The 140,338-nt window shown below is 40.5% G+C and overlaps 3 protein-coding genes across 3 annotated transcripts; 2 read left to right on the plus strand and 1 right to left on the minus strand.

The window, feature by feature from the left end:
- Positions 1 to 2,523: 2,523 nt before the first annotated feature.
- LOC124975508 (olfactory receptor 13A1-like) lies at positions 2,524 to 42,063 on the minus strand. The gene is made up of 3 exons (XM_047538194.1): positions 41,678 to 42,063; positions 6,987 to 7,200; positions 2,524 to 4,393 (listed from the first exon to the last, which is right to left on the minus strand). Exon 3 carries the CDS (start codon positions 4,379 to 4,381, stop codon positions 3,395 to 3,397), a length of 987 nt encoding a protein of 328 aa, XP_047394150.1. The 5' UTR covers positions 4,382 to 4,393; positions 6,987 to 7,200; positions 41,678 to 42,063; the 3' UTR covers positions 2,524 to 3,394.
- LOC124975507 (polyunsaturated fatty acid 5-lipoxygenase-like) lies at positions 41,818 to 101,710 on the plus strand. Its single transcript, XM_047538192.1, is given in 19 exon segments — positions 41,818 to 42,101; positions 57,821 to 58,019; positions 62,944 to 63,025; positions 75,919 to 76,012; positions 76,014 to 76,043; positions 82,559 to 82,564; positions 83,852 to 83,951; positions 84,778 to 84,927; positions 84,930 to 84,949; positions 88,734 to 88,848; positions 88,851 to 88,879; positions 96,591 to 96,794; positions 97,490 to 97,576; positions 98,399 to 98,577; positions 98,758 to 98,879; positions 99,099 to 99,199; positions 99,665 to 99,835; positions 101,548 to 101,567; positions 101,569 to 101,710. Coding segments are annotated over 19 exon segments (2,001 nt in total). The 5' UTR covers positions 41,818 to 41,951.
- A 22,418-nt stretch (positions 101,711 to 124,128) lies between these two features.
- On the plus strand, positions 124,129 to 133,796 carry LOC124975506 (neuropeptide Y receptor type 4-2-like). The gene is given in 3 exon segments (XM_047538191.1): positions 124,129 to 124,383; positions 129,695 to 129,803; positions 129,806 to 133,796. Coding segments are annotated over 2 exon segments (1,125 nt in total). The 5' UTR covers positions 124,129 to 124,383; positions 129,695 to 129,754; the 3' UTR covers positions 130,882 to 133,796.
- The last annotated feature ends 6,542 nt before the right edge of the window (positions 133,797 to 140,338 follow it).

Raw genomic sequence — 140,338 nt, forward strand, 5'->3', positions numbered from 1 at the left:
GTTGTTAGGTTTGTCATAATGAAGTTGTCATAAGCTCTACATTTCACCTTACAAAAGAAGTGACGAAACAGAGAACTCATGGAAAGCAATTTATTTTATGCAGGTGAAGACAGGTGTTACACACCGTATTTCTGTCCACATTTGATTGGCAAAAATTGTACTTATGTTGCCTCAGCTGCAAGGGAGGCTTGAAGATATAGCCAAATTGGGGAGATATATGTACAAGAAAAAGGGTAGATTAATTTTTGGAAAAAATTAATAATTACTACAGACATGGAAGAGGAAATTAGAGATATAAGAATGTGAGAAAAAGACCTGGATATAAAAGTTTATTTTAAATGCTATTCTGAAGAATTGAGATTCAAAAAGAAGGGTGAATTATTATATTGTTATACTGTAAGGAAGGGGAAAGTGAAGAGAAGATGAAAGGAGTACATGGTTAACAAATGATCAACACCTCCTGTAAGAGAGAAAATTGAGGAAATGAATGTAAGAATAGTTTTTTAAATAATTTATTTATTTTGATTCCTTGTAAACAAATGGGTACAACTTGTTTCTCTGGTTGTACATGAAGTAGAGTCATACCATTTGTGTAATCATACAAGTGCATAGGGCAATGATGTTTGCCTCATTCTGTTATTTTTCCTTCTCCCCAGTCCTCCTACTCCTCTTTTTCTTATATACAATCCATCCTTCCTCCATTCTTGCCTCCCTCCTACCTCCCTTTATGTATCATCGTCACTTATCAGAGAGATAATTCATCTTTTGGTTTTTTGGGATTGGCTTATCTCACTTATGATATTCTCCAACTTCATCCATTTGCCTGCAAATGCCATAATTTCATTCTTCTTTATGACTGACTAATATTCCATTTTGTATATATACCACAATTTCTTTATGCATTCATCAACTGACGGGCATCTAGGTTGGTTCCAGAATCTATCTATTGTGAATTGAACTGCTATGAATATTTTTTAAATGTTTTAATTATTTTTATTTAGATTTTAATTTTTTACAGACTGCATTTTGATTCACTGTACACAAATGGGGTACATAATTTCGTTTCTATGGTTGTACACAATGTAGTTTCATACCATTCGTGCAATCATACATGTACATAGGGCAATGATGTCTGTCTCATTCCACCATTTTTCATACCCACTCCCTCTCATTTTCTTCTACACATTCTAAAGTTCCCCTATTATTCTCTCATTCCCCACTCCCACCTCCATTATATATCATCCTCCACCTATCAGGGAAAACATTCATCCTTTTGTTTTTTGGGCTTGGATTATTTCACTTAGCATAATATTCTCCAATTTCATCCATTTATTTGCAAATGCCATAATATTATTCTTCTTTATGTCTGAATAGTATTCCATTGTGTATATTTACCAGAGTTTCTTTATCCATTCATCTGTTGAATGGATCTGTTGAAGGGCATCTAGTTTGGGTCCACAATGTAGCTGTTGTGAACTGAGCTACTATAAACATTGATGTGGCTGTGTTACTGTAGTTTGCTGATTTTAGGTCCTTTGGGTATAAACTGAGGAGTGGGATAACTGGGTCAAAAGATAGTTCCATTCCAAGTTTAATTAGGATTCTCCATGCTGCTTTCCAGAGTGGCTGCACCAATTTGCAACTCCACCAGCAATGTAAAAGTGTGCCTTTTTCCCCACATCCAAGCCAACATCTATTATTGATTGTGTTCTTGGTAAAAGCCATTGTAATTGGAATAAGATGAAAACTTAGAGTTGTTTTAATTTGCATTTCTGCAATTACTAGAGGTGTTAAACACTTTTTCATATATTTATTAATTGCCTATTTGTCTTCTTCTGTAAAGTGTCTGTCCAGATTCTTGGCCCATTTATTGAATGGGTTCTTTGTATTTTTGTTGTAAAGTTTTGTAAGTTCTTTATAAATTTTGGAGATAAGTGCTCTACCTGAAGTGTGTGAGGAAAAGATTTTCTCCCACTCTGTAGGCTCTCTCTTCACATTCTTGATTGTATCCTTTGCTGAGAAAAAGCTTTTTAGTTTGAGTCCTTCCCATTTATTGATTCTTGCTTTGATTTCTTGTGCTTTGGGAGTCTTATTGAGTAAGTCTGATCCTAAGCCAACATGATGAATATTTGGGCCTGCTTTGCCTTCTATTAGATGCAGGGTCTCTGGTCTAATTCCTGTTTTGATCCATTTTCACTTGAGTTTTGTGCATGGTGAGAGGTAGAGGTTTAATTTCATTTTATTGCACATGGATTTCAAGTTTTTCCAGCACCATTTGTTGAACAGGCTATCTTTTCTCCATTGTATGTTTTTGGCTCCTTTGTCTAGTATGAGATTACTGTATTATGTGGGTTTGTCTCTGTGTCTTCTATTCTGTACCATTGGTCTGCCTGTCTATTTTGGTGCCAATACCATGCCAGTTGGTAGATTGCCTGCCTCGCATGCACAAGGCCCTGGGTTCCAATCCCCAGGCACCACAAAAAAAGAAAAAAACAAAGACACTTTAATATTTGTACATTTTTTAATAGCACAGGGCACAAAGAATTTGTTCACTCACTTTATTCAGAAACAATTTGAGGAAAACAATGTTACAATGTTCCTGTTACCAGTGAATCATACCAGTTGTCTCAACTCCCGGCCAATGAAGTAATCATATCCTCAAGGTCTGAAAACAAAGTCAAGGGTTGAGAAATCTTGGGGAAAATTTTTCTAGGTGCGTAAAACACACATCAGTTGTTATACGTGGAATGTTTACATTCAAGGCAAAGTTCTGATCTTAAAATAATGTTTTACCTCAAATCTCAGTAAGAAGAAAAGGGAAAAGAGAAGCAACAGTTCACATTACAATCAGAATCAAATTTTCAATATAAAGTTGAAGGGTCTCCAAAGGAAGCAGTTGAGGTAAGACAGTAAAAATCCTCTTAGAGATAGGTGGTCACCCTAAAGCAATTTTTCAGTCTGACAGTTCTCCAAATGCTGTGGACTCCAATCATCTTGCCTAACTCACTTAGATGCATGCACCTAAATTCTAGGTGTGATTTAAGTATTTACACTTTGAGCATAGTACATTTGAAAGAAAAGGAAAAGATTTTCATACTCTGTAAGTCTAAAACATTTTACTTCTACTAGAAAGCTTTGTAGCCCAGTAAGTTAGAACCTTGGAATCAGACCTTGAGACCCCTCACAAGTTTGTGGGCTCAAACCCACCACCGTCGTCCATCAGGTAATATAAAGAAAACAGAATCCCGAGCCTGTCCATGCAGACATTGTACTGGGATGGAAGAGACAGGCTTACTTACTTGTATTCCAAAAACTTGCTCCTCAGACCCAGCACAGGAAGGTCAATTTCACTAAAACTGCAGTCTCTAAGAAGAAGAACTGCTGAAAACCAACACTAACTTCTGAAGAAGGGGAAGAACTTGGCAACAGCTGCTTTGACCTCCTTGTTTCTCAAAGTATAGATGAGGGGGTTGAGGGTAGGACTCAACATAGTGTATAGCACACCAGCCACCTTGCTCTTCTCTGCACTGTAGCTGGAGACAGGGCTTATGTAGGCATAGAAGACAGCGGTGTAATACATGCACACCACAATGAGGTGGGAGGAGCAGGTGGAGAAGGCTTTCTGTTTCCCCTCTGAAGTCCTCATCTTCAGGATGCTAGAAATGATGAACCCATAGGACACGAGGGTCATGAGGAAGTTTAGTATGCCATAAAAGGCATCAGCCAGGACAATCATGACACTGTTCACATAGGTGGAGCTGCAGGAGAGAAGCAGCAGAGGAGGAGCCTCACAGAAGAAATGGGTAATGACATTAGGGCCACAGAAATTCAAACGCAGCATCAGCCCTGTGTTGAGGGCTGAGTTGAAGGCACAGAGCACCCACACTCCGGTGGCCAGCATGCTGCAGAATGCCTTGCTCATCTTGGTGCTGTAATGCAGTGGGTGGCAGATGGCTGCATACCGGTCATAGGCCATGACAGTGAGGAGCAGCAGCTCTGAGGATGCAGACCATGTGAGGAAATAGAGCTGTGCCATGCAGCCCCCGTAGGATATGAAGCTCTTCTCTGACACCAGACCCTCCAGTGCCTTGGGCATGATGGAGGAGGTACAGATAATGTCCATAGTAGCCAAGTTGAACAGGAAAAAGTACATGGGGGTATGGAGCCCAGGGTTGAAGGTGATGGTCAAGATGATGAGGACGTTCCCTGTGAGGGCCACTGAGTAGAGGGAGAGAAAACAACTGAATAAGAGCACGTGGTGTTCTGGGTGCTCTGAGAAGCCCTGCAGGATAAACTCTGTTACCATTGTCTGGTTACCCATGGTCCCTGGGTGGAGAGGGTGTTCTGGGACTATCAGGAGAATCTTCACCCACAGTTTCATGTGATTTCAGGACTAAAGAGAGAAAAATGAGAGGTATCTTCAATACCACTACTATCATGTTTCAATGAAACCTAACAACATGGCATGTATAATATGCATAGATACTAGGATGTATTATGATAAACATATCAATATCACATAGGCAAAGGTCATGAGTATCCAGTTTATAAAAAGTTCAGATGAGGCCAATTTAACCTGCATCATTCAACCTCAAAGAAATGCAAATTAAAGTAATGATCCAACTCTTATCATCCATCTTTTGATAAAGTTAGAAAAGGAAGATTGAGTAGCATGTGTGGGTGCCAGAAGAGTCTTTCAAATGAAATGTTGGCGTTTGCAGGAAAATGGATGGAACTAGAGACCATCATGTTACTCAGAGGTTAAGGTTGTATGTTTTCTCTCATACGCAGAAGCCAGAGAGGAAAAGGAAAACAACAGTGGAGGTGGATCTCCTAAAAATCAAAGAGAGATCACAGGAAAGGGACGGGGGCATGGGAGGTGGGGAGAGAGGGAAGAAATGCTTGGAAGTGATCTTTGTAAAATGATATTGTTATACTGTATGCAAGTATGAATGTGTTACAAGCAATCCCATCTATATGTACAATTAAAATGCATCAATAAAAAATGAGGAAATAAAAAATTAATTTTAATGATCAATTCGGAATTAAAGAAAACTGTTATGTCATTGGTAACATGCAAAACTACATGTTCCATTTGAACCAAAGTTTTCTTTCTGGAAATTTATCCTAGGGAAATAATTTAAAACACCTTCAAGCTCTGAAAACAGCACTATTTATGATTGAAATTTAAAAAGTAATCTATACTCTTAAAGGCAAGTTTATTATGATATATTGATTCCATATAATGCTGGGCAGTTATAAAAAAGGCACTTTGGAAGTGTTTTACTGATACTTTTATAAACAATGAGTCAGGCATGGTGGCTTAGGAATGTAGCCCAGTAACTCTGGAGGCTGAGGTAGGAGGATTGCGAGTTCATAGCGAGTCTTAGCAATGTAGCAAGACCCTAGGTAACTCAGTCTCTAAATACAATTTTATAAATGGTTGGGAGATGTGGCTCAATGGTTGAGACCGTGTGGATTCACTCCCCAATGTATGTTCGTAAAAACTCAGAAAAAACAAAAAGAAGAGCTAAAAAATGTACAATGTGATCACTTTGGTCTCTATATTAAAATATATATCATATATATCCTTTGTGTGACAATGCTATTAAAGCAATCATTGTATACACACACACACACACACACACACACACACACACACACACACACACATCTAGTGAGTGATAGGCCAAGTTTGAGCCATAGGAATGGAATATGATTGACTTTCCTTGATTTTGATGGTTGTTTTTTTCCTATTTTCTTATTATTGACCTTTGTAAAAGACAGGTGTTTCATTTAAGTCTTCTATCAGTTCTCTTGAGACTCCTCACATCCTCTTAGAATTCTATACTGACTTGGCTCCACTCCTTGGGACTGCTTGGTCAAGTACCCACCTATCACTCACAGGTTGATGGATGTGCCCCATCTGTCTCTCGACAGCCTTCATGGACCATCCCATGCTTGGCTTTCAAACATGTTTGTTGAAATAATGCTGAAGAACCATGAAGTATGAATGAAAGCAGCATGATTTCTATTCTTAAGACAGTGCACACTAAGAGTTAAGATAAAAAGAACTTGGTACCACGTCTGCTTTCACCTTTTCAACTCCACTCACCAAAACAATTAAGATCATTTTCATTTTAAATTCAGAATTACAATTTTGTTCAAACTTCAAGAAATGCTTTAAGTACTAAAATACTAAGAGGCTTATAGAAATATCGGCCTATGATTTGGGTTATATCCCTCCCTCTATTCTTTTAATAGAAAAACATAAATGTATTATGACCTAGAAGAACTAATGGAAACATCGAAGTCCCATCTGTGAGTCTTCCCAGGAGCTAGGTATCAGGACAACTCAAGGAGTTTGGTAAGTAAAAATAAACACGGTATGCTTTAGATGATTTCATTTTTGTTTGGCAAAACAAACACAAACAACCTTGAATACTTACTTTCACCCAGTTTGACTTAGGGATGTAGAGAAAGAACTAACTTTATTTGATCCTTCCTGAAGACCTAGGGGATGATTCCTGCCATTCACCAGGGACCACTGAGTTAGGTTACAAAGGAAGACTTGGCTTGACCCCACTCATGCTTCTCCACTTCCCACTAATATCCCCCCAGGGTGTTAAGCACCTGACTCCCCAGTCATCATGGTCCACTCCAACATCACATGTTACAGACACACCAGAGCTGTAGTGCTGAAGTAGAGTCTGGAGGAGGAAAATGCATCCAACCCCAACACTTAGAGAGTAGTTGTGGGTCATGTCTGCCACATGCCATCACTAGGCACCAAGAAAAACTATGATACAAGGAAGCTTCAACGCAGTGTTTCTCTTAACTCAGCTGTAGAGTGAGTGTAGGAAAAAAAATCTAAATGGACCTGCTACATAAATGAAGGATTTCAACAGGTGTTAGGTACAATAATATTTTCACAAACCCATTCACATTCAGGAAACAAATTAACCCTCAGATAGCTATCCACTCACTATGATTTCCAGGCTAGGTAGATGGTCTCCTCCTCCAACTGGTCAATGATGAGGTCCAAGTGTCAGGACACCAAGGCTCCTTCCATGAGGATGACCATGAAGTCCCTGCTGGATCTCAGCCAGTCATTCCTTCTCTGAAAGTAAGAACATCCCAGGATGTTCCGATGACATTGGCTTTAATTCTCATCAAGCATCACCAATTATTACCAAGGATCTGAAGGCAAAAATAAAGAATTTAGATAGCAAGCAATAACACTCGAACAATAATACACACCTGTTCAAGTCAAACAACACAATGATGCCCCAGAGTCACGTCAGTAGGATATTAAAACAGTAGTTATTTTCTATACTTATCACACATTTTGGTGGTTAAGCTTCCTAGAAAATAAAAGAATATCATAAGTTATTTCCATCACTTTATAAAACAATAAGTGTCCTCAAAATCTCTGCAATTAATATGTTCATTATATTGAGTTTTTCCTAAACATAGATTGAATTTTATATGGAATGCAATTTACTTTTCATGGAATTTTTTATTAGTTCCAATTTATTTTCTGTGCCTCCATAAGTTAAGGATTGTAGAATTATTTCTGTTTCAAGGTACTTAATTAACAATGAAAAAGTTGACTACTTTATTATTTTTATGTTTAAGGAATGCAAGGATTTCCAAAAACAGCATATAAAATCCAGTGCCTTTTTATTTCAAGTGAAGATAGATATTTCTGTTGTAAACATATTTCAATAAAAGAAAACTGAAACTAAAAACATAACAGCATTTCAAACATGCATCATTAGATTTGAAAGACATTTTGAAGATGACCTTGTCCAACCTGCTTATTAAAAAGTCAAAGTGAATCTAAGTGACTTAACCCTTCACACACAGAGTATTTGTGACAAAGCTAGTATCTAATCCCATGGCTGGGCATTCAGTCCAAAGTTATTTGTTGTGTAATTTGTCAATTGCCTCTATTACCAACACTCGAGTTATTAAAAAAAATGACTAAGAAAAAGAAATAGCAATTAAGAATTTATATGATTATTCTTAGAGTTGAGCTATGGATTTGAAATCCTAAATTCTCAGTCAGTTTTAGCATCCCATTTGTTTGTGTTGTTTCCTTTATCAGAGGAATAGCCTAAGAAACTATTCAAATATTCCTGGCTCTAGATTACCAAAATAAAATCAGCGGGTCTACTTACAGTTAAAGGCCCATTCTAAGCAGACAGTGTTACAAGTAGAATTTTCCTATTTTTATAACACCAAATAGAATGAACCCAACTCAGAATATTCACAACTATCTTGAAATTTTTATTTCACCTTTGTGGAGCTAACAGATCTTGTGTATGGCTTTCCTCTCTCTGTCAACCACAATGGAGGTGTCAGTGTGTACAACCCGTGACACAGTCTAGACAGTTACAGCTTCCTTCCCACATTTAAGCTGATCTTGTCACAGAATTTGGACGTAACTATAGCAACATCTCTCCCTGTCTGTGGGAGTCACTTGGGAACAAATGGTCATAGCCAATACTCTAAGTAGACCCTGAAGGAGCAATTAAATTTTAAGTCCCTATTTGCTGGGAACTTGGCTGTCATGCGTGTTCACCCAAAGGCCAGTTCAAGCTTTGATCCAATGTGGGGAAAAACGGTGTAAACTTCTGTGGGGAAACACAGGACCACAATTGTCCCAGCTCAGAGTAACCACAGCAGGGCTCTGGTGCTCAGGAAAATGTGTTCACACCAAGGAACTGAGGAGAGAGTGATGGACCAGAAGCTAGATTCCTGACTGCCTTCCATGGAAATGAGGGTCAAGCTGCAAACACCCCTGAATTCCTTGGCAAAACCCACTTCTGCTCACAGAGCTGCCCTCTTGGTGGACCTCGCTCAAACTTCAGGTTCCTGCCTCCTGCCTTCTTCCCTTCCCCTATCCCTATTATCTTCTCCCTGTGTGCAAATTCCACCCAAATCCTAGACCATCTCCTCAGTCACACCATCCCTGATTCCCTGAGGGAAATGTTCCCTGCCTGCTAAGCCTCTGTCACATTCAGAAGTCCCCACCAAGCTTTGGTGGCACCATGGGCTTCAGAATCTTTACAGACCCAGGGTCAAAATTCATCTTGAATACTAAAGGTTGTGTGATTTTGGTGAGTGTCTTAAACCCTAAAGTCTAATTAATAATAATAATAATAATAACAAAAAGACATATCATTATCACAGTATGTAATACATGAAAAGAGCTGGTCAATGTTTTCACACACATACACATGTGCAAAAGCATACATACATATACATGTATATATATATAATTTTTTCTGCTAGCAAGCAAAGGATGAATATCTATTTTCTATCATTCCAGGAATGTACTCAAACATAACTAGTACTTAACACATAATTCAACACAAAATTGTGGATTCTCTGGCTGATTTGTTTGACTGAAAAATTAAGTGGGTTTGTTATTAATAACTATAGTTTAATTTACCAAGATCATATCCTAGGAACAAGAACTAAACTAATTACCCCACTAATGGCTTTGGGCATGACCCTTGTCATTTAATAGCTGTATGAATTTGTATAAATCTTATGATCTCTTTGTATCCCAGTTGTTTTCCTTGATAGAATGAGATTAATAATACCTATATTCATGATTTTTATTTGGAGTAGACTGATGTATATGAATCCATTTTAGAAACTATGTTAGGTGTCATTGGAGATGGATCCTTAGTAGAAATAATTAAAAAGAAAAATTCTACCATTTTGTTGTGAAATCCAAACCAAAGACCTCTTTTTTTTCAACAAGATAAAAGATATGTAAGCAAGAGATTTTCTTCCTGAGATGTTAACAATATGTTGCCATTCTGGAATAAATGTGTACAAATTAATTAGGGTAAAGGCCAAACTGTAATTACAAAGAGACCCAAATACATAGTGTCGTAATTTTTTTCTCTCACCCAACTATTTAAAGTGCTCATGAGTCATGGGAAAATTTTCAGATCGATGAGGTAGCCTTGATCCTTTAAGTCATTCAAGAACCCAGTTTCCTTCCAAGTCAATATTCTTGATCTTGTAGGTTGTTGTTAGGTTTGTCATAATGAAATTGCCATAAGCTCTACATGTCACCTCATAAAAGAAGTGACGAAACAGAAAATTCAAGAAATGCACTTTATTTTATGCACGTGAGACAGATGTTACACACAGAACTTCTGTCCACATTTGAGTGGCAAAAATTGTACTTATGTTGCCTCAGCTGCAAGGAAGGCTGGTAGATGTAGCCAAATTGGGAAGATACATGTACATGAAAATGGGAAGATTGATTTTTGGAAAAAATTAAAAATTGCTACAAACATGGAATAGGAAATTAGAGATATAGGATTGGAAAAAAAAAATCCTGGATACAATAGTGAATTTTAAATGCTATTCTTAACAATTGAGATTCAGACGGATTTCAAGATGGCGGACTAGAGGGTGACTGCATTTCATGTTGCTTCAGGACTCAGGATTCAAAAGAGGAGATATTGAGAGACTTGGGACAAATCAAAGCAGCCGGGTGAGTCTCTCCCATTGGGGACACGTCCCGGATGGGGCAGTAGTCCTGGAACGCATGGAACTTTGTGAAGTAGAGTTACCTAAGGAGACACCCCTTCCCCCGCTGGAGCAGTGAACTCAGACAACTTGGAGCATCGAAGTGAAGGCCGCTCAGCACAGCGCTTGGACTCGGAGCAACCACTGGGGCTCTGGGCGGCTGCCCAGAGGAGGAGCTGCGCGGTGAGCTGTTTGGACTATGAGCGACCGCTCCTGAACACCGGGGCCTGCCCAGAGGATGAGGAGGAGGAGCGCGGTGGGTCACTTGGACTCGGAGTAACTGCACCAGAACTCCAGGTGGTTGCCAGAGGAGGAGCTGTGCAGCGAGCTGTTTGAACTCAGAGCGACCGCTCCTGAACCCAGGGAGCTGCCCGGAGGAGAAGGAGGAGGAGCACGGCAGGTCGCTTCGACTCAGAGTGACTGCACCAGAGCTACAGGCAGTTGCAAGAGGAGGAGCTGCGCGGTGAGCTATTTGGACTCAAGAGAGACCGCTTCTGAACAATGGGGTCTGCCCAGAGGAGGAGGAGGAGCACGGCAGGTCGCTTGGACTCGGAGTGACAGAATCAGAGCTCCAGGTGGCTGCTCAGAGGAGGAGGCAAGTGGTGAGTTGTTTGGACTCAAAGCAACCGCTCCTGAACAACGGGGGGCTGCCCGGAGGAGGAGCGTGGTGGATCGCTTGGTCTCGGAGCAGCCGCACCAGAGCTCCAGGCGACTGCCCAGAGGAGGCGTGCGGCGGGTCGCTTGGACTCAGAGCAACCACTCCTGAATACCCGGGGGACTACCCGGAGGAGGAGGAGGAACGGGGCAGGTCACTTGGACTCAGAGTGACTACCCAAGGCTACGGGCAGTTGGTGGGAGGAGGAGGCGCGCAGTGAGTGCTTGGACTCCTAGTGACCGCACCGGACACTGGGCGGCTGTCTAGAGGAAGAGGCGTGAGGCAGGTCGATGGGACTCGGAGCGACTGTACGGGGCTCCAGGTGGCTGCTCAGAGGAGGGGCCTGATAGCCAGGCGATTAGGTGCAGAGCAGGGTCCCAGGACCTAGGAGGCTTCTTGGTGGAAGAGCCGCACAGAGACATGCTTAGGGGCGGAGCAAAGGTTTCAGGACTGCAGACAGATTCTCTGAGGAGAGGCAGCCTAAGGAGACTCATCTGTGAAGGGTGAGGCTCCCAGGCCCAGGAGGTAGGTCCAGGCCCCTGGGAACATTGCAGAGGAAGGCAGCCCAGCCCAGGCAGTAGTTGTAGATTGAGGGAAAACTCTAGGAGGGGAACTGACCAGCAAGACCTCCCCACCGGGTGAGTCTTCCCTGGTGGGTGAGGTTTTCCCAAAAGGACGGTAAAACCAGAGACACAGGCACAAAGAGGCCTTGCCTCAGCCCGCAGCCTAGTTCCCCTTTGGATGACCATTGGTCAATAAGTGGAGGCACCTCTGCCCACTAGCAGGGAATATAACCCACCTGAGGGTCACCACCCCTAGAGAGGCAGCTTCCTTGTGCAGCACTGCATTATCAACTTCCTCCAAGACTTCAGTCTACTGAAGGATAAGAGGGGATATACTAGAAATCTTAAGGGACATTATAAGACAAAAGAGGAAATCTGCAATATCTTAATGACCCACTGATTCCTGAACAATATGAGAAAACAAGGGAAGAAAATGCCCCAAACAAATCTACATGTTACATCAATAAAATCCAATGACAGCATGGCAGAAGAAATGACAGAAAGGGAGTTCAGAATGTACGTAATTAAAATGATCAGGGAAGCAAACAATGAGATGAAAGAGCAAATGCAGGCATTGAATGATGAGATGAAAGAGCAAATGCAGGCATTGAATGATCACATCCATCCACAGTTAAAAGAGCAAATACAGGAAGCAAAAGATCTTTTCAATAAAGAGTTGGAGATATTGAAAAAAAACAAACCAGAAATCCTTGAAATGAAGGAAACAATAAACCAAATTAAGAACTCCATAGAAAGCACAACCAATAGGATAGAACACTTGGAAGAGAGAACCTCAGATATTGAAGAAAAAATATTTAAATTGAAAACAAAGTTGACCAAACAGAGAAGATGGTAAGAAATCATGAACAGAATCTCCAAGAACTATGGGATATCATGAAAAGGCCAAATTTAAGAATTTTTGGGATTGAGGAAGGCTTAGAGAAACAAACCAAAGGAATGAACAATCTATTCAATGAAATAATTTCAGAAAATTTCCCAAATCTGAAGAATGAAATGGAAAATCAAGTTCAAGAGGCTTATAGGACTCCAAATACACAAAATTACAACAGACCCACACCAAGGCACATTATAATGAAAATACCTACATACAAAATAAAGACAGAATTTTAAAGGCTGTGAGAGAAAGGAACCAAATTACATTCAGGGAAAAACCAATTCAAATATCAGCACATTTTTCAATCCAGACCCTAAAAGCTAGAATGGCCTGGAACAACATTTTTCAAGCCCTGAAAGAAATGGATGCCAACCAAGAATCGTATACCCAGCAAAACTTACCTTCAAATTTGACGATGAAATAAAATCATTCCATGATAAACAAAAGCTAAAATAATCTACAAAAAGAAAGTCAGCATTACAAAACATTCTCAGCAAAATATTCCATGAGGAAGAGATAAAAAACAAAGAAGCAAATTAGCAAAGGGAGGAATTATCCTAAAAGAATTGTCAAATAAAGGAGGAACCAAGTCAAGTAAAAAAAATAAATAAATAAATAAATAAAAGAAAATAAGCCAAATGACCGGGAATACAAATCATATCTCAATAATAACCCTGAATGTTAATGGCCTGAATTCATCAATCAAAAGACATAGACTGGCAGTTTGGATTAAAAAGAAAGATCCAACAATATATTGCCTGCAAGAGACTCGCCTCAGAAACAAAGATACCCATAGACTAAAGGAGAAATGATGGGGAAAAACATACCATGCTCATGGACTCAGCAAAAAAGATGGGGAATCCATCCTCATTTCAGATAATGTGGATTTCAAGCCAAAGTTAGTCAGAAGGAATAAAGAAGGACATTTCATTCTGCTTAAGGGAAGCATAAATCAGCAAGATATAACAATCATAAGCATCTATGCCCTAAACAGTGGCTCATCCATGTATGTCAAACAAATCCTTCTCAATTTCAGAAACCAAATAGACCATAATACAATAATACTAGGTGATTTTAACACACCTCTCTCACCACTGGACAGATCTTCCAAACAAAAATTGAACAAAGAAACCATAGATCTCAATAACACAATCAATAATTTAGACTTAACAGACATTTATAGAATATACCATCCAACGAAGAGTGAATACACTTTCTTCTCAGCAGCACATGGATCCTTCTCTAAAATAGACCATATATTATGCCACAAAGCTAATGTTAGCAAATAAAAGAATATAGAGATACTACCTTGTATTCTATCAGATCATAATGGATTGAAGTTAGAAATAAATGAAAGAGTAAAAAACAGAAACTACTACAACACCTGGAGATTAAACAATACGCAATTATATGATGAATGGATAACAGAAGATATTAGGAAGGAAATTAAAAAATTCTTAGAGGTAAATGAGAACAAAGAAACATCATATCAAAATCTCTGGGACACTATGAAAGCAGTACTTAGAGGAAGATTTATTTCATGGAGCGCATTCAATAAAAGAAGTAAAACTCAACAAAACGACCTAACACTACAGCTCAAAGCCCTAGAAAAAGAAGAACAGACCAACACCAAAAGTAGTAGAAGACAGGAAATAGTTAAACTCAGAGATGAAATCAATGAAATTGAAACAAAAGAAACAATACAAAAAATTGACAAACTAAATAGTTGGTTCTTCAAAAAAATAAACAAAATTGATAAACCTTTAGCCACACTAACAAAGAGAAGACGAGAGAAAACCCAAATCACCAAAATTCGGAATGAACAAGGAAATATCACAACAGACATGATTGAAATACAAAACATAATTAGAAGCTCTTTTGAAAATCTATACTCCAACAAAATAGAAACTTTCGAAGACATCAACAGGTTTCTAGAGACCTATGAATTGCCTAAACTGAACGAGGAGGACATACACAATTTAAATAGACCAATTTCAAGTAATGAAATAGAAGTCATCAAAAGCCTACCAACAAAGAAAAGTCCGGGACCAGATTGGTTCTCAGCCAAGTTCTACAAAACCTTTAAATAAGAGCTCATTCCAATACTTCTCAAAGTATTCCATAAAAATGGAAGAGGAGGGAAACCTCCCAAAGTCTTTCTATGAAGCCAATATTACCCTGATACCTAAACCAACAGGGACATATCGAGGAAAGAAAATTTCAGACCAATATCCTTAATGAACATCGACGAAAAATTCTCAACAAAATTTTAGCAAATCGCATACAAAAACATATTAAAAAGATAGTGCACCATGATCAAGCGGGTTTCATCCCAGGGATGCAAGATTGCTTCAACATCCAGAAATCAATAAATGTCATTCACCATATCAATAGACTTAAAGTCAAGAATCACATGATTATTTCAATAGATGCAGAAAAAGCATTTGATAAAATACAGCACCCCTTCATGCTCAAAACAATAGAAAAAATAGGGATAGTGGGAAATTCCTTAACATGGTAAAGGCCATCTATGCTAAGCCCATGGCCAATATCATTCTAAATGGTGAAAAACTGAAAGCATTCCCCCTAAAAACTGGAACAAGGCAGGGATGCCCTCTTTCACCACTTCTATTCAATATCATCCTTGAAACTCTAGCCGGAGCAATTAGACAGACCAAAGAAATTAAAGGGATACGAATAGGAAAAGAAGCTCAAACTATCCCTATTTGCTGATGATATGATTATAAACTTAGAGGAACCAGGAAATTCCACCAGAAAACTTTTAGAACTCATAAGTGAATTCAGTAAAGTAGCGGGATATAAGATCAATGCTCATAAATCTAATGCATTTTTATACATAAGTGATGAATCTTCAGAAAGAGAAATTAGGAAAACTACCCAATCACAATAGCATCGAAAAAAATAAAATACTTGGGAATCAATCTCACAAAAGAAGTGAAAGAACTCCACAATGAGAACTACAGAACACTAAAGAAAAAATTAAAGAAAACCTTAGAAGATGGAAAGATCTCCCATGTTCTTGGATAGGAAGAATTAATATTGTCAAAACCGTCATTCTATCAAAAGTGCTATACAGATTCAATGCAATTCCAATTAAAATCCCAATGATGTACCTGGCAGAAATAGAGCAAGCAATTATGAAATTCATCTGGAAGAATAAGAAACCCAGAATAGCTAAAGCAATCCTTAGCAGAAAGAGTGAAGCAGGGGGTATCGCAATACCAGATCTTCAACTCTACTACAAAGCAACAGTAACAAAAATGGCTTGGTATTGGTACCACAATAGAAAGGTAGATCAATGGTGCAGAATAGAGGACATGGACACAAACCCAAATAAATACAATTTTCTCATACTAGACAAAGGGGCCAAAAATATGCAATGGAGAAAAGATAGCCTCTTCAACAAATGGTGCTGGGAGAATTGGAAATCCATATGCAACAGAATGAATCTAAATCCCTATGTCTCATCATGCATGAAACTAAACTCAAAATGGATTAAGGACCTCAGAATCAGACCAGAGACCCTGCAGAATATAGAAGAAAAAGGAGGTCCAGATCTTCAACATGTCAGCTTAGTACCAGACTTCCTCAACAGGACTCCCATAGCTCAAGAAATAAAAGCAAGAATCAATAACTGGGATAGATTCAAACTAAAAAGCTTTCTCTCAGCAAAGAAACTATCGCAATGTGAAGAAAGAGCCTACAGAGTGGGAGAAAATCTTTGCCACCCATACTTCAGATAGAGCACTAATCTCCAGAATCTATAAAGAACTCAAAAAACTCTACACCAAGAATGCAAATAATCCAATCGACAAATGGGCTAAGGAAATGAATAGACACTTCACAGAAGAAGATCTACAAGCAATCAACAAACATATGGAAAAATGTTCAACATCCCTAGTAATAAGAGAAATGCAAATCAAAACCACCCTAAGATTCCATCTCACCCCAATTAGAATGGCAAATATTAAGAATACAAGCAACAACAGGTGTTGGCGAGGATGTGGGGAGAAAGGTATACTCACACATTGCTGGTGGGGCTTCAAATTAGTGCAGCCACTCTGGAAAGCAGTGTAGAGACTCCTTAGAAAACTTGGAATGGAACCACCATTTGACCCAGCTATCCCACTCCTTTGCGTATACCCAAAGGACTTAACATCAGCATATAACAGAGATACAGCCACATCAATATTCATAGCTGCTCAGTTCACAATAGCCAGATTGTGGAACCAACCTAGATGTCCTTCAATTGATGAATGGATAAAGAAACTGTGGTATATATATACAATGGAATATTACTCAGCCATAAAGAATGATAAAATTATGGCATTTGCAGGCAAATGGATGAAATTGGAGAATATCATGCTAAGTGAGATAAGCCAATCTCAAGAAACCAAAGGACAAATGATATCGCTAATAAGTGTATGATGACACATAATGGGGGGTGGGAGGGCTTAGTGTTAGGGTTAGAGTTAGGGTTAGGGAGGGGGGCAAGAATGGAGGAAGGAAGGACTGTATACAGGGAAAATAGGGGTGGGAAGGGTGGAGGGGAAGTGAAAAAATAACAGAATGAATCAACCAACATTACCCTATGTAAATTTATGATTACACAAATGGTATGCCTTTACGCCATGAACAAACAGAGAAACAACATGTATCTCATTTGTTTACAAAAAAAAAAGGAGTGAAAAAAAAAAGAATACAAACAACAACAGGTGTTGGCGAGGATGTGGGGAGAAAGGTATGCTCATACATTGCTGGTGGGGCTGCAAATTAGTGCAGCCACTGTGGAAAGCAGTGTGGAGACTCTTTAGAAAACTTGGAATGGAACCACCATTTGACCCAGCTATCCCACTCCTTGGCCTATACCCAAAGAACTTAAAATCAGCATACTACAGAGATACAGCCACATCAATGTTCATAGCTGCTCAATTCACCATAGCCAGATTGTGGAACCAACCTAGATGTCCTTCAATTGATGAATGGATAAAGAAACTGTGGTATATATATACAATGGAATATTACTCAGCCATAAAGAATGATAAAATTGATGTCCTTCAATTGATGAATGGATAAAGAAACTGTGGTATATATATACAATGGAATATTACTCAGCCATAAAGAATGATAAAATTATGGCATTTGCAGGCAAATGGATGAAATTGGAGAATATCATGCTAAGTGAGATAAGCCAATCTCAAAAAACCAGAGGACGAATGATATCGCTAACAAGTGGATGATGACACATAATGGGGGGTGGGAGGGGTTAGTGTTAGGTTTAGAGTTAGGGTTAGGGACGGGGGCAAGAATGGAGGAAGGATGGACTGTATAGAGGGAAAAGAGGGGTGGCAGGGGTGGGGGGAAGTGAAAAAATAACAGAATGAATCAACCAACATTACCCTATGTAAATTTATTATTACACAAATGGTATGCCTTGACTCCATGTACAAACAGAGAAACAACATGTATCCCATTTGTTTACAATAAAAAAATAGAATTGAGATTCAAAAAAGAAAGGGTGATTTATTATATAGTTATACTGTAAGGAAGGGAAAAGTGAAATGATCAACACCTACAGTAAGAGAGAAAATCAAGAAAATGAATGTAAGATATCTAATCTCCTTAAGTAACATTCACAAATAGTCCCAAAGCAAGAGGACTCAGAGAGGTTATGTAGAGCCTCATTCAGTGTCATGTGATCAACAGTGCTAAGCAGAGATGTGGCTTGCATCTGACCTGCCAGGCCCAGCTGACAGGGAGACTGCTGGCCATAGAGCTGCTTGGAAGTTTTGGAAAACAGAGGGACATAGAGAATTAATAAGGAATCCTGAATGGACAGTTTCACTGCGCACCTTTCCTAGGCTTATGTCCTAACATCAATGGAGACCAGCTATTAAACATGGCCTTCAATACTTTTAAACTCATATCTCATTATCCAGCCATGACCTTAGTACATTTTAAATTCTTTAAGTCCTCCCTCTTCCTTAATTCCCCCACAATCAATTATTGACTTTGCCTCCTACGTTCCTGAGGAGAGAAATATGATCCTATCAGAGATTCTTAACTTGTTTTTTCCTACCTCTTTCTGCATCTTTTTAAATTTTATCTCAGATTTTATGAAACCCCATCCTCTGTGCTGATTCTATAAGAAACCAGCAAAATATCCAGAAAAGCTCATTTCCCCCCTAAAACAAAGTGTTCAGCATTGGTACTTTCTGTACATTTCCAGATCACCCCAGAACCTTGTCATCATCCCAAGCATGGGATAATTTGCAGACCATACCTGCTAAGGAGGATAGTTTGCCCAAAGGAAGAAAAATCAACTGAGAAATGACAAAAATAATGACATGAGCGGACAAAGACATTAAAATAGTTATAACTATATCCCATATGTTAGATTAACCACATTAAGGAGAAGCAAAGACGTATGAAATGATTGAATCTTTAGAGGTACAAACTACAAAGACTGAAGTTAATAATATGCTAGATGAGATTAACAGCGTATTAGACATTGCAGAAAAAAAATTAGTAAATTAGAATTAGAAAACAGCAACAAGTCTGCCCAAATGAAACAGACTGGAAAAACAAAAACATAAGAACAGTGCATAAGTGAGCTCTAAGGCACCTTCAAATATCCTGATATATGTGTCATTAGACCCTGTGCTTGAACAGTAAAAGAACATGAAAAAATATTTGTGTGAATAATGACTAATGCTTTTCAAATTTAATGACAAATATAACCTATATGTCTAATAAGTTCAGTGAACCCTGAACACGAGAAGCATGAAGAAATCACATCAAGACACATGCTTTAAAACCAGCATTAAAGAGAAAAACAAAGTGAAAAAATAAAACAACATTGAATACACAGAGACAAAGAAAGAATTTCTCTAAAAATCAATGCATACAAGAACAGTGGGAAAACATCCTTAAAGAACTGAATGAAAAATGTCAATGTAGAATTTTATATCTAGTAAAAGTAATTTTCAAAAATAAAGATGAAATTACTTTTGAAAAATAAACTAAACAAATTCATCAGCAGAACACATACACAACAAGAAATATTACCCTTTAGTGAGAAGGAAAGTTCTATCATGGAAATTTGTATTTTAAGAAAGAAATGTAAAATGAATAAAAAAGTGTAACTCTGGCTCCATTTTAGTCAGTTTTTTGCTGCTGTGACTAAAAGACCTGGAAAGAACAATTTTAAGGAGGAAAAGTTTATTTTGGGATTCAGAGTTTCAGAAGTCTCTGTTCATAGAGGTCCAACTCCATTCATCAGGAATGGAGGAGAACATCTTGAGGCAGAACATCATGACGGAAGGGTGTGGCAGAGGAAAGCAACTGAGGACGTGGCACCAGGAAGTAGGGGGAGAGAGAAAGCGGGGGCAGTGTTTCACTCTCCAGCCCAAAATCTACACCCACAAAACACACCCTCTTGACATACCTCCTTCAACCATACTCTAGCTGCCTAGTGTTACCACCTAGTTAATCCCTATCAGGGGATTAATGCACTGATTATGTTAAGTATCTCATAACTCAATCATTTCACCTCTAAATTATCTTTCACATGAACTTTTAGGGGACACTTCATATCTAATCTATAACAGGGACTAAATGTAGTACTTTATTTCTTATTTAAATAACTGAAAAATTTACTACTACTTATAGAAAAATAGTAACAGGGTATGATAGGGTTTAATACCATATGCAAAAGTAAAATGAACAATAATGACAAAAATTCCACCTCTAAAGAAATGAAATTATACTGTCATAATGTTCTTATACTATATATTAAAATGGTATGGTATCACTTGAGGTAATCTGTGACAAATTAAAGATAAATACTATAAAATCTAAAGTAATCACCATGATACCTTAAATATACAGTTATAATTAAGAAGCCCAAATTGGAAATCATATGTTATGGTTTGGATAAAAAGTTGAAAAGATCCCCCCCAAAATTTCTGTTAATGCAGAAATGTCAGAAGTAAAATAAATGGATTGTGAGACCTGTAACCTACTCAGTCTATCCTAGTTTGAATGGACCTTGTGCTGATGGTAGGCAGGTGGGGCATGAAGAATGAGGGTCATTGGAGTTGTGCCCTGGAAGGGTGTTAACTTCCCTGTGGCCCCTCCCCCTCTAAATCCTGACCCCACCATGAACTGAGCAGCTTTACTCCACTGGGTCCTTCCCCAGGGTTGTGCTGCTACACTTTCAGTCGAGTGAAATGGAGTCCACCATACAAGTACTGAGACCTCTGAAACCTCAGCCCCAAATAAAATTTCCCTCCTGTAAGTTGTACTTGTCAGGTGTTTTGGTTACAGCAACAAAAAAGCTTACTGAAACAAAATGAAATCACAAAAACACACTAGTAATGCAATAGAAGGCAAGAAATGGCAATAATAGATGAAGAATAGATGAGACAAACAGAACGCAAATAGCAAGACGGTATATTTGAGTATGACCATGTATCATTCAAGGAGAGTGATACATTTTGAGAAATATAGCATTATGTGATTTTCTTGTTGCATGAACATTACAACATACTTAAACTGAGATATCTACCATGTCACTAGGCTCTAAAGTCTTACAGGATGAATGTTGTGGTCATTGTCACTAAATGAAATACTATTATGCATTGTGTGACTGAATTTAAGCCTTCAGGCACTACCAGAATACTGGATGTGGTGGTAAAAGACAATTGGAAATAGATTCATTTTAGTCCAACTGATTCTAAGGAAACACATAGGTTGAAGAAGAAAGAATGGAAAAATATATCTTATGCAACGGAAAATACAAGAGAGCAGAGTTGGCTATACTAACATCAGACAAATAAACTGTGAAACTGTGAGCCCCAAATAAACTTTTTAGTTACAAGAGACAGTGATATCATATATAAACATGTCAATTCAACAGAAAAGTAGAACAATTATAAATATGTATGTAGCCAATATCAGAAAACCTAAATATGTGAAGCAAACATTGACAGATCTGAAAGGAAAAATAGCAAAACAGTCATAGTGATAGTGCTAGTGATAGTGATTTCTGTATCTCCCCTTGAATAACAGATGAACAAGACAGAAGATCAATAAGAGAATAGAAGATCCCTTCTATAATCTATAAATCGATAGACCAGTTGTACTTGATAGACCTATAATACATTCCACCCAACAAAATCAGATTAGAATATACATTCTTCTCAAGTATCCATGGAACACGATCAAGGACAGATCACATGTGAGGCCACAGAACAAGTCTTAACAAATTTCAAAAGATTGAAATCCTCCAAAAGTATCATTTCTGATTGCAGTGACGTAGATGCACAAAAGCAGTGCTAGAAAAGGAAGTGTGTAGCTATACTGTGTATATTTAAAAAGAAGAAAGTCTCACATAAAATCCTAACTTTGTACTTCAAGAAATTAGGAAAAGAAGAACTATACCTAAGATTAGCAGAAGGAAGGAAATGCTAGTGATTGAAGATAAATAAAATATAAAGAGAAAAAAATCAGCAGAGTTAAAAAAAATTTTTTTAAACACCAAAATTGACAAATGTCTAGATAGGTTGACTAAGAACTAAAGGAATTGATTAACTTAAATCAGAAACTGAAGGATGGACATTCCAAACAAGACCACAAATTTAAAAGGATTGTAAGAAAATACTGAAAAACCGTACGCTAATCACTTGGATGATGTAGAAGAAGTAGATGGATTCCTAAAACCAATGTACCTACTAAAACTAAAGCATAAATATAGAATGTGAACAGACTGATAACTGCAAGGGAAATTTAACTGGTTCAGCCCAGAACCAGATGGCTACACAAGAGAATTCTAACAAACATTTATAGAATTAAAGCCAATGTCTGCAAATTCATCCCTCCAAAATGAAGGCAAGGCAATGCTTTCTATGACTACACCCATTTTAGCTGCAGACATAGTTCAGGGATAGAGTGCTTGCATGCATGTGTAGACACTGGTTGGAACCCTGCCATTGGAAAAAAAAATTCTAGCACTCATTTTATGAAGTCTACTTTACTCTCATGCTAAAGACAGACAATATATGCAAACAACACTACAAATCAGTATCCCTAATGACCAAGTGGTTTTTATTCCTGGAACACAAGAATGATTCAACCTACTAAAACAACCAATGCAACACACCATATTCATAGAATGAAAGGGCAAAAACCACATGATCATTTGTATTGATGCAGAAAAAGTACTTAACGCATTTTCATCATAAAATATTTACTCAACTGACTAGGAATAGAATTCATACATAAACATAAGGGCTGTTCATGAAAAACTCACAGCTAATGTCATACAAAATAGTGAAAGAACCAGGCTAGAATGCCTATTTCTACCATTGCCACTTAACATTTTCCTAGACGTCCTAGCCAAACCACCTAGGCAAGAAAAAGACCTAAAAGGACATTCATATTTGAAAGGAAGAAGTTAAATTGTCTCTATTTGCAGAATATATGATTCTATATAGAGGAAATTCAAAAAAATTCACCAAAAAACTACTAGATTTAATAAACAAATTCAGTAAAACTGCAAGGTACAATATCAGCACATGAGAAGCAATTGTGTTTCTACACACCAGCAATGATGGTATGGTAATTTACTGCACTGTATTAATCACTTACTATATTTATGTTTATCAAGATAAGACATTATGCTTGCTAAAATAAGTCACCTTGGAAGGACAAATACCATATGAAAGAACTGGTTATGGGTCTAAGTTCATTTGGACATGGACTTATGTTTAAATGACAGTTAAAATTCAAAATGTAATTGTAATAATTCTTGATGAGAATATTTCATCATTAAAATGTTAAGTAAACGGACTCAAAATGCAAGAATATGTCCAAAGAAATGAATCCATGGGTTATGGAGTGTGAAGTTAGTTAGATAATTGTGTTAATTTCTTCCACTTTTATGTGGCATAATCAAACAAATAATGCTCTTAAAGTTGATATAATGAGAATTAAAGTAAGTAATGTTTAGACAGGGTCCAAAAGATCTGAGTAGGTGTTAACTGGGCAGAGAGAAAAGAATGCTGTAGGTATAGAGAATGGTCTGAGTCAGAAAACAACTTGAGAAACTGAAAAATGTATGGCTAGATCATAGAGCATTAGAGAGAGTGACATGAAAAGACACTGGATACACAGGGGACAGATCATTGTCTAGTAAAAGCATTTTAAATATTTTGAACTTTACACTAAGTGAATGGCAGAAGCATCTAGGATTTTAAATAAGCAACTTTTAACAAAACATTCATTAAACCAAACGAATGATGGAAATTTAAAGCCTTTTAAGTGGTAATAATGGAACAAAATCATGAGATTCTTCTCTTTTCTAGAAAGCAATTGGAATAAGGATTTGAAGGGGTCAAGAATAGAAGCAGAGTGGTCATGTTAGCAATGGTGGAGTTGTGCAGTACAACAGACATGGGGAATTTTAAGAAATATTTATGAAGTAGAATCAACTGACATTCCAAATGACCAAATATAATAAGTGCTTTAGGATAGGTAGAATTTCATGTTTACTCAAGTAACTCTGGCTTAATCAGATATATGATTGTTGATGACTTTTATTGAGATGCAGAATGTAGAAGGAGTTGACTTGTGAATGGAAACCATAAGAATAATTTAAACATTTTGAGTTTGCAGTGCCTGAGAGATATCCAAGTAAAAATAACAAAAAATGTCATATTGTATACATTCACATACACACTAACATATATTAATGCAAACAAAAAAGCAATAAAATTAATAAAAGTGAGTTTCTTTACAGGATTGCATGAAAACTTCAAAATAAGAACATCTATTAATAAAATTCATATTCATTAGTCAAAGAAAAAATGTAATCTTATTAAATTTTCAAAAGATATTTAGTAATAGTTAACATTCAGTACTGACTGAACTATTTACTAAAAAGGAAAGTCTTTGTATATTATATACTATATGACAATGATATATTACAAAATTATATAACTTGTATAATATTTGATGATAGCATTTGTGTCTACAATCACTTTTTCCTTTTATATAGGCACTTATACAGCCCTGATAAAGGATGCCCCTTCAGCCTATTTCCCAAGCAAAAGGAATGTGGAGCCAAGATGTATCCAGTATGTTGTCAATGTGTAAAATGAGTGCCTGCCATTGAGATTTTAGACTTGTCTGTTATTGCAGCATAACAAACCAAAGCTGACTAATATTGAAATTCTTACCTAGAAAGAGAATTGTGACTTAACAACAAGAAGTCATTAACCTATAAGAGGTCATCTCTGGGGTGTGTTGTGAGCAGACTGGAATGATGACACCCTCTGTGGTGTAAAAGTAAAGTACAAATAAAAGGTCAGTTGTGAAAATTGGAAGGCAAATAATGCACTAAGGACTTTGTGCTTTCAAGAGAGGAATTGGGAAAATAGAATATTAAAAATGTGCCTTGAGAGCTAGCATGCCTTTTACTAAGAACTACATGAAACCAAGGCACTCAGGAAGCAATTGTGGAAGCAGTAAAGGGAATCCAGAAATACAGGACTTATAGTGCAGAAAGTTGCAACAACTTCTCCTCTGCAACTGCCAAAAGATGAAATTCAGAAAGACAACAAAGTCTTGTTACAATTCAGTCTCATGTGAAGTGACAAGAAGTGGCTGTAACAGATTAGTTAATCTCTGCATTAAGGTATCACATAACAAGTTCTTTCAGTTGGACAAAATAACTCAGTGAAAAGAAACCAAGGATAGGAACTTGATTAGCTCAAGACACAATTAAGTTTAGATGGGAGTCCAAAAACAAACAAAAATTGTGGTAATAGCTATAAGCATGAATTTGACATTTCAAATAAATTGAAAGTTGACAAATTTTTGAGAAACTCATATAAAGTATATGTGTATGTATGTGCTCATAGTCACATATAGTCATGAATTGCATAATATTATTGCATAATAATATTTTGTTCAATGATATGCCACATATTTGATGGTTGTCCCATGAGATGATATTGTCTAGTGATGTTCTAGGCATCTTTGTTTGTGTAAGTTCATTCTGTAATATGATATTTGTGTAACAAAATCCCTTAACCAAGTATTTCTCAGAACATATTCTCATCACTAATCCACTAATGATTCTATGTGTGTGTGTGTGTGTATGCACATCTGTGTGTGCAAGTGTGTGTGTGTATGTGTGTGTGTGTGTGTGTGTGTGTGTGTGTGTGTGCACATGTGTATGTCCAGGATTTTTTCAGCCATTGAAAATAACGGTCTGTTTTAGTCAGTTTTTCGCTGCTGTGACTAAAAGATCTGACCAGAACAATTTTAGGGGAGAAAAAGTTTATTTGAGGGCTCATAGTTTCAGAGGTCTTAGTCTATAGAAGGCAAAAGATCCCATTCCTTGGGGTTAGATGTGAGACAGAACATCCTGGAGGAAGAGGGTGGCAGAAGGAAGCAGTTCACATGGTAATAAGGAAACAGAGAGAGAAAGACTCTGTTCCAGATACAAAATATATACCCCATAGCCACGTCCCCAACAAACCATCCCTCTAACCTCACCCCACCTGCCTCCAGGCTATAACCCAATCTTTTCTCCTCCAAACCTCCTAGCATAATCTCACATATGAACTTTTGGGGACCACCTTATAATCCAAACCATAACAAGGTCCTATGAATATTTGTGTATGATCTTTGTATGGAAGAATGTTTCATTTCTCTTGACTAAATAAATACTTAGAATGGGTGAATCAGATGGTTTAGTTAAGAAACTTGCAAACTGCCTCCAAAGTGTTTGTCTAATTTTACCTTCCTGCCAACAGCATAGAAGTTCCAGCTGTTTTTTCTTATTAATTGGTTTACATATTTATTAACGTCCCCTTTTCACACATGATTTGCAAATAATGTTATTTCAGCCTGTGGCTTGTCTTTTCAATCTCTTAATAATTTGCTGTGAACAACCAATATTTTTATTTTGATAAAGTCCATTTTTTTCTCTATGTATTATACTTTTAGTGTCATACAGAGAAAAAAAATTGCCTAATCTTTGTGTCACCTAAGTTGCTGTTGCCTCCTCTTGTTTCTGTCTTAAAGAAGAAACTATTTAACTATATATATTACAGATCTGGCATGACCTATTTATGAGAAAAAGAAAACTCTATTGCACATATTGTAATCAGATAGATGTCAACCCTATTGTATCCCTATTCAAATCATACACAAAAAAATCAATTTCAATTTAAAATTTTTCAATAATCAAAATTATTATTTTCATAAGACAAGGTAGGAGTGTATCTTGTGTCCTCATGGTAGTAGAAGATATATGAAACAAGATAAAAATAGTCAAAATCATAGAGGAAAAGATTAATGAATCTGACTACAATAAAACCAAAAAATTATCTTTATGAAGAAACAAAATACCACATACAGAATGAAAATATAAAGCCTCAAATAGGAAGAACGTCTTTAAACTACATATTGCCAACAAAGCATTTGTATCTGGAATGTATCTACAAAATTAAAAATTATTTTTTAAAGAAAAGACAACAGAAATATAGGTAAAAGAATCTACCAGGTACAACTTCAAGGAGGAAATCAAAATTACCAACAAGTTTATAAAGTTTCTCAGTTTTATTAGTATTAATGAAATGAAAATTCATACCTAAGCATGATACCATTTTATACTCACCAGATTGAGGGGGATTAAATCTGACAATCTAATGTTATTGAAAAGGTGGAGCAGTCAGACTCTCATACACTACTATTGTGTCATAATTATCAATATCCAATAAAGTTAAAGGCACACATGATCTTTGACCCTGAAATTTACTTCCAGATGTATGCCTTCAGGATTTCTTGCATGTATGTATAAAGAAACTTGAACAAGAATATTCACGGCAAAAATAATCAACATAGCAAACATTAAAAACAATCAAGTGGGGAAGGGATAGTATCTTGGTGCGTCCTCACTCAAAGCAACATTATGAAAGTAAGAATATTATCATAAACTTATGAATACACTGATTTCCTGGTAGCCTGGGTCACAAATAGCCACTAGCACCCATTTTAAACCTGTTCAAAATTCAGAACAGCTTGTCCCAGTGAACACACTTTTTCAATTCTTCAGGATCAACCTCTCACTTCTGAAATACAGTCAATCAGGGAGGGATGAGTTAGTAATACATGTGAGTGCCAACCAATCAACAGCAGCCTTACAGTCTGTGAATGGCATCAACCTTTGCAGAGGTTGCAACCTCTGAAAGTCCACCAATCATTGATTTATTGGACAAGATTAGGTGAGAGGAAATAAAATGAAAACTATTTAAAGTACAGTGATTTGCCTAATTACAAAACAGAATTTAAGCAAGAAGCAATTTCACTGGTTCAACAGTTATTAAGCACCTACCAAGTACAAATCCCTATGCTAAGCCCTGAGTGGTTGGTGATGAAGGCAACCTCTTTTCAAAACCAGGAAGCCTCAAAGACCTTTCTGACACTTCAGAAAAGTGCCTGGGTTAGTGCGGAGACCTTGTGAGTCATAACAAAGACAGCCACACCTAAATTCACCCTTCATGTTCTGTCCCTCTTGCTATCTCCTTCTGCCTACTGTTAATATAAAAATCAGGGGGCCTAGTATCCTCCCTGTGCCCTACTTCCTTGAGAGCACTTCTTAAGTGCTATCAGTCCAGCACCTTAGTGTTGCTAAGTCCACAGATGTAATCTGCTAAGTCCAAAGATGTAAAGTGCCGGTCCCCACGGCTAGGTGAAGAGGACAGGGTTATGTCAATCCTTACCTACCTTAGGCATCCCTCTTCACTCTTCTCAAGGACATTTAGTTCTAGACATGGGCCCTGGGGAGCTTGCACCTTGTGTGAAAATCCTACCAGTCTACAGTCCTGAATAGGTGAACCTAGGAATAGACTGGCTCTTGACTATTGGTCAAGTTGTGTTGCCCTCCCAAGTTTCTCTTTCCCAACTGTCAACTGAGAATAACAACTAACACTCTGATCTCCCATCTGAAAATCATTGTCATGCTTTGCAATGTATAAGGTGCTATGCAAATGTTAGTGGACACTATTATCATTAGTCTCATGGATCAAAAATTCTTGATCTCTAAACATAACTCTTGAAAGAAGAGTGTTCTTTTTCATTCATTTTATAAATTTCACCTCCCTTCTTTCCCACAGTTTTGGGTAAGAAGCAGACCCTGAAATTAGACTGTTCCATCACTTAACTATCTATGTAACCCTGGGAAAGTTACTCAATCCTTTGCTATTTCAGTGCTATAATTTAGATCTTGAATGTCCCACAAAGGCCACGTGAAAAAGGCTTAGTCCTCATGGTGGTACTGTCAGAAGGTGGAGGAACTTTTAAGAGTTAGGTGCTAGTGGGTGGTCCTTAGTTGATTTGGGACATATCTTTGAAGGGGATGCTTGACCCCAATCCCTGTCTTATTCTCTTCTACTTCCTGGATGTGAGATGAGCAATTTTGCTCCAGTATGAATTCTAGCCATGATGTGATAACTCACCCCAGACCCAACCAATAGAACCAATTGATTGTGGACTGGATCTTCTAAAACTGAGTCAAAATAAACCTTTTCTTTTTATAACTTGATTTTCTCAGGTATTTCATCATGGTGATATGAAAACTGACTAACACACCCAGTATCCCCACTTGTAAGATGGGGATATTTACTAGATGGTACCTAACTAAATAAAATGCCCAATACAGTTCTTAGCAGCATGAAGTCCAGTAAAGATTGATTAACCTCATACTCATCTTTAAATGATAGATTTTCATAATAAGCACTTTCCTTTTTCAGTTCTTTTTCACTCTAATTAACATTTTCCTAAATATTAATTGAAGTCCTCACATACTGAAAACTTTGAAACACTCATGATTACCATTTAGGAGATATTTAAACTTGGATTTAAATATGGGTTTCCTTCTCCATAAAATTGAAATTTACTACTATTGAGATTTAGCACTGTTGTGGAAACCAATACTCTAGTGTATAAAAAGTTTCTTAGTGCAGAATGCTTTAAAAATTGCTAGTTCCCTCTCTTCCCACACCCATGCTTCACCACAAATCTTTGTTTGAGAATAACATGTGAAAGTTAACAAAACTGACATGATCGTATAGTGCTTGGCCTCTATTGGGACAAAAAGCAAAACGAAACCCAAACAAAACAAAAATTAAACAAGGACAGGTTTGTTAGTGGTGATTACAACAAAAAACTTCATGTAGAATAAAGAGAAAGAATAACTAATGACCCTTTTTGATGGGGGACAAGGAAAGATTCATGCCCATGCTTGGGCTGAATGACTCCTCTTGTGATTGTTCACTCAGGGTTGATAGAGATAATCCATTGTGGTATTTAATTTTGGAATGAACATAATCTTAGTATGAAAAATGTTCTCCATTTTGAAAAAAAGCACAAACAAAAACAGGAATCAAGGTCACACCCAACTCAGATATAAGAAGTCCATTAAAGTCTTGGGCTTTCATGGATTGAAAGACATCTTTGCTCAAGAAGAACATTCATTAATGGTGTTTCCCTAAATAAAGCAGAATGGCTGAGTTGAACCTTGGATGGTAAACTTCAGTCTTAGAGAGTAGAAGCTGAGGTAAGATAGTGGGGTGTGGCCCACCCACTTCTTATGTCACAGCCTTGAGGGAGGAAAGAAACCAATAGATGACAGATTGGTCTTGTTCTGGAAGTCACAAATGTGAAGAAGACCAGGGAATGCTCATCCAAAAATGACTGAGCTCTGACCTCAGAATGAAGAAACTGCAATAGGCCTTTCATTATTATCTTCCCAACAGTGTCTTCATGAAGTTATAGGTCTATCTTAAAACCTATCCCTCTCCTGATTCTTCCTGGGATAGAATAAATAAGCAATGGACCGAGAGATGCTGCTGACCACGATCCTAAAGCTAAGTCTTCTAGGACATATGGATACCTTTCATATTAGGGAAGGGTGAGAGACAGGGTCTGGACAATTTAAAGTCCTTAAAAATAGACCCGAGGTTTCTCTGAGGACCAAGAAATTCATCCCATGTATAGTAACATCAGCTCCTGCCTAAGAATTTCCAGGCTGCCCTTCTGGATGGTTTGCCTTACAGACTTCAGACTTGCCTAGTCCCATATTCACATAAGCTTAGTTCCTACAATAAATCTCTTACCAGGTACATATATTCTTGGGGTTCTGTTCCTCTGATGGAACCCTGAGTAATCCTCATGGGACTGGAATCAGGGCGTACATGATTTTCTTTACCTAAACCCTTAATGAATTAGTTTTTATTTATGGTTCTCAGTTATTAAAGAGATCTTAATTTCACTTATCTATGTCAATAGGCCAGGAGAAACTGAAATAGGTTATAAATATTTAGAGTGGACCAAAACAACGTGCGGTCTATAACATAACTTCCAGAGGAAAGTGACTGCTTATACAGACAGGTTCCAGAACACTTCTCTGACCAGCTAGAGCCAGGACCATTTTTTCCTGCTGGAGTGTATTCTTGTCCTGTTGCAATTACAAATGCAGTGGCTTCCTGTGGCCTTGCCAAAATTTCCACTCCATGAGTCAGGGTATCATGCGACCAGCTAGGGGGAAGTTAGAGCAATCTCTTGAGCTTAACCTTCTGCTGCCTATCTGCTTTGCCAATTACAAAAACCATGCTTTCCTAGCAAGGCTAGTTGCAGGCTCTCCAACAACTCAACCAATTAAGATCAACTTACATATTTTTTGTACCTGGCATCTTGCTGGAGATCAAGAAATGAATAAAATACAGACACAGTCCTCAGGTACCTCAGAAGATAATGGGAGAGCGGCAGACAGAAGCCAATGCTGGTGGAGCAGAGTAGCAATGTGCTAAAACATGAGTTTGAGCAAAGGCTATGGAAGCTAAATGAGGACCAACTAATTTTGCCTGGGAGAGTCAGGAAGGGTTCCACAGGAGAAGCAATGTTCATGCAGGTTCTGGGAGAAGTTCAGGAGAAAAAAGGAGATTGTAGGAATGTTCCAACCCGAGGAAGGAAGTATGTAAAGATTGCATGGGGTTGAGAAGATGTAAACTGGTCAGGAAAGTGCACAATTGAAGTATGGTCTGTTTTAAATGTCAACATGGCCACTCTACAGTACCTAATTATTGAATTAAACACTGATCAATGTGTTGCTGTGAAGGTATATTTTAGATGTTATTAATTACACATCATCTCAGATTATCTAGGTGGAATTGACCCAAGAACTGAAAGGTGGTAAGATTAGATCTGAGGTTTCTCTGAGGAAGAAGAAATTCATCCTGTGTACAGCAGCATTGACTCCAGTTTGCCCTTCTTGATGGTTTGCCTCACAGATTCCAAACTTACCTAGCCAGCTCCCACAACTACATAAGTCAAGTCCTTATGATAAACCTAATCCCACATATACACATCTATTTCCAATGGAACCCCGACTGATAGCCTTGGGAAGGTGGAAGCAGGGATTGGACAAGAATATGCAGGGCAAGACCATGACATGGATTGGATGCTTCATCCTAAAGGCAAATGATTTTCCAAAAGTATCCCCACCTACATTACAGGTCTGGGGAATGGGTGGAGGTGTGGTAAAAGAAAAAAACAACCAATCAGAACTTCCATCCCTTTTATTGGTTCACTTTATTTTCAACCAGGGCTTCTCCATTTTCATTTGCTTCCTTGCAGGATTTCATTTCTATTTGTCAGCTTATATTGTTATAACAAATACCTGAGATAATCAATTTATAAAAAAGAAAGTGTTTGTTTTGACTGAGTTTGAGAGTTTTCAGTCTATGATCTGTTGGTCAACTGCTTTTAGACCGGTGGTGCCACATCATGGCAGAATCACATTACAGAGAAAAACTACTCACTTCGGGCCCAGGGAGTGGAAAAGAATGCAGAAGGGCCAGGGTTCAACTTCCCCCTTCAATAGCATACCTCCAATGACCTAAATACCTCCCTCCAGACCCCAATTCTTAAAGGTTACACCACCTCCCATTATTGCCGACCTGAGAAGTAAGCCTTTACTATGTGGACATTTCAGGAACACTTAAGATCCAAACCACAGCATTAGTTCACTTCATGTTCAACCAGAACATCTCCATTTTATCTGATTCCTTTTAGGATATCATTTGGAAGAAGGACTTATTCTTCAGGAGTTAGAGATCAGTGATAGGAGAAGCACTGCTAGAATGACAGAAGGAGGAGTTCTACAGACATTATCTAATTGATACAACCGCAATTGGTTAAAATAAAAAATAAACCAATGGAAAATGTTAAAATGTTTGGAAATTATACTAATGGCATACTTCAAATGAAGAAACTCGACCACCCTCAGAGAGAGCAGTGTTTAAGCCATGACCCATTCCCTCTGTATTGCTAATGGGTTAGTGAGACAAAGACTATAGGGAAGTGCAAACAAAAGAGTACCCTTCTCCTCCAACTCCCAGAGTAGGAGCAGATCACCAACACTTCTCCCCTCCTCCCACCCCCTGACTCCATGCTGCAGAAGCTCTAGGAAAGCTGAATCAAAGGCCTGAAACTTCCGTCATTTACTCAACCTCTACTCTTAGGACATGAACTCTATCTCAAATGTAGCAGTCCAAGAATACTGGGCCCTAAATGCCCTCACCCATGTTACTCATAGGGCAGAGATTCCCTGCAAGGAGAGGAGGTTCCTGGAAAGGCAGAAAATAAAGAATACTTCTCTTCCCAGTATTTAACCCTGGAGACAGGAAGATGCCTGAGACAAGCATGCCAGCTGCAGAGGAGTGGATCACAGAGGATCTTCCCAGGGGAAAAGACAGGTCATAAGAAAGAAAGTCTATACGTCAACTTATGGGAGAATTACCATGTGACAATACGATCCAACGATTACACTTGTGCATTTATGCCCCAAATCAGGGTCTCAAAAAATATTTATGTACCTATTTTCTTAATGTCATCACTCACACCAGCCAAGAAATAGAAGAAACCCAAGTGTCTATTAACAGATGAATAGATAATCCATAAAACTGAAGGGATTTATCAATTTTGTTTATTTTGTCAAAGCACCAACTATTTATTTTGTTAATTTTTCCGATTGTTTCTTTTGTTTCAATTTCATTGATTTCGGCTCTGATTTTAACTATTTCCTGTATTCTACTACTTTTGGTGTTGGTCTGCTCTTCTTTTTCTCGGGCTTTGAGCTGTAGTGTTAAGTCGTTTATTTGTTCATGGTGCTTTGAAAAAATAAACAAAATTGATAAACCCTTAGCCCCACTAACAAAGAGAAAGAAGGAGAAAACTCAAATTACTAAAATTCGGAATGAACAAGGAAATATCACAACAGACACAAGTGAAATACAAAACATAATTAGAAGCTATTTTGAAAATCTATATTCCAACAAAACAGAAAACCTCGAAGACATCAACAAGTTTCTCGAGACATATGAATTACCTAAACTGAACGAGGAGGACATACACAACTTAAATAAATCCATTTGAAGCAATGAAATAGAAGAGGTCATCAAAAACATACCAACAAAGAAAGGTCTGGGACCAGATGGGTTCTCAGCCGGGTTCTACAAAACCTTTAAAGAAGAGCTCATTCCAATACTACTCAAAGGATTCCATGAAATAGAAGAGGAGGGAACCCTCCCAAACTCATTCTATGAAGCCAATATCACCCTGATGCCTAAACCAGACAGAGACACATCGAGGAAAGAAAATTTCAGACCAATATCCTTAATGAACATCAAAGAAAAAATTCTCAACAAAATTTTAGCAAATCACATACAAATATATATTAAAAAGATAGTGCACCACGATCAAGTGGGTTTTATCCAAGGGATGCAAGGTTGGTTCAACATTCGGAAATCAATAAATGTCATTCACCATATCAACAGACTTAAAGCTAAGAATCACATGATTATTTCAATAGATGCAGAAAAAGCATTCGATAAAATACAGCATTCCTTCATGCTCAAAACAATAGAAAAAATAGGGATAGTGGGAAATTCCTTAACATTGTAATGGCCATCTACGCTAAGCCCATGGCCAATATCATTCTAAATGGTGAAAAACTGAAAGCATTCCCCTAAAAACTGGAACAAGGCAGGGATGCCCTCTTTCACTACTTCTATTCAATATCATCCTTGAAACTCTAGCCAGAGCAATTAGACAAACCAAAGAAATTAAAGGGATACGAATAGGAAAAGAAGAACTCAAACTATCCCTGATCGCTGATGACATGATTATATATTTAGAGGAACCTGGAAATTCCACCAGAAAACTTTTGGAACTCATAAGTGAATTCAGTAAAGTAGCAGGTTACAAGATCAATGCTCATAAATCCAATGCATTTTTATACATAAGTGATGAATCTTCAGAAAGAGAAGTTAGGAAAACTACCCCGTTCACAATAGCCTCGAAAAAAATAAAATACTTGGGAATCAATCTCACAAAAGAGGTGAAAGAACTCTACAATGAGAACTACAGAACACTAAAGAAAGAAATTAAAGAAAACCTTAGAAGATGGAAATATCTCCCATGTTCTTCGATAGGCAGAATTAATATTGTCAAAATGTCCATTCTACCAAAAGTGCTATACAGATTCAATGCAACTCCAATTAAAATCCCAATGACATACCTTACAGAAATAGAGCAAGCAATTATGAAATTCATCTGGAAGAATAAAAAACCCAGAATAGCTAAAGCAATCCTTGGCAGAAAGAGCGAAGCAGGGGATATTGCAATACCAGATCTTCAACTCTACTACAAAGCAATAGTAACAAAAATGGCATGGTATCAAAATAGACAGGTATATCAATGGTACAGAATAGAGGACATGGACACAAACCCAAATAAATACAATTTTCTCATACTAGACAAAGGTTCCAACAATATGCAATGGAGAAAAGATAGCCTCTTCAATAAATGGTGCTGGGAAAAGTAGAAATCCATATGCAACAGAATGAAATTAAACCCCTATCTTTCACCCTGCACAAAACTCAACTCAAAATGGAACAAGGACCTCGGAATCAGACCAGAGACCCTGCATCTTATAGAAGAAAAAGTAGGTCCAAATCTTCAACATGTCGGCCCAGGATCAGACTTCCTTAACAGGACTCCCATAGCACAAGAAATAAAAGCACGAATCAAAAACTGGGATAGATTCAAAGTAACAAGCTTTCACCCAGCAAAGGAAACTATCAGTAATGTGAAGAGAGAGCCTACAGAGTGGGAGAAAATCTTTGCCACTCATACTTCAGATAGAGCACTAATTTCCAGAATATATAAATACTCAAAAAATTCTACACCAAGAATACAAATAACCCAATCAACAAATGGGTTAAGGAAATGAACAGACACTTCAAAGAAGATGTACAAGCAATCAACAGATATATGAAAAATGTTCAACATCTCTAGTAATAAGAGAAATGCAAATCAAAACTACACTAAGATTCCATCTCACCCCAATTAGAATGGTGATTATCAAGAACACAAGCAACAATATGTGTTGGCGAGGATGTGGGGAAAAAAGGTATACTCATACATTGCTGGTGGGGTTGCAAATTAGTGCAGCCACTCTGGAAAGTAGTATGGAGATTCCTCAGAAAGCTTGGAATGGAAACACCATTTGACCCAGCTATCCCACTCCTTGGCCTATACCCAAAGGACTTAAAATCAGCATATTACAGAGATACAGCTACATCAATGTTCATTGCTGCTCAATTCACCATAGCCAGATTATGGAACCAACCTAGATGTCCTTCAATTGATGAATGGATAAAGAAACTGTGGCATATATATACAATGGAATATTACTCAGCCATAAAGAATGATAAAATTATGGCATTTGCAGGCAAATGGATGAAATTGGAGAATATCATGCTAAGTGAGATAAGCCGATCTCAAAAATCCAAAGGACAAATGATCTCCCTGATAAGCGGATGATGACACGTAATGGGTTGTGGGAGGGGTTAGTGTTAGGGTTAGGGTTAGGTTTAGGGTAAGTGTTAAGGAGGGTGGCAAGAATGGAGGAAGGAAGGACTGTATAGAGGGAAAGAGGGGTGGCAGGGGTGGGGGGAGGGAAAAAATAACAGTATGAATCAAACAACATTACCCTATGTAAATTTATGATTACACAAATGGTATGCCTTTACTCCATGTACAAACAGAGAAACAACATGTATCCCATTTGTTTACAATAAAAAAAAAAAACTGAAGGGTGTTCTGATGCGTGCTGCAAGGGCAAACTTAGAGGGCACTATGGTAAGGGAAACAAGCCAAGCACAAAAGGACAAATAATGTATGATTCCCTCGTATGAGATACCTGGAGCAGTAAATTAAGAGACAGAGAAAGTAAAATGGTGGTAGCCGGGACAGATTCTTTTTTATTTTATTTTTTTTTAGCCTTTTGTTCCTTTTTTATTTTTTTAATTTGTTCTAATTAAGTATACATGACAGCTTTCTGCATAATGTCAGCACCCATGTGTGCATTGACACATCATACATAAATAGAGTATAACTTCTCATTCTTCTGGTTGTACATGATGTAGGATCACACCACTAGTATAGTCCTATATGCACACAGGTCATTAATGTCCCAGTCATTCTACTATCCTCCCACTCCCATGCCCTCTCCCCTCCCTTCACTCCCCTCTGCCTAATCCAAAGTACCTCTATTCTTCCCTAGTCAACCCCCCCACCTTATTGTGGATTAGCTTCTGGCATATCAGAGAAAACATTTGGCTTTTGTTTTTTGGGGGATTGACTTATTTCACTTAGCATGATATTCTCCAGCTCCATCCATTCACCAGCAAATGCCATCATTTCATTCTTCTTTAAGACTGAGTAATATTCCATTGTATTTATATACCACATTTTCTTTATCTATTCATCTGTTGAAAGGCACCTAAGTTGATTCCATAGTTTAGCTATTGTGAATTTTGCTGCTATAAACATTGATGTGATTGTGTCACTGTAGTATGCTGATTTTAAGTCCTTTGGGTATAAACAGAGGAGTGGGATAGCTGGGTCAAATGGTGGTTCCATTCCAAGTTTCCTGAGGAGAGGAAAGATGGGCACAGAATTGGAAAATAAGATCATTCTGGAGATGAATAATGATGTTGGTAACACAGAACTATGAATGTACTTAATGCCACTGAACTATAGATCTAAAACGACTAAAATAGTAAATGTCATTGTAATGTATATTTTACTATTTTTTTAAAGTTATAAAATAGAATTACTAGAAACATGAAAAAAGAAATAAAATTTAATTTAATGTTACATATATTTTATCACAATAGAAAAGAAATGTATTTCCTTTCATTGGTTCTTTTTAGTTGTACATAACATTAGGATTCATTTTGACATAATTTTATAAAAGCATGGTATGTAGTGGGCTCTAATGCTGTCCCTGGTACTTCCCCTTTCCTTCCTGTCCTTCCTCCCCTGTTCCCTTCCCCGTACTGTACTCATCTTTCTGCTATTTACTTATTTTTTTTTAATTAGTGTCTTGTGGATGTACATGACGGTGAGATTCACTGTGGTTTATTTATATATGTACACAATTCTTCCTCCTCTCTACCCTTCAATGCCCTACCTCTACTCCACTGATCTTTCTTCTATCTGGATGAAATATACACCCCCTTTATTTTCTTAAAAGAGGAATCTTCTGTCTAGCAAAACTAGATTTTAAACATGGAGATGACATTCCTAGATATTTTAAAAGAATTGAGATAATTCATTGCTAGTAGACTTGTCTTAAAAGAAATACTAAAGTAACTTCTTTAGACTGAAAACAAGTAACATGAGATCATAACTTGTATCTACTCTAATAAAAAAAAAGTAGTTGTAGAGGTAATTATGTATATAATTATAAAAGGCATTAGACTTCATTATTTTTTCCTTCTCTTAACTAATTTAAAAAACAATTGTATAAAACAATATGTATGTAATTGTATCACTGGCTCTATCACATACAGAAATATACCTTAAGAGCACAAAGGAATTAAGTTGGAACAAAGTTGTACTGGATTAAGGAAATGTCACAAAATGGTAAAAGAAATGAAAATAACAAGAAATAACGAAAGAAAGATTGAAATAAATTTTATAAATATATGCTTGTTTTTCTTCTCTAAGCTTCTTTAAAATTAAATTAAGTAATAGTTATGTTACTCTATTTCTGTGTTTATATGTGTACAGTATAACAGAAATAGGATTGAATGAAAGGAAAGGGGATAGACCTATGTCAGGGTAACATTCTTAAATCTCACTGGAATTAAGTTTAGCATAAATCCAATATAGATTGTGATATTTTAGGCCCTAGGGCATCCACTAAGAAAATAATTCAAAATATGCCCAAAAAAGTATTAAAAAATTTAAATGTACTCTAAAAAAATTTATGTAATGTGAAACAATAAGTAAAGAAGCAACAGAGGAACCTGTAACTTAAAAAAAACAGATAGCAAAATTGGCAGAAACAAATCCAACCACATCAAAAATGGCATTAAAGACTAATAAATTTGGTGGGTGTGGTGGTACACAGATGCAATACCAACTACTTGAGAGGTTGAGGCAAGAGGATCACAAGTTTGAGACTAGCCTAGGCATTGAATAAGACCCTGTCTCAGAATAAAAATAAAAAATAAAAAGGGTTGGGGATGTAGCTCAGTGCACAAGTCCCTTGTTTTAATGCTAGTATTGAAAAAAAACTGAATTAAAAATTCTAAGTGAAGAAATCATCAGACTGGATAAAATAAGATCAAACTTGTAGGAATATGATTTCCATAAAATACAAAATTTAGATTAAAAATACAAATAGATTGAAAGTAAAAAGATGGAAATAGCAGCCATAAGGTAGCTAAATTAGTTATGTTATCAAACAGAAAATTGTCATTGGAGATAAACATGGATACTTTATGATAAGTTCAATCCATTGGCAATATATAACAATTATAAACGTATATGCATCTAACCTCAGAACCCCCAAATATATGAAAAAAGATCTGAAGTCATTAAAGGGAGAAACCAGTAATTAACAGTACAATTTGGAAACTTACACTACTTTCAATATAGAACACCTAGGGAATAGACCAACAAGTACATAAGAACTGGAAAATAGTACAAAACAACTAGGCCTAACAACACAGAACTTTTCATTTTTTATTTTATATTATTAGTACATTATAGTTATATGTAATATTGGGGTTCATTTTGACATAATCACACATGCATGGAATATAATTTGTTCTACTTCAGTCCCCAGTACGTTCCCTTTCCCTCCAGACCTCCCTACCCTGGTTATTCTTCCTGTGGTCTTCCTTCTATTTATTTATAGATTTTTAAAAATTAGTGCTACACACACACACACACACACAAACACACACATAAGGTGAAAGGTGAAATTTACTGTGGTACATTCATATATATACATAGCATAATTTGGTCAATTTCATTCTGCAGTTCCTCCTTTTCCCCCTTCCCTTCTCCCTCTGATTCAATCCCCTTCCTGTATGTCACTGATCTCCCTACAATTTTCATGGGATTCCTCCCCCTTATTTTGGTCTAGCTTCTGCATAGGACAGAAAGCGTTTAATCCTTACTTTCTGAGTCTGGTTATTTTACTAGCATGATGTTCTCCAATTCCATCTATTTATCAGCAAATGCCATTATTTTATTTTTCTTTATGACTGAGTACAACTCCACTGTGTATATATACCACACTTTTTGATCGTTCATCTGTTGACAGGCACCTGGGCTTAGTTCCATATCTTGGCTATTGTGCTATAAGCAGAACTTTTCAAAAAATTTACATCTGTAAATGACTACACTAAAAAAAAAAAAAAAATTATCCTTTCCTTTAAAGACACTACCAAAAAGAAGAATTAAACCTAAAGAAGGAAATAAGGATCAAAGCGAATATGAACAGATGACAAATTGATAAAATCTATGAAACTTAAAGTTGATCTTTGAAATATTTTATTTCATTAAATATTACTGAGTTTGTGATCACTGAATCATGCTCAGACGACCCAGTGCTGAAGACTAGGCAGGAGGACAAAGGGGCCGATGGAGGTAATGAGTGGAGATAGATTTCAGGTCAAGCTATAGCCCTGAAAAACTTCCTTTCAATTTAAAAAGCCTTCTACCACATTCCTTGTGGATCTCTGCCCACCACAATTTAGAAAGAGGACCCATTACCCCACAAGGCAGCCGATTCCCCCGAATTCCTGGAACATTCTTTAAAAATTGTGAAAATAAATTTTATTTCAGATATTCATAACATTTAGATTTTTAAACATAGCGATATATTTTATTTTTTATTTATTATTTTTTTTTCCTGGAACATTCTTGATGTGTAATTGATTCTTTCTCTAGAACGTCCGTCCAGTCATTGGTCCACTCCCTGAACTACCTTCAACCAAGTCTATCTCCTTTCCCACCACATGCCCCTGCTTTCCCAAGTGTGCTGGCTTGCCCTTGCAGGAACCGATTGGAACTTTCCTCTCCTGGATGTCCCTATCCTCCCCCTGTTCACTGACAATAGTGGCTTGCTCCCCTCCAAGTATGAGGGATCCGGGCACAGTCAGGTGCTCATTCCATAACGTGAGGAAGTCAGGACTGACAGAAGTCTGTGATATAAATTCCACCCTCAGTATCAGCTCAGCTGGTGGGTTCCCTTTTCCCCTGTGCGCTTGCAGAGAGACCCTGATCCAAGTCACCACTCCATGAGTACAGTCGGGATCTCGTTGCCCCCCACTCATACTGGGAACTTGGTGAGGAGAGGGTTAGGGATCTTGGGAGCCCAACTCCAGCGACTTAAGGGAGCCTGACACTAAGGGAAGCAGAGGCAGGAACAAAGGGTGGAAGCGATAAGAAACGGAATGAACGAATGAATGAATGAATGAATGAATGAATGAGGGGGGCCACCTAGGTAGTACCCATTCCGTCGCTGTTAGAACATGCACCTACCATGTGGAGATGAGCTGCAGAAATGGATGATCCTTCTCCAGCCAGAGACTAGCAGTTAGAGACCAGGGCGCCACAGGACCGCAGGGTGGGGTAATACGTGGGGGAAAGGAGGCGGGGCTATTGTTAGAGGCGGTGTTGGGGCCAGGGGGCCGGACAGGCGACTGCAGCCCGCGGTGAACAGAAGCCATCGACGTGGCCCCGCCAGGTACCGTCGGGCGCGGAAGTTACCAGCTTTGCCTGATTCCACTGCCCCGGGCGCTCACTGTTTGCAACCATGCCCTCCTACACGGTCACCGTGGCCACTGGCAACCAATGGTTCGCAGGTACAGACGACTACATATACCTCAGCCTCGTGGGCTCCGCGGGCTGCAGCGAGAAGCACCTGCTGGACAAGGCGTTCTACAACGACTTTGAGCGGGGCGCGGTGAGGACGCGCGGCGGGGACGTGAGGGCGCGGGGCTGCCTCCGGGCTGCAGAGACCTGGGCGCTGGAGGAGGGCGTGGCCTGAGGGCCAGTCGGGGCAAACAGGGCAGGACAGGGAGGACTGGGGCTGAATTGGGACGTAATGGACTGGAGCTGGGACTGGGGTCTTCCAAGAGTGGTCAGGGCAGTTGAGATCTTGCTGGAGGCACGTTCAAGATTCAGCAGTGGCGGCGGTCAGGTCTAGGCTGGGAGCACCTGAGACCCTGTCAGCGCGAGCTGTACTGCAATGGGGTAAAGTCCTGGATTTCCTGGTCTCAGGGATCCGGTAGGGGACCTTGAGTTGCCTGTGTGCCCTCTGCAGGGTGCAGTCGCTTCTTCCATGGGGGAGGGAACAAAGTTTCCACTCCGTTTCACCAAATGGAGCGCTGAGACTGTGAGAGATCCCTTCTTTGGGCAAGTACTGTAGACCGTATTTCTTCTGCCCTTACTTCCTAGGGGGCTAACTCGGGTCGCAAAGGGGATGAGAGAGGTCCTTTGTCTTGAGTCCTTTGCCTTTCTGTGAGGCACAGACACCATCTCAGAAAAACATGAGCTGTGAGAAGAAAGTGCAAGTCAGGGAGTTCAGAGACCCTAGTCCAAACCTGGGTTTGACCACTAGTTTGATCCTTTGTCCTCCCTGTGGACCTCACTTACCCCAACTGTAAAATAGGTTAACTTCAGTCTGGTCCATGAGTAATGGTCCCACCTGGTGACTGGGAGTAGCACTAGCAAGTGTCTTTTACACCAGGACAGCTTCAGTGCTTAGGACAGGCCCCAGAATTTAAAGGGAAGAATAAAGTCAACTCAGATGAAGAGGGACCTTTGGGAAAGCTGGGGGTATTTGCCACTTCTAGCAAAAGTACACCAGGGAACACTTCCACCCTAGGCAGGTAGGTGAGGGAAAGGGCTTCCCTTCATTCCTCTTCTGTAGAGGTTCCCTGGAACCTGGGAATTTGAGGAGCAAATGCAGCCCACATTTATTGAACCTCTAGTCTGTAATGCCAGACATTGTAAGAAGCCATGCACAGGTGACCTCGTTTAGCAGCGAACTCCTGATGCTGACTGGGGTGTGAATTTCACTCCATGGCTTTTTCTGGTGAGCATGGGCAGGTCACAGTTTTCAGTGCCTCATTTATCACCTGGTACATAGGAAGTGCTCACCAAATAACTACCCATAATAGTCCTAGACATATTGTAAATGCATAGGAAAAAAACCATTTCCTTCCACTACCCCACAACCAAAAAGATTCAGTCTCTATCAAGCTGCTTTCTCACCATTTCATTTATTTGGTCAACTCACATGAAACTCGTCAGAAATATTTGCAACAAACACAGCTTGCAATTTTCAAATTTCAACTTAATTCTTCTTGGTAAATATCATAGTGTTCTGACCTGCAGAACCTAAAGTAAGGAAATAACAGTCTGCTCTTTTGCTTGATTCCAAAAGTGAGCTGAATTCCTATTCTGCAGCCTCAGAAACTTACTGTAACCTGACTTGGCACTTAAATTTAACATACTCTTAACCTGGCTTGAGCTCCCTTCATGGAAAGTTATATACTGAGTGTCAGAACAACTTCTACTGCTTGGTTCTCAATTGAGGAACTGGACCTGAGAATCATGATGCAGTGGAGTTGTGATATCCATTTGGATTGTTGGTACCCTCTACCGTCTCTGAAGTACCTTCATTTATCTCAATTTTATCATGGATTCCCCCCACCCCAGTACCTAGGGCAGGAAAACAGAGAACAGATTAGTTCCCCTTTATAAATGAACTGCAGTGGACCCCGTTCTCCAGATACTGCAAAGTTCTAGAAGCACAAGGTCATCAGTGTGCTCAAGCTCTGCAGTATAGCTTATATACCCCATGTATGTTTCCTCCCAGGAGGAGACACAGTGACAGAGTCATCATGTAGTCCTTAGACAAAAAGTGAGAGTGCCCTTCTGTTCATTATTTCCATTTCTCTGTTTTGTCTCCCTACCCTGAGAAGTCATTCAAATGACATTATGGTTGAACACCTCAGTGAAAATTCCAGAGGCAAATTTCAGGAGAGATTTGCATGTCACATTTCCATTGGATTGAGAGCAGTCATCAAGAGGGGCAGCTGCACTATCCGGGAACAAGCTGGGTGCGAAAGGTTCCTTTGGAAAAAAAAATCAGCTTTTGAGAAAGTTCCTGTTGATGCAAAATTACTTCACATTTTGTCTTGCACAGCCCGGAACTGCTTCCTCATTCTCTAGGGCGTATATCGTTTAAAGACAAGCTGTTCCTTTTGGTTAAAGATAGGAGAGAAATCTTAGCAGAAGTACTTGCTAAGAAGATAAGGCTATTCCATTTTATCTAGAAAAGTGTTGTAATGATTGCCATTAACAAAAGTAAGAATAACAATAATAAAAGTTATTTCCACACAATCAATTCAATTATTTCCAGTCCTACCATTCCAGGTCAAAGCACGTTTCAATTCAGTAATTGGCAGGACTGATTTTTTATTTTTTTCAATAAATTGAGTTACAGATTCCTGACTTTTCTCTTCAGATGGTGTTTCAGCTCAAGACCAGGAACAAAGTCCCTCCCAGGTGGGATTCTCCTATGAGCATCATATGTTCATTGGTTCCCTGTTGTCTGCTGGGCAAAGCTGGGTTGATACACCGAATGAACTTGTTCCCAGAGGCTAGCTGGACTCTAGGCAAATATGAAAAATTAATTTGTTTCTTTAACTCTATAAACTTAAAGCAATTTAAGTCAAATGGAATTAACAGTTCTGAAGATTTCTGGGGAAATTTAGCTGGCCCAATTGGCTCTTTGGTAGTACCTTCAATAACATTAGAGGAGGACAGGGAGTGTAGCTCAGTGGGAGGGTGCTTGCCTAGCATGCTCAAGGCACCAGGTTTAGTCCCCAGCACAACATACACACACACACACACACACACACACACACACACACACACACACAAGCTAAGGGCTATAGGATGAGGTTCAATGTATGATTTTTGAATATATTCAGAAGTTTAAATTATTAATGATATATTCTTAAATAAATTCAGTAAACATTCTTATATTCTTAAAGAATGAATTCTAGAATACCTCCTTCTCAAGAAGAATATATTAATAGAGAAGAAATATTTCTTTTGTATGATCTTCTATCTCTCTATATGTCCCAATACTCCCTCCCTAACCCATTTCTTCCCTATATTCTGCCCCCTCTTCTTCTTCCTCTTTCTTCTGCTATCTGTTTCCCAATGGCCCCATTTCCTCCCTCCATACTACAACTCTCTCTTCTTTCCTGCTCCAATATCTCCTTTCCTCCTTGTATTCAGCCACCTCTAGCAGGCCCCTCTCTGTTCCCTCATCCCTAGCTCTCTGCTCCACATTTTCCCTCCTTCTATCCTAAGTCTCCTCACCCATTGTCCCTTTCACATTCTCTCAGCCCTTTGGTCTCCTCAGCTCTTTCTTCTAGTCTCCCTGTCTTTGGTCCAGTCTCTCCTTTGTCTTCTCCCAGTATCCTTCCCTCTCTTTTCTAGAGCCTTTCCCCCACAAGCCTCTCATTAGTCCCTCTCCAAGATGGTGCATCCCTGGTGGGCCACATCCTTGCTCCAGCAGAGGGATCCTTCTCCCCATCCATCCCACAGAGCAACAGCTGAGGTCTGAAGCAGAGACAAATGAATTCATGAATGACCTTTCTTCAAATACTGATAGCTCAAATGGAAACTGGTCAACTAACACTTTGATGAAATACATCATGCACCACATAATGATGTTTTGATCAACAGTGGACTGCATATTTGATAGTGTTCCCACAAGATTATATTGGAGATGAAAAATTGCTATCGCCAAGCATGTAGTAATCTATACCATCTAGGTTTGTGTAAGTACATACTGGATTGCTGCATAATGACTAAATTGCCTCATAATGCAGTTCACAGAACATATCTCTCTCATTAGCAAAGTATGACTGTATTCAAAAGTCTTAAAATCGTATATCCAATACAGAGTTGAAAACAACAATGAAATTAGCCAAATGGACTTCCTGACCTGAGGCTGGAGAATTAAGGTTTCTTATGTTTCTCTCCAGCATCTTGACCACTGTATCATCTACCTCCATCTGCTGAAACTCTGTGCCTCAGCCGTCCTTCCTTTGCATGCAATTCCCTGCCTTAGGACTCCTTTTCTCCAAGTTCCCTATATCTGAAATGCCCTGCCCACCCCTTGTCCCCACTTACTTCATCTCTGAATCTGACCAGTTCCAAAAAGCTGCCTCAAACACCATCTCTCTTAGGAAGGTTTTCTGTGTCCTCCCATCTCTGACCTTCCTTCACACTGTGGAGTGGATGAGTCAGGGCTCAATGCTGAGTCTTTGTTTCCCAGTTCAGGCCTTCTCTTAAGACATGGCTGCGAGGAGCAGGGGGCATGCTGGGCTGCCACAGAGGCGTGGATACTAATCATGGGACCACAGATGCTCACTAGCATTATAGTGGCCTCACCTCTCTGAGCACTTATGCCTATCCATAAAATGAAATGACATTCACTCAGCTATGCACATGTACAGCATTCATTGAGTACCCTATGTTGTCTGATTAATATCTCTAGTGTCCACCATGAAGAATTCCATGTGTTCCAGCATTAAAGCATTATACCAGCATGCCCGGCCCTCAGAGTGAAGGGAGGAAGTTCAGGACATCTGGTGGTTCCATAAAACTTCCTGAGGCCTTATTTTACTTATGTGGCCTGATATCTTTCTAGAGGGAGGATTTTCTCTGTTGTCTGTGACACTTGCAGTAGATGCCCCCTGGGATGCTAGAGTCACAGCCACATGGCTTTGACCCCTAAGACTTCCTGAGTTGGTCCTGGTTGAGTCCCTGAGACCCTGTTCATCTCCTGTTATGTCCAAGGCCAGGCCAAAAAGCCCCTGGGCTGGCCAGAGACAAGTCACAGTGCGGGCCTGACCTGCGCCCCTGAGAATGACCCTGTCAGATGGCAGATTGAGTCCTTGTAAGACTTTTCAGTGATTTCATCGCAGGTGCAACTTCAGGGTTCTCTGCTAGATGACTGAAGGCATGGGTCAATCAGGAGTCCTGAAGTGTCCCATTCTATTGTGACTGTATGAAAAATGTGTTGAAGGGTCACCCTGCTATCCCCACTCTCAGAGTAGCTGCTCAGTCTCTACTGTGGGTTACCACTCCCAGAAAGGAAGTTGTCTGTTTCACGCAAGGTCCTGAACGTTTTCCTCCCATAAGAGTATCCCCCCTCAGATCCTCTTGATACCTGTTACTTTAGAATGAGTGTCCTCTCTACCTTCACCCCAGCCTTCCTAGCATCTATATGCTGGGATATCCACCAACCCCTCCTACCCCTGAGAGTCACGGGAAAGTCACTTCCCCTGCAGCAACTGCCCTGGGACAGGGTTCAGGCCTCTTGGTGGCCCCCCTTCAGTCCTGACCACACTCTGACTTCTTTCTGCTCTGCTTGCACCACTATTTCCTAAAATGCCTCTGGTTCTTCTGTGTCCTCATAGCCCCTTCTCAACCCTCATAGAAATTTCCTCCAGGTTTGAGCACATGGGTTTAGCTTCTTCCCCCAACATGTACCTCTGGCTGCTCTGCTGGGCCCATGATGGACCATAGAGCAGGGCCTGTGCTATGTTGCTGCTGCTCACAGGTAGTGCTATAACCTCCAGAGGTCAGGGAGAGAAGACAGGGTGGTTCTGATGCACACAGCCTTGCAGAAAGGTAACACAGGCATCATGTTATTTAGAATTCTCAATAGTCCTGTTCGAAAGGTGTTATCTCCATATGAATGATGAAGAAGCAGTCTCAGAAAGTGAAGCAATTTGTCCAGGCTACATGGTCAGTCACTTTGAAACTAGAATATGAACTCAAACCTCCAGACACCAGGGCTTACCTGTCCTCTAGCCATGTGTTTCTCACTGCCCTCCCCATGAATAGGATTAGGAATCTCCATCTTGGCCCACAGGAGGGCTGAGGCCTCTATAGATCCTTGAGGTGTGTGGGTCCTGGCATGGGTTGATAGTTGGTTTGCAGGTATCCAGTTCTGGGCCTTCCCATCCCCATTGTGTTCTTCTAGATGGTCCCAAGGCCCTGGAGATTGGACCTCTTGTTCCACTAGATCCTTCCCTTACCTGCTGATGTGTTGGTGAAGAAGTTTCCTTCACTTCCCCCACTAAAATCCACCCTTCAAGAGATGCAACCCTTTCTCTCTCCTTTTATTCCAGGTCATTGCTCCCCACCCCTCATATGTGTTTCTGTCCCCAGTTGGACATCATGGGGCCTTCTAACTTTTCCCAGTGAATCACCACCCTGTAATAGGACAGGGCTCCTGCCTGAGATTCTACAGGCTCTTGGGATAATGTTGTATCTATGTAGCCTTGCCAGAGCCTCCAGAACAAACTGTGGGTCAGAAGAGGTCTGTCTTAGGGGTGCCCAGGCAAGACCTGTCCCCTCCCTGCAAAGGGGTATTCTGGTGGGACAGAAGTTCACACATTAGGGAAAGGACCCAGGACTTGAGATCCCAAACACAGAGGCCTGGCTCATTTATCTATGAAACTGTTCTTAACTGCAGACCCTGGCCTAGACCGCAGGGCCTGAAGAGGAAGCTTCTGCTTTCTGACCACAGAGTCTGACTTTGGCCCCAGTCACCACATGAAAAACTGTTCCTCATGTTCAGAGCTGAGAGGTTAGCTTCAATCACCCAACTTCCCTTCCTCTTAGTAAGTTCTCCAGGGGTTCTCCTGGCAGCTTGGAGAGAGGGAAATGGACATAGAAGTGAAGAAACCACATGTAGGACGAACACTCCTAGACCCTTTGATTGATTCACTATTGTACCAAGAACTCTGGTTTCTACTGCCACGGGAAAGAGTCAAGGAAATCTGGCTTAGAAATTACCTTGGAGAACATGGAGTCTGGGGTTTCCCAAATCTGCTGGTCATTGGAACATAAATGCTGTGCTTGAGCCCTCATCCTTCTTCCTTATCTGCTGATTGTTGCAGACACAAGCCATGCAGAAGCCATAGTCACTGCTGCCGTGCGCACCCAAGCCCTGGAGGAAGGAGCTAGGCATGCTCAGGGCACCGAGCATCTAGGTCCCAGGGCCTGGGTGGCAGTGCTGCTCACAACCTAGGGTGGCACCTTTTAGTGGCAGGGTGGTCTTAATCTACCACTAGTGCCACAGATGCTGGGGGAATGCTTGGTCTGATTGTTCTTAACATCACTGTATGGCTATGAACTTCCATTGTTCCAGGGGGACTTGAATCCTTATGATCTCACTTGTCTCTGAGCCTTCTCTTTTTACCCAGTTATTGACCTAATTGAAAACTAATAAAGATGAAGTGACTGTGGCAGCAAAGCCTGGAATGGAATTCCAGCTTATTAATGACTGAAGTGGGTCTTACTGGGCCTCAGCATCCTCCTCTGTGAAACAAGTCATAATATCTCCCTACCACTCAAAGTCATTGTGTCAGTCACAGACATTGTCAGTAAGCCTTTTGAGCTTGGCGAAGAGTTACCCTGGGTAAGGGCCAGCTTTTCATCTCTGGCCCACAGGAGCAGCTAAAGAGGACCCTTATGGAGTTTGGCCTGGCAGGTGTCAGCCTATGCCTGGGCATATCCCTTTACTCCAGCTTGAGCCATGTGTACACCAGTCCCTGGGCCACTAGAGTTCATCTACATGAAGTCAGAGCACAGAACTTGACCATCTCTGCCACTCCAGGTACAGTACAGAGATTTGTCTAAGGAGACATTTTGGTATAGGTCTTGACTAAATGAATTAAAGGGTTCACTTAAGGGGACCATTAAGAATCTTGGTCCAAGATATGTAATCAACTAGAGAGCCTATCAGCAAAAGAATAAAGAAAATATGATATTATTAAATATGATACTAGAAATATCATAAGAAATATGATACTAGAGAATGAAATTTTGTCATTTGTGGCAATATGATGAGCTTGAAGGACATCATGTTAAGTGAAATAGGCCAAGAACAAAAAGACAAATTGTATTCTCAGTCTCTCTCTATGTCCCACTCATGTGGGAGCTAAAAATGTTGATAGCATAGATGGAGAGAGGAAAAATAGTGGTCACTGCCATGTTGGGAATGGTAGTGGGGATAGAGAGAAGCTGGATAATGGATACCAAAAAGCAGATAGGAGTTCTAATTTTCTACAGTACAGCACTGTGATAATAGATAATAGTTAATAATAATAATAATTTATTGCATATTTTAAAATATCTAGAAGATGGGATTTTTTAATGTTTCTATAAAAGAGAATAAATATTTGAGGTGGTGGAAATGCTCATTACCATAGTTTGATCAGTATAAATTGTTTTCATGTATCAAAGTATCTCCCATACTCCATAAGTATGTACAATTGTGAATTTCAACTTTTTAAGAACAAAAATCTTGGCTAAATAAACTATGAGGGAGCCAAACTTACCTCTTCCCTTTTTTGACTGGGTCTGAGAATTAAAATGTCATGAGAAAAATTGAAAGGAGAAAAATATACAAATTTATTTAATTAAAGTTGTACATGACATAGTAACCCTCAAAAAGAAATAAAAACCCCACCAAAAGCAAAGTCAATCACTTATATACTGAATTATACAAAGAATAGTAAGTTGTGAAATGTAATAAGGGATTTGGTTAAGGGTAGTTAACTGAAGAAAGTAACTAGGAAGATAGTGATACCAGAGAAGGGAGCTTTAAACTTCTTGATAGGAGATATGAAATCAAGTCAAATGTGCACACATACACAGGCAAGGCTTTAATTGGGACTTCAGCTGAAGGGAGACAGCACTGATTGAGAGATGAGACTGCTTCACAAACAAAAGTGGGGATGCCAGCTTTTAGTTATTTGTTGAAGTCGGGTGGGTCTTGTAATTTTCCACTGGAGCCGGGTACAGTTCCAAAAGATGTCTCTTCTTACCTGGGACTCAGATCACTGGGCAGTTATGCTAAACTTGTCCCAGCAACTACTGAGTTACTCTTGCAGCTGGTGCCATCATCTTTTGGACACAAACTGATCTTGTGGCTGGATGGGCTCCTTATGATAGGGCTGAAGGACTTTAGGTGATTGGGCAGCTATTGCTGCTGAAAAGGGCACAGACCAGCTCCAATGGGTATTCAGCACTGCATGTAGAGCTGAAAGAATCTGATCCAAAAGTTAAGGTGATAAAGGGGACTGACAAAATATGAAGACAGAGATGCCAAGCCTTTTCATCCCATTTTAGTCAAGCATCAGACATCTATCTGCAGGCCTAAGAAAAGGGTCTTTGTTTTCAGTAAAAGCAGGCTTCAGGTCACTGAAAAGTAACCCAGGCAACCAGTATCATATAACTCACACATTAGAGGTGTTACCTACAGCAAAGCTAGTGGGAAAGTAATAATGTATTGCCCAGCTGTGTGACCTCCAAAATGAGTGATTTCTAAGTTGACTATGAACTTCTATTGAAGCTGGAGGGTTTTTTTAGGTTTCTCCCTGGTAACAATTTCATCTTGTGCAAACATTCTGTTTCTGTGGTTTTATCAGGGTCTTGTAACAGGTCTGTTGAAAAGAACACAAGGGTAGAGAAGCCTAAAAGGGTTATAGTTTTTTTTTATTATTATTATTGTATACAAATGGGATACATGTTGTTTCTCTATTTGTACATGGAGTCAGGGCATACCATTTGTGTAATCATACGTTTACATAGGGCAATGATGTTTGATTCATTATTTTTTTCCCTTCCTCCCCACCCCTCCCACCCCTCTTTTCCCACTATACAATCCTTCTTTCCTTCATTCTTACCACACTCCTTATCCCTAACCATAAACCTAACCCTAAACCTAATGCTAACCCCTCCCACCCCCCAATATATGTCCTCATCCACTTATCAGCGAGATCATTCGTCCTTTATTTTTTTGAGATTGGCTTATCTCACTTAGCATGATATTCTCCAATTTCATCCATTTGCCTGCAAATGCCGTAATTTTATCATTCTTCATTGCGGAGTAATATTCCATTGTATAAATATGCCACAGTTTCTTTATCCATTCATCAACTGATGGGCATCTAGGTTGGTTCCACAATCTGGCTATGGTGAATTGAGCAGCAATGAACATTGATGTAGCTGTATCTCTGTACTATGCTGATTTTAAGTCCTTTGGGTATAGGCCAAGGAGTGGGATAGCTGGGTCAAATGGTGTTTCCATTCCAAGCTTTCTGAGGAATCTCCATACTGCTTTCCAGAGTGGCTGCACTAATTTGCAACCCCACCAGCAATGTATGAGTGTTCCTTTTTCACCACATCCTCGCCAACACCTATTGTTGCTTGTGTTCTTGATAATCACCATTCTAATTGGGGTGAGATGGAATCTTAGTGTAGTTTTGATTTGCATTTCCCTTATTACTAGGGATGTTGAACATTTTTTCATATATCTGTTGATTGCTTGTACATCTTCTTCTGTGAAATGTCTGTTCATTTCCTTAGCCCATTTGTTGATTGGATTATTTATATTCTTCGTGTAGAGTTTTTTGAGTTCTTTATAGATTCTGGAAATTAGCGCTCTAACTGAAGTATGGTTGGCAAAGATATTCTCCCACTCTGTAGGCTCTCTCTTCACATTGCTGATAGTTTCCTTTGCTGAGAGAAAGCTTTTTAGTTTGAATCTATCCCAGTTGTTGATTCTTGCTTTTATTTCTTGTGCTATGGGTGTCCTGTTAAGGAAGTATGATCCTAAGCCAACAAGTTGAAGATTTGGACCTACTTTTTCTTCTATAAGATGCAGATCTCTGGTCTGATTCCGAGGTCCTTGATCCATTTTGAGTTGAGTTTTGTGTAGGGTGAGAGATAGGGGTTTAATTTCATTCTGTTGCATATGGTTTTCCAGTTTTCCCAGCACCATTTGTTGAAGAGGCTATCTTTTCTCCATTGCATATTTTTGGAACCTTTGTCTAGTATGAGAAAATTGTATTTATTTGGGTTTGTGTCCATGTCCTCTATTCTGTACCATTGATCTACCTGTCTATTTTGGTACCAATACCATGCCGTTTTTGTTACTATTGCTTTGTAGTAGAGTTGAAGATCTGGTATTGCAATACCTCCTGCTTCGTTCTTGCTACTTAGGATTGCTTTAGCTATTCTAGGTTTTTTATTCTTCCAGATGAATTTCATAATTGCTTGCTCTATTTCTGCAAGGTACATCATTGGGATTTTAATTGGAATTGCATTGAATCTGTATAGCACTTTAGGTAGTATGGCCATTTTGACAATATTAATTCTGCCTATCCAGGAACATGGGAGATCTTTCCATCTTCTAAGGTTTTCTTTAATTTCTTTCTTTAGTGTTCTGTAGTTCTCATTGTAGAGGTCTTTCACCTCTTTGTGAGATTGATTCCCAAATATTTTATTTTTTTCGATGCTATTGTGAATGGGGTAGTTTTCCTAACTTCTCTTTCTGAAGATTCATCACTTATGTACAAAAATGCATTGAATTTATGAGCATTGATCTTGTAACCTGCTACTTTACTGAATTCACTTATGAGTTCCAAAAGTTTTCTGGTGGAATTTCCAGGTTCCTCTAAATATATAATCATGTCATCAGTGAACAGGGATAGTTTGAGTTCTTCTTTTCCAATTCGTATCCCTTTAATTTCTTTGGTTTGTCTAATTGCTCTGGCTAGAATCTCAAGGACGATGTTGAATAGAAGTGGTGAAAGAGGGCATCCCTGCCTTGTTCCAGTTTTTAGGGGGAACGCTTTCAGTTTTTCACCATTTAGAATGATATTGGCCATGGGCTTAGCGTAGATGGCCTTTATAATGTTAAGGAATGTTCCCACTACCCCAATTTTTTCTAGTGTTTTGAGCATGAAGGGGTGCTGTATTTTATCGAATGCTTTTTCTGCATCTATTGAAATAATCATGTGATTCTTAACTTTAAGTCTATTGATATGGTGAATGACATTTATTGATTTCCGAATTTTGAACCAACCTTGCATCCCTGGGATAAAACCCACTTGATCGTGGTGCACTATCTTTTTAATATATATTTGTATGTGATTTGCTAAAATTTTGTTGAGAATTTTTGCGTCAATGTTCATTAAGGATATTGGTCTGAAATTTTCTTTCCTTGATGTGTCTCTGTCTGGTTTAGGTATCAGGGTGATATTGGCTTCATAGAACGAGTTTGGGAGGGTTCCCTCCTCTTCTATTTCATGGAATACTTTGAGTAGTATTGGAATGAGTTCTTCTTTAAAGGTTTTGTAGAACTCAGCTGAGAACCCATCTGGTCCCGGACTTTTCTTTGTTGGTAGGCTTTTGATGACCTCCTAAAAGGGTAATAGTTTACTGCATTGACCCAGCCTTTGTCCCACAATTATAGTCCCTGATTGTCTCAATAAGGGTTAGTTTAATAAAGTCTATTTTTACAGATTTCCTTCAGTTTCAACTTTCTATTCTTGATTAAAAGAATTCTACTCTCCTGTTAGTATAGGAAGAATGTCTTTCACCTGAAACTTTCTTTGTATTATTATTATTGCTATTATTGTTAGTTCTTTTTAGTTTTATATGACAGTAGAATCTATTTTGATGTATATATCCAAGCATGGAACATATCTTATTCTAATTAGGATCCCAGTCTTGTGGATGTACATGATGTTGAGATTCATTGTGGTGTATTCATAGATATACATAGAAAAGTTATGTCAGATTCATTCCACTGTCTTTCCTATTTTTAGTCCCCCTTCCTTCCCTTTATTCACCTTTGTCTAATCCACTGACCCTCTATTCTTCACCCCCTGCCTTGAGTTAGCATCCACATCTCAGAAAGAACATTTAACCTTTGGGTTTTTGGGGAATTAGCTTATTTTATTCAGCATGATAGTCTCCAGATCCAACCATTTGTAGGCAAATGTCCTAAAGTCATTCTTCTTTATGGTTTAGTAATATCCCATTCTGTATACATACCACATTTTTTTTTTTTACCCATTAATCTGTTTATGGGCATCTAGGTTGGTTCCAGAACTTGGCTATTGTGAATTGTGCTGCTGAAAACATTGATGTGGCTGTATCACTGTAGTATGCTGGTTTTAACTCCTTTGGACAAATACTGAAGTGTGGGTCAAATGGTGGTTCCATTCCCAGTTTTTTGAGGAAGAATCTCCATACTGCTTTTCAGAGTGGTTGCACTGATTTGAAGACCCAGAAAGAACGTATGAGTGTACCATTTTCCTCACATCCTTGCCAATATATATTGTTATTTGTATTCTTGATAATGGCCATTCTGGTTGAAGTAAGGTAGAATCTCAGAATCTCAGTGTAGTTTTAATTTACAAATGTTAACCATTTTCTCATATATTTGTTAACCATTCTTCTTTTAAGACGTGTCTGTTTAGTTCTTTTGCCCATTTACTGATTATGTGTGTGTGTGTGTGTGTGTTAAGCTTTTTCAATTCTTTGTATATCTTGAATATTAATGCCTTATCTGAGGTGTGGATAGCAAATATTTTTTCCCATTTTATAGGCTCTCTCTTCACACTCTTGATTGTTTCCTTTGCTGTGAAGAAGCTTTTTAGTTTGACACCACATCCCATTTATTGATTTTTAATTTTTACTTCTTTTGCTTTACAAAGAACTAACACCAATCTTCCTCAAATTATTCCATGAAATAGCAAAGAGGGAAACCTTCCAAACTAATTCTATGAATCTAGAATTATCCCCAAATCAGACAGACACATCAAGGAAAGAAAACTTCAGACCAATAACCCTGATGTACATAGACACAAAAATTCTTAATGAAATTCTGGCAAATTGCATACAAAAAATATTAAAAATATAGTGTAGGGATCATTCCAAAGGATGCAAGGCTGTTGCAACATATGGAAATCAATAAATGTAATTCATCACATCAATAGACTTATAGAAGAGAATCACATGATTATCACAAGAGATTCATAAAAAGAATCTAGCATAATTCAGCATTCATTCATGTTCAAAACACTGGAAAAACATACCTTAAAAATGTAAAAGCAATATATGCTAAACTAGGACCAAAATCATTCTAAAAGGGGAAAAATTGAAAGCATTCCCTTTAAAACCTGGAACAAACAGTGATACCCTATTTCATCACTTCTAGTCAACATAGTCATTGAAACCCTAGCCACAGAAATTAGACAAAAGAAATAAACTAAAGGGATAGTAATAGAAAAAGAAGAGCTCAGTGTATCCCTATTTGCTGACAAACTTGATTCTGTATGTAGAAGACCCAAAAATCTCCACCAGAAAGCTTCTAGATCTCATAAATGAATTCAGCAAAGTAACAGGATATAAAATTAAAACCCATAAATCAACCATGTTTCTATACATTAGTAATGAATCTGCTGAAAGAGAAATTAAGAAAACTACCCCATTAACAAATAGCCTTTTCTCTGTTTGGTCAGCTTTGTGTTCAAGATTAAATATTTTGTCTTCATTGTCTGAGGTTCTGTCTTCCAAGAATGCTAAGTGAAATAAGTCAATCCCAAAAAAAAAAAGGCCAAATGATTTCTCTGATAAGTGGTTGATGATACATAACGGGGAGGGGAGGTAAGGGAAGAATTGAAGAAGGATGGATTGTGTAGACAGAAATGAGGGGTAGGAAGGGGGCAGGGGAAGGAAAATAATAGAATGAGACAAACAGCGTTACCCTATGTACATGTATGATTACGCAAATGGTATGACTCTGCTTCGTGTACAACCAGTGAAACCATAGTTGTAACTCCATTTGTATACAATGAATCAAAAAAACAAAACAAAACAAAACAACAAATAGCCTCAAAAAATATTTTGGAATTATTATAACAAAAGAGATCTATACTGAAAACTACAGAACACTAAAGAAATTGAAGACCTTAGAAGAAGGAAGTATCTCCCTTGTTCTTAGATAGGCAGAATTAATATTGTCAAAATGGCCATACTACCAAAAGCGTATACAGATTTAATGCAATTACCATTAAAATTCCGATAATGTTCTTCTTAAAAATAGAAAAAGCAGTCATGCAATTCATTTGGAAAAATAAGAGGACCAGAATAGCCAAAGCAATTCTTAGAAAAGTGAAGCAGCAGGCATCACAATACCAGACCTTAAACAATAGTACAGAGCTATAGTAACAAAACCATCATGGTGTTGGCACCAAAACAAACATGAAGACCATTGGAATAGAATAGAAGGCACAGAGACAAACCCACATTTATACAGTTATCTCATAACTAGACAAAGGTGCCAAAAACATACATTGGAGAAAAGATAGCCTGTTCGACAAATGGTGCCAGAAACTGGAAATCCTTCTGTAACAGAATGAAATTTAACCCCTGTCATCCTGTTCAAAACTCAGCTTAATGTGAATTAAAGACCTATGTATTAGACTAGAAACCCTACACCTACCACAAGAAAATGTAGGCCTAATACTCCAACATGTAGGCTGAGGAACCAACTTCCTCAACAAGACTTCTAAAGTGCAAGAAGTAAATCACCTGAGACATTCATCTTCTGCTTTTAAGAAACAAAGTGAAGGTCAGATTCATCTTCCTGTAGAAGTAATTTTTTAAGCACCTTTAGCTGAAAGTATTCAATATGCCAAAACAACATGTTTGAGGTAGTGTGTTCATAACTTCGTCAGATCTCAGGCTTAAATGGGCTAATTCTCTTCTTCTACTCAGGTTGATTCTTATGATATGACTGTGGATGAAGAACTGGGGGAGATCCAGCTGGTCAGAATTGAGAAGCGCAAGTACTGGATCCACGATGACTGGTACCTGAAGTACATCACACTGAAGACACCCCATGGGGATTACATTGAGTTCCCCTGCTACCGCTGGATCACGGGTGAGGGTGAAATCGTCCTGAGAGATGGACGAGGTGAGCAGCTCTGGCTCCTGCCACCCCTTGGCTTTCTGGGAACTGAAAGGTCTTCCTCTCCTCAAAGAACTGTATTCCTGGGAGAAAGACTCTGCTGTGCTGGGTGGAGCTCCTGCTCTGTGCCCTGATATAGCTTCAGGAGGTATGATCTTCCTCAGGTACTAATAAGCCTCAGAGTGAATTGAGTGGCTCCAGTACACATGGCTAGTTATGACTTCCCTCTACAACCCTATGGGGAGTTGGGACCTTAGCAAAAGTGACCTGTGGGACTTACCTCTGGGCAGTTCTCCAGGTGTCAATGTTGGTGAGATCACAGTACCACTTGGGTGCTCAGTACTCTGAGCAGGCCTAAGGAAGTAAGGGCTGGAAAAGGAGCACCCAGAATACCATGGGCAAGCCTGGGGTTCAGTGTCATCAGTTCTTAAACCCATAGTCTCACTTTTTGCTCCAAGAGGGAAGAACCTAAAATCTGCACTCCTTTGCAACTAAGAGCATTCTTTTTTAGGGACATAACATAGGATCAGAGAGAGAAGCAGATGTCAGAGGTCAGCAAGGTCACTCTCTCCCTGGATGACTGTCGCTCAAAAGCCAGCCTCTTAATGTGCATGAGTAAAATTCAGGTCTTGGCAAACTTCTACCTCACTTCCAGTCATAGTCCTTTGGTTTGTTACATCATGGCAGTCTAAAAGCTGAAATGATAAATCTGCAAATGCCAGACAGGCACTGTAATCATAGGGAAGAGGACAGTTGCTTCTATTTATGATCACATGTAACACTTGTCATTGATGAAGCATTCCCTATCACTGGTTCATTTGTTCTTCACGGAAGTTTGGTGTGGTAGGTAAGACAGTGAGGATTATTACTCACCTTTTTGATAAGAAAGTGGAGGCAAAGAAGAAAATGTTCTCCACTTGATGCATTTCTACCATCAGACCACATCCTATTGTTCCTGTTAGGGAATCTGATTTACTAAGAAAATGTCTTGGATGTTTGGGAATAGGAGGATTTTTGTCCCCTACCTCATAGCAGGGAAAAAGTTCACAAAATTGACTTTTCTGGGGCCTGAATGTGGAAAGTTGTAGACAGGGTGCTTCTCTTTGGTTGTGAAGTCTATCTTCTCATAGATCCTGAATCTCTTCCCAACAAAAAACAAGATGTTACTGTCAGAGTAAGATGATTCAAGGAGAGTTCAAGAAAGGGACTTTAGAAAGGTGTGGGACAGTGTGCAGAGGGGCCATATCTGTGTGTGGGGTCATCAGCATAACAATCCTAAGAAGGTGGAGGAGGGAAAAATGACAGAATAATGCAGAAGAGGATTATCCTGGAGACAGCTCCCATGGAGGAGCTGTGGCCCACAGTAGAGAGGCAGGCACTCTAGGAGACACTGCAGAGGAAAGCTGGGGAGGGCATGGCCATTCCTCATTCCCCCAAATCCTCCACTCTGCTCAGGGTCTCAGTGGCTGAGTCCAATGGGAAGCCCGCTGATTCAATCTATTTCCCTCACCTTCAAGGACAGGACAGGTTAGAGCATGGGTCTGGAGTGGCAAAGAGAAGTACTACTCCATTCCTAGGTAACCAACCATCTTAGTGGCTTTGAACAACCAATAAATTTTTGCTCATAATATTGTGGGTCTGGCATTTGGGATAAGGCTTCAGGGAGCAATTCCTTTGTGTTCTCTGTGGCATCAGCTGATGGTGCAGGAGTTGGAATATTTCCTTCTCAGATGGTTTTTTTTTTTACTCTAGCACTTCAGGGCTCCACGGCCTCTGTCTAAACATAGCATGTTATTTTTCAAGGCTTCTCACAGCATGGCAGCCTCAGAGTAGCTATACTTCTTACATACTAGCTTCTAAGCACAAGTATTGCAAGGAACAGGAAGTAAAAGCTATCTCTTCAGGCCCATACCTGGAAATTGGCATAGTGTAACTCTACCTTATTCTGTTGATCTGAGTAGTCACAAAGCCCACCCATACTCAAGGGGAAGAGTTGTCAACACCCAATGGAAGGAATGCCAAAGAAGGGGTGGGTATTATTAATCCACCACATGGTACAACAGCCACACCTTTGAGCAATCTGGGAAGAATGGGGCACAACTCACAAAACTTCTGTCATTTGCCACATCATTGCTTCTTAAATCTACCATTTCACCTCTGCAACCAAAAAAATCAGAGGACTGTCTTGGTGATCCTGAGCATCTGTGTGAAGGGTCAGCTTCCTTCAGGCACTCACGTCAGACCTTGGGAGCTGCTCCTGAACCCTGCTGCAGTCATCTGGGGTGTGTCATACTGCCATTTCCCCAGATGTCCCAGCAGTCTCAGGACCTGGAGAAATAGCCATTATCTTTGTGACACTTGCCATGTTGCAGTTCCAAATGTTCTGATTTATTCATACCTTGAAGTTGAAGAAGTGCAACTCTTCAGAGCTGAGGTGCCTAAGTGATAGGCTGGTTCTTTGAGGTAGATTAGCAAGAGGAGTTGAGTGCCCACAGCAGTGCTTCCTACAGCCAGTGGCAGCAGTCATTGTCACAATTCATACTCATCTTGCCTTCAGTGGTGGTGAACCTCCCATACTGGCTGTTTCTATATCCCCAGGGATAATTCTGGGTTGTCCCCATCCTCTTCCTCTCTGGGTCCTGGTTTCAGGCTCCAGAGTGGAGTTTCTTCAGCCTGAAGGTGAAATGAGCCAGAGAGCTCTTGGGGTGATCTCAGAACTGTTGGGCAAACTGTTGTTTGCACTCAGGTAAGGATAGAGACTAAGAGATGGCATTTTGGAAACTTTTTTCAATTTTTTTTTTTTTTTTTTTGGTACAGGGGATTGGACCCAGTGGCACTTTACCACAAAGCCACATCCCCAGCCCTTTTTGTTTTTTGTTTTGAGACAGGGTCTTGCTAAGTTACTCAGGGCCTTGTTAAGTTGTTGAGGCTGATTTTGAACTTATGATTCTCCTGCCTCAGCCTCCTGAACGCTGAGATCATAGGGGGACACCACTGCACCTGGCTATGTTTTGGAAACTTTTATAGCAACTTGGCACAATAGTTTCATGATGGTTACATTACATCTAATACTTTACAAAAACGGGTCTAGAATTTTTTAATGTCTTTGGTTCATTTCTTAAAAAAAATTTTGCTGCTATATAAAAAATAAAAATTGTACATATTGATGGGCTAGCATGTAATGTTTGATACATATATACATGTATAATGTATATCATTTAAACATTGTGTCATCATGTAAACATTGTGTAATGTTTATATCAGATTGAACATATTTCATCATTTTTTTGTGATGAAAACTTTCGAAATCGCTTCACCTAGCTTTTTGAAATGTACAGTACATAATTGTCATCTATAGTCACCATACTGTGCAGTAGCACTCCAGAAATTCTTTCTACTATCTAACTGTACCATAACACCCATTGACCAATCTTTCCTCAATCCTTCCCTATCTTTAGTTTTTTTTTTTTTTATTTCATTTCTAGTAATTAGTTTTTAGTGTATTTTACAAAAATATCAATGTTTGGTAGAATGGAAGTTTTTAAAACCTAATCCTTTCCCACAGAGTATATTATATTATATTGTATCATACTATGTTAATTATATTATAATATAGATCATAGTGTCATTTTCAAGAAATCTGAGTTCCTCATATCTAGGACTCTGTTGACTCTGTCCACTGTTTTTATCTTAAATAACAGTATAAAACACAATCATGATATGGTCTCATCTGTTTGGTCTCTAATAGACCTGAGAAATGATTTGCCCTTAGTCACCTGCCAAACTCCTGAAATGAGAGATGACAGCAGGACAAACCAAGAGACAAGTCACCTTTGATGCCTGGGCTTAGGGGCAGAAAGGAAAACCTCAGGCCCATTTGGTAATTAGCATGATGAAATAACCATAATTCCCATTTATTGGGCATTTACCAGGTGCCAATGCTGTAGAGTACTTGATTGTGTTCTCACACTAAATTTCCACCAGCACCCTTGGAAGTGAGCATTATTATCTCCATTTTACATGTGAGGAAGCCAAGGTAACTTGCTCTGGGTCACATGGCTTTAAGTGACTGAACTAAGTCCAAGTCCAGGTGTGTTTTCTTTAACACTCAAAGCCTAAGGGACAACATTGTTTTAGAAGGAAGCTTTCTTCTCAGTGTCCTGTGTTCAGGCAATGCAGGGAGTGAGACAGTGTCCACGTCTGTATGTTGGGTCTGAAGTCATACATTTCTTCATGAAGCAACTAAATGGACTTAAAAACTGTGGGTTCTGCTGATCTCTAAGGCAATAATAAATGCCTACATTGCCTGCTGTTTTAGCTCAGCATAAGAATCACAGGGCTATTCTGTTTTTAAAATATTCACCAAAGACTATAAAATGTCTTCCCTGAAGTAAGCATGTAGCTCTGCACCAGGAGCCCCAGGATTCCTGCAGACACAATGAGCTGAGAGGCCCAGTGGAAGCTGAGAATCCCCAGGTGGAAATACACAGCAAACCAGAACTGTACAGCCCCTGCCACAGAGAGGCAGAGAATTATTGCTCCTGCTCTGTAAAGACTAATGAGAACCAAGCCTGACTCATGCATTCAAATCTGATTCTGTGATCATACAAAGTTTTGCTGAGTACCAGGGCAGGAGGATGAGGAAATGAACTTATCTTTTGTAAAGGGGATGACTAAGAGCCTGAAATTTGAGTCTTGTGTTGCAAATGCATTAATTAAGTGTATAATTTTGGGCAGAGCTTAAGGGCAAAGTTCTTCAACCTCCCCAAGGCTCCATTTCTTAACCATAAAATGAGGGTGTGTTCTGAGGCATAAATGAGATGTCACATATAAAACACACAACGTGGGATGGAGTCTGAAGAAAACATGAACACTGGACATGGTTATCCTTCTTTCTTCTGTTCCTTTCATACTTATTCTTCTTTCTTAGCAAAGTTGGCTCGAGATGACCAAATTCATATTCTCAAGCAGCATAGACGTAAAGAATTGGAAACTCGGCAGAAACAGTACCGGTGAGTCATGACATTAGATCAAGTTGGACATGTGTTGTGGTTTCTTCCCTCTGAGGTGCGTAGTATTATCTAGATAAACCCTGATCACAGCTTATGACCCCACACTGCAGGTAAGTCATGAAGGCACCAGCTCCCCATGGTGGCTCCACAATCACCAAAGTTCACATTACCTACCGTTTGAGGCAGAAATGGTGAAGAGAAAGAGACTTGCGGGGGTGGGGGGGGGAACATGAGACCAGCCATGTCGCCTGTAGGAAGGAGACAGTAGCACAAGCTCTAGTTTAAATGAAGTTCTCACACCCACTGTGGTAGGGGTTGCCCTTGACTTTTGTGTCTTCTAATAATACTTGATTTATATAAGTGTTACATGATCTACAACGAAACTGACAAACCTTAGCTCACTGACCAAGAAAAAGAGAGGATTCAAATTATTAAGATTAGAAATGAGAGGAAAAGTCAATAAAAATCACAGATATTAGAATTAATTAAAAGAGAAGGCTGCCAGGCATGGTGGTGCATGCCTGTGATTCCAGCTACTTGGAAAACTGAGTCAGGAGGTAGACAAATTCACAGGCAGCCTCAGAAAATTAGCAAGAAGTTGTTTCAAACAAACAAACCAAAAAAAAAAAAATGGTTGAAGGTGACATATCTAATGGTAGAGCACCCAGGAGTTCAATCCCTAGTTCTGCAGGAAAAAAGAAAAAGAACAGCATGAAAATCCGTATGCCAACAATTAGTCAACTTAGTTAAAATGAACAAATGCTAGAAAAATACAAATTACCATACTGACTTAGAAAGTAATAATGAGTAAATCTCTCATAAGCAAAAATATTAAATTAATATTTTTACAACTTCCTACAAATAAGAACACAGATTCAGATGGCTTCACTGGTTGAATTCTCACACATTTAAGGAATTAATACCAAAACTGAATAAACTCTTCAAAAAATAGAGAAGGTAATACTTAACTCTTGCATGACACAGGTATCATAACAAAATCAGATGAAGACCACATAAGAAAAGATCAACAATACACTAAAATCCCATTTGAATATGGGTACAGATATTTTCAACAAAATACTACCAAACCAAATTCATCTATGTGAAAAAGGAATTGTACAATATGAACACATGGGCCTTTGTTTGTCCAGGTATACAAGTTTGGTTTAACACCCCAAAATCAATTATTCTAATAATACATTTATCATCAAAGAAAACAAAACAACAATAACAACAACTCACTCCACAACCCCATTTTATAGATAAACAAAAAGCATTTAAAAAATTCAATACCCTTTCATGATAAAAATACTAAGTAGTAATTAAAAACAACTTCCTAAACATGATAAAGGACACCTGCATAAAACTTATACTTAACATCATTGTTATTGGGTAAAACTGAATGTTTCACCCTACAATCCAAGAACAAGGTAATGATGTCCATGTTTGCCACTTCTGTTCAACCTTGCACTAGAAGGTTGGTCTATCCAGGTCAATTAGGGAAGAAAAATAAGAAATAAAGACACCTATTCTGGAGTACAATAAGCAAAATGATCACAATTCATAGATGACACAATTGTGTATATACAAAACCCTAAGAAAATCACCAAAAAAAAAAAAAGAAAAAGAAAAAAACACTAGGACTAATTAACACTGCAGAGTTAAAAACTATAAGATAAATATACAAAAATCAATTATTTTTCCATATTCTAGCAACCAACAAAATGGAAATAAAAATAAAGAAAAGATTTCCATTTATAATAACCTCAAAAGGAGAAACTATGTATGAATAAATTTAACAAAAGTAGTCCAAGACTTATACGATGAAACTCTAAAACAATGCTGAAAATAATTGAAGAAGACCATAATAAGTTGAACTATATCTCATGTTCATCAGAGAACTTAATTTAGTTAAAATGGCACTATTACCCCAAATGATATATAGATTTAGTGCAATTTCTACCAAAATGCCAGATACAATTCATATGGAAATGCAAAAGATCAAAATACCCTAACAATTAAACAGAAAAAAGAAAACAAAGTTGTAGGACTAATACTTGCCAATATCAAAATTACTATATAGTCATGGTATTCAAGAAAATGTGATATTGGCCTGGTGTGGTGGCACATGCTTGTACTCCTAGCTGCTTGGAGACTGAGCCAGGAGCATTAAAGTTCCAGGCCTGTCTGAGCAACTTAGCAATACTCTCTCAAAATTTAAAAATATAAATAAAGGACTGGGGATGTAGTTCAATAGTAGAATGTCCCTGAGTTCAATCATCATTACTGGGAAAGAAAAGAAAAAAGAAGAAGAAAAGAAACAGAAGAACAGAAAAAGAAAAAAAAAAAAGAAAAGAAGAAGTGTGATATAGACATAGAATAGATATATTGATCAATGGAATAGAATTGAAAGTTTAAGGAAATAGAATTTAAATTTCCAAAATAATCCCTTACAGTTATGGTCAATTGATTTTTTACAAAAGCAGCAAGACAATTCAATAGAAATTGAACAACAAGTGGTGCTGGGAAAACTGGACAGCCAATATGTTAAAAAAACCAAAAAGCTAAAATAAAATAAAAAGAAAGATGTTGGATGCTTACCTAACACCACATACACATATATACATAAATCAATAAATCACTCAAAATGCAAGTTATTAACTCTAAGAACCCAAACTGTAAAACTCTTTGAAGAAATCCTTTGTGAATTTTAATTTGATGAAGTATTCTTAGAATAACATCCAAAGCAGAAGCAATGAAAGAAAACTAGATAAATTGATAATCACATTTTAAAACATTTATTTTTCAAAAGACATTTAAGAAAGTAGAAAAGTCACAGGATGAGAAAGAATATTTTCAAATAAAAAAAAAGAATATTTGCAAATCATGTATCTGATAAGAGACTTAAACTAAGACAAGTGGCTCAGTTAAAAAGTAGGTAAGTATCTGAATACATATTTCTTCAAATATGTATTCAAATGGACTATGAGCACATGAAAAAGATGCTTGACAGGTTAGTCATCTGGGAAATGCAAATCAGCATCACATTGAGAAAAATATGAGAATGGGAAAAATCAAAAAATCAGATCCTAAGGGTTGATAAGGTGTGGAAAAATCAGAACCCTCACACATTGCTTGATGGGAATGTAAATGGCACAGGTGCCTTAGAAAATGATCTGATAGTTTCTCAAACTGTTTAACAGAGAGTCACCATATGACCCAGCAATTCCACTGCCAGGCATGTACTCAGTGAGTCTCACCATCGTGTATATCCACAAGAATGGGGTCTAATAAGATATATTATTCCATGCTTATATAATTATATGAAATGGATTCTACAGTTATGTATAACTAAAAAGAACCAATAAAAAATAAAAATAAACTAGGGGAAAAAATGAAAACTTATGTCCATTCAAAAACTTATATATGCATGCTTATTACAGTATTATCCATAATAGCCAAAAGGTGTGCACAACCCAAATGCCCATTCACTGACATCTATATCATATAGTCATAAAGAAGAATAAAGTATCAACCGATGATACCATATGGTTTACATTACAACATAATATAAACCTTAAAAACCTTTTGCTAAGTGGAAGAAACTAGTCACAAAATGTCATCTTATATTATCCTTTTACATGCAATATCTAGAACAAGGAAATCTTTAAAGACAGAAAGGAGACCAGTGATTGTTGTGTTAGTTAGCTTTCCATCACTGTGACTAACTACCTGAGATAATCAACCTATGAAAGGTTTGCTTCAACTCACTGTTTTGGAAGTTTCAGTCCATAGTCAGGAGACCCCACTGTTTCTGGTTCTGTGTTGAAGTAGCACATCATGGAACAGAGGGATTGGGGGAGCAAAGGTTCTCACCTCAGAGCAGCTGGAAGCAAAAACGGGCCAGGGTCCCAATATGCTCTTCAAAGGCACACACCGGATGACCAGACTTCCACTAGGTCCCACTTCTTAAAACTTCTACTAACTCCCAAGAGTGCAACAGGTTGGGGACCAAGACTTTAACCCATGGATCTTTGGGGAACACTTACCTGAAATATAGCAGTGACCTCGGCAGGGGATCTGGGTGATGATAAAAGAGATCGCTAAAATAGACAGGGCTCTCTTCTAGGATGATGAAAATGTTCTAAAATTGACTCTTGTGATGGTTGCACATGTCTGTAAATATTCTAAAAAGTGAATTATGCACTTGAATTTTATGGTATTGAAATTAGGTTTCAATAAAGCTGGAAAAATTTAAAAATTAATTCAAAATGGATCATAGACCTAAATGAAAAAGTTAAAACTATAAAATTCTTAGAAAGCATAGAAATAAGTCTTTTTACTCTTGGGTTCAGCAAAACCTCTTAGATGTGACAACAAGAGCACAGACAGAAAAAAAAAATAATAATCCAGTTGGACTTTGACAAAATTTAAAACTTCTGTTCCAAAGAAGCATCAAGAAAGTGAAAAGACTACTCACAGAATGGAAAAATATCTGCCAATCACATATTTAACAAAAGAACTTGAATTCAGAATATATCAAGAACTCTGACAACTCAATTTTTTAAAAAATACAATAATTCAATTTAAAAATTAGCAAAGAATTTAAGTAGACACTTCTCCACAGGAAATCTGTGAATTTCATGAAATTTGTGAATTCACATGAAAAAGATGCTCAACATTCTTAGTCATCAGGAAAATGCAAATCGGACCTATAAGATAACAAGTCATGCCCTCTAGGATGGCTAACATCAAAAAGAAAAAAACAACAAGTGCAGACAAAGATGTGGGGGAACTGGAGACCTGAGACACCACTGGTAGAATGTAGAGCAATGCAGCCACTTTGGGAAAGAGTTCATCAGTATCTTAAGCGTGATTTACTTAAAAAGCAGCCTGGCTGGTTCCTGTTTCAACAAATACTTGCAATCTCCAAGTTCCATCTCTCCTCCCTCTCTCTCTCTCAACTTTTCTGATTTGTAAAAGCATCTCTCATCTCCTAGGGTCCTCCTCCTTCATCCTTTGCTTGGGGACCCATTCCACTGAGAATGTGATTGTCTGAGCCTCAAAACCTTTAGCTTCACCCCCTTTATGTCAGAAACATTTCCACAAAACAGAATAAAGAAATGAGAAACAGAGCCATACATCCATGGGCACTTGGTATGTTAAAGAGGGCATTGTTGATAAACATTGCTGGGGTACTGGATATCTATCTGGAAGAAGGAGAGTGGCCAATGTGGAGGAAAGACAGGAGAAAAATCAGATGAAGAACTCGGTTTGTACCTCTTGTCATTCAGAAAATTCAGCTAAGGGATTGGTTAGACTTAAAGGTTAAAGGCAAAACTATAAGCCTTTTAGACTGTAGGAGATTCTTCTTCATAGTCTCCAGGTTAAAAAAAAATTCAAACAAGGTTCAAAAGTATATTAACTGTAAAGGAAAGGATTGGTAAGTTGCCCTATCTCAAAATGAAGAACTTCTCTTTATTCAAAGACACCATGCCATGCATAGTGGTACAGAACTATAGTCCCAGCTATTGGCGAGGCTGAAGTGGGAGAATCCCTTGAGCCCAGAGTTCAAAACCAGCCAGGGCAACATAGTGAGACCTTCCCTTAAACAACAAACAAACAAAAAACACAAAACAGGAAAGAGTGAAGTTAAGACTGGTCATGGAGTGATTGACAAGGGCTATCATTCCTATTACTTCTAGTATATAAAGCATTCCTATAAATCAATAAAAGTGAGACTCTTGATCTAGTGAAAAATGTTCAAGCAGTTAGAGCACCATTGCACAAAATATTAAAAGCAAATATGAAAAAATGTGCTTTGCTTTAGTGCTGATCACAGGAATCAGAGGTGGGAGCACAATGAACCCAGGTGTGTAAAACAACAACAATTTGACAATTCCCAAGTATTAAAGAGATGTGAAGAAGTGGGAACACTCACATACTGCTGGCAGTATACAACCTTTGGGGAAAAAGGTTTTGTACGAACTATGACCTCGACATTCTGTTCCTAGATTCAAATGCATGTGCATGTGTACCTGTATGTTAACAGCACCATTACTCATGATAGCCAACAAATGGAAACAAGTCAATTTCCATCAACAGTAGATCAGATAAATAAAATGTCATAATTTTAGAAAACAATGTGGACGAACCTCACAAATACAATGTTTTGAAGGGAAGAAGTCAGAGACAACAAGTTTGATCAATCCATAAAGTTTGAATTATATCGTTTAAGTTAATGTATAGTAGTGTAAAGAACAAAGGAGTAACAAAGAATTAACTACCATAAAAGTAAGGATGTGTTGGCACTTGTCTGTAGTTCCAGCTACTTGGGAAGCCAAAGTGGGAAGATCATTTGAGCCCAGGAATTCAAGGTCAGCCTTGTCTCAAAAACAGACATATAAAAAAAGTAAACATAACAGTTACAAAGACTAGGGGTTGAAGTTGATGAGTGTTCTCATTGATGATCTTGGGAGGTAAATCAGACAGGTAATTTGTGCATTTTTCTGCATGTGTACATATGTACACATACACATGCATACATGCATTTATATATTCTATTTCACAAAAAAAAAATTAAAAATAAAACTGAATTGCCTGCAGTGTCAGGTGTGACACTGTGATCTGATTTTTTTGAGGGGATTGAACTCAGGGGCACTCACCCTCTGAGCCACATTCCCAGCACTATTTTGTATTTTATTTGGAGATAGAGTCTCACTGAGTTGCTTAGCGCCTTGCCATTGCTGAGGCTGGCTTTGAACTCATGATCCTCCTGTCTCAGCCTCCTGAGCCACTGGGATTAAGGGCATGTGCCACCGGGACCAGCTTGTGTTTTGAGACATTTGTAGTTGGTAAATGCACAGGGTCTTGTCTGACAGTGCTGCTCCCATCAGTTTTATTTATTTATTTATTTTTTCAGTTTTCTGTTTCTTCCTTGGTCTCCCTCCCAACTTCAAATACCTGCACAAAGTCCTTACAGTCAATTCTCTGAGCACTTCTAGCTTGTGAAAGTGGGTTAAGACAAAATGTCCATCAGATTAGTTTAATTTGCTATCAGCCTTAGTACCTGAATCTTAGTTAGTGGCAACCTGATTAGATTAGCTGTCCCTTTATCTACCAGGATTCTCTGAAAACTGTTTAACCTCATCACAATCTAGAACTTGTAGAGAGGACTAGAGGATTTGTTTTGGTGAATATTTTTTGATTTCTTTGGGGGGGGGAAGAGATATTTAGCCCCTAACTTAGGCCTAGTTGTCATTTTTTTCTTCCCCCTTCTACTCATCTGGCCTTTTCAGACTCCCTCCTCTGCTTCCGATCAGGAAACACTGAACTGTGAGGGATCTGCACAGTCCTGGAGTTTCTCTTTCACCTGAATTCTCAGGTTTCCAGATTAGAGTGTGGAAGTAAACAACTAAGAATAGTCCCCAATAAGTCAGAAAGTCACCTATCCCGCTGACCGGCCTCCCTGGCTCAACAATGCAGGGAGAGAGAGCAGCTGAGCCAAGTGGTAACTCTGCAGCCCAAGACTGTGAGTGTGGCACCCGAGAGGAGGCATAGCTGTAGAGTTTGTATGTTCTGTCATCCACATCATTTAACCTAATCTATCTGTTGCCTCACATTTTCACTCACCTTTATGTTTTGAAGAGCATCCAGCTGATACATATAGATGCCATTCCTTAATTTTAACTTTGGTATAGCAAAGCATTGTTTTTGATTTTGTTTTTTGTTTGTTTGTTTGTTTGTTTTGCATTGGCAGTGCTCGACAGTGAACCCAGGCTCTCTAAGGCTAGGCAAGGGCTCTCTTACTGAGCTGCATCCCCAGCCTCGGCATCATTCTATGAATAATCCTCTATGCTCACCTGCTGTGCAGTTGATGGCAATGTGGACCGTCTTTAACTTTCCTGCTGTTTCTTTCAGATGTTTCTGTGTTCTCAGGGAAGAGTTACTTTAGGGAATTTTCCCAGAAGTAAACATTCAGGGTCACAAACCACATACATTTAAGTGTTCTAGATATTGAAGGTTGATTTCCCCAAAAGGATCTGCCAAATCACACCCTAAGAAGATGTTCCTGATAGTTACTGTTTCCCTACATCATCAGCAGGCTTCCCATCTTGAGACTTTTTCACTCTTGTTCATCTCCTGCAGGTGAAATACTATCTCATTGTTTTCCTCTTTGTAAATTGCCATGGATTTCTTGCTTCATGTGGGTGTATCATAAATGCAATCAACCATTCCCTTAATAATGGACATTCAGCTGGTTTCCCTTTTGTATGTGTGTTCATTTTGGACATTGCAAACAGTGCTGCAAAGAGGAAAACTGTACAAACATTTTTATGGACTGGAGTAGATCCATTTCCAAAACTTCCATTGCTGGGTCAAGTCAGCACTTTTTATTTCAAGAACTACTGACAAAAATTCTATACAAAATATTATAATGTTTTCAGTCCCACCTATTGCATATGGAAAAAGATACTTTTACTCATAGCTTTGCCAATAACTGATGAGATCCATCTTTTCAATATTTGACAATCAAAAAAATCCCTAAGTGAGATCTTAGTGCTGTTTTAATCTGCATTCCCCTGACCACTGAACAGTTAAGTATCTATGCATTGCCTGTTATTTAAATTGCCTGTTGTATGCTTTATTCTCTGTGGATTCTTTTATTATTATCTATAATATCTCTTACATATGTAAGTATGGTTTCTCTTTGCTTTTTGCCTTTGTCACAAAATATTTCAGTTTTAAAATTTTCTTAACTATATGTATTGTTTTTTCCTTTTTAACCTCTAGACTTCTTACCTTTGCTTAATAAAATCTTCCACACTCCAGTATTAAACAAATACTTCTGTGTATTTGCCTGATACTCTTATAATTTTGTTTTTAGTTAGACTCTTAATTCATCTACCCTGTGTCTTTATACATGATGTAAAGTAAGAGTCAAACTTTTCCAGCCTCATTTGTTATATAATACATATTTTGCTGCTCACTGGGGATGATACCCAAAGCACACAGCAGTCACAGGATGGCAGTTGTGTGCAAGGACCAAGAGCAGAGTGAGGGGCTCAGATCCCACTTATTCTGTGTCCTGTGGGCCTGAATTCCATCATCTTTAATGGGAAAAAATAATTACCTATATTGGTTCATTTTATGTTTCTATGATAAGATATCTCAGGCTGGGAATTATGTGGCTCATAATTCTGATAGCTGGTGGGCCTAAACAACGTGGCACCAACATCCTGGTGAGGAACCGCTGACTGTATCACAACATGGCAGAGAAGCAGAAAGGATAACAACTGTGAAGAGAAGGAGCCAAAGTGTGGGTGGTCTGACTTTATAACAAAACCAGCTCTCTTAAGAACTAATCCAGTCGCAGGAGACCTGACCCACTCCCTGGAGAGAGCATTAATCCATTCACAAGGGCAGAGTCCCCACTGACCCAAGGACTTTCCACTGGGCCCCATCTCTTAAAGGTCCCAGCACACTGGGTCAAGCTTCCAACACATGAACCTTTGGGGAATGAACCACACCACAGCACGACCTTGTAAGTATTTTGTTCACTTCTAATTTTAATTATACATAATAATGGAATTCATGGTGATATATTCATACACACACAAAGCATAATTTGTTTTATTTCATTCTCCTATGCCCTTCTTCCCTCCCTATTCTGCCCTCCCCTGACCGCCTTTCTCTAGTCTAATGGTCTCTCTTCTATTTTCATGAGGTTTCTCTTCTCTTCTTTTCTCTCTCTTGCTTTTATATATGAGAGAAAACTTAAGACCCTTCACTTTTGGCATCTGATTAATTTCACTTAGCACAGCATCCTCTAGTTCCATCCATGTTCTCGAAAATGACATAACTTTGTTCCTCTTTTTTCACTGAATAAAGCCAAGCCACATTTTATATATATATATATATATATATCACATTTCTTTATCCTTTTATCCATTGGTAGACACCTAGGTTAGTTTAATAATTCAGCTATTGTGAATTATGCTGCTATAAATACTTCATAAGTTTTTGAGATAACTAAATAGGTTTAATGATTTTACCTTGTATTGGCACCTTACTAAACTCTTTCATTGGTTCTAATCACTTCTTTACTTTTAGTTAAGTCTTTGTTGTTACTTATTTTGTCACATTATTAGAACAATAATTTTGTCTCTTATTTTCCTTATTTATGCCACTGTTATTCTTCATATCATATGGATGGAATCTCCAGAAGTTAATAGTGCTAATGATGAACACCCCTCTCAAATTTTTATATATTTGTTTAACATTATATTTACTATTGCTTTATAATGAGCACTCTTTAGTATAGTATTTCATGTTTCATTCAAATTAAATTTTTTTGTTTGTTTTTTGAGTTTTTTTTTAATTCTTTTTTCGTAAATAAATGGGATACACATTGTTTCTCAGTTTGTACATGAAGTAGAGGCATACCATTTTTGTAATCATACATTTACCTAGGTAATAGTTTTTGATTCATTCTGTTATTTTTTTTCTTCCCTCCCACCCCTTCCACCCCCTTATCCCTCTATACAGTTCCTCCTTCCTCCATTCTTGCCCCCCTCCCACCCCTTATTATGTGTCATCATCCACTTATCAGCCATCAAATTTAATTTTTATGTAGTTGAATTTGTTCAGTTAATTTCCTCAGAAGGGTTCATGGTAGTATATCTGAGTCTGTGCCTCACTTATCCCCACCAAACACTTGACTTGTAAGAAGATGATGTAAAAACATTGCCTGTAAACCTTTTACACAGACTTCCTAACTTCGCTGTAATAAACAAGAAATATATTAACAGTATAATTTTTCCTTTCTACCTTGGACTGAGAAAATTGAAATCATTTTTAGTTTAAGGACATTTTCTTCTATATCTTTGATTTTTTTTTTTAACTTCTCCATGTGTTCCTCTCTCATGTGGGACTTCTTACTGTTTGGATTTTAAATCTTCTGTGTCTGGGCTTCATGACTCTCATAGTTTCACTCTTGACTTCCATTTCTTTGTAGTTCTGTTCCACATTTGTGTTACATTTCCTTCTATTTTTGCATGTAACACTTCCTGCCCGTAAAATGTGCTCAAAATTATAGAATGAATTGATTTTGTCTTCTAAGAGACCAGTCATACTCAAAATGATTATTCTCTTTTTCCATTTCCCTATTAAATTCCTAACTTAGAAAACGTATTTTTTGGCTAGGGAAAGTCATTTTACATTGAATTGCACTATATGCATCTCCTTAAGATACTCTCTCTGTCTCTATCTCTTTTATCTATCTGTCTCTTTCTCTCTCTCTCTCTCTCTCTCTCCACACACACAACACACACACACACACACACACACACACACACTCATACACATGCACACATCTACAAATTAAATGTCTTTCCTGCTTCGTCCTTACTTCTGCCTAGTTGTTCCACTTGATCTTCCTCAGTGGCATGCTCTTGTTTTCTTTGCCTATTTATGTCGGGTGGCATGAGATCTTGGTTCCTGTGGGTCAACCTGTCAGGGTATCGCAGGCTTTAGCAGAAGGAACACGGGGTTTGGTTTCAGGGGCCAGTAGCAAACTTGCTGGCAAACTGTTCCATCTCTGCACGCAAGGACCCATCTTCTCTTAACCTTTCACTGTGGGGCATTTCTGCCCATTGGTACTGCAATCAAAGGAGATTGAGGAAGGACAGGCAGAGAGAAGCTTTTATCTGTTAGGAAAAGTTCTTCACTTTCTCTTGCATTAATGCTCTCAAGTTTTCCCCTCAGGAAATTAAAAAGGAAGGAGAGTCAGAAATTCAAGTGGAAAATCTGAAATCTCAGAATGTAAGTTTTGACTGGTTATGGTGGCACATGCCTGTGATCCCACGACTTGGGAAACTGAGATAGGAAGTTTGCAAATTCTAGGCCAGCCTCAGAAATGCAGTGAGCCCCTAAGCACTTTGGAAAACTCTGTCCTCAAAATTAAAAAAGAAAAAAAAGTCTGGGGATGTAGCTTAGTTGTTAAGTGTCCCTTAGTTCAGTCCCTGGTACCAAAAAAAAAAAAAAAGTAAATTTTGTTTTTAAATAAACACTGGTTCATTCTTCTTACCCCCCAAAAGGGACACCATTTTTGCTTTGTTTTGTCTTGTTTTTGCAGTTGAGGTTTGGCAAATAAATAAGCAGAAGAAAAGTAAAGTAGAAAAATAAAACATAAGTGTCCAGTGCTTTCAGTTTCAAGGGTACCCACGATCTCAAAATTCTTTTGGATTTAGTGCATGGCTCATTTTGGGAGGGAGCAATTTTAATTGTAATAATCTCTAAACCTGCTGTTGGCTGGTAGGTTAGAGAAGGCAACCCCTCTATAGTCTGTGCCTGGGGATTGTCACTCATTTCTCCACTGACATGTGGCCCTATTGTGAAGGCATCAGAACTGTCCCCTGTCTCCTTTCCCTTGACCACCACATGCAGAACATGCATACAGTCCAAGGGTGTACACTGATCAAGCTGAATGAACACTGGACACCCAAGTTGGTTGTGGCTTGGCAGCCTTAACACTTTTGCCTCCTGTGACCAGCAAGAATGGGCCTGTGCTATGGGATACATTGTTGTTTAAAAGTTGCCTCTAATAAGTGAGGTCTCCTGAGGCTTCCTTCACTGCTTCTGATGTACTAGTACACACCTATTCCGTCCACTATTCCTTGACTGTAAGCCAGGCTCAGATCTCCCCCTGTTATGGTCAGAGCACAGCAAAGTTGGCTGCCACAGGAAAGGGGTCCCGGTACCTCGCTGGATGCAGGGTCCATCTGCGATGTGTCAAGCACTAGATATACATATCAGACAACACAGGCAGACTTTGGCTGAGGGGAGCAAACCAAAGGTTAGTGTTTAACTCAGTTTTCTCCTTCTCATGCTAGATGGATGGAGTGGAACCCTGGCTTTCCCTTGAGTATCGATGCCAAGTGTCATAAGGATTTGCCCCGTGATATCCAATTTGATAGTGAGAAAGGCAGTGGACTTTGTTCTGAACTACTCCAAAGCAGTGAGTTTCTGAGAACTTAAGGATGCTGGGTGGCCCCTTTGGTGACCAGGGCTGCATGTGGGACCCTCTCTCCTTTCCTCACTGGGACTTTCGATTGGGTGAGTAGCACCCAATGCATTTGATTATATCCTGACCATAGAGTGAATTCTCAATGTACTACCACAGGATAACCTCTAGCACAGTCATAACCTGAGGATTCTAGACACAAGCCACTGCTGTGTTTTCACCCTGCGGGTGGGCATTATTGCTTGGAATATGCAGTTGCCAACCATATCTTATCTCCTCTATGGCCAAATCAAGTAGTCAGTGTCTAGGCACTGGATGGAGGGATGGAAGAAAGGAAGGGAGAGAGGGAGGTGAAGTGAAGGCCAGGAAGGCCTTTCTTATGTCTACTCAGTGTTCCTTAAGGTCATTGTCATCTCTGTATCTCAGGATCCTGGCACAGCAGCTGCCACAGAATAGGTGCTCAGTCAACTCTGTCAAAATGAATTGTGTGACCCTCCTGGCGACTCAGGGGCCAGTGTTGCTACCTCCAGGCTTCACGTTCACTGTGGGAAAAGACCACACTACTTATGACACAGGTAGCTTCTCCTCATGCATCTCCTTCATGGCTTGTAGCAACCAAGACCAGCGATTCTCAATCCTGACTACATTTAATATTATAGGTTCCTTACTGTTCTATCCCTCCCCATATAGATTATTGAACGATGGTCTTTGCATTGCTGACTGGGTCATATTTTAAATGTTCCTGGGAGAATCAAATGTGCAGCCAGAGTTAAAATCACTGGCCTAGAGGTTTCTGTGGGCCTAATCCACCCTCACACACCAGATGCATGTATGGATCAAGTCCATGTGCTGGGGGTCTCAGGGAATTTGTCCTGTTCTCTCAGCTCCATCATCTCTCCCTGGTACTAATGCTCTTGGGAACTCCCTTCTACCTGCTCCCCTGGGTTCCATATCACAACTTTGGGTGGCTTATAAATTATTGGAGTTTCTTTATATAAAAGCAAATATAATTCTTTCACTCTCCTCCCTGAAATCCTTCAGTGATTGTCCCAATTTCAGGATGAGAGCCCAGGTGTGTCTATCTAGGTTTCAAGATACATTCAAGTGGACCTGCCATACCCAGCCTTCTCTCCTCCGAACCTGCCCAGGGCTGCTCCAGCTACATGAATCCAGAATTATCTATAGGGCATCTCTGTGGCCCCATATCTTTTCCCATGTTGTTTCCTCTGCCACAAACACCATTCCCATTTCTTTGCCAGTGTGTGGGTAACAGACCCTTCTGCCCAGAAGCTCCTGCCTAGTCCCTGGGCCCAGTGAGGTCTCCCTCCTGTGCTGCTACACCCCACCCACACTGGTCACCAGCCTTTCAGTAACACTGCAGCCTATCTTTTCCCATGTCATCTTGGGCACTCAGCCTCTTGAATAATGGACTGTTTGGCAGGAAAAAAGCAAAGAAATCCTCAGATGGGCCCTTCAGCTCCTCCTACCACAGCATAGCTGGGGCAGTCAGCTGAGCACTGACTCTGTGCTGGCAGGTTGGACCCAGATCCATGAGATCAAAGAGACAAGAGGACTTTCCCCTGAGCCACGTGGGCTGAATCTTAGGGAGGCAGAGGCAACTCAGAGGAACCCACCCTACAGGGGCACATGGGAGAGGGCTCTTGCTAGTGTGGGCAATCCTAAAATGTTGTCTAGTTTCTCTGAGCCTCGATGTTGTCCTCTGGAAAAGAAGGACAGCTCCTACTCAGGATTATGAAACTGAAATTGAGCTACTTAAGCCATCCCAGCTGACACATGGAAGGGTACCCCTAAAAATTCTAGTCTTCGCCCATCCTTAATAACTGGAGTGAGACTCACTGGGTGCTTCTCCAGCACCACCTGGCCACTGAGCAGCTGCCCCCTCAGACAGGAGTACATAAAGAGACTCTCTCCACCTGGAACATTCTCTTACTGATGGGGCCCAGGAAGGCTTCACAGCCAAGGGACATTTGGCCTGGCTTTGTTGCTGGCCAGGCAAACACACGTGGGGTCCTGACAATAGGCTGGGGTGCTGGGATGGGGACAGCACCATTTGCAAAGGTGTGCCATGGCCAGGTCAGACCTCCTGGGGAACACAGTGGGTTGTGAAAGTTCCTCGTGGATTCAAGGGAGGAGCAGCTTGTGTGTCTATCCAACTATGCACTCACTGTTTGGAGCCTGGAGAGTAGAGACAGAGCACCACAGAGGGGGCAGATTTTTAGTGGAGGAAGTAAAACTCAGAGCCAGCATGGAGCAGAGGGAAAACCCCAAGGCTGAGGCCTGAGAAGTGACCACAAAAGGAATGGAAAGGAGGGAAGCTGAAGAAACTCATTCACATAACTGTGGAAAGCAGAGCTATGAGTTTTGCATGGGAAAGAGACCCTGTTTTTGCCACCCCACCTCAAAAACCAATTGGCCCCATGTCACTGAAGTACTGTTAGATAAAAGCATTATCCCCTTAACTTCACAAATGCTACCCCTAAATGCTGAACTTCTTGGAAATTTAAAAATAATCCTGTCCTTCTGCTAACATTGTCTATAAGATGTATTTCCATGTATCAGCTCTATTTCCTTACACTGAGTTTTGTTATAAAATCAGAGGTGTGTCAACCAGAAAAACAGCTGGGAAAATGTAGGGGAAGAAATCCCATCTGAAAGTTGGGATAAGCCTGGAAGATTTAAATTTGATTTGCCAAGATTACAAAGCATAGAGTTTCCCTAAGAAAGCATTTGTTCAATAGATTAATTTGGAAATCATTGCAAATTCTTCAGCAGTGCCTCTCATGCCATGGTGGCCCCTCGATATCTTTGGAGAGTATGTTTCAAGAGCCCCAGTAGTTGCCTGAAATTTTGGATAGTACTGAACCCTATACATACCATGGTTTCTCCTGTTCATACACACCTATGATGAACTTCTACCTTGTCAAATTAAATGGGGCACTTTGCAGCTTCTCTTTGGCATATGGAAATTATCTGCATTATTCCTTTTGCACTTTGGGACCCTTATTAAGTAAAACAAGGGTTGACCACAATCACTGTGACACCACACAGTAAATCTTATATCTGAGATGGCTATAAAATGACAAATAGGTGGGTGCTCTGGATAAAAGAATGATTCATATCCTGGGTGGATGGAACAGGATGGCAAAAAAGACTGACTAAGTTCTTGATCCTGTCTTCCTGTTGCATATGTAGACTAGAGTGAGGGAATCAGATGAAAAATAGAGCCTTCCAGAAGAGAAGATGTGCAAGCTGAGTGATGAAGGGTGAATAGACATTTGCCATGATGATTGGATGGAAGGAGTGGAAACAGATGACCACTCTGTGGAAGTAAGATTCACAGCAATCCAGGAGGACCAGGGTGGGGGCTTGTGTAGAGAAGTGGGGCTAAGGCTGCCAAGGTAGGAGACTGACAAGGAGTCTCTCCTCTACCTGGGTAGGCATGACCATGGCAGTTGGAAGCAGGGGCAAAGTCCAAGGGGCAGAGAATGTCAAAGGGCAGACATTTAGTGTTAAGAAAGGACAGATCACTTGTCAGAAGCTTCCAGAGATTAGAGGAGCTCAGAGCTAATCAGTATCCTTTGGCTGTGATCACTCTGAAATATTAGTTCCAGGGGCAGAGAACACAGGGGTAAAGAGGAGTTCATATGTAAATTTTTCTATAAATTGGGTGCGAAGGGCAGGAAGGAGTCAAATGAATTAGATAGAAGGACCAGGGGAAGGGAAAGAGCCCAGTACTAGCTGCTAACCAACTTTATAAATAGTTTCCATAGAACACAAGGGCCTGGGTTGTAGACTTTGATGTTAATCAGCAAGTGGTAACCATGGTAATGGTCACTATATCTATTGACAGATAGCCATGCTTATGTACATCATGTCAGCCCTGTGAGACAGTGAGCATCTTTATGTCCTTTTCATAGAGGAGGTAACTATGGCACTGTGAAGGTAAGTGGCTTACTCAAGTCCGTGTGGCTAGGAAGTGCTGGAACTGGAATTTTAGACCAGACCCTTATGTTCTGTGCTGATCTGTACTCCTCAGCTGCCCTCTCTCCTGTGCCTGGGTGGACTACCAACAGGAACAATCTTGTGTTCAAGATTCTTGTGTTCAGACCCTCAGCACATCATGGGGGTGCAGGGGAATCTGGCACCCTCTGATACAATCCCCAGTCTGATAGGGAGACCCTCAGCATTCATGGATCTTGAGGATGGAGTGCTGAGAAAGTGCATATCCAGGGTCCTGTCCCCCATGGATGATGCTGTGGAAGTACTTCTCTGCCCATGATGAACTAGTCCCCGTGGTAGAAGACTGAAACTTGTGACTGAGGTCACCCAGGAGGCCTTCCCCATTGAGTCTCTGCACAGCTTTGTTTCCTCCCTACTTCTGGGTAACTGAAGTATTTCCTTTGAGTCACCTGCTGTGCCTGGAAGGAGGCCAACCCTCTTCTGTAAGCTTTGTCCCCCACTCCAAACAGCAAACTGTGAAATGGAAAGTGGAGAAGCTGTTAGAAGGAAAAAAGCAGGGGCAGGCAAAGGAGGCAAGAGTTCCTGCCTTTCTTGGTACCAACAGCTGGTGTCCAGCCCAGGCCAGCAGCTCAGCATAGGAGAAAGTCATAGACTCAGACAGTCTGGGCTCCTCTCTGGATCCATATTTATGTGTCCACATCTTCCCCTGGCTGTGTTGCTACCTCATGGTGTCATTATCTGGCAGTGTTTTTACCTGGCTATGCCCTTACCTTGCTATGCTCTTACCTGGCTATGTAACCTTGAATAAACCAGGTGTCCTCTCTGGGCTTCGAGTTTTCTTTTGTGCAAAAACAGTTCTTTAAAGTCCCAAATATTTCTGTTGTCTATAAACGTATAGGAATATTTTGCTTCCAGCATACATGTAAATATTTTCCCTCTCAACACCACTTCTTCCTGAATCTGTAGCTTCCTCTGAGTACTGCCACACCCCTCCCTATTTCAGTGCCAACTTTCTGTTTTGAGGTCAGAAAGACCCAGCTGGGAAGACATGACTCACTTCCAGTTCCCCACATACTCCCCCAGGCATAGGACCTTATTCTTGGGCACCATCCAGAACTGAGCCATCCTTGAGCCCCAGTAGGATCTTAGGAGGCTGGAAAAGCTTCTCTCTTCCAGAAATAAGTCCTTTTCTACATCCAGACTGATACCAGATGCCACAGTGAGATATACTCCTCTAGCTTCACAAGGGTTTCTGTCCAGGACACTGGATATTGGGTGAGGAAGGAGATAATGAGACTGAAGGGAGTCAAGCTGGGGAGTTCTGTGACCCTGACTGTATCACCATCATGCTGGTGAGGTTGCAGCAGCCTGCCCTGAAAAGTAGGACAAGCGTAGGTGGAAAACCTCTGCCCTCCACAAGGGAAGGGCAAGGAAAAGACGAGGAGGCATCTGTCTACAGCTCTGAGGTGCTGTACATCTACTGTGTGCAGTCACCACAAAGCCAGCCACACTGCCCAGGCTGTGCTCCAGCAATTTGCACCAACACGTTCCCTCGATAACCTGACACTCACAAACGTCTCCAGCCTCCATGCTCCCATGAACTTCTCCTGAGCAGCACAGGCGTCCCCTCCTAGGGGACAGAATGGCCAGTACAAAGAAGAGGATCATCTGCTGAACTGCAGAAGGAGTCAAAAGGAACTCACATGACCTTCCTGGGCCTGTTGAGGCTGGGAGAGCTCCCAGCATCCCCTGCTTGCCCACAGAGTTCCTTTAGTGTCTCTGACTGCTTCATGCATGTCCATGGGGTGTCTCCCCTGGGACAGCAGACCTTGACATCCCTGAGTCCTCTGTTCCATCAATCAAATTCATCTGGACAGAATTCTGCAGCCTCAGTCCTTGGGTTTCGCTGGGTTGGGAGATTCAAGGAGGCTGCTGAACTCCCAACCTTGCCCCTGACAAAACTCCTTGTATGTTGGTAGCTGGGTCATAGCCAAATCAATACGCAAGGTCAGAGTCCAACCAGGGTGCTGGGCTCTTGGTGTTCAGGGCTGCTTCTCTGGATGGACTTGGCTTTGCCCGTCACCCATGGAGGGTGGTGGGTAGGAGGAGAACCCACTGGAGGAACTCCACTACATGGTCCCCTCCACCAGGTATCTAGGGCACCTCTCAGTTAATAAGGCAATGTTCTCTGAGTCCCTCTGCATGCTGGAAGGCCTGGGCTCTGTGCTGAGTCATGCGGGCATGCCCTTGCCCTTGGGGTGCTTAAGGCATCAGGCAAGTATTCAAGGTCCTGAATTGTACCTAAGCTGTGATGAGCGCTGCTTAACACAGGAGAGAGAGCACCAGCCTGGGGAAAGGGAGACTTCTCTGAGAAAGGGACACCTTCCCTGAAATAGAAGGAAAGTGAGGTGAACACTGGTTGAGCCCTCCAAACACTCTAACTCATGTGGTCAGTAGGAGGATATTTTAATCCTGAGGTGCTGTGATAACAAAATACTCCAGGAATTTCTTTCTCACAATTCCAGAAGCTGGAAGTCTTAAGATGAAGGTGACAATACATTTTGGTTCTGTCAAAGGTTTTTTTCCTGGTTTGTTGATAATAATCTTCTTATGATATGGATGAGGGAGAGAGAAAGCCAGCAAAGTCACTGGTGTCTCTTTTATAAGGGCATTAACCCTCATAAGGACCCCATCAAAATGTAATTACCTCCCCAAAGTCTCACTCGTCTCTTTCAAAAATTATTTTATTGGCTTATTTTAGTTACACAAGACAGTAGAGACCATTTTGATATAATTATACAAGTGTGTAATATATCTTATTCTAATTAGGACCCCAGTCTTGTGGATGTACACTCATCACTTAGTACTATCACACTGGAGGTTAGGGCCTCAACAAAGGAATGGGAAGGGCACAGTTCAGTCCATAGAAGAGAAGAAAGAGAAGTGTAGACCATCCCAATCAGGGGGAACCCTTCAAGCAAATGACAAAGCAAGTGGAGAGACCTGAACTCTGAGAGGCCGTCAGAAGCATGCCAAAGGAGTGGGAAGAAAGCCCTGACAGTGGGAGGAAACAGGGTAAATTGTATTCTCATTACTTTCAGCTGTGTGTGCCAGAGAGACAAACTGAGGCAGAGTGTATCACGGTGAGAAGTAGCCAAGACTCCCAGGCTCTGTCCTGTACCCTGCTTGGGTCATGTAGGAAGACAGAAGATTCTCTCTTCTTCTTCACCTTTCTGGATGCATCCCACACACTACCTCCTCAGTAAAGCCCCTGGGATTACTCAGGCCACTCACATCTAGCTTCTTTTACCTAAATATTGCATTTTGAATTTAGTAAGCTCTTGTCTTGGGTTTTTATTTTCTTGTCCTGTGTAATGAGCATTTGAACTTGTGCCCTTCTAAGTACCACACACAGAGCCAGGGTTAGGCAGAAGGTAACTAAGGATCATCTCAATTGAATCCATCCCTCCAAATCCAGACTGTTAGGTTGAATAGCTGCACAGAAGGTATAGCATTTTGTCCCTGGGAGCTTGCTCAGGAACTGATCCACTCAGTGGTGGTAGCAAATGACTGATGAGTGAATGCATGGATATATGCATGGATGGGATGCAAGGCACTAGGCTGTTTGGGAGGGAACTGACCTGACCTCTTCCATAGGTGAAGTACAGTAGGAGGAGCATCAGGTGTAGGTGCCAGTTTCTGTCCTGGTTCCACGAAACCATCACCTCCTGCTGGAAGCTCTTGGGAGTGTCATAAAGATCCTGAGGGGATGTGTGGTGGAATGTGTGAGGGTGACCTGTCTTCTGGTCTGCAGAATGGAGAATTTGTTCATCAACCGTTTCATGCACATGTTCCAGTCATCCTGGAATGACTTTGCTGACTTTGAGAAAATCTTCGTCAAGATCAGCAACACTATTTCTGGTGAGTGTGCCTTTGGGACTCTTGCAGTACTGGGGAGGGGGATGCTGTTTTCCTGTTCAAGTCATGCCAGGAAATTGGCAAGGGCATGCCACCACATCTTCCAGGCTAGCACCTGCTGTATCCCATGCCACTTGCCTCACTTGTGGTTACCCTCACTTCCCAAGGTTTCTCCTCCTTGAACATTCAAGCTCATACACCCTCAACCTCATTTTGCCATCAAAAATTTCAGAAATTGGTATTTTTCTTTATCTGATATGGAACTATTTTTCACAGATATCAATAATTCATGGTGCTTCTGGACACAGTAATGTCAAGACTTAGCTTTGTTTCTTTAAGCATTTATATAAATCAAAGTTGGACCATTTGAACTAGGATGTGTTTTGTTAGAATACTGGCTTGGTAATTGGCAGTAATGATATCAGAAGGAAACAGTCACCGAAAGTTAAAGAGACGAGTGGTTGAATAAAAAGCAGATGAAATCAGCACACAGGGAAATGACTTTGGTCAACACCACTCCAGTATCCCCTCTGCTCCCCTCATCTCCCTCCATGATGGGCTAAAGGACCTGAGTTCTTGAGAGAGGGATGGGTATTTTGGGAGGCTTGTGAGCCACTGAGAGCCAGTTCAGGGAAGACAGGGTGGCATCGTAGCCTGAACCAGTAGCTGGCAGAGGCACATAGTTGGGCATGGTTAGTGAAGCCTGTGGCCAGCATGCTGTCCAGTAGTGCCCAGGAGAGGAGACCCAGCAGATACTCTGCTCTAGGATAAGGGTCAAGGGGACTGCCTTCTGCTCAGGGCTTATGCTGGGCCTCATTTCTCTCCCCAGAGCGGGTCATGAACCACTGGCAAGAAGACCTCATGTTTGGCTACCAGTTTCTGAATGGATGCAACCCTGTGCTCATCAGGCGCTGCACAAAGCTGCCTGAGAAGCTCCCAGTGACCACGGAGATGGTGGAGTGCAGCCTAGAACGGCAGCTCACCTAGAACAGGAGGTCCAGGTAGGGACGCTTTGTCACCAGAAGACACTTCCTACTAGCCAGTTCTCACTAGTACCCAGACCACTATCTCCAGACCTGTCTGGTCAGCGATGGCATGAGGTCAGTGACTACTTTCTTTTCCTGGCAGCAGTACTAATGAGATTCCTGGTCATTGTGCAAACTGTCTTATGCAACATCAAAAGAGGAATTAAAGGTGATGTTTCTCCATGGTGCTCACATTTGTGGGAGTATATTGTTAATTTTGATACCAATAATTACAAGAGCTACCCCGACTCGGGGCCTCTGCTAGGCAAACCATTGTGACAGATGCTTTCCATCAAATGATCATGCACCTTGTGAAGTGAAAAAACTTGAGAAAGAAGCATGCTTTGTTTAAGAAAAAAGGTTAGAGCTGAAAGAATTCTTTACAATCTAATTAGAAATGTTAGTGCCATCTGCTCCTGCCTCATCCTTCCCCAATACTTCTCTAGGTCCTCAGGAGAGGAGGTGAAGGCTCAGCTCCCCATCTTAGGATCCAAAGAGCTGACATAGTCTTGAGACAGAAAGGTTTCAAACCACTGGAATCTAACATCAGGCACCTTCCACGAGATGGACTGCTGGTCTCAACCATCTCATCCTTTGCCTCTTTCTGGCATACTGGGCTTCCCACCACCCAGCCCCTGCTACCCATCCCCAGCTGTCCATTTGGCCTCTGCTGCTCGTGATCTTGTGTGCCTACCTAATTTTGGGGATCTAGACAGACATTCCATCCCCAACATCCTGCACACCTGACTCTGAAGGGCCACCCACCCTGCCAAAGTCCCTGGACAGGGTCCCTGCCCCATTGCAAACAGTGCTAGCCTCCTCCTTCTGCCTTGAGCCCCAAGACATTACTAATGCCAGACTCAGAACTTTGACATGATGATGACAGAAACAAAATAAAGTCACACAAGTACAAATAGGCAAAGTCTTTATTGGGCTTCTACTTAATGAATGAGACAACTCTGATAAAGTATCAGGCTGGTTCCCTGGAATAAAAGAGGAGAGCTGATTAATGGCTGCTTGCAGGGGTGGGCTGGGGATTAGGACATTAATTGGCCTTACGTATGACCTGTGAGGGTGCTTCAACTCTACCATCTCTTCCCTGTGATAAGGATGAGTTAGGTGAAAGCACCTGGCTCTAATGATGCACCTGGTACTGTTTGAGGATGAATAAATAAGTCACATTTGGAATCTAACAAACTGAGTTAAGGTCGAATCTTTTAATGGTTGTCAGGCTATGAGCCAAAGTCCAGGAGTACCTTTGCCCTTTGTTCCTACGGTGGCCCCTGTCTCATTTACCCAATCACGCAAACAACTGATGATAACAACAATACACACCCAAAAACACACACAAAACCCACCACATATATACAACACAGTATTTCTCTGTAGATCTAATTGCCAGATGTGGTAACATTGACTTAGAGGCTGTAAGTTTTAAACTTCAAATCAGAAAATCATAGCTCTCTAAAAGCCAGAGAATACTGGAATTGAAAAGAATTGAGCAGTCATTGCGCCCTCTGACCAACCAAGAAGGGACACTTAGTGACCTCCCAAATAAAGCCACAACCTCCCACTGCTGCCTCCAGGTCAGGTGGTTACAGGCCATCTCTCCTTTGAGGTGACCCTCCTCATGGTCACTCAGTGTGCTTTGGATTATGAGACAATAATCTAATGATCTAATAGCCACCAGTGATTAGACTTTTACATCTAATCACTCCCCTGTCTTTTACATGGCCCTCTTCCACACAGCAACATCATTGTTAATTCCCACATTCATGCCACCTTTCTTTGGCAGACTCTTAGCACTCTCTGGTAAACTTGTGAACTATTAAAACTCCCAAATTGTTAAAGTGTTTCTTTTTAAAAATTTTCTCCTGTGCAATTTATTTTTGGAACATAAATAGAAATTCTATCCTATTGTTGGTTTGGGGGTTTTTGTTTTCTGATACATGTGTGTGTGTGTGTGTGTGTGTGTGTGTGTGTGTGTTCCCTTGCACGCACAGGTGTGTATGCATTCCTGCTGTTGGTTTTGATTCATTATTCTAACTCTTCAGGATTGCTTTATTTTTTAGATTTTATATCAGTCACAAAAATCAAATCAATCTGACTTTCTCCAAGAAATGTACTGGTTCAAAGCAGAGCTAATGGACTCAGGTGTAGCTGGATCAGGCTCAGATGATATATTGGCTTTCTCTCTTCATTGTTCAACCCTCTGCCTCTGACGGACTTTTTTCTTAGAATGGTCTCTTTACCTGGATTTAAAAGTGATAGTTTCAGGCTTGGTTTCCACCAATTTAGTAAATACATCCCTCCCGCCTCCCAACATTCCCAGCTAACCCCAACAAAGGTCCAGGTTTGAATCCTGAGATAATCCCCTGAACCAATCACCACTGCCAGTAAAATGGAATTTGCTGACCAAAAGAGGACCCAGATCCTAGGGCAGGCCAGAATATCCATGTCTCTGGAAAAATCCTGGTGTCTCAGAACTGAGATAGGCCCTGTTTTCCAAAAGGATGTCTTGGGATAAAAGATATGTCCCAGATTCCAGGCCTGCTGGTTCCTAGACCTGGGTGTCTGGGAACTCCCTTTGGGGTATGATATTGGGTTATCTGTTTCAAGGTCGGATTCGCAGCTTTTCCTTCTGGGAAGTCGGCATTAAACTGTTCAGCACGTCCTAGAAGCCCAGCCAGCCCTGCTCCTCACTTTTCAATAGGCCCAAATCCTTGACAAGATGTTCGGATGGTCCAAAACCCGCCCTCCCCATTTTGAGGGCACTAGAATGACATGTCCAGAGTACATTCCTAATGTCAGACAAGAAAAGCAGGGCAGTGGCAATGGCGGTGGCAGGCTCTGGGGCGTCCTCTCGTGCCTCGCTAAGATACCGCAGCTGGTGTTACCGCGCATGCGCAGTTGGCGCAGCTGCCTCTGCCGCTGAGCTGTGGATCCGCTGAGCCACCAGAGCAGGCAGTGGTCACTTGGTGATGTCTCCAGACATTTCAGACCCTAAAACCTTCCCAGCTGGGACGTCCTTGACCCCAGCTGAACTCCGCCTTTCTGCCGGAGCCGGCGACCTTCCGCTGCACCCGATCCTCTCTGGCTCCCTCTAGAGGACTCCTGGTGCAGTAGTCACAACAGATGTCCACCGCCCGGATCACAGGAGCGCTTGTTTTGCATTGGGATGTGTTCAAAACTGCAGAAAAGGGCACGCATCTGGAGTCAGCAAGCCCTATGGATTTCTACCAAGTGACTCACCATGTCGCCAGCCTCAGACCAGGAGGTCACAAAACTTGTCAACCCTGCAGACCCTCCCACTGAATCGACCCCTTTTCTCCATTCCCTACCTAGTTCTCCTTCCCTCTCTAGGGGGACTTTTGCCAGAGGTGGAGGTGGGGGCTCCCACAATGGCTACTTTGCCTAGTTTTAAACTTTATGCACCACTTTTTGGTATATGACTTCTCTCATCCATTTAATCTAAACTTTGCCTTCTTTTTATAAAACTGACACCCTTTCACCGTCTTTCATGAAGGTCAAGCTTGTTTCAGGTACAACAAATGCAGAATTAGCTGCTGTCAGTTTTTTTTCTACTTGTGAAAATACTCCGTGTGAGTGAACCTTTGAATTAGAGGCCAAAAGAACTATAAATTTTGAACTCCTGGGAAAAGAGAGGGCTCCCAAAGACCATCATTTTCTACCCCTGACCCAATCTGACTCTTAGGTTCATCTCTGCTGATAGTGATTTGGATTGTTCTGCCTCCTGCAGCAAGGGAACATTTTCATTGTGGACTATGAGCTGCTGGATGGAATTGATGCCAACAAAACAGACCCCTGCACACATCAGTTCCTAGCTGCTCCCATATGCCTGCTGTATAAGAACCTGGCAACAAGATTGTCCCCATTGCCATCCAGGTAGGCTTCCTGTCTCCAATTTTTCTGGACCTCTCTGCCCTCAGAGGTGGGGGTGGGGATGGGAGTCTGGGGGAGGAATTTCCTGGGCAACTTCATCTGTATCTCCAGGACAGGGAAACAGCTCTCCTCTGTGGTCATAAGGAAGGTGCTGAAACTGAAGGAAAAATAAGACATTAGGACTTTTTTGCCTCTGTGGGTGGGTCACCACCATCATGGAGGAAGAGAGGGCTCCATTCTTCCAGTCATACTTGATAAATCCCTGGCAGGGTGAGACATGCTGTGGAGGACCTGCCCTGGAATGACAGCACCCTAACCAGGGCCTCCAAATCAAGGTGCCCACAGGGGTCAGGTAGGTGAAGTTGAGAATTGATCTGGAGATTGAGGCCACCAAGAGGTGCCATGGGCACAAATGTCAGAAAGTGGGACAGCCCTGGGACACCTTTCTTGATGCCTAAGGTTCTTGCATTCTCAAAAATAGTGGAGGATGGAGGAAACAGTCTGGAAGAAGCAGTTCTGCACAAGGCTTCATCTGTCCTGCACAATGGGAGCAAGTACATAGACAGCAGGGACCAGGACCAGAACAGGCAGGACAGAACTAAATATAGGCCCCCTGGCGGTGGTAGAGAGAATGCATAGGACCCCGAGGGTGGGAGGATAGGCAGTTGCACATTCAGTAAACAATGCCTATGCACTGGACACTGGATGTTAAGAGCATATGGCAGCTGCATTTGTCAGGCACTGACTATACTCCAAGACCATCTAAGGGTTACCTGCCCAGTCCTCAAAAACTTACTCTCAATTCTGAAATCTAAAAAATTCTGAAAGCTGTATTTCAAAACCTTATAGCAAATAAACCTTCTCTGAACCAAAAAGAAAGGTTATTTGGAGTCCCCTCCATTCCATGTGATATGTAAATGGAGTGCTGCAGAAATTGTACTGTAATATAAAATATTATGTTATTCCAGACCCAGAGAAGGTGGGCCAGTCACCTAAGGAAGTATACCCACTGCTAAAATTAAAAAAAAAAAAAAAAAAAAAAAAAACTCTGAATTCTAAAGCACATTTGGCCCCTGGGGTTTCAGACAGGAAATTGTCTTCATTCAAGTGGATCATTTTCCTCAGATAAGGAAACTGAGGCACAGGTGTACACCATCAACCACAGTGCTGGGATGCAAGCCAGGTCATCTGGCTAGAGATTCCCATTCTTCCCCCAGTCTCCCAGGGGCACATCTCCCCACCCCTAGGAGCCCCCAGTGTGTTATCAGAGAGAGGCCCTATGCCTGAGAAAGTGAGGCAGAAGGTGAAGGGACAGGTAACATAAGGGAAGAAATCATCACTGGGAGATGCCAGAAAAAGGACTGGTTGCCACTGACAGATGCCTCCAGGGGAGCCTGTCCAGGGGAGAGGCTTAAATCCCAGCTCTGCCACTTGACAGCAGGTACTGGGACCCTGGGCAAGCCGTAGGGGCTTCTGAGTTTCTCTCCTCTCCTGAAAATGCAAATTTTGCACACTGTAAAGACCCATGTGATACATAAAGGTACCAAAGGGAATTTCACCTTTATGTAAATGTAGAAGAAAGGAAGTTTTGTAGAGTAGAGGAGGGAAGATATGGGAAAAGAGGAGGGAAGGAAAAGGGGAGTAGAAAATGGGGATTAGAATCAAATTGGTTACATGTATGATTTGGTCAAAATGAACCCCAAAACAGTGTATAATTATAAAACAAAACATGTAAATGAATGCCAGAGGACAATAAATATGAAATCTGGTTCTGAGAGGTCCAAAAGAAAAAAAACAAAAAAACAGAACTTCTCATTAGGCTGATGGGGGAAAACTGGAGAGGAGCTACTCAGTAGTAGAGCTCATGCCTAGCACGCACAAGGTCCTGGCTTCTATCCAAGTTCCAAAAACAAAAAGGAGAGAGAAAGCAAAATATACAAGAGTAGGAATAAGAAAGGAGATAAAAATAAAGAATAATTGTCATTACCAATTTGTTGTGTGACAAGAAATTTGGAAAGAAAAAACTATAGGAAATTCATTAAAAGTTTGGAAAATATAAATTAGAAGAAATTAGAAAACAGCCCAGTTTCCATATAAACAATAGAAAATAGATTAAATATCTAGACTAGTGCAAGGTGCACATGCTGAGCAGCTAGGTTTTAGTCAACCTTTAGACAGCAGATGTTTCCCAAGCTCTTTGAGGTATTGATATGCCCTCAAATTCATTCTTTGCAGCTGGCATAACCTTAGTTCTGAAACTGGATACAAGTAGGCTGCAAAAGAAAATCTAATCCAAGTTAGTAATCAAGATTGAAAAATAAATCTTAAAATGATACTACTGGCAAAGTGCCAGTAGTGTAATAATGACTAATATGTTACAACTACGTAGGGTTTATTTGAGGTATTTCAATATCAATAGAGCTCCCAGTGCAATGTATTATACCAATAAGGAGAAAGCTTATGTCAATTGAACCAAAAAGGGAATTTAATAACATGTTGTAACCACAACTAATAAAAGTTAAAATAGTAACAGAATGGACTTATGTAGAAGCTAGACAGCAAGCTTCATTCAAAAAGATACAACTCTAAAGCTATTTCCATTAAAATCATAAACAGGAGTGCTGATATGGGGCTGGGGATGTAGCTCAATCAGTGCTTACCTAGCACATAAGAAGCCCTAAGTTCATCCCCAGCACCTCAAAACCAAACCAAACCAAACAAAGCAAAAATGCTTATCAGCATTGTCATTCAACATTATTTTAGAAATCCTAGCACATGAAATAAAGCAGGAAATAAAATAAACAATAAGCAAATTGTAAAAGAATAAGGAAGATTATATTTTCTAGTAGTGATGTGATGGTGGACCTAGAAAACACAAGAGATTATCATTTTAAAAAAAGCTACTTGAGTAAATAAGTTTGTTTAGCTAAGTGTCCAGACAGATATATCCCCAATAAATTGAATAGCCTTTCTCCATGCCAATGACAAAATATAATGTTCATATCAAGAAAATCTACAATCATTTTAAAGGATATGTAAATAAATCTTAACAATGATTTGACATTGAATAGAACACTTGTATGATATAAAGATACCACTAATAATGCACTAGTACAAACATTTAGGAAAATGCCAATTCTATCAAATTTTATTATGTAAACTTAATGTGCTTCCATTTAAAACCTTAACCATGGAAAAATGTTCAACATCTCTAGTAATAAGAGAAATGCAAATCAAAACCACCCTAAGATTCCATCTCACCCCAATTAGAATGGCAATTATCAAGAATACAAGCAACAACAGGTGTTGGCGAGGATGTGGGGAGAAAGGTACACTCTACATTGCTGGTGGGGCTGCAAATTAGTGCAGCCACTCTGGAAAGCAGTAGTGGAGATTCCTTAGAAAACTTGGAATGGAAACACCATTTGACCCAGCTATCCCACTCCTTGGCCTATACCCAAAGGACTTAAAATCAGCATATTACAGAGATACAGCCACATCAATGTTCATAGCTGCTCAGTTCACAATAGCCAGATTGTGGAACCAACCTAGATGTCCTTCAATTGATGAATGGATAAAGAAAATGTGGTATATATATACAATGGAATATTACTCAGCCATAAAGAATGATAAAATTATGGCATTTGCAGGCAAATGGATGAAATTGGAGAATATCATGCTAAGTGAGATAAGCCAATCTCAAAAAACCAAAGGAAGAATGATATCGCTAATAAGTGGATGATGACACATAATGGGGGTGGGAAGGGTTAGTGTTGGGGTTGGAGTTGGGTTTAGGGAGGGGGGCAGGAATGGAGGAAGGAAGGACTGTATAGATGGAGGGAAAGGGAAGGGAGGGGGGAAGGGAAAAAATGGCAGAATGAATCAAACAACATTACCCTATGTAAATTTATGATTACACAAATGGTATGCCTTTACGCCATGTACAGACAGAGAAACAACATGTATCCCATTTGTTTACAATAAAAAAAAAAAAAAACCTTAACCAGGTTTTCCTTTTTGTTGGGGATGGTGTGAGGAGACTAAAAAAATAGTTAAGATGACTAAATAAAATAATTGAAAGATTCATATAGGAAAAGAAATCTTCAAGGAAGGCACAAATTTTTGAAAAAGAAAAACACAGAGAGGGACCTTCTGCTATGAAGAAATATTTTAAGATCATTGGTTAAAGCAGATCTATGAATGAAGGCAGGTTGAGGGTGAGCGATAGTGCAAAGAGTCTAGAAATAGGCCCCCCATACAGAGAAATTTAAGGTGGATTTTTCAACTCAGGGAAAGGGAATGGCATTTTCATGGTGTTATTATACTACCATTGAATAGGGAGAAAACAAATTGGACCCTCTCCTTTGTAATAACAAAAATAAAATTCAAGTGAAATAAATATTAAAATTAAAAAAGTAAAAGAGAATATAGAAACACAATGAATAATGGAGGGATTGATTTCTTTTAAAATGAAAACAAGAAACCAAGATCTTACAAGGGAAAAGATATGCATATTTGATTATATAATATTTAAAAATTGATAGTAAAATACACCATAAACAAAGTCAAAAGGCAATAATAAAGTAGGTAAAATGACTGCCACACCAGTTCCAGATAAAGAATGAAAATCTATGATATACAAAGAGTTCCTTCAAAGAGATAAGGAAAAGACAAATCCCTCAATTAAAAAAAAATGGGCAGAGAATATGAACAGGCTATTCACAGAAAAAGGAGATGTAAGTGGACAGGCACCATATGGAAAAATGCCCCACTTCACCAGTAGTTAGGGAAGCAAATTAAAGTTAATAGTGCATTAGATATGCCCCAGATGTCCTTGGGGCAGGGGTTCTGAAACACATTAACACAATGGAAAAGCAAGAAAAAGATTATAGATAAGATGAACTCATTTATGTAAAATGAATGCAAGGACAGAAGACACCATGTACTTGGGCAGATAATGGTCATCCACTTGGGAACACTGGGGATGAGTGTGTTGGGGGTCGGATGTGCAAAGGAAGAAGAGACAGATGTTCCTTCAAATAAGATTCAGTTTATGGAAAATACAAACATAAACAGATAAATACAAACATATTCAAAGACCTAACAAAGAAGACTTACCAGAAGGTGGTGGTTAGACTTCAGATCTGGATCATGGAATGTTCTCTTTCTTAAACTCTTTAATAACCAAATTTTTATTTTTTAACAATGAGCAGATACTATTTTCTAATCAGAAACAGCTACTTCCTTACCCACTCCTCCACCAAAAAAAAAAAATAATAATAATAATTAAAATACCGCAAGCCAATTTTCCAGGGGACATTCTAGACTCCCATGGTGGACTGAGACCCTGGACAGGGGTGGAAGGCTGTGAAGGATATGTGGGAGGGTAAGGTGTGTAGTGGGCCTAAAAGCTCATTGAGGAAATTCGAGTGCAGTGCAGATTGGCAGAGAGAGGAGAGAGGGGAGAAAGCCATGTAGTAGATCTGAAATGGGCAGAGAGCAGAGCTGTCTCAGATCAGCACTTTACCACCTGTGTGACTTGGGAGAGCTACTGATTCCACTCAGTTTCTTCCTGTGTAAAATGGGAATGAAAAGGAATACCTACTTTGCAGAGTCATCATGAGGATTAAGTGAGATAGTACAGGTAGAACCCCTAACATGTAGCAGAGGGTCTCCAGGTCCCAAAGCCTATCAGGAACATGTCAGGAATGTATTAGAGCATGTCAGGACTTTATCAGAGGGTACCTGGGAGGCAGAGAGCACAGCAGCAGGTGCCTGTGGGTAAGGCAGCCAACGCAAATGAGTAAAACATCAGACAGGGACTTTGAGCCCTGGGACTACTTTAAAAGGGGAAGATTTTGTTCTGTACACGGTTCTCCCAACTCCTAATTTTTCAAGAAAACCTGATCATTCAAATTTTAGCTGAAATTATCTAATAAAGATGGATAGTGAATCCCATTAATAAAAAAACAATGAATATCATGCAAATCAAACTCTGCTCTCCTCTCCTCCCACCCATCTCTCTCCACCAGAAGCAACTGAAGTGGACTGCTAGAGTAGCTCTTTCCCTTAGCCTGTGCAGGAACCACTGGCCTCCCATGGCTCTGGAGCACTTGAAACTCAACTAGTCCAAACCAAGAAATGCTGTAGGTGCAAACTACACGCTAGATTTCAAAGACTTAGAATGGGGGGTGAAATATTCCATTTAATAGTTGTAGATTGGTTTCATGTTGAAGTGAATATTTCAAATATAGTTGGTAAAATAAAATTATTATTAACCTAAATTTCACCTGTTTCCTTTTTTTTTCCCACCTATTTCCTTTTATATTTTAAAATGTGACTTCCTGAAAATTTGAAGCACCTCATGTAGCTTGCATTATACTTCAAAAGGATAGTCCTGTTTTCGAGGAAGAAACGAACAAATAAGTCATGTTCCAAAATAGCGGGACCCATCTGAGTCCTTTCTCAGCTGGGTCAGTTCCCTGTCTTTGCTGGAACCACACTGAACTCCCCAACTGCCCCAAACCCAGCCAACTCTCTTCCCAGCCTGCTCTCAGCCTCAGCATCTGCTGCTGGCACATTGTTTTCCCAGGTCACCTTAAATGCCAGTCCCTTCAAGACTTCCTGTCCTAAGAGATGGGGTAGCCCTAGCCTCTGCCATCCAGGCTCCCCAGAGATCTCACTGTTGGGTACTGAAGTGGGGCTGGTAATTCATGAGTGATGAGTGGGGTTCGGATGTGGCTCAGTGTTACAGTGCTTGCCTAGCATGCATTAGACTCTGGGTTTGAGCCCCAGCATTTCTCTCTCTCTCTCTCTCTCTCTCTCTCTCTTTCTCTCTCTGTGCATGCCAGCGCGCGTGCGCACACACACACACACACACACACACACACACACACACACACAAGTGATGATGATGATTGAGGATGACTGCTGCCACAGGCAAAGCTAGGGATCAATGGTGGGCCAGGAAGAGAGGGTGAAAAGGCCAGAATGCGGTGTACAGAGGCTTTGGAGGCCAGATCACTGAGGAGTATGGGGACTTTATTTTGTGGCATTAAGAGATAACTGAATATTTTTCAAGAGGAGGTTAATATAACATGACTTGTACTTTAGAGAAAAATTGCCTTGGCCCCAGTGTGGAGTTCAAACTGGAAAGGAGAAGGTAAGCTGGTCCTGTGCTGCAGGCCACATCCAGCTACAGGTCTAGAGCCCAGGGCAGGGCTCAAACTACTCGTCTAGGAGACTGGGCAGCATGAGGGCCCCAGAGCCCCAGGCCCAGGAGGAGCTAATTGAGGGCAAGAAGGGATGACATGAGCACCTGGGCAAACCCTGGGGGTAGTTTAACCTCTACTTCCCAGAGAGAAGAGTATGGAAGGTCAAAGAACAGCAATGGGAGACCGGGCAGGAAGCCAGGAGGGAAGAGGACAAGAGCAGGGATCATGTCCATCTGCACCTCCCTGTTTCTTGTGATGTCTCCATGTGGCCTTATCATAACTCATGAGGAATTACTGTCCCTGGGGCTCAGAAAGACTTGGTTACTCATCTAGGGTTGTCCAGATTATAAGTGTGATAGATAGGACATAAAACGTGAACCCTGGGCCCCTGGAAGTCCTCCATGCTCTTCTTATGATTTGAAAGTCACTATTGAAGACATTTACATTATTCTGTAGTCTAGAGCAAAATATACAATGTTTTTCTTTCTTCAATCTATCAGCTCAACCAAACCCCAGGAGAGGAGAACCCTATTTTTCTCCCTTCGGATGCCAAATATGACTGGCTTTTGGCCAAAATCTGAGTGCGTTCCAGTGACTTCCATGGACACCAGACCATCACCCACCTTCTGTGCACACACCTGGTATCTGAGGTTTTTGGTATCGCCATGTATCGCCAGCTGCCTGCTGTGCACCCCATTTTCAAGGTACAGCCAGTTACCACCCCACCTGCAGAGTGAGAACACTAGGTATGGTAGCTGTCTTCCCCTCAGGGGGTCTGTGGCTGGGAGTGAGTAGCAGAGAGGGACCTCAGGAGAAATGCTCAGAGAGACAGTAATGCCCTACAAGGAAGAAAGCTGCTGGAAGCTTGATGGGTCCTTCAGATGTAAAGCTAGGGCAGGGGCCAGGGCCTAGACCTGACATGGAGCCTGGTTGGCTGGGAAGTAGAGCTTGAAAGGCAAATGAGCTCACTGTCACTTTCTTTCCATCTTCCTGCATCCTCTCAGCAATGATTGCTAGAGTAACTGAAGGCTTAAAAAAAAAAAAAAAAGAAAGAAATACCTCCATAGCTCAGTTTCTCATCTATAAAGAAAGTGAAAGTAATACTCTGCCTCTTAGGACGATGGTCAGGATTAAAATAATTAATACGTTCAGAGAGTTTGAGCAATGCCTAGCACATAGTTAAGCATTAGACAAGTGTTGACTGTCATCCTTTTTATCATTATTGCCATTGTCATCAAAGCTGTGTCCCCCAGGCCTCCAGCAATTACTTGGCAAGAAGACAGGCACCCAGACCTTTGCTTACTGTGTTCAGCATCACCCCCTTGCACTATGGGCTGGGGTGGGGATGCTCAGTGTCCCAAGGGGCCCTCTCTGAGGTCTTTGCTCTTTCCCTTCCAAGCTGTTGGTGGCACATGTGAGGTTCACCATCGCCATCAACACCAAGGCCCGCGAACAGCTCATCTGCGAGTATGGCCTCTTTGACAAGGTAGGTGCCCTCCAACACACAGTACCTGGAAGATTCCTGCTTAGTAGCCTCTACAACCCATCTGAAGTTCAGATTCCCTTTCAGGAGACCAGGCCACTGGGTGGAGGTTTGGAAAAAGTAGAAGGCTGGATGCTGTACTTGCAGCTAATTCCCAGCTTCTATGACTAACCTCTAGCCCTTTCCACCCGTCAAGGCACCCTCTCCTCTTCTCAGGGTGTTACCATGTCTTCTTCCTTGTGATGTCTGTTTGTCACCTCCTACCACGCTTCTCCTCTTCAAGCCCAGAGTCACACTCTTCATAGACCACTGACCCTATACACACTAGAGTTCTGTGTCACTTTCCCACATTGCACAGCCCTACCATTTCTGCCTGGGACCTGCCTAACATTCTGAGCACAGCCTCCCACCCTCTCTCCTAGGCCCTTAATGTCCCCGACCCACAACCCAGTCTTCTCCCAGCAGGGCATCAGGAAAGCAGATCCCCTACTGGTGGGTGCCCACTCTTCCCCTGCCAGCTGCCTAGTTGCCTTCCTGCAGGTGGGAGCCTGGCCCTCCCTCCTGCAGTGCTGTAATACATGGTGATTCAGCCCCTTTCATTGGAGGGGAGAAACTTCTCTCTATCACCTCTTCATGGGGATTGGAAGGCTAGGCCTTCTACAAATCAAACATCACTCCTCCCCACCTCACATGCAAAAGGTTTGCCCATCTTGCTCTGTCACCCCACTGCCCTCCCACTTTCTCATGGATGCAGGGATGAACTCCTGGGCTGGACAGCTGGGCAGGAAAGCCATCCTCGATCAGGGGCTCTCTCCTCCTACCCAGGCCAATGCCACTGGAGGTGGCGGGCACGTGCAGATGGTGCAGAGGGCCATGAAAGACCTGACCTATGCTTCCCTGTGCTTCCCCACGGCCCTCAAGGCCCGGGGCATGGAAAGCACTGAGGACATCCCCTACTACTTCTACCGAGATGATGGGCTGCTGGTGTGGGAGGCCATTCAGGCGTGAGTAGTGACTGGGGTCTGGGGGAAGGAAGCCCCAGGAGGAGTCATCGGGTCCTGACCTGGCTCCATGGTTAGTTGCTGTTGGAGGGAAGGGCTGTGGGAATTCTGAGTCCTGACGTTAAGGAGTGATATTAAGGTCAACGTGGGGCACTCATTCCTGCCGGCCCCCTTCTGAGCCAGGTTCACATCTGAAGTGGTGGGCATCTACTATGAGAGTGACCAGGTTGTAGAAGAGGACCAGGAGCTTCAGGACTTTGTGAAGGACGTTTACGTATATGGCATGCGGGGCAATAAGGCCTCAGGTAAGTCACAGCCGCTCTTTCTAACCCTCTGGACTGCTCTGGGAGACTTGATCCGATCCCTCCCAGTGGTGTGCTTGGAGCCGTTCTCGGCTCCTGGAGTGTCTTTAGCAGCAGGAATCTCTCCAGCACTTGGGGGGACGCTGAGACGCCACGGGAGGGCGGGGTCCCAGGGGTCCCTCCTCCGGGGGGAAGGGCTCAGCAGCCATGACTCCGCCTCAGGCTTCCCCAAGTCGATCAAGAGCCGGGAGAAGTTGTCCGAGTACCTGACTGTGGTGATCTTTACGGCCTCGGCCCAGCACGCAGCGGTGAACTTCGGCCAGGTAGGCTGCACCAGGGCAGCCCCCTCTCTGGGCGGGAACTCATTCAGATCCCCTCCATCCACTGCTAGCTGGCGAAGTCAGGCCCGCTTTTTCCTCCTCCTTCCACTTCAGGCATTGTCCTTTCTGCCCGGTTACCGCCTCACCCTTGGCAGCCTCTGGGCCTGGAATCAGTGTCTACAGGCACCTGTTCCACAGGTTCAGCTAAAGGCTCCCTCCACTCGAAAGGAGGGGATCGCTGCCGGGTTGCTACAGGATGATTAGGGTGAGGGTCTCCCTCTAGGAAGGAGGGAATGGAACCTCAGAGATGAGGGACGGTACCTCAGGAGGGATGGGGACACCCAAGAGGAGGGGTAAAGGTGACCAGGCAGGTGCTTTCCGGGTCAGGCAGGTGCAGATGTGGTGGGTTGCAGGTGGTCCGGCATCTGGACTTCCGGGTCACCACTTCTGTGGGTGCTGTTTCCGCAGTACGACTGGTGTTCCTGGATCCCCAATGCTCCCCCAACCAAGCGTGCCCCACCGCCCAAGGCCAAGGGAGTGGTGAACATAGAGCAGATTGTGGATACTCTGCCCGACCGTGGCCGCTCATGCTGGCATCTGGGTGCAGTGTGGGCTCTGAGCCAGTTTCAGGACAATGAGGTAAGACTAAACAGGATGAGGGACTGTGCAGGTCTCCCAATATTTAACCCATTTCTCAAGTTCAAGGTTTTGTTTGTGACAAAGGGATCAGGGTGGACACCTACAGCAAGGAATCCTGACTTCCAAGGCTGGAGGGTCCAAAATTAGCTGCAGGTGCTACCTGGTCTTCATGGCAGCACCTAGAGAGATCTCAGAGTGGGTGGGGCAAGAGAGGACACAGGCTTTGCTCCATTTAAGGTGATTGACCAGAGCAGGGGTGAGTGATAACCACTCCCTACCTCCCACTGCTTTCAGCTACTGTCAAGATCTTCCATGTGGTTTCTTCCCTGGCCTCCCAGGGGGAACAACAAAGTTTCCTGGTTTCTTCCAAACACTTAAACCTGGTAATCTAACACCCAGTCTAGTGTATCTTGACTGACACAGCCCTTGGCAGTACTTGCAGTGCTGCACAGAAGGAATTGGATATCTGAGTGCCCTTTGCTAATGTCTTGTTTCCTCACTAGATTTCATTGTACATGTGTCTTTGATGTGTTCAGCATGGCCAGAGGAAACATTTCTAGTAGAGAAATTTCTCGGTCAAAGAATGTCAAGACCGAATTGCTCTCTGCAAACTAAATTCAAAAACCCACCATCCCCTTTCTAGTCTGAAATTTTGATTTTAATAATCCAGTTTTTAAAAAAAGATGTCTAATGTATATTTTCAGTCATTTGTGTGAACAAGCGGGTGACCCACAAGCGGGAAGTAGCCACCACTTCCACACCCTGCACCACAAGGCGTGGCCATGGCTCTCCTGGGCAGGAGGCTACCAGTACCCGTACTTGCCTACATAGAGAGTGCTGTGTAGGGCAGAGCACCAGGGTCACACTCCCACAACCGAGATACTAGCAGCCTCTTCACTCACCTGCACCATTACACGGGCTTCTAATTACCCAGCAGTGAGGCAAAACTTTTCCCATTTATTGATAAAGTCCCAGCTCTGGAGCATTCCTTAGGGAAAGCAGGTTGAAAAGGCATTAATTTTTAAAGTTTCATTTTGTTTTTGATTGACACATTATAATTATACATATTTATGGGGTGCAAAGTGATATTTTAGTACATGTATACATTGGGTAAAAGTCAAATTGTGGCATTTAGAAAACCCATCACCTCAAATATTTATCTTTCATTTCCTTGTGGTGAGAACATTCAGAAACTTCTAGTTATTATGAAATATAAACTACAATATTGTGAACTTTAGTTACCTTACTATGCTATAAAACACTACAACTCTTTCTTCCTATCTAACTGTAGCTTTGTATCCCCTGATCTTCCTCTCTCCTTTTCTCCTACATCCCTCCCCTCCCCTCTGGTAACTACTATTCTGCTATCAACTTCTAGGAGATCAGCTGTTTAAGGCTTCACATATTAGTGAGATCATACAGCATTTGACTTACTGTGCCAGGTTTATTTCATTTAACATAATGTCCTCTAGGTTCATCCATGTTGTTGCAAGTGACAGAATTTCATTCTTCTTTATGACTGAATAGTATTCCATTGTTTACATACACTACACCTGCATAGTGGCAGGTGGCAGAAGGTAGAGGAAAAGGGAAGGTGAGCAGATGCTCCCTCCCTGTCCTCACAAGTCGTGGTCAATAGGGGTGGGACAAGGCCTATCAGTTTATGTGGTCTCATCTTACATTGAGTTTTCTGTCCATGTCTGTGCCCTCAGCTGTTCCTAGGCATGTACCCAGAAGCCTGGGAAGGAGGCCATGGCCCGATTTCGCAAGAACCTGGATGCCATTGTCAGCGTGATTGCTGAGCGCAACAAGAACAAAAAGCTGCCCTATTACTACTTGTCTCCAGACCGAATACTGAACAGTGTGGCCATCTGAACCCTGCCTGTGGCAGTCCCACCCGAGGAAGGCCAGCCAGACTCCAGGTTGTGTGGCAGGCTCTGGGGCTAACCTCCTGGCAGCTCACCTCTCTTCCACCAAGCCTAGCAAGTGTGTTGGGATTTCCTGATGGGCCGGTTACAAACCAAAGTCTCCTCCAGAATGTGTCAGGTTGTACCAAAGCTTCAGAGCATTTTCCTGTTTATCCATACATCTGTAGTGAATCCCATAGTTTGATCAAAGTGTGCAAATATTTCAGGGACCCTCCTATATAGAGGACTTCAGAGCCTCCTGCCCAGGCTCAGATGAGTCCTTCCACACTAAGAGCAACAGAAAATCAGGATAACAGATGCCAGTTCTTTTTGGAGATGGGGAATTTCTGTGCTACTTATCCTTAGTTTAATTTCTTGCATGTAGTAGGTGCCCAAATAACTTAACTTCTTGTTGAATGAATTAAGAATTGATTGCCATAAAAATAAAGTAGTTATCTAAAGCAGGTTTTGTTCCACATGGTATATTCCACTCACCCCAAACAGTTCACTTACCTCACCTCTGCCACCACCCCTGCCCCATGTGTGCACATCATATTGCTGATTCCATCTGAGCAAAAGCCTGCCACCCAAGTCTGGCTAGCAGGTGCCTTTTTCCTAGACTGCTCTCACTCATTCTTCAGAACATATCCAAAATGCCATCACCTCTGGGAAGGCATACTTCATTGCTCAGAGAGAGCTTGTCTCTTCCCAGTGCTTTGTGTGACTGTGTTGTTGCTCTCCTGTGTGTTCTCCCCCTAAGAAGGGGAGCCTCTGGAAGGTCAGGGAACCCATCTTATCTGTTCCTGTGCCCTGAGGATGACATGAAACAACAGCACTAAATTACTCCCTTGTTTTCCTGCTGGCAGGGCTGACAGATTCCAGGCATTGTGTTTGGAGCTGGGTACTAGTTTTCTTCTGCATCAGGGTTTACAGCATGACTTGCAGAAAAAGTGGGACCTGGACAACTTAATTTGGTCACTGTTTAGACTAAATTTAATTCATTATGTGTTAAATTCACAAAAAAAATGAATATTTTAATGAAAAATTAATTAATTAGATAATTTTAACAGTAAAAATGCTTCCTCACACAAAAGATTTTACCTCCCATATGTTCAGTGGGGAGCCCTTACAGTGCATTTAAGTCGTTTTTCTAAATGACAATATTCGGAGAGAAGGCAAACTTTAAAATATCAAAAGCCAAAATCAATATATGTCATTTAGAAAGAGAAAGAGAAATTTTTAAACTTTTATTGAAATATATATTATGATAGTAATATGCATCTGTATATACTATCTATATTAAAGCAGTTCAAATATATTCTAATGTCCACTAAAATCAGTAGATAAAAATGTTTAACTATATTTGCTGATTTCCTACATTGAAAGGAAATAGGGTGGAAAATTATTGTTGTATTTAAACACCAAAGCTCCCATTCTGAAAGGTTATGGTCTGTTGATTCTAAACGCCTATACTGAAAGGTAATTATATTTGGCCTAACTTACATTATTAAAGTAAGGAAAACAATATGAAACCAGGAATTTAAATGGACATGTTTACATAACTGTGGCTGGTTATTTTCTGTGCCATAAAGCCTTATTTTGCCCATCTTCTCATTTTACTGTTAAATGGAGTGCTGTTGACAAATGGTAATATTTACTAAAACTACTTAGTTAGAGAAAGGGATAGCCTAACAAAAAAAAGAAATAAAACAGCAAAAATAATAACAAATTTTTAAAATTTTCCTATTAGTAACAAATTAAGCTTTAGTTGAATGTTTGCTGCTTTTTGTTTTATCTGATTTTATTTACTTGCATGTGTGTGTGATACTGGGGATTGAACCCAGCGTCTTGTGCATACTTAGTAAGCACTCTACTCCCAAACTCCTTCACAGACATTTTTATTTTACTTTAAAACAAAGTCTCTCTAAAGTTCTCGGGTTGTTCATTGCTCAGATAGAGCTGCCATCCTCCTGCCTCAACCTCTGAAGTAGCTGGGATTACAGATGTGTTCCATTGCACCCTGCTAATATTGACCTCTCTAGGAAATACTTCTGTTTACCCCAAACTGCAACAAACCACTTGGAGAGACATAATAAAGTTTATGTATGTCAAATCCAAAGTCAATAGGATACTGAATGGTGAATTTAAAGCATTTTCTCTAAAATCAAGAACAAGACAAGTATGTGCGAATTCACCACTCCTATACAATGTAGTATTGGAAATTTTAGCCAGAGCAATTAGGCAAGAGGAAACAAAAGAGAAACAAACAGGAAATAAAAAGTGAAATTACCCTTTTTGCAGGTAATATAATCCTATTTTAGAAGAACCTAAACACTCTACTGGAAAAATTCTAGATGTTATAAGAAAATTTAAGTGAGTAGCAGGATACAAAATTGACATGCAAAAATACTGTTTTTCTATATACCAATAACAAACCCACTGAGATTGAAAACAAGATAACTCCATTCACAATACCTTCAAATAAAAAAAGAGAAAGAGAAGAAGAAGAAAAAAACCAAGGAGATTAAAATCCTAGTCAAGTAAATTACAGAATGCTGAAAAAAGAAATTGATGACATTAGAAGATAGAAAGACCTACTATGTTCAATATTAATACGGTGAAAATAATCATATTATGGAAAGTCATCCACACATTGCATGCAATTCTCATCAAATTCCAGTGATATACTCACAGAAGTATAAAAAATAACCCTAAAATTCTTTTTTTCTATTTTTTAAATTTATTTTGATTCATTGTACACAAATGGGGTACAACTATTGTTTCTCTGGTAGTACATAGAGTTGTACCATTTGTGTAATCATACATGTACATAGGGTAATGATATTTGTCTCATTATTTTTCCTTCTCTCACCCCCTCTCCACCCCAACCCTAAAATTTTAATGGAAGAAAAAAAAATGAATAACTAAAACAATCCTGAATAATAAGAGAAATTCTGAAGACATCAGGATACCCAATTTTGAAGCATAATACAAATTCACAATATGGAAAATAACATGGTACTGACCCAAATGCAGACTCATAGACCAATAGACTAGAATAGAATACCCAGAGGACAATCTCACACATCTATAGTCATCTGATTTTTAAAAGAGGTGGCAAAATGGACTGGGGACATAGCTCAGTGGTAGAAAGCCTACTTAGCATACCCAAGGCCCTGACCCCCATTATATATCAATTTTCTTTTCCTAAATAATCTTGGAAAAACATTTAATCCATCTATAGTTTGGGACACATTGGAAGAAATTATCATTTTAAGAAATTTGAAATAATAATGTGGTATTTTAATGTGTTTTCATAATTTATATTTGCCTGGATGACCTCTTGGGAGGAAAAATACAAAAGCAGAGGTTTTAGGAATAGCTTATAATAAGATGGGTTACAATCACAATAGCTAAAGAAAATAGATTAATAAATTCAGCTCCACCTAGGAGAAAGAGAAGAAAGAAAAGACTAAATCCTTTTGGGCAATGATTGATGAATGAAAGTCACACACAACAAGAAAGGATAACTCAATAAGTGAATGGAGACAGATTGTTGAAATAAAAGATACTGAAAATTATTTTTCAAGGAAATACTGACTCTAGGGGTAAATAATTTTTTGAAAAGGGAGGAGAAAGAAACAGAGAGGTAAGAATATAACTTTAAGCAAAAGAACAAAAGAAAAGGAATTTAGAGTAAGGTATGAAAAGAAACAACACAAAGCTTTATTCATGTTAATAACACTGATAAGATTGATTTGTGTTACAGAACAATTACTTTTTTGTAATTATTTCTATAATAAAGCATTTAGTTTATTACTATAAAATAAGTAATTCAATTCATTAAACATGGTTATAAACCTCTATCTTCAATCTGTAACATTTTCAGCAGGGAAAAAAAAGTAAAAGAAATGTTTCATTAATTTTTCTCTGAAGGAAAGAATTGATAATCAGAATTCTGGAGGATATGCAGCTTGAAAAGATGCATTTAAAAGCATATGGGTTGGCGTTCAAAGAAGTTTAAGATATTTTAATGTGAAGTTTTAATTTAAGGTCATACTTGGAAGATGCTAAGGATATTCTGGTACCTATATTCATGTTTATGACTTTTCTCTCATTTGTTTGCCTCTTACTTATGACATCACTTCAAGATAATGCACTTAAATTTATACTCCCTAAACCTTAGAAGAGTATATAAAATTAAGTATATAAAATTAGAAATTCAGTAGCCTTCATTTTTAGCTATCTCATGCATATGATATTGTTTAGAGCACTTCATTATATAGAACTCTTTCCCCCAATTTATTCTTGTTCAAATGTATTAAAAATTTTTTTACATCCAATACCTTATTCTAGGTACTCTATGATACACATAAATATGTTTCCTAACCTCCAATAGCTTAGAGAATGAATTTTTAAATAACTATAGAATCTTCTAAAACTTGAAATCTTAGAATGTAACGTAAGAACTTTGAATGGATATTTCTTAAACTAAAATGCAAAAAGCTCCTCAGTTAAAATCTTACCATATGATTATTGAAAGTCTCTGCATCTAGAACTGGCTATCATTTTGCACAAAACATATATTCTTCAATTAGATGAAGAGATTTAAATTTACTCTAAATGTAAAGACTCAGAAAACATGGGGTGATCCCTTTTCAATCTGAATGTTGAGAAACAGACTTAAATTTCTAAATTTCCACAATTTCTAATATTATTTTAGTGTAAATACAGAACCAAAGATCAAAATAGAGAAAAAGCTCTCCTAAAAACTATACAATGTTAAATTATGAAGTGTTCAAGAGAAAAAATTGTATGTAATGTGCTGTGTAGCTTTCAAACTTAATTTTAAACTTAAAATTCAGTGATTACTATAAAACCTAATTCAATTTATTTAAGATTTATTTAGGTATGTATATTGTAAGACATGAGAATATGATTTAAAAGTCACAATAAAATAAATTAATTCAAATAATTCTTGACCAAATTTCATATTTCCTCTTCCATTAGAATGCTTTTCCTAATGTACTTTTTTGTTGTTGTTGCCCATTCTTTTTTCCAGACCACACTAACCTAAAGTATTTGAAAGACCATTGGTATTTACAAAAGTAAAATTTTAAACATTTAACATACTTCTGCAGAACTGTTTCTACTGAGCAAATTTTTATACAAAATGACAAGGAGACCATTGAAAAATTTTAACAGTAAACACTTCACAAAACAAAATCAGAGAAAGAAAATTAATTTCACAAAAGAGCACTTCACCTTGGTATCAGATTTATTTTCACCGTTATCTCATATAGGCCAGGAATCACCAGCGCCAAGTTTGTTGGAAAACTTCCAGAGCAAAATCATGTAACAAAAATGGGTAAGCCCCAGTATTTTGAAAAAGTAAATATGGTGGATGTTTGATTAATACTACATTAAATACTGTGTCTTTTAAAAATTTTTTAAATTCATTCTTTTAGTTGTACATGACAGTAGAATGTATTTTGACATATCAAATATACACGGAGTATAACTTCCTTTTTTTGTGGTTGTACATGATGTGAAGTTACACTGGTCATGTATTCATATATGAACATAGGAAAGTTATGTCTGTTTCATTCTACTGTTTGTCCTATTCCCATATGCCTCCCTTTTTGTGAATTAGCATCTGCATATCAGAGAGAACATTCGACCTTTGGTTTTGTGGGATTGGTTTATTTCACTTAGCAGATAGTCTCCATTTCCATCCATTAAGTGAGGCTTATTGATTGATTGATATGATTAAAATGTAATTAAAACCTTTTTTTACCACTTTCTGCCTCTACTTCTCCCATTCTGTGAAACATTCAATGAAAGCACACTTCTTACTATTTAAGAGCAACAGTCAATATACTGGTGGAGCTTGAGAATAATTTATCTTCATAAATTGTCTGTCCTAAAAGTTGAACTGAAAATATAACTAATAGCTGACATGACTTTTACCTGAACGGACAGAAACCTGATAACCCAAGTCAAGGTAAAAGTTACACTGTCCCCTCTCCACTGTCTATTCATGGATCAAATACTAAGCTGGGAGCAAGGTGTGGTGGTACACACCCGTATTCCCAGAGTCTCAGGAGGCTGAGGCAGGAGGATGGCAAGTTCAAAGCCAGCATCAGCAACTTAGCAAGACCCTAAAGCAACTTAGTGGGACTCAGTTTCAAAATAAAAAATAAAAAGAGCTAAGGTTGTAGTTTAGTGGTTAAGTGCCCCTGGGTTCAATATCTAGTACCAAAAGTGGCAGCCTGGTGCTTCAGCATGGTGCAAACCACCTACTAAAACCACCATATTGCTTTCCTTTACCCAAAAACAGCACAGGGATTTCCCTGAAACATTTGAAGGTACAGTAGTCAAAGAACAAATGTATGTGTTGTTATTGGTAGTACTTTTCACAGAGAGAAACATTATAAATTACAAAATCCAATTATTTTTCCTAAAAAGAACCTGTCTTATTCAGGTTCACATAAGCTAATAATCCCTTCATAGGTTCTCATTCAATGGGGATGGTTACCTATGAAGTAGAGTAATTCTATTTCCCTAAGTACTATCTAAGTACCTTCCTTCCAATGGGCTTTCACTCCCAAATCCCTCTTGTACAGAGCCTAGTGACAGTCTCCAACCTTTAAATCTTCATCCTATAAAGATGCAGTTTCCTGAAACAAGGTTGGCTTCAAGGACCAAGAATGGGAGATATCTCTCTCCCTATTCCTGGAAAACAAGTTAAATGGAGTCTCATTCACTAGTCTCAGCATAAGCATGTTACCAACTACCCACCTAAAACTCCATGAAGGCTTTTCCAACCAAACATGCCCCTGTCCTACCCTACATTACATAGGAAGGACATGAGTTGGTAAAAGTGATGGAGGTGAGAATATGCCTACTCTGGGCCATAGATCCTGTGGTTCAGCAACTTCCAGTTCTTTGTTACTCAGGGTTCTATAAGCCATTCTCACATTCCTATGTTCTCTGGAGTCTCTTCCCAGTAGCTCAAATTATTTTAATATCTTTCAACATACATCTTGAAATTGATCAATTCCTCCAAGAAATCAAAGACCTGTTGAGGACACCTTGAATTCCCTATCTTAACTTGCCTTTCTAGATAGCCCCCTACATCCTATATCTTTAATTCCTATTTTGTCTTTATCAAACTGGTTGTAATCCCCAATATTCTGATCTCTTTTTTAAAATCCCCATTGCTTCAAAACCTGGCATTGTTCCTCTTAAAACCTGTCCTCCTTCTGTTAGTTCTATTCTGAGCTTCATCACAGAGTTTATGCACTAATTCCATTCTGATTCTTTGCATTGAAGGTTCACTGGATTCAATCTCTGACTCTATTGTGTAAACACTCACCTACAAAACAGTAATACTGTATAATCTTGGCCTTCAATTAAGGAACCTGAGTTCATTCAGATATTACTATGGACACTTACTATATCTAGAAAATTACTTTAATATCTTTAGGTTGTACGTTGTTGATCATAACAACCATTTTGCCAGGATGTTAGACACATTTTAAGTTACTAAAGGATATCTTGGGTGGTTGCTAAGATTCCTTAAAATCTTGAAATTCTCAGTGCTTTTGAATCTGACTATATTAACATACACACACACACACACACACACACACACACTTAGCTACAGAAAAATCTTTTTAACTGATAGTAAAGTGAAACAGACATTATTACCTCATGTACCTATATGACTTCATGACCGATGTGATCCTGCAATATGTATAATTAGAAAAATGAGAGATTATACTCTCATTATGTATGATCTATCAAAATGTATAAAAGATTTCTACTGTCATGTACAACTAATTAGAACAAATGAAATTTTAAAAATTTAAAAACACCAAAATAAACACGAAAAAAAGCAGAAAAGAGAATATTTTTTTCCAAGAAAAGATTATAGTCAGAGAAAAAGGAAAAAGTATAAAAAAAAAAAGAGAAAATATTTATAGGACTAGACAGGGGTAGTAACCTGAAGGGAAATCTAAACTCAAAATCAGAAACAGAGAGTGATGATATCTGCTTTCTTGGGTTTCAAGTATATAATTAAAATATTTATATAGTAGTACTTGTGTTTTACTTTGTTCAAAGTGTTGGCTATTTTCATAAAATGTTCATAAAATGTTTTTCTTTTACTGATTAGAAAGCTGTTTTTGCAATATTAAAATAAGTTTATTATTTGAAAAAAAATAGAGAATCAGCTAAAATATCTTCTAAAAATATGCTAAATATAATTAATGTAACATGATAGATGATGAAATACAAGAAGAAATCCAGACTTAAATCCATGTTTTGAAATTTCTAAACATCAAACAGAGAGAAAATCCTAAAAGTCTGAATTGGAGGAAAATTATAAACAACAACAAAAACAAAAGCAGATTAAACTGAGAGTTTTCTCATTTGACAACATTGACTCAAAAGACAATGGAACAGTATCTTTGAAATCCTGAGATGAAACTAATTTCACCATAGCTTGAGTATGTTGGTACACATGTTGGAAGCTTGGTCCGTGCTAGGGTGGAGCTGAGAGGTAGTGAGACTTTTAAGAGCTGGAACCTTGTAGGAGACCCTTAGGTCATTGGAAAAACTGCCCTCAGAAGGAATTGAGGTTGCTCTTGTGGAAACTGAGCTCCAGCATCAGTGAGTTGTTATGAAAGAGAGCGTGACCCCTCACTTCCTCTCTGAATTCCTTTTTAGTGGCATGCTTTCTTGTTCTCTGTCAGAAGAAATGATTCATGTCCATATGGTGACCTTGAGGTACTCCTGCATGATGCCATTAAGGCCCTCTTCAGAGATTAAAACAATGGAGCTGACTAACTTTGAATTTAAGCCTCCAAAGCTGTGAGCTAAATAAATCTCATCTTTATAAAATCAGCCTGACTTGGGAATTTTTAGTAACAAAAATGGACTAATGCAAAAATTTTAATTCTATACTCAATCCATAAGTAAAATGTGAGGACAAATATAAAACATCTTAAGGTAAGAAGTTCTGTTTACAACTAACATGGTTACTTATGAATTATTAGAGGATGTACTTCATCAAAATAAAATATGAATACAAGAAAAGGTAACATACAATAAAAGATGTGAAAAGCAATACCAGTGAAACCTAACAATTCTAATTAATTATTGACAATATTATGAGTAGAATGTATTGATTATATTATATTTAATTTTAACAATCTGGAACTAATGTTAAGCTTAGTCCTTGTCCCAGGTCCTGATCCAAATAATGAGGACAAGGTTTTGAATAAAAGGAAAACTAAGATATATTTACTTGCTAGCAAATGAAGAAAGTAGCATACTAGTGTCTAAAGAGCTACTGTTCCACTTATGAGGACTGCAAATAGGGATTTATGAGAGAAATTCAGAGACTAGGCTATGGGATACTTGTCAGAAGACATGATTCATGTCCATATGGTGGCTTTGAGGTACCCATTGTTTGGAGGTGTTCACTTCATTTTCCAAGTCTGCACATCTTGCTGACCCAGATTTCTTTATTCTTGTGGTCAGTGAGCTGAAGGGCATGATAACCTGGCCAGTAGTGGATGGAAAGTTAATATTGCTTTCCCCAAAGTTAGGGAAAGGGAGAAGGGGAAGAGAAGAAAAGGGAAGAGAAGAGAGAAGGAGGAGGAGGAGGAGAGAGAGAGAGAAGAGAGAGAGACTTGACAGTTTTAAAAAGAACTACCAGTAGCCAGTGGAGAATCAGTAAGGTTCATACTCAAAGCATGAAGTGGGCCCCTATCACACTATGATGCCATACAGTTTCATCCTCGTGAGAAGGGAATGAGGAAAGGAAACATGTTGAGAATGGAAATGATAACAATAAACCCTCCATTTCAAGAAAGAAAATATATGACATGAGAAATACAATCTTTCTAAAAGTGGGATTAGTTATTGATTATAACCTTGTTTTAGTCTCATTTGGATCTAGGAATTTTCTCATGTAGGATTCATATTAATCATGCATACATATATTAATCATGTATAGGATTACTATTACCATATTCTTTTGTGTGTCTCTAGTCAACAGATCTAGGAGAGTAGAGGAGCCATTATCCATCCACACTGAAAATGTATAGGGCAAGAGAAATTTTGAGATTTTATTTCTTTATTTTCACAATATGGTAGAATTGAGGTATCTTTTCTGGAAAGATTCAAAATTATCTCTGGAAAAACGAGTTGGACCTGACAATGAAGGATGCTGAATTTAATAGGACAGAACTGAATGTTATTCTTTCAATATTTCTGGAATTATATTATTACCTGTGATATGTCATTGTTCAAACATGTTGCACTCTCCCACCACCAACGTCATCAGAAGAGTATGGAGCCTGGTTTGATTAATGTTGGATGTGGCTCTGTGACATGCTTTGTCCTTGGGGAAGGTTGGGTGCAGTGCCTTGCCCGTTGACCTTGTTCTCAGCCTTGCAGCTTGCTTTGACCAATGGATATTAGCAGATATGTCTCAAGTAGGTCTAGAAATGACCTTGCATGCCTGGGCTTACCTTCTTGCACTTCTGCCATCTGGGTGGGTAATACTTCTTTTGAATTACATCTGTAGCCTGGGCTCCAGAGTGAACATGAATAGAGAAAGCCGAATTTCAGTGAGAAGCCAAGTTCAGTTGGATTTACAGCTTGAAGCAGAGCTGCCCCATTGTGCTAGCCCAGGTGAGCTAACCTCTGCCTTACAAGCAGCTATGTGTTTATGTCATGGAGATTTTGTTGTTTGCTACTTCACATTAGCTGAGCAATACATCATTGTATCCTACAAATTAGGTAGGGTAACACAGCTAAGCATACAGTGAGAAGGGAATAAATGGAATAGACTGAAATCTGTTATCTATTTTGCTTACACTCCAGTCTGTACTTGTATTCAGTATCCAACACAGGTATGTGTTTAAAGTTTTTTTTTTTTATTGTAAACAAATGGAATACATGTTGTTTCTCTATTTGTACATGGAGTCAAGGCATACCATTTGTGTAATCATAAATTTACATAGGGTAATGTTGTTTGATTCATTCTGTTATTTTTTTCCCTTCCCCCCTACCCCTCCCACCCCTCTTTTCCCTCTATACAGTCCTTCCTTCCTCCATTCTTACCACCCTCCTTATCCCTAACCCTAAACCTAACCCTAACCCTAACGCTAACCCCCCACCCCCCCATTATATGTGTTTAAAGTTTTAATCGAATGAACTGTTCAAATGAATCTCTGTGGTTCTAAAGGGCAGGGAAAAGGATTAGGAGAGTCTCTATAAAGAATGCTGGCTGGGCTACTTTGGTATTTTTCCTCTGGTATCCTCAACAGAGAGGCAAATGATTCACCCTGGGCTGAGTTGTTAAAAGAAAGCAGAGGATATAGGCCTCTTGGGGGAAAGTGTGCATTTTTCCTTTTCCTTTTCTACTCTTCTTTAAGGAGAAAAAAATCCTGTGCTCTGTACTGGTCAGATTCAAGGTCATGGATTAGTCCATAGGGATGGAGCTTTAGTAGAAGACAACACCCTTGAAATGGAGTGGAGAATAAAGAAATCATTGGTGAGGATACTTCAGGACAAAGGTTCCAGGAGGTCCAAGTTTACCCTGGAGAGATGAAGTGGTGGTGTGTGTTTGGGATGGGGCAGGGCCAGCTGCTTGGGTGGGATGCCTTAATATGTCTACTTTGCTCAGTTGATTCCCCTGCATGTACTGAATCTCCATAGCAGGACCTCCTGATCCCATTCCAGCACCTCCTTGCTTGGGCTCTGACTCTCACTCTTCGTTGTCCCTCTGTCACGTGCACCATCTCTTCAGAGTACTTGGGGTATAAGATGCTGTGCTGGACCACCAAGTCCCTGCCTCCCTTAATGGATACTCTCTTTCCCCTGTTGGCTCTGACATCCATGTCAGAGGCACCATCCTCAGTGTCTTGCCTCAGACACGTCTAGGATGAGGAGGTTACTGCCCACCCCTGTGAATGTCTCCTCTGCTAGTTTTAGCTGCTATTTCAGTCATCCACTGGAGAGATTGGAATATATTATCCACGAATAAAGGGAGAACACCATGCTTAGTTTGAATTCTACCCAGATCTGTCCTCCACCATTGTTCTGTGTTCTTCACTGCTCCCAGGGAGACTTCATGGCTCCCTTGCTGGTGGGAGGCAAGGAAGGTGTTTGCTGCCCAAGTGGCATGTCTTATCTTTCCTGTGGCCAGAGTAGATTTATTTTACTGCCCAACCTCCTTATGACCTCAGCAGAGAGCAAGGTGGAACAAAGAGCAAGTGATCCCTCAGAGCCTGGGGACCCCTCCCACAGCAGGTGTGCCTTTGATGGTCCTGCTTGCCAGAATCTCTACAGAGAAAAACTCTTAGAAGGTCAGTCCTATGTCCTTACTCTGTCCTTGCAGTGAGATTCCACTTGGGTTTGGTCAATGGAAGAGACCCATAGGAGACTGAAAGTGGAAGGAGAGGGTTGTAAAGTGCATTTCTTTCCCACATGTCCTTTTTTCCAAACTGAATCTGATGACAGTGGGATGCCTCCACACCACAGCTCCCCTGGTCACCCCATCTGTCATAGTCCTATGGCTCCAGTAACTTGGTTTTCTCCTTGTATTCCTTAACTGTAGGGAGGTAACTACTTCTTGCTTTAGCTAGCATCTAGGTGCTTCACTATTTCTTGTTCTATTCCTTTACCCTGCCCACACCTCTATAAGCTACCTTTACATTAAAGTCTCTTCTTTGAACTACACAAGGGTGAATTCTATTATCTGTGTGGACTGTGACTAATAATGTTACCTTTCATTGTCTCTGTCTCCTTCCTATACATTTTATTAATTGGATGATGGATCACTTGAAACATCTGAGATCTTCCAGCTTTATGTGATTTTGTTCTGCCCTAGTGGCATGTCTTATCTTTCCTGTGGCCAGAGTAGTTTTATTTTACTGCCCAGTCTCATTATGACCTCAACAGAGAGCAAGGTGGAACAAAGAGCAAGTGATCCCTCAGAGCCTGGGGACCCTTCCCCAGATGGAACATAGCTGGAAAGAAGAGCAGACCAAATTTGAACACTGCTTCATGGCAGTTTGTTTTTGTTGTATGGATGTGGTAACTTCTCTAATCTAGGGATTATAACAGTAAATTTGCTCACTTCAAGTTCTTTTCTATTCCCTGAGTTATTTCAGTTTCATTTTGAGTTTGCTTATTTTGTATATTCCTCTTGATCTATCTTCTTTGTGCTACTTATTTTCTAAATGTGGAGGGAATTTGCTTCTCTCTTCATAAGAATAGGAAAATAAGGTATTTTCCCTGGATAATTGGTTTCCCCTGTTATATTTTCTAGGATAATGCAGAACAGCTGCTATATGTGTGGGAGCTTTATGCACATGGGCCAGACTTGGCAACTTTGCTTTAGAATAAGGGAGAAGGGGCAGTGGAGCAGAGGTAGGCAGAAATGCCCAACCCTTCCCTCCCCCACAGCCCAGAAATGAGGCAGTGATGGAATAGCTGACTGGAGAGGTGGAGAATAGAATAAGTGCTCTTAGACCCAATGTTACACAGTCTGAGACCTGGAGAGACTTGAAGTTCAGGTACCAGAGAAGAAAATAAGGACAGAGTTCCTCAACCTGATACCTGAACTAAGGTAATGGGAGGTGGGAGGAGCTGAGAAAGAAAGAGGGAGAGAAAAAGCACATAGGCTCACTCCTTTAACACAACTGGAAAGAAGATCAGAACAGATTTGAACACCAGAGTAGCAGTGGGGTCACTGAAAGACATCAAGCCATTTAACCCAACTTGTGGACAGAAAGCCATGCCAGATATGGTAACCATTTTATGAAGCCCACAATTGGCCAGCCACCCTAGAAGAAATTAAATCAACATAGCTTCTCCCCATATTTAGGTAGCAACAAATATAACCAGAGGGGTAACCCTGCAGTGGGATGTCACAATATTCCCTGTAAAAGGGATTTGTAGAGGGATTGCAAGTAGTTGAAAGCTGCTGAAACCCCCTTCACCTCATAGTGAATAAGAAGAGTTGAGTGGAGGATACCCACCCTTCAAAGAACCAGCTGAACCCAGCACTCTCCACAGCCTTTGTGGGCGCCTGTGTAGAGAAGGAGTGAACCTGTACAATTCATGGTGATAAGAAGTGAGAGCTCAGAACTGCACAGGAAAGTAGTCTCTGTTCCAGGCAAGAGAGGGGGATAGCATCCATGATTTGTGGCTGCACCCAGTAGGAGTTTCTACATGGGTAGTACAGCTCTTTTATTCCCCAACAGTGGAGGGGAGCAGTGCCCATGGTTCACAATTGGCAGTGGGAGCTAGAACTCAGGTGAATCAACTGAGTCTCTTTCACAGCAATAGGGTTAGTGCTCCAGTGATCAGAGTTGGTCGGGGTGATGCTTCTGCACCACAGAGCACCCACAGAGAACCCACAGCTGCAAACCCTTTGCTTGCAGACAGCAACCAGACTTTCTACTACTTTGAAGAGGACTCTGTGAAGGGAAGCAGGTGTGTAGTGACTTGCAGCAGTCAGAGTGACAACATCCAATCCTGAGGTCCAGCACACAACAGAAATATCCAACAGACACAGCACTGCACACTCCAAGCATTCAACCTCAGGCCCTTGGGCTGACAACTAAAAACCAGCTGGTGGAAGGTCCATAGCAACTAGGGGAGTAGCTCCATGCCCCAGCACTTCTTGGGGGATCCAAAGTCAAAGAGAGATGGACACCTTCTAAAAGTCCCAAATCCTGATAAAATCCAGATAAAGACTGCTTTAGTCAACTTTTTTGCTGCTGTGACTTGACAAACACAATTTCAGAGGAGGAAGTTTATTAGGGGGCTCATGGTTTCAGAGGTCTCAGTCCATAGTCAGTCTATGGGCTCACAGTGAGGCAGAAGATTATGACAGAATATATGGGGAGGGAAGCAGCTCATATGATGATCAGCAAGGAGAGAGAGAGAGAGAGAGAGAGAGAGAGAGAGAGAGAGAGAGAGAGACTGCTCTCTCCAGATGCAAAATATATATGCCCCAAATACTTCCAAAGCCCACCAGCCACATCCTACCTGCCTTCAGTTACCACTCAGTTGACCCAAGGGATTAATTAATCTCAGGGATTAATTCATTGATCTAGTTAAGGCTCTCAAACCCAGTCATTTCTCCTCTAAATCTCCTTGCATTGTCTCACATGTGAGTGTTGGGAGGAAACCTCAGGTCCAAACCATAATAAAGATGCAATAAGAATATTCTTCACATTGGCATGGTTTACTACAAATAGCCCTAATGTCAACTTCATTTTTATTTGATATTTGATATTGTGCCCTCAAACCATTTGATTGTATTTCTTCTAAAAAAAAAAAAAAAAAAAAAAAAAACAGGAATTAGAATCATTCAGTTTTCCTAGCTCAGGCTTATATTCTCCTCTTAACCCCTCTTTTCCCTCTTATGTTACCAGATACTGCCTCAAATTCCGCTCCCACCTATCTCTTCTTTCTGCCTTGATATGTATTATTATTTTATATCTTTCTCTTTCTCTCTTCTTTGACCCATTTTTTCTCTCCTCTCTTTTCAACCCCTATATAATGTAATAACAATTTTACTATACTTAATAACTGATTTTTCAATCTATTTCAGAATTTTACTACATGCTTATGCCTTGATTAAAAGAACTGTGAAGAACTGTATCAAAGAATTTTGGGGTTTTCCTCAGGTTAAACAGTATATGACTTTGCTCTGAAGTGATTATAGAAAATAGGGTTCATAGTCTTCTCTTTAAATAGTGCTAACAATGGGGACAGCAGAGGACATACATTGAGGCAATGCCTGAATATTTGTCCAGCTCAAGGCTCTTAAGAGAAAGAAGCTTACTAAATAATCCTTTGCATAAAATAAAAAGTGATAATCATCCCTATATGTGGGATGTAAGCAGTTTGAAAAAGCAAGGGAACATATCACCCCAAAGAGCCCACAACACATCAACAATTGACTCCATGGACACCACAGTAGAAGAACTATTGGAGAAGAATTTTAAAAGTTCATATTGAAATGTTCATTGAGCTAAAAGATGTAAGAAATGAACTTAAAGATAAAATGCAGGAAGTTTCACTTCTTTTCAGCAAAGAGAGAGATCCTGAAAAAGAACTAAATGGAAAACCTGGAAATAAAAACTCAATAAATCAAACTAAGAATTCAATGGAAAGCATCACCAATAGCTCTGACCACTTTGGAGATAGATTTTCAGGGCTTGAAGACAAATTATACAGTGTTGAAAATAAAATCAGTAATACAGAGAAAATGTTGAGACCATGTCAGAATATTCAAGAAATCTGGGATAACATTAAGAGACAAAATTTAAAATAACTGAGGTTGAAGAAGACCCTGAAATGCAAACTATAGGAATGCACAATCTTTTCAATGAAATATTTTAAAACTTTCTAAATCTTAGGAATAAGATAGAAATCCAAATACCAGATGCATATAAAACTCCAAATAGGCAATAAAACCCAAAGACACTATAATGAAAATGCCTAATGTACAGAATAAGGATAAAATTTTAGAAGCTGTAGGAGAAAAATGACAGGTCAAATTTATAGGAAAAACAATTCATATTTCAACTGATATCTTGACCCATGCCCTAAATCCAGAAGGGCTTGGAATAATATATAACAAATCCAGGAAAAAAATGGTGGCAACAAGATTGCAATATCCAGCAAAATTATCCTTCAGAATTGAATATGAAATGAAAACCTTCCATGAAAAAAAGAAACTAAAAGAATGTATAACCACTAAGTCTGCAGTACAAAACATACACAATGAAATATTTCATGCAGAAGAAATGAAAAATAAAAATAAAAATCAGCATAGGGATGAATTTCACTAGAATTTATTCAATTAGAGTCAAGTTGATTTAAACTTTAGAAATAAAAAAATGACAGAAAGTAAAGGTCATCACCCTGTAGCAATATTGAATTAAATGGTGTATATTCTTCAATCAAAAAACACAGATTGGTAAATTGATTAAAAAACAGGACTCAATTGTATGTTGTTTATAAGAGACTCACCTTGTAGACAAAGACATTCACAGACTTAAGGTGAAAAGATGGAAAATGATATACCATGCAAATAAAAACAAAGAAAGCAGGGTAGCTGCTCTCATATCAGACAAAGTATATTCAGGCCAAAATTAATCAGAAGAGACAAAGATCACTTCATACTGGTTAAGGGAATAATCCAACAGCAAGATATAAATACTTATGCCTCAAATAATGGTGCATTTATGTACATAAAACAAACGCTTCTCAATAGAAAGAATAAAATAGACCACATTACAATAATACTGAATGATTTGAATACACATCTCTCATGGTTAAATAGATCATCCAGACATAACTAAGTAAAGACTCTTCAGAAATGAAAAATACTGTTCATCAAATTGACCTAACATATCTATAGAACATTGCATCAATTGACAACTGAATTTACTCTCTTCTCAGCAGCACATAGAATATTCTCTGTAATAGATGATATATTAGGACACAAAGTCGATTTTAACAAATACAAAAAATGGATAAAATTTCATGCATTGTATCAGATCACAATGAAATAAAATTAGAAATAAATGACAAGATTAAAAAAATTCCAATAATGAGATTAAATCATGTTTAAGTGGGGGAATGAATCACAGAAGAAATCAGGGGATAAATTAAAAAAAATTCTTAGAAACAAATGAGGATAGAGATACAATATATCAAAATCTCTGGGACAATATGAATTCAGTTCAAAGAGGAAAGTTTATAGCACTGAGTTCCTACATTAAAATAAATAGAGGGGTAGGGAATGTAGTTCAGTAGGCAGAGTGCTTCTTGCATGCACAAGGTCCTGGGTTCAATTCCCAGCACCAATAAATAAATAAATACCAAATAAATTATCCAATGCTACAACTCAAGGTCCTTGGAAAAGAAGAAGAAACTAGTACCAAAATAAGTAGGTGACAGGAAGTAATTAAAATCATCGCCGAAATTAATGAAAGAATAAAAAAGTACAAAGGATCAATGAAACAACGTGTTTGTTCTTTGGAAAGATAAATAAGATTGATAAACCCTTAGCCAAAGTAACCAAAAGAGAAGAACCAAATTAACAAAACTAGAGATGAAAAAGGAGATATCACTTCAGACAAAAATGAAACCCAGAGAATCATTAGACACTATTTTGAAAATCTATACTCTGATAAACTAGAAAATCTCAAAGATGCTGACAGATTCCTAGAAACTTATAACCTACTCACATTGAATTATGAGGGAAAAAAACTTCAGCAGACCACTATCAAGCAATGAAATTGAAGCAGCTTTTAAAAGGCTTCCAAAAAATAAAATCCAGGATCAGATGGATTCTAAGCCAAACTCTACCTGATGATTTTTTTAATTGTAGATGGACACAATACCTTTATTTTATTTGTTTTTAGGTGGTGCTGAAGATTGAACCTGGTACTGAGGATTGAACCCAGTGCTTCACGTATGTTGGGTGAGCGCTTTACCACTGAGCTACAAGCCCAGCCCATTTACAAGACCTTTAAAGAAGAACTAGTGTCAATACTCTTCAAATTGATCCACAAAATAAGGAGGGAACATGTCCAAATTCATTCTATGAAACAAGAATTGGAGATCTTTGCCAATTGCTCCTCCAGCAGGGAATTAATATCCAGAATGTATAAAGAATTCAAAAAACTTAATGCCACCCCAAATAACCCAATTAATAAATGGACCAAAGATATAAAGAGACACTTCTCAAAAAAAGAAATACAAATGGCTAATAAATACAAAAAAAATGTTCATCTGCAGCAATCGGGGAAATGCAAATCAAAACCACTCCAGTCAGAATTGTGAACATCAAGAATACAAATAATAAATACGGTTGAGAATGTGGGGGAAAAGGTACACTCATACATTGTTGGAGGGATTGTAAATTAATAAATCACTCTGGAAGGCAGTATAGAGATACCTCAAAAAACTAGGACTGTAACCATCATATGACCTAGCTATCCCACTCCCCAGTATATATCTAAAAGATCTAAAATTAGCATACTATAGTGATACAGCAATATCAATGTGCATAGCAGCACAATAACAATAGCCAAAGTATATAATCAGCCCCAGTGTCCATCAACAGATGAATGGATAAAGAAAATGTGGTCTATATACACAATGGAGTTTTACTCAGCCATAAAGAAGAATGAAACTATGACATTTTCTTGTAAATGGATGGAACTGGAAAACATCATATGAATGAAATAAGCCAGAGGCCAAAAGTTCAGTGTCAAATGTTTTCTCTCATATGTGAAGTTAGGCCAAAGGAAGGGAAGGAAGGAAGAAAGGCAGGCAGGCAGGCAGGTAGGGAGGGAAATCCCATGAAAACAGAAGAGAGATCAGTAGAATAGAGTGAAGGGATTGAGGGGGAGGGAAGAGGGAGAAGTGATGGAATGAATCTGGTCTAAACGTTCCTGGGTACATATATCAATATACATATTTGCTGACTTTCACTTTTATGTATATCAGTAACACACTAATGAAAAAATATATAAATAAATAGAAGATCAGAAGAGAAGAAAAGGGAATGGGAGGAGGGAGGAGGGAAGGGAAAGGGAAAGTACTGGGACTGAATTGAAGCAAATTATATTCCATGTACATACAGTTATGTCAAAGTGAATCCCAATATTATGTATACCCTATAATGAACTAATTAAAAAAAGAATAAGCAGGGAGTGGGGTGAAGAGACATTTCACAGAGGGCTAGGTCTCCAAGAATGAACAGAAGTTCCCCATCTAGAAAATGAGCTCAGTGAGCCACATCTACACACCTGGACACTTGCCATTCAGTGATATCCCTAAGCACGAGGAGTTTAAGTACAGAACGTCTCTGGGGAAGGCAGCAATAGAACAGCAGAACAGATTAAGGAAAAATAGGCTCAAACTGATTTTAGCTCACCATGACTGAAGTCACAGGGCCTCTTAGGACCTTGTGGAACTAATCCAAGTGAGAGGCATGGGTTATACTGTGGACTGGAGAAGGTTCAAACTAGAAATAATTGAGATTGTACCTTAGAACAGGGTAGGGAGGGGAGTGGCAGCCCAAGGAGGGGACTCAGACACAACTCTGACAGTGACTGTGCTAAGAGAGATTTCTCATTTCATTTCTCCTAACAACCAACCCCACAGTGGATTTAGGTATTAGCTCCAGTTTATAAATCGAAATTTGAGGTTCAGTGAGATGATTTCGAGTCCCAGCTTGTGAAGATGCCCCATATTTGCTCTCAGAGGGAGCAGACCTGACTCCAAATCCTAAGGCACTTCTAGCAAGGAGAGTACTCAGGGCCTACCCCTCTCCTCCTGAACACAGACCTTGCTGTAGATGGAGAGGTCAAAGAGAGGTCATGGATCATGAAAATTCTTCACTAACAGCAGAGGGTCACACATAGCTGAGATATTAATGCTCCAAAGTGACTCAGTTGGAAGAGTCCTGAGGGATCGGAGGGAGGACCATCACCAAGTTGTTAAGGAGGGTCAATCTCAATTTCCAGAAGGTCAAAGAAGCCAGAAATTTTTATGGCAAAAGGAAAATCCTACCCAGCCCCTTCCCCAGTGACTTTGAAATGCATTCTGGCCCACAGAGCTCCATAGACTGGGTTTCTAGCCCTGACCGCCAAAGAGTGATGAAGGCTGGTTCCCTGTTTCTCACTCCTTGTCTCTGCTTTCTTGGAGAGCCTCAGGGGCTTTAGAAGACTGGTTGCCAGGCTCTGATACCACTAGAGGGTGCTGTTTCCTTTCTCAGCTGAGACAGAGGGTCTAGCGGTCCAGCATAAGGCATGCTGGTTTCACCAAGAATGTCTGCAACAAGGAGATGCATACCCCTCAGGGGCAGTATGATTCTGGAAAAGGAGCTTCAATCTGGGGTCAAATGCCAACTCTGCTTCTTCCTTGTGCTGGAGCCCTTTGCTGTTTTCTCTGACCTCTCACCTCCTCAGCAGTTCTCTGACCCCCCTGAAACTCAGGCAATTATTCTCAGAGTGTCCATGTGGCAGCCTGCCTTCAATGGTTCACCAGCAAAGCCTCAGAGGCGATAGGCAGCCCAGGCCATTCACAGCCACCCAACAAGGAGGTGGTGACAGTGTCAGTTAATGCCTGCACAGAGGACAGGTGTCCTTGGAGCTCCCTCTTGGAGTCCAGTGGTTATTGGACAGGATATATTCTCAGTTTACACTTCTGTCAGTCACAATTACAGTCATGGTCTGTTAAATGTATTCCTCCCTACCTTTGTCAGAAGCTGCACTGTGTGGATCTGGGCTGAGCTCCTGGGACAGAGACAGCAAATGGTGCCACCACCCACAACTCCAGGGGCAGCCATAGAAGGTTTTATGTGGAGTTGTACACGTCCAGTATTCAGGAGATGCACCGGAAGTAGATCTTACCTTCACAAGGTCCTCTGAGCACCCATGTGATTGTTACATGTGTGTCTTGGGAGGAAACGGTGTTAGTGTATTCAAAATAGGAGCAGCCTTTGTAAGTAATGCTGTTCTATTTCATTTGAGTTCTGTGTCACCTGGTTCCAAAGGAGAAAAGGAGGCATTCTCATTTAATCCTCATTGCCAAAATCTGGAAGGCCTTTCCAGGATCTACAAGGCCCCTGGTTGTTCTACTTCCTGCTCTGGAAGTTCGTCTCCTTCCCTCGCCTGCTGGCTGACACTGTGCAGCCACACTGCCCTCCCATGGGCTTCAGTGGGCTCCATGCCTCTGGTCGACCACAAAGGGCAAAAACCTGTGCCCTCCGCCTGGTCCTTGTGTTTGAAGTGGACCCATTTCCCTACAGCATCCCACTCCCTGGAATAACTTATTTGTGTACTTGTCTCTTGTTTATCTTCTCCTCCACGATGACACAAGCACAGGGATTATGTCCAAGCAAGAGATCCAGGCTCTAGGAAGTCTGCGGCTAAAATTTCTGAACGAGTTTATGTAAGGCACATCTTCTTATGCCCATTTCATGGATGGGGAAATCAAGGTTCACAGGGAGAAGGAGTACGTGTGCTAGAAGCCATGCAGTTCCAGTCTGTTGGCATGAAGGGCTGGGTGGGTCCTGCCAGCACCGTTTGGCGTGCAGGGCTGCAGTCCTGGAGCTTGAGGTTAGAGGTGGGTGCGGCTCCGGGAGACAGCTGAGACTTCACGTGGGCGGGCGCTCGCGGCGGCGGCGGTGGCAGCGCGGGCCGGCCGCTGCAGTGCTGGCAGGCTGTGGCTAAGCTGGAAGCAAGGAGGTTAAGCTCCGCACTTGGACAGCGCTTTGGCCCCTAGAGAAGGTGTAGTATGCGCCCCAGGGCCACGTATCCTGTGGGTACAGGGACCGCAGCGCAGCAGGGGCGGGGCGAACCATGCAGGCATTGAGCCTCTTGGAAGCAGAGTTTGCTGCTCTCCTTTGCTGGGGCTGGGCTTCAGGTGGGCTTCCTAGAGCCTGAGGCTCAGAAATGTACAACCCAGTAGGGGGAGCCATCCTGCCTTGCTGAGGACCTGGGCCCCAGAAGTGCTTCAGTCTCCTTGCCTGAGACCTGGATGTCCCGGTACCTGGAACTGTGACTGCCAACAGAAGAGGTAAGGAGTACACCTGAAGTGGCTGGGCATGAGGAGATAGTAGCTGTTTGCTGAGATTGCAGGAAACAAGACAAACCTCCTTCTCCATTCTTACCTCCCTGGGAGACTAACATTGTTTTGTTCATTAGTTTTCCACCTCTGTTTGGGAAGACAGGCTACATTGCATTTCTCTGGGTAAGTGGGGTTGCAACTTTTCCCATGTTGTCTTCAGAGCTGCCTGGGAACTAAATTCACAGCATTTTGTTGACCTTGCAATATAATCTGCCTCCCCTCCCAGAATTGCCATCCCTTAAGGTGTGACAGGACTTCCTGAGGCTCTTTGGTCCCCGCTGGTCAGGGCCACCCCAGCTGCCCTGGGGAGTGTATGTGATCACCTGGAGGAGATCCCAGAGTTGAAGGTACAGACTGGAGGTAGCATGAGGAAGGAAGGAAGAACAGGTGGGAACTTTGAAGACACAGATAGTGGTGCTCTCATTACCCTTCATTCCTGTGTTTCTCCCCCTGGCAGCTGTACTCTTTGACTCTACCATGTGCAGGAGGCCTCCCAGGATCCAAACTGCTGGGAGGGAGACACCTCTTTCTAAGGACGTTATTACATTAGAGACTGATGGGGAAGAACCAGGGACTAGAGAAGGCTGTGCTTTCCTTGGCGCCCCCTGGTGGACACTCCCCGCTAGTGTACTGGGACTCTAAGCTAGCGTGTGGGGACTACAGGGCAATGGACTTTTGGCATGCTGCCATTCTCCCTGACCTACAGAGGCCCTGGGGCTTCAGGAATGCTTTCACTCTGGGTTGAGGCACATGGTAGTTCCTTCAGGTGCTCACTTGGGTTCTGAGCTCCATGAGTGGATGAGATGTTCATCTCCAATTGTGCCGTGCCACTTTCATGAATCAGTTTGTCTCTTGCTTTGGTACAAACTCCCCTTTCCTCCTTTAAAATCTCTCTATATTTAGAAAGGAGACAAGGGAGCCAGAGATTTCAGAATCAAACTGACCAGGGTTCCAGCTTCAGCTCTGTTCCTTATGAATTGTGGGACAACAGCCAGGACTCTTCATTTCACTGAGCTACAGTGTGCTGTTTTTTAACATGGGATTGATTTTAGATGGAACCAGGTGAATTTATTAACTTTATACATGCTCAAACATGGTCATATACTGGCAATTTTATAAAAAGGCTTCATTATAGGTCTGTGGTGTGAACTAGCATGCAGTGGATGGCAAGTGAGAGCTGATGTCTCCTCTGCTCTTGGTCTCCTGGGAAAGCTCAAGCCTTCCAGGGTGAGGAGAGCCCCTCCCTCTTTGTGGTCTCTTTTCCAAGATGGGGAATAGGCTTGCGTGGTTGCTCTCCAGCTCATTCTAGGGGTGCTGAGGTCTCTTAGGTAGGGTTGGTGGAATAGTGGGGAAGGGAACTAACATTTGATCAGCACCTACTATGTGCCAGGTTGCTCTGGTTCCAAAATGAGGAACTATACTCCCTGGCAGGTGGCTAATGAAGCTACTGAACAGGGGCTCATCCATCCAATTATACTCATTTGCTCAAAGAACCAAGATGGAGACTGGAACCAAAAGAGTGCCAGGAGTGGGGGCCCAAGTCCTATATGTTCCCATCAATCTCTTCATCCTCTGGCCTGAGAGGAGCCAGACCACTCTGCAACATGGGTATTACTTACCTTTCACACTGTACAGCTGAGGAAACTGAGATGAGGAAAGTTTAAGTGACCCTCGCGTAGGTACCCTCTCATAGATGGCAGAGCTGGGATTTGAACCCAACTCAACCATGTATGCTGCTGGCATCGAGGATCATTGGGCAGTATGCTGCTCTTTTTTCACATAGCTAGATGGTTGTAACTATGTTATAGAAGATATTTTTCTTGACTCCAGAGGCCCTGAGGTGACCTGAGAATGAGGTCTATAGCCCCTTCTTTGGTGTAAAGGCCCCAGCTGCCAGGTGATCCACTCCCTATAGTCAAATGGTCTCACTCTGGTCATTCCTAACCTTAGATTCTTTAGTTCCAATTGCTGAATCTGGAGCTGTGCCATGATAGCTTCCTATAAGGCCCTGGGTATACCTGGATCCCTCCTCCTTCCTAATCTGGTTCTTTTCAGGCAACTCCCTCATGCATCACCTCATCTCCCAGCACATTCTCTGAAAAGTCAGCTGTCTTGCTGACCTGAGGTTCAAGGATTTGAATTGCTGCTGCCTTGGCCCTGGAGTGTGTTTCTGGAAATCTGCAATCCCTGTGTACATAGGGCCCCTCCAGGCATAAATTTGTGGCGTCTGCTCCAGGATGGCTCTTCCCAGCCTCTAGAGCTCTAGGGAAAGAGGCAAGGACCAACGGATAGTTTCACTTTCCTGACCCCCCAGTCTTCTGCATCCTGCTTTATTGCTCTCTCAAGCCCTCTGTCCTGTCTCTAGAAGCAGCTAAAAGGGCTTAATGACTGAGTTGTGGCATTGGAATGGTGTGTCCTTGCCTACTTGTGACTTGCAAGTTAACGCTCCATCAGTTCTCTGGAAAAGGAGCTGCAAGTCCTGCTGACTCCCAATGCTGCCTTCTTCAGAGCTCTTCTTCTGTCATAGCCTTCTCCACCACCCTTTTCTGTGCACTCAAATAACCTTTCTGGAATGCATGTGGCTTGCTGTCACCCCTTCAGTGGCTTACCTAGCATCCCTCTTACTTAGCATTCTATCTCTCCAGCCTCATCATTTACAACTCCCTTCCTCCCACCCTGGCTCCAGTTATTTTGAGCTGCTCCCCAGAGGCTCTGCTCTGTTGCACTCTTTTCTGCTGTCCTCTGCACCTTGAATTCTCTCCTCCGCTTTGTCTATTTGAATGGGTGACTTGCCTGCAGTCTTTGAGCCCAAGATCAATGACACTTCTCTCATCTCCCTGCTCTCTGCTCCTTCTCTCATCTCCTAATTCAGAGGCACCCCATACATACTGGTTTTGACAATAGCAATTTGGTCTTGAGGTCCATCTGCATTCCTAGAAGTCAGTTTCTGTGGTCTGGTATGGCCATGGCTATATGAGTCATCTTTGCAGCCCTTGTTTCTAGACTAGGGCTTGGCACATGTAATTTAGTAGATGAATGAATGAAGCAGTGATTGTTTTCTGATCCTTCCCTGCCCCTGCCTAGTAACTCCCCTCTGATCATGCTACAGCCGGTGGTTTGGATTTGCTGGCATTGCCCCTCACTGATGACCTAGTTCTGCTCTGTCTAATGGTCAGCCAGATCCTTGGGTATTTGTCCCATTTGCTGCATCTGAGGCCAGTACATCAGTGGTAGCTGTGGCTTACTTCATGTGTTTGATCATGTGTACTTTATTTTGTCATGTTTAACTCCACATGGCCCTTATGCTAGTAAATCATGGTGCTGGCAAAACTATCCTGCTTCCTGAGATCTGGAGCCCAAATAACCAGACTATAAGCTGTCAGGAAAATTCCTGGTTTGACCTTGTAAATGATTCACTTATATAAATCAAATAAGGTTTATTTCTGTAAGTCAAATGTACGTTGAGTGACATTTATGGCAACTGACAAATAGCTACTGATCTCTGGTTAATTCAGCCTTACTCTGTAAGAATTACCTTTAGAGCTGGGGAGATAGCTCAGTTGGTAGAGTGCTCACCTCGCAAGCACAAAGCCCTGGGTTCAATCCCCAGCACTGTAAAAAAAAAAAAAATTACCTTTAACTTGGAACTTGATCATGAAGAAGATTAGCTATGTTCAAAACTAGACATAATTGATATGTGGGAATTATCGAACATCTCAAATAGAATGTTCTGCTATGAATAGTGTTTGTCAAAATAGGACCTGGCAATCACGGGCATCAGAATCCTTTGGGACACTTGTTAAAATACAGATTCCTGGGCCCCATCTCAGACTCACCTAATACATTCTAGGGTAAGGGGTCCTGGAACCTGTACTTTCAGTATGCCCTGGAGTAATTTTGATGTTTAATGAAGGTTGAAAACTGTGAGCCTGTGGGACTAATGATAACTGGAAAACCTGTGAACCCGTGTGGTAAATTGTATTGATATATATTGTGATAAAATGGGTGACTTTACATGTCAGAATGTCCATCATTCTGACAGGTTCTAGAGTACAAGTCCCAACTCAATCTTGACAGAGGCCCCTTTGCTGGGGAGGCCCCAGGGAGAATCAACAGCCTGTGGTAAGGCATGGAAGTGTGGAACAACTGGTGTATTTAGGAAATGCAAACTGCATCAGGTGACTTGAGATACACATGGTGAGGGCTCCAGGGAGAGTGATGAGCAGCCCGTGTCCTTGGCCAGGACTGTGTGCACACATGGCGGCAGCAGAAAGAAGGTGGTGTGCTGTGAGCTAGTCTTTGCATACCTGAAAGTCATCACCTTTGCCAAGTGTCACCTGAGGAATGAGACTGGCAGGTCAGGTAGGGACTGAGACCAGGAGGGTGCATTTTATGTTGACTTCCAAGGAGTGATTCTGTCCTAAAGGGCATGAGGTGACATGAGAAACTTACATACTTATTGTGACCAGCAACATTTACTGCTGTCTCCATTTGGATAAAGTGCAACAAAGGGTAGAATTCAGTCCCTGAACAATTCTGCCTCTGAACTCTGAATACAATTCTCTAACTGGTATTCTAATTCAAAAAAGTATCTGCAGCATTAACAAACATCGCACAGCTTTATCACGAATAGAATGAAATGACTATCTGTTTTACAAAACTAAAGTCTAATTGCACTTGCCAAATGTGTTCCTTGTGGAAATTTTTTTAAAGATAAAATTCTGTTGTTTTTCTTCTGTTTGTGTGATGCTATTTTACAGCTAAGAGATTAGTAACTTTCCAATTTCAGAAAAACTTGTATAATGATCATTAAATTAAAATAAATAAAGTTGTGCCTTTTGACTTAAAAAAAAGAAACAGACTTGATTCCTAAGGTCACAGGGAATGTGTGGAACAAATTCTGGCATCAGACAGACCTTGGTTTGTATCTGGGTCCCATTACTGTGTGAGTAAGTTGCCTTGCTTCTCTGCATCTTAGATTCCTCACCAATGAAATGGTTTGATATCCACCTTTCAGAATAAACTAGCTAACATATACAAAACACAACACGTGATCCTCAACATGCAAAAGCACTTCCTACAGGGTAATGTTTATTAGATGCCATTCTCTTCCCTTGAGCCTTAGGTGATAGCTCCTGTTGTCCCAAGATGATACCCTTGGGATGAAGGCAGCCAAGAACCTTCTCCCTGGCTCCAACTCCTTCCTGGATTCCATCTGGAGGCATGATCACTGAGTCCCTTTTGTCTATTGGCCTTGCAGGTATCACGTGTGAATTTGGCCCCTTAGTTCAAGAGATCCTGGAATCTTCTCACATTCACCATGAATACCTCTCGCTTCCTGGCCTTGGTCTTCCCAGGATCCTCACCGGGTAAAACACAAGCAAATTTGATGGTGTCCTATACAACTTCTCTGACCACTGCCAGGATTCTGTGAACCCGATGGCTTTCATCATCACCTTCTACAGCATTGAGACCATCGTGGGGGTCCTAGGAAACCTCTGCCTAATATGTGTGACCATGAAGCAAAAAGAGAAGAACAATGTTACCAACCTTCTAATTGCCAATCTGGCCTTCTCTGACTTCCTCATGTGCCTCATTTGCCAGCCACTCACTGTCATCTACACCATCATGGACTACTGGATCTTTGGAAAGGCCCTTTGCAAGATGTCAGCTTTCATCCAGTGTATGTCCGTGACAGTCTCCATCCTCTCGCTTGTTCTTGTGGCACTAGAGAGGCATCAGCTCATTATCAACCCAATGGGCTGGAAACCCAGCATCTCCCAGGCCTACTTGGGAATTTTGGTTATCTGGCTCATTGCCTGCTTGCTTTCCCTGCCTTTCCTTACTAACAGCATCCTGGAGAACATCTTCCACAAGAACCACTCCAAGGCTCTGGATTTTCTGGTGGACAAGGTGGTCTGTACTGAATCCTGGCCCCTGGATGACCATCGAATTATCTATACCACCTTCTTGCTACTTTTTCAGTACTGCATGCCCCTGGGCTTTATTCTGATCTGCTATGTGCGCATCTACCAGCGCCTGCAGAGGCAGGGACGTGTATTCCACAAGGGCACCTACAGCTGGCAAGCAGGGCAGATGAAGAGAGTCAACTGGATGCTCATGGCAATGGTGGCTGCCTTTGCATTATTCTGGTTGCCCTTCCATGTATTCAATACCCTGGAGGACTGGCATCATGAAGTCATCCCTGTATGTCACAGCAACCTTATCTTCTTGGTGTGCCACCTGTTCGCTATGGCCTCTACCTGTGTCAACCCTTTCATTTATGGTTTTCTCAATACCAACTTCAAGAAGGAGGTCAAGGCCCTAGTGCTGTCCTGCCAACAGAGTGCCCCCTTAGAGGAGTCTGAGCATCTGCCCCTGTCGACAGTACATACAGAAGTCTCCAAAGGGTCTCTAAGGCTGAGTGGCAAGTCCAACCCCATTTAACCAGGTTCTGGACTTCTCTTGGCCACGTTACTTGCCAGGCCTTTCTATTTAGCTAAGTACACATGCTGCAGGCTTGAGGGGGCATCCCATCAATCCTGGATTTCAGGTTCAGATAGTCTGGCAAGAGCCTATTTTTACTTCGTGTGCATTGTGAAGTATGACATTCAGATGGTTCAGCTATTTGTTTTTGGGAGAATTCTGAATCCAAATTCTACAGGTCACAGTGAACCTTGTGACTTGAACTGCAGGATGCCAGAGCCGGAGATGTCTGGTTATGACAGGAAGGGTTCATTATAACTCAGCACCAGATGCCTGGCCTGGGAAACCTTGAGGTCACTGGAGTGAGGGAAGTAGCACTTGGAGATAGAGCTCTGACCTTTCATCAACCCTTTCCCTCTGGGAGAGATGATGTTTTTGCAGATGTGCTTTGCAATTGGTAAGAATTCCATAGATGCAAGGCAGTGGAATTACTGCTGTAGCATTAGCACATCCAGCTGAATCCACCTGAATAGGATGGATCCTGGCAGTCATAAGTCCTCATGGCCCTCTGAAGAAGGAGTTTCACTGTTCACAACCTACTCCATTCTTTTTCTCTTTCACTACATTTTCTACTTTATATGGACATTAGTTTGCAAGTATCTGTCTTTGATGAGATTGTCAGAACCTTGCTAACGACATTTGTATTGCCATAGAGCTCATATCCTCAATGCCTAGAACAGGCTCTGACATAGGGAGAGGGTTCCAGAAAAGATTTCCATTATAGATCAATGGTAAAGGTGCCACTTGCCACTTGCTGCTGAGTGTTAGATCACAGGCAAGTGCTCCATACTCTGATCCAGCATGGAAAGGGGTCAGGTCTCAGGTTACTACACCCACAGTCTCTCACTTGCCCTTCCTGACTTCACAAGGAAGCAGGACATAAACTCTGTAGCCCTTCCTTGTGCTGACCCACTACAGAGGTCTACAGTCCTTAAGCCTATGTCTAGAGCCTCGTTCATCCATGCCTTGACCACTGAGACAAGTTGCCCTAGGCCATGGTTCTTTCAAAGTGTTCCCAGAACATTAGCATCCCATTGGCCTTTAGCAGAAGTAGGGTCAGGGATTCCTGAGTCTCACTTAATAAAGCACTGACTGGCAAAAGCAGGGGAGATGGAGAAAACAAGTATGAATATCTCCCTCATGGAGGTCAAGGTTCAGTTCCCTTGATTCTGAACCAGATTCAATGATTGTGTGTGTACCCTCAGCCTCTTCTTACATAAAAGGACATATCAAGATTGTTCCTGGGCCACCTAGGATGGGATGTCCCAGCCTGACTCTTCCTACTTAAACCTAACCAAATGGACTTGACTGAATACACCATGGTTTCTTGAGGCTGGGTGTTCAGTGTCAGGGCCCTCAAGGATTCTCAATGTGAGAAGACCAGCATTGGCCCAACACAGATGATCTATCAAAGGGTCAGGCAGTAGCAGACTGAGCAGTCACATGGTGTCCTTGGTCCTGGGCTCTGCAAGAACCTGTGCAACTGACTCTTGAGACAAGTATTCTTTGAGTCATCTGTTTCCTTCCTGGAACTTTCTGTCTTGTCTCCACTTTGGTTGCATCTCCCATTCAGTTCTTTTTTTAACCTTTATCCTGGATTTTGAGGTGATATCTTGAGCCATTCTTGGACACAGCTTGTGCTTGTCCTCTGGTGCCATCTGCTGCTGACTGTTTCATGTGACCATCTGTCAGAAAAGCCTAGACACTGGCATCCATCCTGGCAAGAAGTCATTTTTCAAGCTCTCCAAAGAATTGAGGGCCACAGCCTTCTCCAGATACCATAGAAGTACCTGAGTTGATTTCTCTTTATCAATCTCAATGATGCCAAAATGCTTGGGGACAAAAAATGCTTTAGGGTATTGGCACACTTGGAGACGGGGGTACCAGACTGAGTATCTGAAGGTGCTTGGTGTTAGGAATTGGGTGGTGGGTGGAAACCTCACTGAACATCTTCTCTGCTCCTCTTCCCTTGCTTAGTGTGTGGCACAGCCCACCTGGATGGCTGTTTCCTGTTCCTGGTTCCCAATAATCCCAGTTGCTTGGATACCTAGACACTTGGTACTCAAAGTATGGTCAGAAGACTATCAGCCTCTCCCTTAATCAGAACTTGTCAGATATGTCAAATTCTTGTTGCCATTCCAGACCTACTAAATAAGAATACACGTTTTATCAAGATTTTTGGCTTAATTTCATGCACATTAAAGTTAAGAAGTTTTGCTCTAGAAACAGATTAACCTGAAACCTAGGGTTACTGGGTGAGTACCTGCAAACACCTACTCTGGAATTTGGAATACAGCTGTGAAATCTTTGTTTCAGACATGTGTCTTTAAACCTGTTATTACTGCAAAGGTGACTCACTTTTGGTTGTTCATGTCATCTCTGGCTGCATGTGAATGTGTTGTTTGTGAAGCCTTTTCATTCCTTACCAAATGTGTATTTGTGTAGTTACATTCAAAGGAAATGTGCCCATTTGTATTCTGCTGTTTCACCTAAAAATGTATCAACAGTTTTCCATCTTGCTAGGTACCATTTTTGAAGTTTGGAAATTGCATCTGTGAAGGTTGATACCTCTCACCATCTCTCTTTAGCTCCAGAAAGGACAGATAATTGACCCTTGCCAACTGTAGTGGGAGTTAACCTTCCTATAGAGGAGCATCATGGTTGGGATTGGACTGCCCACAAAGACTGCCTGAGAACCCTCAGAGTGCAACACCTATCAGAATCCATGTTGTGAAAGTTAAAATCTGCCTAACTCTAGCCCTTCCTTTTTAAAGCAATGTTATTGACTTGATTTTTTTCCTTTAGAAAATAATCACATTCTTGAAAACATGCAGTATATACAAAAATAAAGTTTTTTTAAAAGGAAATCATCAGTAGTTCCACCATCCAAAGATAATCACTATTTACATTTTGATTATTCATTTTTTAAAGTTTGTATATGTATAATTATGTATGCATGTCTTTTTAAAAATATGATTGAGCTCATATTGTGCATATATTGACATTCATAAATAATTTTAAAAAATATTTTGTCTTTTTTTCACCTTTAAAAAGTTTCAGTTGTTCATTTATTAAGTAAATACATCAGGTGCCATGCTAGCTGCTGTAGATACAGTGGTAAATAAAATAGACATTGTCCATGTTCTCTGGAGCTTAGAGCCCATCAACTAGATGTATCTTATTATGTCCTTGATCATCAACCATTATGCCAGATGGAGAGGTTTCTAGACGTACTGCATGTAGTTCTGTGATGAACATCTACATAGAGAATGTTTTCTGCATTTGGAATGTTTTCCTTAGGGGTGATTTACAGAAGTGGAATTGATAGGCTAAAAGACATAGAAATTTTCATGGCTATTGATTTCTGAAGGGGCTGGAACAATTTCTGTTCCCTGACTAGTGTTAGTTTCATTGTTACCCTGGCTACTATTGAGGATTTCCCATTGGCTAAATGTACCTGTCCTGAATTACCTAGCCTGGGATGTCACATTTCCTGTCCCCAGGTTCCACCAGGCACTGTGGGCACTGAGTTTCCCAAGGCCAGCTCATGTCCCTCTGTGGTCTAACTACCATTTAAACAGGGATACTTGAACATGAAAGGAACACTATTAATAACCTCCCTGGGAGGACTGGCAAAACCATCCCAGGAGACTGAAACTTGAGGTCATCCTACTGTAGATAAACCTAATCTCTTTACATACATTGAGTTTTCATTGTCTGGCCCCACCTACCTTTACAGGTTTTTGTTTTTATATATACTGACCCTATCACAGGGTCTAATCACAGTGAACCTGCAGTTCCTCTGCATACCTGGGCTTTATTCTTTCTGTACATTTTTTCCTGCCATTTCTACCTCCTCACTCCACCCTACCCTCAATCTTCTACCAAGTCTGTAATGTCCCCCTCACCTGTCTATGTTGCTATAAATCCTACTGCACCTTCAAAAAGCAAATCCAATGGCACCATTCATTACTGCATTCATCCAAAAAATATTTAGTGATAGCTTATTATGTGTCAGGCACATGGTAGATAAGACTGAAAAGATTCTACTTTTCATGGAACTTTAATTGATCTAGTGCAATTGTAATAACTGGTTCTAGGGATGGGCACAGAGTGCTGTGCTGGAGAGTTACCCTGTTATGTATTCAAAAGAAACATCCACCATCCCACAGATCTCCAAGCTCCTTGAGAGCAAAGCCCAAGAGGCCCATCAAACATCCCTATGGCCTATCATATGCCCTAGGATAGTGCAGGCTCTCAACCAACATTTGTCAAGTGAATAATTAATTTTAAAGAAGCTTATTTATTTAATCTGAAGAGAATTTTCTAACAATTAGTTCAGGATTCTCCATGAACTATGTAGGACCAATCAATGGTGAACCTGAATTTCCATTGATCTTTGAGAAACCCCAGCCCAGGTAGGCTGCCCTTCACCTGTCTTCTGGGGTTTGAGGAGAGTGCTTGGGAGCATGGCTGTGTAACCATGGCCTGGAAGTTCCTCCTTGTTTAAATGTCACCACTTACTTAAAATCCATTCCCTCCAACTCTGAAAACAGTTTATCAGGGTAATTGTATGCCCAGCCAAAGCTCTTAAAATACATATGCTTTCATTCATAAAGCTCTGAATGAGGCATTTGATAAGTCATTCTTCTGACTGCCAAGGAAATCAGGCTGAAAATAGGGCACATTTTCAGAACAAAGAGCTCCAGCTCACTGATGAAAACCCTGAGATACCATATTTCCCTTAATAGGGAGTCTGCTTTGTGATGGCCAGCTGCCTCTGCCACCTTGTAAATGTCATATGTAGTCCCTTCTTGGTTTTGTGTGGGAGGTTATCTACTTGGGCTTTCCTAAAGAGAAGGCCTCTTTTAAGTACCTTCTGTTTTATGAACTGATCATCTCTTCAACCCTCATACCTTCAGCAGTAGGAGATTGTATCTTAACTCTTCACAACAGGTGTTAGCTGTGAGCACTGGTCTCTCCCCCATGTTGCTGGGCACTGTCAGGGTGTGCTGCCCTGTGTCAGTGGAGCCTCAGCAACTGGGGTTTCTCACTGATATATTTAACTATTCACAGCAATGGCCCATTCCAACTTTTGTCTAGTATATAACTTTAAAAGAAATTTAAAATGCAAGAAGGAAAGCGAGAGTTTCTAGAGCAAGCTATGAATAACCTGGATATGAAGTTAGATACACTAATCCTTCATTATTCTCCCTGTATCCCAACATCCTGCTTGTTTGGAAAATTGCTTCATTCCACCATCTTGAGTCTTGACTTTCCAGAAACTGTGCTCATGATCCACATTTTCATCTCTCTGGAGAAACAAACATAAAAAATATTCTCTTTGTATTTAAAACTTCTCCTTTTCTTGAGTTGATACTTAAGACAACCCAGTGGAACTCCCACTTAACTTGAGGGTGAAGGATTGCTGTGCAGTCTCACCTCCCAAGAGATTTTCTGTGCAAACTTGATATGCACTCATTTAACTTTTCCTAAGTCTTTTTGATCTTTGGTTATAAAGGAGCTAGTGTGAACTCTCAAAAGAGTGCAGGCTTTGGAGTTTGGAGTTAGATATGCCTGAAGTCTTAAAAGGTCTTTCTCATAATGTTTCTTTCTTTTTTTTTTTTTACATTTGTATTATGATACAGTGTTAGACCTAAGCAGGAAGCCCTCTTAAAGGGTTCAGCCCCCAAATTGTGATAATTTAGGTCTCTAGAATTCAAGGAATGGAATGGTTGGACAATGAAAGTGTGAGATGGTGGGGAAGAAACAAGCAGTTCTTGAGTCACAGGGAACTTTCTTGTGGTTTGGACATATTCTTATTAAGGACAGGCCAATTTCCCATGAAGGCACATATGGTCACCAATTCTCCATGAACTGAAATTTTCATGACTTCCATAACTGAAAACGAGTTAACTTTTTATTCAATTCCAGTTTGAAATGATAAAGAAAAGCCTCCAGATGGTCAGGTTTCAAAACCTGAATTTTTAATGGAGGCAAAGGAGAAGTACAAAAGCATGGCAACCTTTTCTCATGTCAAGTGGTCTGAGGGTATGATGGGGGAAGAAATTGTTTCCACAAGGAGGCTGAAATTTGGCAATAATAACACAGAGTTCATGGGCAATTTGAGAGGGTTAAACAAGGTAGTATCTTTATAGCATAGGGCCTCTTATCCATGGTAAATGTATAAACCATTTGTCCAGGCCTAATAACAATAACAATGGGGTCTAGCCTGCTAAACCCCTTATCACTCAGGAAGGAAAATCACCATCAGTTATTTCAAGAAAATTTCAAGCAAACACTTGTGAACTTGTTATGAAATTATTGTCTAGATGACTGCAAAGATGTAAAGACAGAATAGTAAGTTGTCACAGAGGGATGAAACATGGGAAGCAGCTTCCATCCTAAGGATAGGGAAAAAATGAGAAGAGGTTGGGCTCATTAAAATCGGGTGCTAGGAGAAGGGGCCTGAGTGTCCTGGGGTCTTCAAGGACAGCACCCTGAGGCTGGCTTTGGAGGTCTTGGAAAACTGCAAATGGGATCCCTGTGCAGCTGTGGGAAGGAGCCTCCACCTATGGAGGAAGGAGCTTCAACAGGTCCTGCTCCCAAGGGAGGCAGCAGAGAGGGAGGGAAAAGCCCTACCTTTCTCCAGCCTCACAGTTTCCCTACAGTGCCCTGTATTGGTAGACTCCACAAGGGAGCAGCTGACCACACAGAAAGGGGTTTGTAGAGACTTAGTCCTCAATCATGAAGTGGGATTTCTAAAGGGTGTTTGTTTATGAAGAATAGTAGCTTACTTTCTGGCAGGGCGCTACTCAAAGAAGACCTCTTTGAGCATTTTGCTCAAGGTCACAGAGCTGATGTGTGGTGCAGCCTTACATCCAAACCTTTAGTCTGTGGCCTACTCTCTGCTTGGCACCACATTAGGATTGATGAAGATAATGCCTGGCACAAGGCTCAAGCAGAAGCTGGGTCATTAGATTCCATGTTTAGTGGAAGCTGGGATGTGCTACTTCTAGGTAAGTTTATCTCATATCTGGGGCACTTTACCAGATGAGGGTTCCAATATATTTCCTTGGGATGTTGGAGTACTCCAGAGTTTCTGGAGTCTCCTGGTGACTTTGGGAAAGGGAATATATTTCTCATCTGAATCTCTCCTCTTAGATTCTCAATCTTGTGATATATTCTGAACATGCTGGTATAGCACTTTTTAGGGTCCAGAGTCTTCTGGTTTATCCTATTCTTTGTTGTATGACTGGGGTTTGCCAAAAAGAAGCACTATCAGGCCTTAGCCTTCAGACTTCTTTGAGAGTATGTCTTTTAATTAACACAGACTCTAGAGCTGTATGGTATGGTATAGCCTCTGGCCACATGTGTATGGCTACTGAGCACTTGAAATGTGATTCATCTAAAGTGAGGTGTGGTAAGTATAAATTTTATAAATTTTACCACAGTTTTAAAGATAGCATCCTCCAAAAGAATGGGATTGTGTCACTTTTTAAATGTGTTGAAATGTAACATTTTAGATATATCAGGTTGAACTATAAAAACTAATGTCATTTTTCTATTTTACATTTAAAAAATAGATTATTTTTAGAGTAGCTTTAGGTTCCTAGCAAAATTGAGCTAAAAGTAGAAATATCCCACATCCCCCAACCCCCTCACACGCAGCACCCCCCGCCCCATTACCAAGATCTCCCTCCAGAGCAGTGCCTTTGTTACAATCTTAATCACACATCATAATCATCCAAAGCCCATAGTTTACATTAGGGTTCAGTCTTGGCTGTGACTGAGTTTGGACAAAATATAATGATGTGTGTCCACCATTGCAGCATTATATAGAGTATTTTCATTGCCTTCAAATTCCTGTGTGTTCCACCTATTTATCCTCCTTCTTCCCAACCCTAGCCAAGCACTGCATGTAGTTGGAATTATACAGTATGTAGCCTTCTCATACTGGCTTCTTCCAGTTAGTAATATGTACTTAAGTTCCCTCTTTGTCTTTTCAGGGCTTGATTCTTTAGTATTGAATAATACTGCATCTTTGGGATCTACTGAAGTTTGTCACTCACATACTGAAGAACATCTTCCTTGCTACCAAGTTTTGACAATTATGAATAAAGCTGCTATAAATATCCACATGCAGGTTTTTGTGTGGATATGAACTTTCAACTTCTTTGGGTAAAAATCAAGAAGAAATGTTGCTGGATTATATTGTAAGAGTATTTTTAGTTTGGAAGAAACTTCCAAACTTTCTCCCAAAGTGTCAGTGCCGTTTTGCATTGCCACCAGCAGAGGATGAGAGTTCCTCTTGTTCCATGTCCTTACCAGCATTAGGAATTTTCACTATTCTGAATTTTGATCATTGTAGTAGATGTGAAGCCATTGTTTGACATTCCTTAACAATGTATGGTGTGGAGCATCTTTTCATGTATCTATTTGCCCCTGTACATCTTCTTTGGTGAGGTGTCTATTCAAGTCTTTTGCGCATTTTTAAAATGGGTTTGTTTTCTTATTGTTGAGTTTTCAAGTTCTTGGTATATTTTGGAGACAAGTCCTTTATCAGTTGTGTCTCCCGGATATATTTTTTCCCAGTCTGTGTTTTGCTTCTTATTCTTGTCATCTTTTTGTTCTTTAAATATGGTTACTAGATGATTTCTGATTACACTGTGACTTGTGTTCCATTCTTTGGACCGTGCTGCTATGAAGCCACTCACTATCCATGTGGTATGAAGTGAACAAAGGAGCCCTTTAAGCTTTCAGCATGTTGTCCACTCATCTCTAACTCAAGCAGCTGGGTCTTTACCACCTATGAGATCAGGGGGTCCATGGCTGTGGGCAGGGCCAACAGTCCTGAAACCTAGTCTTAGGGAGAGGTATATGCAGCTGGTGCACTTCAACCTCATTATTCATTGGCCCTTCCTCTGTGCCTAGTGTCACTGAGACCCCTTGCAAATGGACTGGTCCAAAACAACTTCAGTGTATGATGAGGAGTTTAATTACAGAGCCAGAACATTGGTGAAGCGCCATTCTCCATGAGGGTGTGTGAAAGGATATATTTAGGTCTTAACCAGGTAAACAGGCTAGGAAAAGTCAGAGGACACACATGAGCAATGGTGGGGTAGGGGGTGCACCTGGCAAGTGTAAGAACCTAAAAGGAATGGATCTGGTGCATTTGGGGATGTGAAGGTGGCTGAGGGTGAATCCAGATGGAGACTTGAGATGTGGTGTGTAAGTTCTCCCATCTCAGGTTAAGCAGTTTGGCTCTGTTATATAGGTGAGGAGAGGGCTCCAGGGGATTCCTGTGGGGAATGCCATGATTAGCTTTGAAGTTTGGGAAGCTGCCTGTGGCTGCAGTGAGAAGGAGCAGAGTGATAACTAAAGTGTTCAACTGATTCCTGGTTTCCTCTTTTCTCTG

This window comes from Sciurus carolinensis, unplaced genomic scaffold, assembly GCF_902686445.1.
Source record: "Sciurus carolinensis unplaced genomic scaffold, mSciCar1.2, whole genome shotgun sequence".
Classification (NCBI taxonomy): Eukaryota; Metazoa; Chordata; class Mammalia; order Rodentia; family Sciuridae; genus Sciurus; species Sciurus carolinensis.

Coding starts and splice junctions, on each gene's coding strand:
- LOC124975508 (XM_047538194.1), bottom strand. CDS start 4,381: ATGAAACTGTGGGTGAAGATTCTCCTGATAGTCCCAGAACACCCTCTC.